A 144179-nucleotide genomic window follows, 5' to 3' on the forward strand; every position below is an offset into this window, starting at 1 on the left:
ACATATTCAATTTTCAATGCACAGTTTGTGGAATGCAACAAAGGCACAACCGGTAAATGGAAATTACTTCATAAGAACAAGTCAGACATAAATGTACACACTGAGTGTGGGCAAAATTCTGGGACTTATCATCAAAACAGACTTATAAATTACTGTAAAATGAAAAATATCTTTCACACCAGATTTTGGCATTTTTAACATTTCACATCAATTCAAAACAATAGATAAAAACTGACTAAAAAATATAAATTTAATACCCATGTTTAACAAATGAAATTATAAATCTCGATCCTTTCATATTTATTTCAATATGAAAGCTAGTCCATTTTTTTTTCTACCAACAGAATTTAAAATTCATATAATCAACAAGGGAGAAAAAATATATACTTGAGCAGGAGTGACATATTTTTAGATTTCCCTTAATTAATTGGTCCTGATCCCAGGGAATTTGAAAATCTAGAAAATCGATGAGGCACAAAATGTCGTCGTCGTCTGATACATACAATGGCGACAACAATGAAGAGCAGAAAGACGACAGCACCCAGGCCTATAATGATGTATATATACATCTTCCCCACCGGCCGCCTGTGTCTGTGAGAGGGGGTGGGCCCCGGGTGCTGGGTGGTACGAGTGGTCTCGGACGACTGACAAAGCTTAAAATTCAGCAGCTCCAACTCAGTGATGGAGCAGACGTGAGTCAACTTACACACGGAATCACATCCTGGCTTGACAGTCTGACTCACCGAATTAAAGGTCAGGTATTTCAGAAACATGGCCGAGTTATCCTGATTGAAAGATACGGCTAAATTGTTCATTGACTTTGGAGACAAGTCGGGGAGTTGATAGTCCCTCTGGGCATCATACTCTAGGGTCCAGTTTGTATTTCCTACTCCATGGATCAGTGACGCCAGGTCCAAGTAGTACTGCTTGTAGTTGAGGATTGTGCCGTCAGTTTTATTGTAAATGTAAAGTCGGAGGGAGGGATTGTTGGCCCCCACTCCAGCCAAACTGCTGTTCCAAGGGGTCACAGCAGGGGCCAGAAATAAGGTACCCACAGGGGAACCTAAAAAATAACAATTCAAAGATGTAGCACAATGTTTAGTACAATATGTACATAATGTATGCATGGTTTAAAAATACAGTTTAAATCTATGGCAGGTACCAGTACAAACATGTCCAAAATTTTAAAAATTCAAAAGTCAGTACTGATAATCATACAGTATCACCAAAAAACTATTATTATTTAAGGAATGTTTTTAAGTTTTGTGTGAGTTATTGGTGTGTGAATAGCGCTTCATAAAAATATGCCAACGTGCAAGTCTGTGTGATTCACACACCAATAATTCACATTAAACTTAAAAACATTCCTTATATTTACATTTTAAATGTTTGGAAGCACCAGAAATATACTCAATATTTGAATTTTTCACTGCCCTATATCGTTGTACTTTTACTAACGTCGCTGTAGCCTTATTGTGATGTCATGTTAACGCACGTTTTTCCGTGTATATTTCTACGCGTGAGTATACACGAAAATAGTATTCAAATCAATATCACAGTTGGCTTAGTAGAAAAACACAGCGAATGTAAATATTATTCATTGATTTAAGACAGTAGCCATTTGGTTCCTTAAAATATAACTATTTTAAAACAAACTCTCAATTTCACAATATGAACAAATCTTTCCTGATATAAACTGACATACCCTGTGTATCTTTCAGAATTCTGAAGCTGTCTGTGTGTTCATGTCCGTAAATCTGAGCTGTGATAATGTCGGAGAATTTCTGTAGGATCCTGACGTACCGAATGTTGAACTTGTCGTAGAACCACATCAAGGAGTTGTACTTCTCAAAAACTCCTGGAGGAACATGGGAGAGGATAATTACCTGAGGAAAGAAGATAAAGGAGAGACATGTAAACATGATGAATAACATTTTTTTAGGTCACCTGAGTAACTCAGGTGACCTATTGCTATCCGTTTTCGTCCGTCGTCGTGCGTCGTGTGTTAACATTTGAACATTTTCAGCTTCTTCTCTGAAACCGCTCAACCAATTTCAACCAAATTTTGTATACAGCATTTATGGGTGAAGGGGAACAAAAATTGTGAATTTTATGGTCCCCGCCCCCCTGGGGCCTGAGGGGTGGGGCCAAAACCACTAAAATTATTGCAATCTTTAAAAATCTTCTTCTTTACTCCTGGACATCAAGCAGGCAAACTGTTGGCATGAATGTAATGAGCATTGAGTCCTCTACCAAAATTTTGAAATTCATGGCCCCAGGGTCAGGGGTTCTAGTGCTAAGGCGGGGCCCTATTGATTATACAGTGAAAATGCATGATATCTTTGAAAATCTTCTTCTCTGCTCCTGGGTATTAAATAAACTAACCAAGCACATAGTTATGATGAGCAAGAGTGCCTCTTCCAAAATTGTGAATTTTATGACCCCAGGGTCAGGGGTTCTGGTGTTAGGGCAGGGCTCTATTGGTTATATAGTGAAAATGCATTTATTCTTTGAAAATCTTCTTCTCTACTTCTGGGTATCAAATAAACTATGTAAGTAAATAGTTATGATGAGCAAGAGTGCCTCTTCCAAAATTGTGAATTTTGTGGCCCCAGGGTCAGGGGTTCTGGTGTTAGGGTGGGGCCCTATTGGTTATATAGTGAAAATGCATTAATTCTTTGAAAATCTTCTTCTCTGCTCCAGGGTATTAAATAAACTATGTAAGTAAATAGTTATGATGAGCAAGAGTGCCTCTTCCAAAATTGTGAATTTTGTGGCCCCAGGGTCAGGGGTTCTGGTGTTAGGGTGGGGCCCTATTGGTTATATAGTGAAAATGCATTAATTCTTTGAAAATCTTCTTCTCTGCTCCAGGGTATCAAATAAACTATGTAAGTAAATAGTTATGATGAGCAAGAGTGCCTCTGCCAAAATTGTGAATTTTAGGGCCCCAGGGTCAGGGGTTCTGGTGTTAGAGCGGGGCTCTATTGATCATATAGTGAAAATGCATTAATTCTTTGAAAATCTTCTTCTCTGCTTCTGGATATTAATAAAAACTATGAAAGTAAATAGTTATGTTGATCAAGACTTCCTCTTCCAAAATTGTGAATTTTATGGCCCCAGGGTCAGGGGTTCTGGTGTTAGGGCGGGGCTCTATTGATTATATAGTGAAAATACATTAATTCTTTGAAAATCTTTCCTTTGCTCCTGGGTTTTATGCCAATGATCCAAGTATATATATCTATGATGAAGAAAGGTGCATCTAGCAAAATGATTATTTTTTATGCCCCCCCCCCCCTCCCTGGGTCGGGGGTGAGGGGGGGGGGGTACAGCAACTGAAAATAAATTAATGTTTTGAAATGTGCTCTTTGGTATTAATCAACCATTTTATGATAAAATTTGCAAAATTTTGAAATATGTGGCCCCAGGTTCAGTGGTTTCTTTGGGATGAGGTGCACAACTGGTTATAAAGTGGAAGTGCATTTTCTCTTAATGTTACACATCTACCTCTGGGTATTAAGTAAATAGAGTAAGCATGCTAAGTCTATAATTATGATAAGCAATGGTGCCTCTTTCAAAATTGTGAATTGTGAATTTCATGGCCTCTGGTTTAAAAACGAACCAAATTGAATTGTTTGAAAGTTGTTGCACAATACTCAGGTGACCTATAAGGCCCATGGGCCTCTTGTTTAATTTTATCTCTGAATGTACACCATTTTTTGATAAAATATATTTGTACATACTGGAGTTATCTGCCTTTGGTTCCATATCAAGCAATAGACTGTTTACTATAGTTAGTTTAGTACCTTAACCTATCTATGATGTCATTGGTTGTTCTCTATGATGTCATTGGTTGTTCTCTATGATGTCATTGGTTGTTCTCTATGATGTCATTGGTTGCTCTGACTTAACATTTACTTACCTGTGAAGCTGTTGGTTTTTGTCTTTTTCCTTTTTCTTTAAACTTGAACAAATTTTGTATGGATGCAAATATTTAAAAAAAAATTTATTGAAACAATAACAGTGCAGAATTTTTTTCCGAGATAGAATGAATACTCTCATCACACACTGAATTGGTAATTTTATATTCATCTAAGGAAGTTGAAAAAATCCCATCATATTGAAGTAATTATTTCATAATCACATAAGGAAGTCGCCATCAAAAGCTATTCAACTACTTTCAAATAGTAAAAGATTAAGTACTTTATTTGGTTTGGCTGATGCTCAAAAATGTTTTCACTTTGTTTGCAGTCAGGAAACATTTTGTTATCTTGATATTATCGTATATTAATGTTAATCAACAACAGTGTAAAACATATACATCTGAATCACAGAGACATCAAGATAAAAATATAAGAAATGACATACAAAGTCAACTTAATATACAAGCATGACTGACTTCCTTGATGTTACAATAATTACTATACTGGTATATGTTTACCCTAACTCCCCAAACTCTGGAAAAAGCAGATATTTCTTATATAATATAAAAGTTAACAGTAAGATTTTTTTCTCTATCAGAATACAGATTAATTATAACAATAAAATAAACCAATAAAACTCCAGTTTCCCAGTTTTCTTGGTTCTTGCTCTAAAGACTGAGTTACCCAGGGGGATATCCACCATTCATATGGTTCAAAGTTCCAATTTCTACTGCTCATACAAGTGTATGTTATACTCACCTTAATGGATGCTTTTGATTTAGTTTGTTGTGTTATTTGTACTGACCTTTTCTTTGGCCGTCCTGGCTTTTGTCAGGGTGTTGTCCATCCACTGGAACTGGCCTGCGGGGTCATCTGAATTGGCGGTCAGTTTGTCCTGGGAGTACAGCAGATTGGTGTTCAGACCCATGACCCTCAGACCAGGGTGAATCAGGGTCGTGTAATAACCACCTGAAAGATAAGGGGTATCATCAGGTAATACACACAGAGCTGGGAACAGATTTTTTACCCTGAAAATGATGAAGTAATCTATATTGTTAAAGAGCTAATAAATAGCCTTTAATAAAAACTCAATGGTACTCAATGATTTTTCAAAAATGTACTCGAAAGCTTGTGCATTTCCCTGAAATCTTTTAGACCAATTCAAAATAGTTATGGTTTGTTTGTGAAACATCAGCTAGTGGAATCAAACCATTAAGAATTGTTAAAAGCAACTTCCTTCAATTACTAGTATTTACTTTGTATTTTTAACTGTCACCAGTGAAGCTATTGCACTGATCCGTCTGTTTAAATTTTTAGAGAGAGATTGTTTACCTGTCAAGAACTGCTTGGCAGTATCATTTGTCAGAAGCTGGTCAAAGTGAGCATTTTGTATGATCCCCTTGTAATAGTCAGACCCTGGGGCGGGGGGATATGCATCTTTGGGATACTCGTCATGGTTACCCAGCACTGGATATATCTTGGTGTCTGGGAACACAAAGCGGAGGTGGAGTGTGATATTGCCGATGTTTCTCTGAACTTTCTGTAGGTCAAGGTCACTGTCTGCCACATGTGGCACGCTATCTCTGTAGATAAATAATAAAACATCAGGCTTACAAAAACTTAATGGTGGGTGCTCTGAAGAAAATAGTCAATGCAGTCATTTACTGTATATAGGGTTATTTTTACTCTGATTTATTTCTCCTATCCTTCACTTCCATTCAATTAATTTTAAATTTTAAATTTACCCAATCGTGACAAGTTCAGATGTAAATAGGGGGTGAAAATAAAATGGATGTAAAAATGTCTCTGAATACAGTATAGGGAGGAGTACTATATCCAATTCCTTTACTTAATTAAATACCTCATAGATTTTTTTCTTTCTCTTTAAAATGAATGAAAGAGCATTAAACATGTTTGTTAATAGCAAGATAGACTGTGGGTGGTGCACCTGTCTTAAAATCAGAGGGCCTATATTTTTGATCCAGTCTGTCTCCCCCCTCCTTCCTATTACATAGCCATTGCTAAGAAGTCTATAAATGAAATCTAATTGATTACCCAGTCCACAATATGAAGTCTGGATTTGGATGGATTCTCTTCATGGCTGCCGTGGCCGACTGAATCAGTTTCCATGGTGAATCACAGTGGTAGTTTCCATAGATACTGTTACTATAGCTACCACCTGACATGTCATGACACATCCTCAGGGGGTCTCCCTTTGTGCTATAATTGGCATCATAGTGAAAATCTGTCACTTGCCAAAAGTAACCTAAAATAATATTTTATACATTATTTTAAGAATTTGTCTTCATGATATTTTTGCAAAATATTTATTTTTAAGCATACATGCAGCGTTACATTTTGAATCACAACTTACATTTTAAATTCACTTTGTTGATTTTTTGTAACGTTATTTATGCTAGAGACGGGTTTGTGAAAAAGACTCTATTTCGTCCTTAAATAAAATAAATAATACATACTTCAAAGGACTTATGTGTCTAGAAATTTTCAACACTGACAGGAGTTTGTAAAATATTGTGAATTTATAGCTTAAAAATTCGGAGCCAGTGTGTTGGATGATCATGTTTTGCGACTGATAAAATGTGTCCGTGGGAATTATTCGATTTCAACTAAAAATATACATTACCTGTATCTACACTGCTGGCACAAACTTCAATGACAATTCCAGCAAATAACACAATGCTCAAAAAGTTCATATTCCAATCCAAGTCAGCTTTCTACTTTCACATTCGCCCAGTTCAAGGTACATGAAGAGTTCGTCAAAGGGCACTAACTCTTTGCTGAGACATAAATAACATTATTTATGTATCTGCTCTTTGATGGCATATGTCAATAGGACTTGATTGATTATCGAGGAAAACAAATTTACAAAAACCAAGAATAACCGTTATTTTTGTCTCTCATATTGTCCATGACTTAAAAAATGGAAATTGTGATCCTGTACAAGTAGGGTGAATTCACCATGCATCGGACACATACCTTGCTTCGGACAACTTTAGACAATAAATTCTCTTTCAACTTACGAGTTCCGTGTATTTATTTGTTTCTGTCTAGAAGCTGAGGATTTAAAGTTTTTAATGATACCGATTGTTATTATCATGTTGTGATAAAAATACCCCGAGAATGGCCTTGAAGTTACGTCATATTTTACATCATCAAAGGGGAATAACCAGAAATTTATGATTTTTTCGATTTTTAGAGTTATCGTTCTTAAAATTCGCCTTCAGCGGAACGAGTCAGACTTTGGTAAATAAAGTCAAAGATTGGTAATTTTACATAAATTTTAAAGAAATTTCACTACAATGTTCGTATAATTCTTTATAGAACTGGTTTTCACTAGTATGTTCATTTCTCCGTACATCGGACACAAATTAACCATGCATCGGACACTTTCCGATGCAATGGTAAGCTCTACCATTTACATACAGAACCCATCTGATAGTTGTTTTTTGCGGAAAAGGAAAATAAAAACTCTATATTTTCAGTCAAAATACAAGTTATCGACATATGACGTCTGGAATTTGACTCAATTTATTTCTACAAACCAGAGTATGATAAACCATGAAAAAAGGGCGCGAATTACCGCATTATAAGCGTTTTATAGCATTTCTAAGGCAGACTGAGGTCTCTTGAATTGTTCTACATTTGTGCAACGATATCGTCAATTAAATTTAAGTCGAGGGTTATTTCCTAGATAAAAGATGAAAATATATCCATATCAAGCATTTTGAAGCACTTTGATAAAGGTATGACATTTTTCCGGTCAAAATACCGTCTGTCCGATGCATGGTAAACAATGTCCGATCCATGGTGAATTTTGAGTTATCACTAAAAACTCAATTTTTGAGGATATTTTCTCAATAAAGGGCATATAATTGTGTCCCAAAATGGTATTTTAATCACAAACTAAATGTTAAACTCCATTTTGATAATTTTCCGTCGGTAGCGATATCGCTAGAACTTGCTGAAGTACAAGGGTATCCGATGCATGGTGAATTCACCCTAAATTGTCTGTTATATGCTGATGATATTGTAATCTTCTCAGAAAGCAAAAGCGGTTTACAAACCAGTCTTGATATTCTCAGTAACTATTGCTCAAATTGGAAACTTCAAGTTAATGTAGATAAATCTAAAGTTATGATATTTAACTCAAATGGCAAGCCTCAAGGAAATGAATTTAGTTTTAATGGTAATGCAATACAAATTGTACCAAGATACTGTTACTTAGGTATTATGATGAAATGTAATAGGAAGTTTAATTTAGCAACAGCTGTGCTTATTGAAAAGGCCAGAAAAGCATGTTTTAAAATGAAAAGAATTATTGGATTTGATAACCCATGTAAACTTTTAGAAAAACTCTTTGATGCTATTGTACTTCCAGTTCTTCTCTATTGTAGTGAAATATGGGGAGTGGATCTCTCATCCAGAGATATTTCAAATGTTGAAAATTTTCACTTAAAATTCATTAAAGACATCCTTGGAGTGCACTGCAAAACATCCAATGCTGGTTGTTTAGCAGAACTTAAAAGACTACCACTTTGGTCCAAAATTTCCCTCTCAAATATCAAATATTGGAATCACCTGAAAACTTCTGATTCTTTGGCCTTTAAACTTTACCAATCCACAATTAACTGTAATTCTTGGACTAAGAAATTATTTTCTATTCTTGATAATCTTGGATTCTCTAACATTACAAAATATACAGGTTCCATCCAACACCTTTTACCAAACATTAAACAAAGAATCATTGATCAGTGCACTCAAGAGCAAACATCAAAAATCTTTGGTTCAGAAAAACTTGATCTCTTCAAGAAAGTATACTCAGGAAAAAGAAGTCCTTATGTCGATTTACTCAAAAAAAGATCTGAGAGATCCTCTCTTAGTAAAATTAGACTAAGCGCACATAAACTTGCAATAGAAAGTGGTAGATATATTTCCACATCAAGAAATGAAAGATATTGTAATGTTTGTAATACTGGTGTGATTGAGGATGAAATACATTTTCTTTTTCACTGTAATTCTTACTCTAAGCTAAGAAACGCATTCTTTATTACCGGCCGCCAGGAGGCGGTCGGTTATATGATATGAAAGTTTGAAGTCGCTGTGCGTTTCTGCGGAGTTAAAACAATTTAAATAAAAATATTTGACATTAATATAATAGTATATTAAAAAGAGCGTCTAAATGTTTAACAAGAACACACAATAAACATACGATTAATTTTTAAAATAAAGAATGAGGTAAATATTTCATCCAATCCTGATTGAGAAACTTAGACATGTTTGTAGTCTCGTTCAACCAGACCCTCGGCTGTCTCCGTGAATCTCCGACCACCCAGAGGGTCTGGTAAAGATACGCATTATCGTTTGTAACGCCAAAACGAGGCTTACCGAAATTCTGGTAAAGTTTTTGATTGGCTAAAAAGAACACACCTACACGATTTAAATAAATACATGATAAATCAGCAGAAAAATAACTTAAAGATGTAAAAATTATGTGTCCAAAAGTTAAAGATGTTAGATAGGATTTATTTACGGTAATGCCCACCGGTTATAGGTAAGTGTGTTTTATTACGTCTTGCAAATATTCTGTACGAGAGCAAAAGTGAAAGTAGTGTAGCCCTACCTGCGTAATACACATTCCTTCGATTGATATTGTAATTTCTCGTTTGGAGCCCCAAATTAAAGATTAGTTTATCAATATAAAGTCACAATCCAGAAGAAAATAACACACTTAACATTTGTTTTCAAAAAGTATCTTCAAAACGAAAACAAGACAGCGCCCTCTGACGGTTACAAACGCTTACGTGATTCTTTACCAGACTCTCTGCTTGTCGGAGATTTACGGAGACAGCCGAGCGTCTGGTTGAACGAGACTAACATGTTTGAGGTGCGGAGAAAATTAGGACGTGTGCTGGGCATAGTCTAAAGCAAAGACCGCGTAATGTATATTGCACAATTTTACTTTCTCTATTTAAACAGGATTTGTTGTACGTATTTATTTTAAAATGACGTGTACACATGTACATACTAGTATATAAAAATTCTCAAAAATATGGTCAAATGTTAATTCATCAAAAGACCTAGCACAGGCACGTAGCATCGTTTTTGAAAGTGGGGGGGCCAACCTGAGAAAATTTTTTTTTACTTACCTGAAAAAGTTGACAAGCAAAAAAAAAAAAAAAAAAAAAAAAAAAAAAAAAAAAAAAAAAAAAAAGAAAATTAAAAGTTGCCCAATCCCCAAAATCCGATTTCGTGGAGGGGGGGGGGTAGTGGCCAACTTATATCACTATACTATGGTTCTAAAGTGGGGGGGCCAACCATCCTATCAATGAACATTTACTATAGTAAAGCTTAAGGTTATGTTGGGGAAAAAAGGGGGGGCTGGCCCCCCCGGTTGCTACGTCCCTGTAGCAGGCTACAGAATATTACAAGATTTTGCCCTTAGCAGACGAGGATAATGCACGTTTTACAATGTGCCAAGAATTTTCCCGCTACAACTCAAAGAAACTGAAAGAGAAGAAATGTAGTGGCGGATCTAGAGGGAGTTTAGTTTTTTTTCCTCTAAGAGAGAGCAAGGAGCCCCCCATATTTGTTGCGTTTCTATTAAATTAAAACTACACTGCATGTCTAGTTGTAGATTACATTAAACTTTAGTTTTAAACTTTTAATAATGTAAATGCCTCTTAATTATACAGGCCCACGGTTTGTTGACGCAGAGGACCAGGGGTACTTTGCTTACATATACATGTAATACTGAAGATGCATTATATAATTAAGAAAATCATGCAATGTCATGCACAAGCGTTTAATGTCACGAGGATATATATTAACAGATAAAAATAAGATATTTTAAAACAGATCACCATTTCAGTCTTTAGTTGCTTCATAAAAGGAACAATTAAGTTTGCGGCCGATTTTTGACGCTTGCGTCAATATATGTTTCTTGGTAATATTTATAACATAAACAAAGAAAAATATTAATCTTAGCAATGAGAAATATATGCTACATGTAACGGTCTTTAATTATTTCATTATGTTTGTTTATATTTGATTCCGTTAGTATATAATTATAGATACCTGTATTCTTTGTTTACGTACCATTGCTCCTCGCGAGCAATGGTCAACAATTATGTAATGACCAAAAAACGCATTGCTCCTCGCGAGCAATGGCCTAAAGATATATATAGGGGGGATGTTCTCAGACTTGCTGACTTGCTCAGAATCTGTACTTATGTGAACATTGGATTATATTATTGTTTTAATACTGGGATTATATGTGTTTGATTATTGGATGTTATTATGATTTTATTATGATGTGTAAATAGTGTAAATAAACTTTTAAACGTACTTTGCGTAATTCATTCAGAGGATTGAAAATAAAGAGTTATCGCTCTTTGAACGCTACGGCGACGTTACATACAATTATATATAAACAGTAATATACAAAAAGTCTTGAAAGTTACTGTTAAATTTATCAGAGACTGTTTTGATCTTAGAAGTCAATTACTTGACAATTCTTGAAAAAATATGTAAACATTATTTAATGTTGTTCAGTGGGCCTTTGCCAATTATTGTAATTGTGTTTGTGCCAGTAAAGTATTTGTATTTGTATTTGTTTACCAATGTTTACCTTCTGTACCGATAAAACACTACATACTGAAAAGCAGAATGTGTACTGAAAACTCATTTCTGTTTTGCTTCTGTCTGTAGATTTCCTTTTCTCCTTTGTACTGATTTAAATTTAGCTACGATTTATTATGAATTGAATATTTTTATAAGCTTTATTATTTTCATTTCAATTACAAACAGTCAATTTTTTAACAATAGTTTTCATTTTAGTGATTAGACTAGCCTGCCTGTCTGATATCCGATTTTCCTGCGTACGGTAAAGACAGGCAATACCAGTCTATTTAGTGATGAAATGGCAGTCGAATTTAGATATACATGTATAGATCGTCAACACCTTCACGGTCTGCATACAGAGATAATATATTAGTTGATTCGATACACAAGAGTATTCTCTATGTATGAACATTTTCTAAAACGAGGTGAATTAATATTGACAAACAAGTTGCTGAAACAAGAATATTAGCAGTATAGTTTAAAGTCATCATTTCGTAAGTTTTATATGGTCGATACAATGACCTTGTCAGCAAATACAACTTTTCATTGAGTCAAATGCTGACTGACGTTTTTCATACTAATTGCTAGTCCATTATCATGCCAAGAAAACCTTAGCATTCTCTCCGTATAGCAAACTCAATAAAAGCCGAATTAACATTAATCTGTGATTCTTCCCCTGGGAGACGCGCGGAAACAATTAATGTCTGCAGTTTTGAGGGAGGGATCTTAAAATTTACGGGGTTAAAATTATAGGTAGAATATTAGTTATTTAGAGGCCTTTGCCCCCCCCCCCCCCCCCCCATTGTCTTTTTCGGGGGGGGGGGGAGAATGAAAATAATTATAGTAAAGTAATTCTTTAATAAAATAAGCTGCCTTTCAATTTTCTTTACGTAATTCAATTTCAAAATATTTTTTCTCAGTACAAATAAATTGACATCGGGTAGTTGTGGAAGTACCGCGTCGAAATATAGATAAAAGGGTACCAAATTCTCGGAAGTTGACATCATTTCCTGGTTGAACAAGATGGAGACGAGTACTGAATGGGTAGATGTTACCCGATTGGCTATGTGTATATTTTCATTTTAAAGTGAATATTTTCTTTTGATTGTTTTTTTCTTATTTTCTTCAGTCCAATATCTTTTTTTTTTAAAATAAACGTATTTTGAAAATAAAGATATTTGACAGTAACTTTTTAGGGTATTTGTACTACTTCCTGGGGTAGAAGTTTATTTTTTCTTTAACTAAGAAAGCTTAAAACCTAGGATCCACCCCCCAAAAGTCTGCTGCCGTAAATTGTCTTGCTGGCGTTTTGGGAATATGGGTGATTTGCATCAATTACACTTTTATTGACTCCATCGCTGTCGAAATCGGACGAGATTTCTTGGCATGTTATACACTGAACTGGCGACGGATTTTTCCGTTATTTCCCGATCATGACAAGGAGCACACGGCGGGTGTGACAGGTCTGCAGGGGATGCTCACTCCTCCATGGCACCAGATCCACCCTCTGATGTTTTGGAGGTCCGTATTTACTCTGCTTCTATTTTGTATTGTCTTATGGACTTTGATATTGAATTCTCTTCGTTCGGTTATCTCCATATCCTTCACAGTTAATTCTTAATTTGATATGAACCAGATAAACCCATTCCTAAACTTTTATAGGAGGAAATTTTAAATTTTCATTTATTTTAAATGGTTTTCTTTCAGCTAATAGTAAATCGATTAATATTGTTTCTATTCAAAATCACTTTTTTCTTTTGTGACCGCATTTAAAACTTAAGATGTGTTTATTTTGAAGGAACATCAAATATATTCATTTTTGACTGACTTTTGACCAATATTTAAACAAAAATCATCAGCTGTTTGAAACGCAAGCAAGATTTTATCAAGACTTCCCAGATTCTGGAAGAGAAGCTAGGTCCTCCAAAAGGAAGACGAAGGACGCCATGTGGTGAAAGCCAGAGACAGAAGGAAACTACAAGGCCGATAACCCTTCTCGGACCCAGAATTATCAATATATTATAGGAACTTGGAACATAAGAACCATGTACGAAGCAGGGAAAACGGCGCAAATTGCAGCAGAGATGAGAAAATACAATATAACACTGCTAGGCGTGTGGGACAAGATGGATTCAATCAGGACAGTGCTGACTTACTACAGGTGCACGAATTACTCCTCTATTCTAGACATTAAGAAGAAAATTCACCGCATTCTCAAGGAGTGGCACTCATGCTATCCAAAACAGCAAGGGAAGCAATAATAGGTTGGGAAGCACATGGCCCAAGGATCATAAAGGCGCACAAAACATAAACGGATTAACACAAATATTATACAATGCTATGCTCCAACTAATGATGCAGAGGAAGAGGCAAAAGATGAGTTCTACAACAGACTTCAAAGCGGTATTGACACCTGTAGAGAAAGATATGTTACCATCATGGTGGGAGACCTTTATGCAAAAATTGGAAATGATAACACCGGATACAATGAGATCATGGGACAACATGGACTGGGCCAAATGAATGAAAATGGTGAAAGATTAGCAAATTTATTTGCATTTAATAGACTGGTTATTGGTGGCACTTTATTCCAACACAAAAGAATCCACAAAGCCACCTGGGTATCACCAGACAAGATAACTGAAAATCAGATTAGACCATATATATATATATATATATATATATATATATATAGAAAGCACAAAGAAATTCACTTTTACATGGATACCCACTTCCGCCCCAGCCCGGGGTTGAACTCTCGACCTTCGGAATCTGTCTCCTAGCAGTGCAGGAACAGCGCGCTAGACCGCTCGGCTATCTAGGCAAGTCAAAAAACTTGCTTTCGATGCCGATGGAATTCTCGCGGCGCTGCCCTACACTACACGGTCATTGAGAATAGAAGTGAGATACAGTTATTCGGACATTAGTTTTAACAGAGGATTGTTACCAATACATGTTGTAATGAAATTAATTATTATTTATAAAGCACAATTTACAACAACTCTTAAACTAATATAACTGCCCTAAGTGAAGAAATATTAATATAGAAAGCACAAAGAAATTCACTTTTACATGGATACCCACTTCCGCCCCAGCCCGGGGTTGAACTCTCGACCTTCGGAATCTGTCTCCTAGCAGTGCAGGAACAGCGCGCTAGACCGCTTGGCTATCTAGGCAAGTCAAAAAACTTGCTTTCGATGCCGATGGAATTCTCGCGGCGCTGCCCTACACTACACGGTCATTGAGAATAGAAGTGAGATACAGTTATTTGGACATTAGTTTTAACAGAGGATTGTTACCAATACATGTTGTAATGAAATTAATTATTATTTATAAAGCACAATTTACAACAACTCTTAAACTAATATAACTGCCCTAAGTGAAGAAATATTAATATAGAAAGCACAAAGAAATTCACTTTTACATGGATACCCACTTCCGCCCCAGCCCGGGGTTGAACTCTCGACCTTCGGAATCTGTCTCCTAGCAGTGCAGGAACAGCGCGCTAGACCGCTCGGCTATCTAGGCAAGTCAAAAAACTTGCTTTCGATGCCGATGGAATTCTCGCGGCGCTGCCCTACACTACACGGTCATTGAGAATAGAAGTGAGATACAGTTATTTTGGACATTAGTTTTAACAGAGGATTGTGGGTATCCATGTAAAAGTGAATTTCTTTGTGCTTTCTATATTAATATTTCTTCACTTAGGGCAGTTATATTAGTTTAAGAGTTGTTGTAAATTGTGCTTTATAAATAATAATTAATTTCATTACAACATGTATTGGTAACAATCCTCTGTTAAAACTAATGTCCAAATAACTGTATCTCACTTCTATTCTCAATGACCGTGTAGTGTAGGGCAGCGCCGCGAGAATTCCATCGGCATCGAAAGCAAGTTTTTTGACTTGCCTAGATAGCCGAGCGGTCTAGCGCGCTGTTCCTGCACTGCTAGGAGACAGATTCCGAAGGTCGAGAGTTCAACCCCGGGCTGGGGCGGAAGTGGGTATCCATGTAAAAGTGAATTTCTTTGTGCTTTCTATATTAATATTTCTTCACTTAGGGCAGTTATATTAGTTTAAGAGTTGTTGTAAATTGTGCTTTATAAATAATAATTAATTTCATTACAACATGTATTGGTAACAATCCTCTGTTAAAACTAATGTCCAAATAACTGTATCTCACTTCTATTCTCAATGACCGTGTAGTGTAGGGCAGCGCCGCAGAATTCCATCGGCATCGAAAGCAAGTTTTTTGACTTGCCTAGATAGCCGAGCGGTCTAGCGCGCTGTTCCTGCACTGCTAGGAGACAGATTCCGAAGGTCGAGAGTTCAACCCCGGGCTGGGGCGGAAGTGGGTATCCATGTAAAAGTGAATTTCTTTGTGCTTTCTATATTAATATTTCTTCACTTAGGGCAGTTATATTAGTTTAAGAGTTGTTGTAAATTGTGCTTTATATATATATATATATATATATATATATATATATATATATATATAGTCAAGAAAATGAAAACAGAAGGAAATCCCCAGAGAATCAGTTATAACACCAGGCTTCTCCTATAGATACCCAATTCTTACAGGAGTACAAGATTGCGGTGAAAAACAAATACCAAGCCCTACAAGAGGTAGGTGAACTAACAACAGTTGAAGATCATTGGAAAAGGATAAAAGAAACCACCACAACAAGCTGCCATGAAATACTTGGAGTGAAAAAGTTTCATCATGAAGACTGGAAAACAAGCTGCAAAAGCAGGAAACATGAAAGATCTGTATGATATCATCAAGAACCTAGATGGGAAGCGAAGTAAACAAGAAACAGGCCACTGAAAGACAAAGCAGCTAGGGAAACAACTAAAAGGAGAAGAAGAACAAAGAAGGAGATGAAAAGAACATTTTGAAGAACTGTTGAATAGGCCAGTTCCACCTAACCCTCCTTACATTACACCAGCTGCAGACGAAGACTTAGACATAGACTGGGGACCTCCTACTAAAGAGGAAATCAAAGTAGGGCTAAAACAGATGAGGAATGGCAAGTCAGCAGTGCCTGAAAATATTCCAGCCGAGGCACTTAAAGCTGATTTTGACAACTCCGCCAATATACTCCACCCTTTTTTTTCTGAAAATATTGGAGACAGAAACAATTCCAGAAGAATGGAAAAAAGGATACCCAATCAAGCTTCCAAAAAAGGAGACCTCAGCAATTTTACCTACTATAGAGGATTAACACTGTTGGATGCTCCATGGATTTAACAGGATCATACTGAACAGAATGAAAGAAGAAGTGTATGATAAGTTACGTGACCAACAAGCTGGATTTTGTAAAAATAGATCTTGTACGCACCAAATAGCAACGTTGCGCATATCATCAAACAATGTACTGAATGGAACTCCTCCCTCTATGTAGGCTTCATAGATTACGAAAAAGCCTTTGACAGTGTTGACAGGGGGACAATATGGAAACTGCGAATTATAGAGTTCCTTGTAAACTGGTAAAAATCACCCGCAACTCTTATGACCACCTGACATGCAGGGTCATACATGGAGGACAACTGACGGAACCATTCGAAGTAAAAACAGGAGTTCGTCAGGGATGTCTTTTGTCACCCTTTCTGTTTCTTCTTGCAATAGACTGGATAATGAAATCATCCACAGACAATAGAAGAAATGGATTACAGTGGACACCATGGTCACAGCTAGACGACCTAGACTTTGTGGATGACCTGGCACTCCTATCACATACCCGGGCACAAATGCAGGAGAAAATTACAACAGTGGCAGAGACATCAGCACAGATTGAACTCAACATCAATATCGCAAAAACAAAGATCCTAAGAGCAAACACACCATCACATGCTCCATTAAGTATAGAAGGTCAGGAAATAGAGGAAGTAGAACATTTCACCTACCTTGGCAGTGTAGTGGACCAACAAGGAGGAACAGAAGCTAACATAAAGGCAAGAATAGGAGTAATAGGGGGAATAGGAGAACAGAATAGCATTCCTGCAACTTGGAAACATCTGGAAGACCAAGGGAATAACAACATGCACCAAAGTCCGGTTTTTTAACACCAATGTTAAGGCTGTGCTTCTATATGGTTCTGAGACATGAAGGATGACCGTTTCCACCATAAACAGGATCCAGATATTTGTCAACTCTTGTCTGAGACGCACCCTCCAGATTAGATGGCCCGACAAAATAAGTAATACCTCTAAGTGACAAAGAACAAACCAAGCCCCAATAGAAGCAGAAATAATGCATAGAAGGTGGTTGTGGATAGGGCATACTCTACGCAAGCCACATAAGAACATCATCTGGAACCCCCGAGGAAAACGTAAGAGAGGAAGACCAAAGAACACCTGGCGGAGAGATTTGGAGGAAGCCGTCAAAAGAATGGGGAAGAACTGGAAGGAGGTAGAAAGCATTGCTCAAGAAAGAGGGGCCTGGAGGAATCTGGTCAGCGACCTGTGCCCCCAAAAGGGTAGCAGGCGTAAGTAAGTAAATATCAGCTGTGTCCAGGTCGCCAAATTGAATCGACCCATCATTTTTCAATTGTTTCTAAATTAAAGATTAATAAACATTTATGTTAATTTGATAAATAAGGTTTTTATCAATACATATGAAAAATTTAAATACAAATGGAACATTTTGCAGCAGTGTTTTAATCGGACCATAAATAAATTCTCGTAATTATGCATAACTTCTGATGAATATTCACATTAATGCCACATTAAGAATAAAATTATCTGTTTTTTCAGTGATGTCAAATAAGACGTCAAAATAGATTCAAATGATAATCATGTCCTAAATTCTTGTTATCAGTAAAAACAAAAGCCTTTTTAGTATTATTTTATGTAAAACGTACGTTCATATGTTTCTCTCTGTTAGCATGTCAACAAAGGGAGGAAAAATTCTCCATTTCAAAAGGTGAGTTATTTCCCCTGAAGGAAACTCTTTTACTGTGTTTAATAAGCATGCGCTATAAATAAAGTCACATTTCGAGGACGTTCTTGATGTAACACATGTACATGGTGTAATGCCTCTGTCATATGGAAAAATGTTATTGTGTTTGTGAATAAAAAGAAATCTTAACTGATTCGTAATTTTTTTAAATTGCCCAATTATAGTCTCTTTCTGGATTTGTATTAATCTGTATAGTAGTTTAATAAGTTTGAGCCCCCCTTACAAAAATCCCCGAAACAAATTACTGATAAAATGCTGATACATTTTCCAATAGGCCTATTTTTTTTTTAAAAACAAAAGCTAATTTTCGGTAGTGGACGTTCTGCAGAGGGATCGTCATAATTTACAAAATGTGCAGAACAAATATAAGAATTTTTAGTTATTTTACAAATTAAACTAGCCTGCTGCAGCCATATTTTCTTCCCTGCATCTCTAGGAATTTTTTGGACACTGATGACATGTCCATCTACAGTTTTACCTCTGAAATTGCTGCATATACAGCAGTAGTTCGTCTTCCGCGACTGATATCAAGAAACTGCGTTTTTGCTTGATTGTATATCATAACATAGAACTTTTACTTACAAGAACACATTTGGTGACAATTAAGGCCTATTTCATTTGAATTAACCGTGTTTCCAGAATTTTTTATTTGTAAATAATTGATTTTCTGTATAGTATTAAAACTTTGAATGGGATTTTAAATGAATAATTTAATCTCATGTGCTAATGTAACGAAGAAAGCCTAATTAAAATAGCATCGACCTGAATTCGTGTTACACATGTCTGAGCTGCATTTAATCAAAGTTTTAGTGTAGGATCTAAGCATATGTACATGTATATTCCCGAGTAAAATACACATTTTGTTTTAGATCATGCAGTGAATTGCCAGCAGAGACACGAATTTGATACAATAATTTCATAGCGAATTTCTCGTTAATTAACGGAAAACATTATTTTCCTCAAGTGTTATTCATATTTTTAAAATCCTTTCAGTGTAAGTATTTATTTGTATAAGTTATTCTTTTTTTGCAAAGTGTGTAAAAACAATATCAGAGAGAGAGAGAGAGAGAGAGAGAGAGAGACCCCGTGGAACTGATATACATGCAGATCAGTCTATAAAAAAATATATGTACCGTAATTATATTGAATACACAATTAATGATTCTAATAATTTTTAATTTCCACAACTTTGGTTCATATTCAATTGTTCTACCCATTTACACATTCGTTCTCTGTACCTGTACGCACGAAACCCTTGTAACACACTCAACTGACATTCAGCGAAATTCATCTTCCCAGTTTCACCACAACGCTTATTAAAAACGTACGTGTATTTTGTAAATTATCCTTTTTCAGACATAAATAAGATGTATCCCCTATGCTAGCCGCACCCCCACTTTTTCCCCAACATTACTTTTTCTATTGAAAATGTTCATTGAAAGACAGGTTGCCAACCCCCCCCCCCCCCACTCACACACAAACACAGTTTATACTATGGTAAAGTTATTTAAGGGAAATGTAGTATATTGTATGTCAAGGAATTGGTACTGAAATAAATAGCTTTTTCGACTTTGGGCAAGGTTTTTCTTTGTTTGTCAACTTTTCCAGGTAAGAAAAAAATATGCCCTTGCCCCCCCCCCCCCAACTTTAAAAGACGATGCTATATGCCTTGCTAATTTGTATAGCTTTCTAGAAAGGGGTGGGGTTAACAGACACTTTATAAAATCGCTTTTTACCTAAAAAATTGCAAACCGTTTCCTTCTTTCAAAATTTTTAAATGCAGCGTGTAAGTTGATTGATCACTATTCTGTTGGATTATCGTAATGCGTAGTCCGCGGGAGTTATGCTAGTGTAGAAGAGTTCCGATTTCGAGGGGAGATAACTCACTTTTCAAAATGGGGATTAAATGGTTGCATGTTTTATGAAAACACTTTGTAAATGCCATGCCATCTTTCGCTAACATTTTAGTTTATAAACAGACAGAAAATAGTTAAGTGATTTTTATATCAAGTTTCTAATAACAGTATGGCTATCCTTTGCTCTTGCCAATCAAAGGTAAATATTTATTTTATCAAATTCTATTCTTTTATACTTCCCCTTAGTTACACCCAACTAAATATATTGATTGATGCTTTGTCCATCTAGGAATCATCTTCAGGCAAACATGATACATGAATATAGCTTTAAACATATTTGTATTTAACCACTTCAGTAAAGGTGCTTCAGTTTAATAAATATTCGCAGAAATAAAACTAGAAACTCGTTTCTAGTAAAAAGTAGGTCTTCTACTATACTACTATGATGGACAGACATTTGCATTCACTACCCCTGATCAATGTTTCTTTCATGCCTCGATCTTAAATCTTCATGGAAGATAAGTGAATTAATGTAATGAGACTTCACAGAATCTTTGTTACACACCCGTAGTGTCATTGTGCACATCACATTTTACTTTTTGATCCGATACATATTTCGGCACAACATGGACACTGCCATAACAAAACATTGACACTGCTTTTCTTTCTTTAATATTGAAGGGTATCCATCTCTTATCCGCAACTCCTATACCACTCAATAAAATTGAAAGATACTTTCAAAGATTCTTTATTACGTATTGCCATTGTGCCCTCCTATTTTTCCAAATAAAATTTAATGGTACTTTCACAGAATCGTTGTTATAAATTGCCATTGTGCATGTCCTATTTTTACTTTTTGATCGGACACTATCTCTGGTTTCCCAGAAGAAAACATGGACTTTGCTATTACACTGTATTTATAATCAAATGGGAGGCATGGGGTATCGTTTAGTGAGCTCATTGCTCACAGCGCCTCTAGTTTAAATTTGTGTTCATGCAGGTGTTTTATTTTCAATGTAAGTTAGCAAGTGTGATTTCTGAACACGTATGTTATTTGTCCATCAACATTTTCCCTGATTAGGAATAACATATACATGTAGTTTGAAATGAAACCAGAGAACCCAACACGTGAACTTTTATTTCAGGAAGTTTAGAAATGAAACCAAAGAACCTAACACGTGAACTTTTATTTCACATTTTTGCAATCTTCCGTAATTGACTATTGTGTTTTTTATTACATTGAACTTGTTAATTTTTTAATAACATTTTTCTTATGTGACGGTGTTTTAAACATATCTTTTCATTTTGTTGGAACTTAATTGGATATATTTATAAGCATTTTTGACTGATTTTCACCACTCTTTAACCTAAATCATCAGCTGTTTCCAAGTCGACAATTTGATTTGTTATGAATCATATTCTAGAATTATATCTCAATTAAAGGTTAATGTACATTAAGGTTTATATCTATGCATGAAAAAATGTAAATACAAATGAAACATCTTGGAGACAATAAATGAAAAAGTGTTATGTTTATTTCACAGGCACCTGACGTTACTTTTTTTTTGTAAATAAAAAAAATATATACTCGTACCAAATAATAAACTAAGTAACTTCAGGTATCTGTGGTTCATTTATCTAAACATTCTAATATTTTTCAATTTACAAACAAATCAGATACTTCAAATACTAGTACCATGGATATGTCTTCCAACCACTCTTACTTAATCAACAATTTGGATATCTATGCAGCATATATACATAGTTGTTTTCTTTCTATATATATATATATATATATATATATATATATATATATATATATATATATATATATATATATATATAGAGGAATTAGATTATGTTATTTTCCAGGACTTTGCCACTATAATGACCTTTCGAACCTCCTATACCATTTAAATAAATTAAATTAAACGAGACTTTCGCAGAATCCTTGTTACATGGTACCATTGTGCACCTCTTATTTTCCTCCTTGATCCGACACATATTTTAGGTTTCCCATAGTAAAACATGGACACTGCAATTTTTTCTGTTATTAAAGGGTACACATCTCTTATCCGCAACTCCTCCTTTACCACTGACTACAATTTAATGATACTTTCACATATTCTTTATAACCTAATGCCATTGTGACCTTAGGACTATTTTACTTTTTGATCTGGCACTTATTTTTGGTTTCCAAGAGCAAATCACGGACTTTGTCATTGTAATCATATGGGAGATAGGGGGTATCATTTAGTGAGCTCAGTACCTCTAGTTTAAATTGTATTTGAGAGAAACTGGGATTTAATTCTACGAGTGGTAATATAACTTATACCCATAGCTCCCTCTCTGAGGAAAGTCTTCAAAATTAGATGTCAATTTGTTATATACCTAACAACCAGTATGAATTTGAATTGCAATATCTATACTGGATTCCAAAAACTTCATAAAAATCCTTACAAAGATATATAGCGAGTTCCATTAAATGATCTACCAAGCCTTTTTCTTTACTCCTCACTAAAATATTAATAGTAGTGAAGGAGAAAATCCTGGTGTACTGTGCAACAATATACTGTATTCGAGAAGTGGTGTAAATCAGATGTGGATACTAAAAATGTCAAGAAACTTTTTAGAAAATTTGAAATAATTTTTTTTTACCAAAATCAGTATCAATAAAACATAGCGACTTTTCAACTTCATATACCCAGTACAACCATTCCATACGATAAATTAAGTCCAGTCATTGACGACAGCTGTTATTCCAACGAACGTATAGAACTAATAAATTTACTTACCTTGTCATTGGTCTTATTCTGATTGCACACACAAGTACTCTAAAGTTGACATCAAAAAGATGCCAAGTTTCTGATTGACAATATAGATGTGGTTTTTGGACACCCGGTTTTCCAACAACCTATTGGTATTTCCAGGGACACTAATTATGCCCCGTTATTAGCAGACCTACTTTCGTATTCAAATGAAACAGAATGTGTTATATATACGAGAAAAGAAGAAAACACTTGCTGTGACCTTCAACTCGACTTTTAGATACATCGACGACGTATTGTCAGTTAGCAATGGTTATTTCCATTCTTATATCGATACGATATACCACGATGAGTTTGAAATAAAAGATACCACAGAGTCTGACACATCGATTTTAGAATTAGATGTTTTACGTGAAAAAGATGTTAATGGCAATCTAACAACCAAACTTTATGGCAAATGAAATGACACCTTAACTTTTCAATTGTCAGTTTACTTTACTTATGTAGCAATATTCCTTCATCACCTGCACACGGGGTTTAAATTCTCAGTTGATTCGATACGCAAGAACGTATGAACAATTTCTAAAACGAGGTGAGTTATGACAAACAAGTCGCTGAAACAAGAATATCAGCAGTCTCGTTTAAAATTATCATTTCGTAAGTTCTGTGGTCGATATATACACACTTAATTGTAGAATCATGACAAGGAGCACACGACGGGTGTGACCGGTCTTCAGGGGATGCTCACTCCTCCATGGCATCTTATCCTACCTCTGATGTTTTAGAGGTCTGTGTTTGCTCTGCTCCTATTGTGTATTGTTCATGTTTTAGCATTCTAATACCCAGAAAACCAGAAGTAATATATGAAATCACCTGCAACATGCAATATATACTTGATTGGTTACTATATAAGTGTCACTTTCATTCCACAAGTTTATTGAATAGAATTCTATTGACAGGATAAATACTCGGTATGAATTGAAATGTCTCTAGCTTCAGATATTCCACTATTTCAAATTTTGTTTTAAAAAAGCATGAGGCTTATTTAAATACTGCAAAAAAAAGTTTTTTCAAAGATTTTTAAAATAGTCACAAGAGCAATATAGCCCACAGGCATAATATAATAGTGTACAGATTAGAGAAAAAAAATGAATTCAATATATAATTAATTATAAATATTTATAACTTGGGGGAGGAGTAAAAGGCAAAAAAGCAGCATATATATCAAGCGATTGGCTTGCAAATCATCAGAACTTTGGAAGACTACTTTGCCGAGCAAAATGTTGGCTTCCTTGGGAACATTGACAGTTTTTTTCTTTGTAGCATATTGTCATGGCGCTGAGGTACGTATTTAAGCTTATCGAAATCATAATACAATGTATATATATTTTTGGATCAAATTGTAAGTAACTATGAAACAAATAAAAACAAGATCTACTTTTTAGGGGAAAATGAGGTACACGAGAAAAGCTGTTTTTGATATTTCTTTAATGTTTTATAACTTTGTTACTGAAGGTATATACATGCTACAATAAGAGTTCATTTGACATGTTTGATGCATGATTTGATATATGTATCTTTGTTTGTATCATTAAGATATGACTGAGGAAAATTCTAAAATACCAAGAAATTGTATTATATCTATACGTTGTTTAAATATATTGTGTTCCTCTTGGAATTATTTTAAAGAATATCTTGAAAAAGATATCAATTTCATGGCAAAACGTACATACCGGTATTTGACTGATACTACCATTAGAATATAGTAACTCATTTTGTCGTTTACAGTCCTCATTTCGTAAGTTCTATGGTCGATAAAAGGACCTTGTCAGCAAATACAATTTATCGTTAATTCCATGTTTTTCAGTTAACTAATTGCTATTTCGATCACTTGAACATTATTTATAACTGAAAGAACAGTGAAGAGAAGATATGTACAGTATAATAAACAGGAAATATTACATTGCATGAAGAGAGGGAAAACAGAGTATATCATCTCTCCATTATAATACCGGTATCTAACAATTTACATAGTTTGCTGAGTTGATTAGTATTGATTACATTAAAAAGCATTTCCAATTTCAAAATATTTGGGTTCAAATAAAAATATTTTGACAAATACATAACTCTTGAGTTCTTTATAGATACATCAGTGCATATAAATAAGTAATGAAATTCATCCCCAATTTCATGCAATTCTCAGTTCTAAATAAACAATATTTCTTCGATTATATGGGAGGCAAAGTCAACAAATAATCTTAAAAAATTAATGATTTTTTAAAAATTCTATAGTTCAAACCTTTAGGGGAAGTTTGCACATCACTAAACAATGTTTGTTTAAACTGATCTAAAAAGGTGGTATATACCTTATTTTTGAGCCAGCTAGGATATATTAAATATAAAATTTTCTGAGCAAAATCACACCATGGATTCTTAAATAATTTCAATGCACATAACAGTTTTGCTGACAATTTAGAGCTCTGAGCATTAATTAACGGCGGATGTGACCATTCGGCAGGGGATACTCACTCCTCCATGGCACCTGATCCCACCTCTGATGTTTTGGAGGTCCTTGTTTGTTCTGTATTGTTTTATGGACTTTTGATCTTGAATATAGTTCCTTATCTCCAATTATTTCCTTTTAAAGTTTTGTAGTTATTTTTACACATGGGAAACAATAATTCTAGATTTCATCCTGTCCATTTTTTTTTTTACATCGGAAATTAAAATGTAAAGATAAAAAATTACTCACATTCATGCTTTATACATGTAGTATACACTGTACTTAATTACCATAACAAAAATACGAAAGTTTACTATATCTAATAATTATAGTAAATAAAAATATTTACTTTAGTAAATCAAATTTTTTAATTGTAGATTTTAGATTCACATATTTGATTTTTTTTTGATTGATACATGTAAACTTTTATTTACTCTGCTCGTATTTTTTTATTGTTTTATGGACTTTCATTTTGAATACTGTTCGTAATTTCCATATCCCTCAAAAACATTTTTCGTTAAAATATTAGTAAAAAGTCCTAAATTCTGTCAAAAATCAATGATGAGGAACGAAATGTAAACTTGATCTGCAACTCAGCAAGATACTCACATACCAAAAAAGGCAAAAATCAGCTCAATATCTACAAGCGTTCACATAGGAAAAATCAGCTCAAAACTACAAGCGTGGGACAAAGTTGGAAAACCAAGAGACAGATTGACGGACAGACTCAGAGAAACCCTATGACGAAATAATAACTTCGTGTACAGTACATACATGTACTTACAATGTAACAATGAAAGATACAATTTCAGATATACGGAAATAAAAAGATACCTGAATCAACCCTTAAGTCATTATTTGAAAGAGACATAGGTAAGTTTAGTTTAAAATATATTTCACTCAAATCAACGAAATGGGTGTATATTTTGCCAGAATTGACTAGTACTTGCTTTACGCATGAACTAATATTCTTATTCTTTTCTTTCTGTCTGATTGTGTAATATTTGTAATTCCAGACAGGATGGAAGCCATTGACATATCTAGTTTAAAAGAGCTTAACAAGGACAAGAAAAGGTGAGAAGTTTATTTTTTACTGGAGAGTAACTAATTAACTAAAAGTTAGCTTCAGCTCAACACTTTCTTATACTTACTTAATCCTTTTCGTGCTGTTTAGCAGAGTCGTCTATGTTGACCTCAATCTAATTAAAATTAGATGTTAGATCTGCTCGAATATGCGAGCGGATCTAACATCTAATTTTAATTAAATTGTGTTGGCCTGTCTTGTGTCCATCTTTGGACCTGTCCCCATGACCAGATGTTCTCTTTCATTTCTTTCTCTACCGATCTTCTCCATGTCTCTTTTGGTCTTCCTCTCTTTCTCTTACAAATTGGTGTCCATCTCAATGCAACCCTTGGGATTGAGGTTGGGTGCATTCTACATATATTATGTCATATCCACAATCATTTTCTTTATAACTAGGGATAGAGTAATGGTGCCAGTCTTTTTGTACATCTCTTCATTTGATGTGGTATTAGACAAGAAGATGTGCGTAGTACTCTGCAAAGACAACATGTCTGGAATGCATCTAGCTTGTTTGAAATGGTTTTTGTAACTTTCCATGCTTCAGCACCATACATGAGGACCATAAGCACGTTACTCTTGAAAATCCTTATTTTGCTATTTATGCTGATCTTTCCTCCAGATTTTTCGTAGTTCAACATACGATCAGGTGGCTTTAGAAATCCGAGCTAGCACATCTACCTCAGAATTCCCATATTTGGTGATCTTGCTTCCTAGATAGACAACTTCTGTGACCTCTTCTATTTTTTTTTCATTATTTAGGGTGATGTGCTCGTTTGATTTAGTATTGACCTTCATGATCTTGTTGTTGTAATTTTCAGGCCAATCCTCTCTCTTCAATGCCAATCTGTTGTGGACATGTTAGGCATAATACTCTTGTCTTAATAAACTCTACTCATACCGGATTGCAACGTATCTTTTTGGAATGGTTTACAATAGATCTAGTTTTGGAAACAAAAGAAAATACATGTGCATGCATATCATATCATATCATATCATCAATTACAATGTCTTTTTGAAAATTAATCAATAAATTATTGATTTTTCGGCTTTTAATACATTATTGAAATATCTATATTTATCAAACGGTTTAAGGAGCAAATAACAATGGAGAAGAGACTACATGTTCATAAAACTGTTTATTTACTAGAGGGTTATCACCAACAGAACTCAGTTTGTCAGCTTTCGGGGAGGATTACCAGTTACAAGTGGCTAAACCGGAACCCGTGTTGCACCCGGAAGTCAGGATTGTAACCAGGAATGATGATGGCGACCAAGAGTGGAAGGGAGTAATACCGGATTGCTTCTTGGTCGGTCACGTGACTTCACACAACGGCACTGCTTCTCTGTCACATTGTGAAGGCTTGGTAACGTAAAAAGGGCTAATAGAACAGATAACCATACTGTCATTTCTATGTACATGTATGTAGAAGAAAAATACGTTATATGATTTATAGAGAGTGCTACTATCAATATGTATCAATTGTTATTTCGAGTTTAAGAATTTTAATGCATAAGTTCAAATTTCTAAAACTTAAAACTGATTTTGTTCATTGAAATTTAAGGTAGGACCAAATACAAAGGTCAATTTTTTCCTCAAATTCATTTTTTCTGAAACTTTGATATTTTGTTCTTGGATACAAAATCTCTTTTTATACATGATATGAAAGAAATTCAACCGCACTTTTTTTGCCCACATAGACTGAAATATGGCCTATCAGACCCCTGTAAGAAGATTGTCGACTTGAGAATGAGCCTTATTTGAGAATTTTCAATTGATCTATTGCAAATTTGTGTAATACTTTCAATAAAGATAACCTTTTTGTTACTTTAAATCAGTAACTCACATTGATACTGGAAAATTTGGGTAAAATATTGAGTAAAATAGAACATACATTGTATCAGAAACTGAAAATTCAAATGTAAATATCCAACAGTTTATGTTTTCTTAAGCGAAAATGTATGATTCAATTTTTACAAAAAATCAACAGAATGATTCAAATAGGTCCTAGAATAAAATGTGTAAAAATAAAGAAAATTGAACCGGTGGTTTAAGATATTTTGGCGATTAAAAAAAAATCAATGGCAAAAAAAACAAAAGATTCAGTAGATGACGTCACAGTATTTGACCTTTGACCTCGTGATATGACCTTGACCTTTGTAGTACATGCAAAATAGAGACTCCTTATATATGTATCCAAATATCACCCCTCTACTATTTATGGAACAAAAGTTGCACTGCATTTTATAACAGACTGTTACATGCTGGTTCATTGTACTTAGATATCGTAAACACATTGCAAAATGTAAGCCCCCAAATGATCAATATATAGGATTCTCTGATTTTTTCACAAAATATGACGCAAACATGCCAAAACTTATTATGTTTCTTACAGGGGTTATTCAATGTTGTCAATATAGTAATATTATTCTGTTTTCCTTCAGTAATTTTTAAGGAATGGGTTAAAATAGAATCCACGGGTGTTTTGTCCTACCTTAATACTTTAGTGTACGTAAAAATTTAAAAATATTTATTTTTATCTCATACATGTACATGTATTTACATTTTTTTTAAATGACGACCTGGTACATTTTTTTCTTTCAACGACCTTTTTTTTAAATAAAAAGTTTGCACTTTCCCCACTGTAGTTCATCAGAACGTTGACTTTTTCTAATTTGCGAGGAATCTTTAGAAACCAATTCCTGTTTGAAATGAAAATACAGTATAATTTTGTAAACAAACGAATTTTTATAAAACATTATAATTATATAGAAAGGATCAATTACCACGCAATCTGGAGATTTCCAGTTGAGAGAGCTGCCAAAAGTTCACAACAAAGGACTTAATTTCTCGGACGAAGATACTGTTCTTTTAATTGGTAAAACAAGACCACAGAACAACATGGACGGGGCAAGTTTAAAGGATGATGGTAAGATATGGCTTTTATAACTCGTTCTTATCAGTCTTTGTTAATAACGCATCTTTTTAAATAGGTCATCACTAGCCAATGCCAATTTGCATACATCAACTTTAATTTTCATATGAAAAATAATAATTATAAAGGCAATTACAAAAAAGACCTTTTTTCTCAGACTTCAGTCTTTCCTGCACTGGCTGATCATGACCAAGGAGAAAAACTAAAGAACAAATATAGAAGACAGACCGCCACGAAGGATGTAGTTATCGAATTGGCTGTGTACACAGACAAGGACTACACGGAACTACTTCACAAGAAAGAAACCGCCAAAAGAATCGAACTCATGATCTTGAAGTACAATGGGGTATAATTAAATGCATTAATGCTGTAATGAAGAAAACATTGAACATTTCTTTTTCATCATTTTGTTAACGTATGATTATTTTTAAAAATGTGACTGTTTAATACAGGTGCAGTTTGAATATTCTCGTCCTGAACTTGGGTACAACGTAAAACTACAGATTAAATATATGAGTTTTTGGGAGACCAACCCGGTATTTGTATAACTATTATTGTATTCATCGGTTTTAAGTCTACTGGTTACAATTTTTGATTTTTTAAAATATAATTTAATTTTGGATGTAAGGCCCAATATGATTTCTAATAAGTAATTCAAATCGTACAACTCGAGTTGCCTACCAAATAGTTTGCAGTAATCCGCTTGACACCTAAAATGAAAAAAAAATCTCTTATAAGTGAATATCATTTTTGAAGGAATATTGACTTTTGTTTCTCAGTGATTGTAACATAAATTATAGGAATTGAATTTAGTAGCTACGTACGTTTAGCTATACTTTAATGTGTAAATTGTGTTGGAACTGTATAGTGTATAATCTATACAATTTAACTTTTTCTCTTTCAAAAGCTTAAAATGTCCTGGCCATTCTACGAATGCACTAATGCATGTACAATTTGTATTTACAGCCTTCCTACAACAACTCGTTCAGGGTTAATATTGCACTGCATACATTTTGTGAAATAGTCTACGACAACCCAATTAAATACGACATATTCTATCTTCATAGTGGGTACGTACTTTTTTTAATGGCTATTTGTTATAAATTGTACAGCTTTAAAAATAAACGTACTGCAACTTTCAGAAGAACGAGCATCTGCTCCTGCAAAGTGAGTCATAGGGCTGGATTTGCCTCATTCCCAATGCCATGTACCTAAAAGAATGTGTTTTTCATATAAAAATTCCCAAATGACAATCGAAATAAATAAATATTGTTTAAAATATCCATGTAAGTTAATGTACGAGGGCTGTTCAATAAATAATGTCCTGAACTGTATGACAAACAATACATATATAATATGATATCAAACTTGACTTTCTCTCATTATTGAATCTTTACTGAATTATAACAGTTTATGTGACCACTTTTCATCTCATAGTTTCATCATGAGAAGCTGGGAAACAAGGGCTTTTCGAGGCACTGCATTATAAATAAATGGTAAAGAATCAGTAAACTAGAGTGAAAATAAAGGCTACATTAAAGCTGCTGTAAAACTTGTTAAAAATCCCAAAGAAATATTCTCTGAAATATGTTTCTTTTATAGCAATCGATGCCTGTTTTTTAGACAAATGAGCAGGTGGATTTCAACGATAAAAAATATATAATGGACATCAAAAATGGGAACCGTCCTTGCTAACAACAAATTATAACAACTAATGTTTTGTTTGTAAAAAATTCAATAAATAATATTTGATGATGTATGATTGACTTTAAAATAACAGCAAATTTGGTATACATAATATCGGGAGTACTTTACACTGTTTTTAAGAAACGTTTGACAGTAAAAAAGCTTGCTACTCAAAGTTCACCCTATATTTTAAAAAATGAGTGAAAAAAACAGCGTGTAAGAAAGTCTTAACAATCATTTTAAAATATCAGTAATTGTAGTTAGCCGCGTTCGTTTTATATTCAAACAGATAGTGGAACATGAATCTATTGCTTAAAATCATCAAAACAAAATTTACCATAAGATGTACTTGATAACAACGGCGAAGGTCTGACAAAAGCATAGGTATGCAAGAGCACAAAGACAGATTTACATGCAATTTTCTTAAATATTAGTGGTATTGTTGTTCAAATTCGTATTCGGGGAGACAGTTTAATATCGACCCTTAGTATACTGGAAAATGGCAGATCCAGTGATTTCCTGGACTTGTTTTTCCTTCAAAAAGGTGTTTTTTTTCAAGTTTGGAAATAGAAACAAGTCAAAAGGTCAAAGATCTGACAAATATTCTTAATGTGAAAAAAACATTAACTTTTTGTTTATCCAGAAAACCCTTTTACTTTTCAGGGCATGCGGGTTTGGACGCTGTCATGAAGAAATTCAATGAAGTGAATTCCTGATTCTGGGTCCTTCCTAATAAACCTTTCGATCTTTTTGCAAAAAAATTGCTTTCCAGACTCCTCCACATTCCAAAAAACAAGTTCTAAAAAACAATCAGAAATTGGATAAAAAAATGTTACAGACATGTGCTTGAATTATAAAAGAGATTAATAAGTAAAATCATGATGACTAAATCATTGAAAACGTTTGCTTCTTTCTGAGCACCGAGGACATAATTAATTGAACAGCCCTCGTATATGTCAGGAATGGTGTTGAAACAAAATCTAAAATGCATGCTCAAAAACTCGGATTAACTAAATGTAAAAGAAGTCATTAAATACCTTTTAAATGAAAAACCAAATTTATTTGAATCATTAAAAACAATATTAAATATATGTTTCCTCATATCAATCAAATGTTCTATTTGTCCAAATTAGAAAGGCCCAGGCCATTGATAAACCTCTTAAAGGAGATGTCTCTATCTCAGTGATTGAGATATTAGCCCAGTACTCGAGACAGGCTGTAGAGATATCTGTTTAAGCAGAGGGTTCTCTGATCTTTTCAGGCGGAGGCCGACGGACGTCGGGGGACGTGCGTGGAAGAGCGGAGCCTGCCAGCGCACTAAATGTGGTGCTGACAGAGGGGAAGTAGTGGCGCATGCATCTACCACCCACGAACTGGGACACATGTAAGACTTTTAAACCAGACACGTATCCAGAATTTTTTTTATCTTTCCAGAGGTTATCTTATTTTACAAGCAGATAGTAACAAGGGGTATGGCCTAAGGCGATTTAAAAACAATTTAAGCTATTGAAAATATACACCGGAAGGAAGCTTAACGCTGATTGCTCGTCTTCCCTCCACCACCCCCACCCACCTCAACTTTTTGCACTTTTTTATGTAACATAATTAAATATGGATATTACATTGGTAAAGCATTAAAGAAAACTTTGGTTGTGAAAAGACAGTCAAAACATCCTCTCTTCCCACAAGAATTTTGAGCAATCTTAGCTTTAACAACGCTTTTAGGAATGGCATGACTTTTTACAGTGTTTTTTTTTCCCACAAAATTAAAATTGCTATATAAAAAGCAAATGGCTAAATAATCCTTTTTTATTTTATCTTACAAGCGTCTTCACAAAATTTAACGCACGTTTACGAGTTTCATATCTAAGGGTGGCAGAAATTCTAAGCATTGTGAATTAAGTTTGATTGCACAGATTAAAATTGCTATATAAATCCCAAATAACTTAGCAAATTTATTTTTTCAAAGTTATTCTTTTAATTCAAAATGAGTTTAAACGGTTTGAAAATGCAGAATTTACTGTGATTTTATCGTGATGAGAACTTTAGTTTTAGTATTTTTAATACACGTGTATGTGTTTTTAACCTTACCGTTATCCTTATATATTCGATATAAAAAGACAAAAATAAAATGACAAATAACCCCCCCCCCGGTACCATCTTTTTAAATCGAGAAGCATACATTAAAGCAATATTCTCTAAAAGGTTTTCGCGATCGAACTTATCGAGCAGAAAATGCATTTTTTTTTTACTTTCATGAACCTTACTTTGTCTAAGGTTGGGAATGAGCCATGACAAGGATGCAGGGTGTACCGGAAGTGACACAGGTGTGATGGGAGGACAAGGGACACGCTGGAGTTCTTGCAGTATCAGAGACTTTGATAAATTTCTACAGTATGTGTAAATTTTGAGATTATAATTATTTAAATTTTATACCTTTCAATTATAAGAAATTCTCAATGATAATTTCAAACCTTTCAATGATCTTATCATTACGACAAACAAGCATTTTAGACGTTAATGGTAACCTGACGACAAAACTTAATGAAAAACTTGATAACTTCAACTTTTCTATCGTCAACTTACCTTATTTATAAAGCAATATGTCATTTTCACCTGTACCTGAAGTTCATGTCCCCTAAATATATACGAAAAGACATGATCTACCTCCGAACAATTTCAGAAATCAGAAAGCTATTGACCAAAAAGTTGATGAAACAAGGAAATAAACAGACTCGTTTAAGGGCTATACATGTAATTTCTATGATCAGTACAATGACCTTGTCAGCAAAAATAATTCATCGTCAGTTAAAATTTCTCTGATGTCTTTCATACAAATTGTTAAATAAAATTGTTTATACTAGTAAATTGTCTGTGGGTTTTTCCATTTACGCAATCATGACTAGGAGGACGCGGCATGAGTTTCCGGTCGACGGGGGATGCTTACTCCTCCAAGGCACCTGGTCCAACCTCAGATATTTTTAGTGATTCTTATTTGCTATGCTCGAACCTAAGCAATAAAAATTAATTTTCTTCTCAACCCTTCAACACAGTTATACATTTTTTTAATAAAAATTGTCATGTAAATCATATTTGTGGATGACTTCTAAAAGTAAAGGAACTTAAAATAGCTCTTGGAAAGATTATAATATGTCATAAAATTGTATTTTCAATGTAAAATGGGTAAAATAGGTATTTATTCTATGTTTTTGTGTAACCTTTCAAAAATTCTATTGGAGAATAGTGTTATGCTGTGAAAAATTTATACTTTTTTTGGGTTCTTTAGTATATGTACACGTAATGTATGAAATACATGTATATAGAGATAACGAACAGTATCACAGAAAAAAATTTAAATCTTCGTCAGATACTTTCATTTTGTTCAGATTTTTTTTTTACATTTTGTATACTTTCATATTCGTGCTTCGTGTAAGAAAAAAAATATTTATTTAGATTTTTGTTTTTTCTCTTTTTATTTTGTTGCATATGTTTGTCTATCTTCTTTCAACAAGAAAGTCAAATAATCTTTAAAGAATAAATAAGATTTTTTTTCAGAGTTATATTCAGATAGATAACCTAAAAAATATTTTCATGATAAAGTGGAAGAATTTTGAAAGATTTTGTCACAATGTCAAAATAATATACAATGTTTGCATAGAATTGCTTAGAACACAATACAAGGCAGCAAAGAAAACTTAGATTTCCTGATATTTTAGGTGCTGTTATGTTAAAACATGTATGTATAATTATTGACGGAACATTTTGCTTACTATGAAAAAAATGAACTACATTAAAAAACTCTTCAAGATAATTTCGTTATGTAGAAGGGTTATTAAGAAATATATGAGATCCTTCAATGAAAAAAGTTAATATAGGGTTCGGCTTACGCCTCGCCTAGAATACAGTCTTTCGATCAAGGACCCCATATATTTCAGTATTACCCCTGTAAGTGTTTAAGTAACTCATGAAATCTTGGTTTTACTTACATGTATTTAATATTTAGTTATGATGTACCTTCGCTCCATATAACTAATTTGCTACAAACAGGTCTGCAATTATTGTACCGTTAGACAATAAGTCTGACTATTTTTACGCTTATTTCAGAAAAGAAGGTGCTCAGTGTCTGTTTCGAGAAGATGTTTCAAATAGCGCTAACTACGGTCCCCTTGAACCAGTCCTCATGGGTAAATCACTATTAAGTTTTATGTCTGTAAAATATATGCATCAAAATTTAACTCTTCACCATTTTTTGATTAATAATGGCTTCTTTGACTTGTCGTTGAATGAAACATGTGGAGATAACAAACAGTATTTAAGATCAAAAGTCCATAAAACAATACAAAATAGGTACAGAGCAATCAAACCTCCAAAGCATCAGAGGTGGGATCAGGTGCCATGGAGTAGTGAGCATCCCCTGCCGACCCCTGAAATAATGTTCTACCACTGGGAAAATTGTTTGTCCCTCTTGATTCCACTCATATATAGAGGCCACCCGTGAGTGGCTGCTTTAGATCTTTACTCGACAATTCATGATTCGAATATTCGTTTTGTAAACGTACAAGCATTTAAAAGAGAAAAACCTGGCAAGTTTTATTAGAAATTGAATCAAGTTTGTACAAAAAGTTAAAAGACAGTCCTCTTAGATTATCATAAAGGTGTGAAGAGTGTATCTATTAAAGTAATTTATTCATTTGATCATTAATTAGTGGTATAATAATGTGTAGTGCTTACAGTCAGCTTGTATTGTTATAAGGACACAGCTTTACAGTAAACACATGGATCCTTTGTTAATGTAAAAATCATTAAAAAATAAAAATTATTATCAGGAAATTAATTAGCAAAAATTAATTGCTTTTAATCTTTCTCCTTTAGATAATTGTTCTGCTTGGTATAAATTTGTAGGAGTTATCAGTGTAGACTTTAGTGATACGACCAATTTATCTGGAACATGCTTAAGAATCTAAAAATATATAATTGCACATTTACCAAACTCTGTATGAGTTTTTGTTCCAAAATATTGGCATAAATACCTATACTGCGTGACAGGAGAGTGAAGATTTATATTTTAATATAAAATGATTTATTTTCTTTATCGAATATTCGAATACTCCTATCGAATATTCGAACATCAATTATTAACAATTTTGACATCCCTAATATTTATTAAATCCCTGGAATATCGTTTAATTTAGGCTTTTAACACATTAAATATGATTTTAAAAAAATCCCCTACAACTAGATCCACATTGGATAAACGACGTTAATTCTTAAGACAGAGGACTCACTTTGTTATGGTCAACATGTTCTTTTTGGGGAAGGATATCCTTATCGAACCATTCCATTTCCGAGATTTGGACATTTCTGACAAATGGACTGTTCTAGTTATAACAATCAACTTGCATGGTAAGAAATATAAGACTCGGAAAAATATTTTAGCGTCTTTGAACAGAATGCTTCAAAGGGCCATTGAACAGTACGAGGGCTGTTCAATAAATAATGTCCAGAACTGTTTGACATACAATACAGATATTAAATGACATTAAGCTTGACTTTCTCTCATTATTTAATCTTTAATGAATTTATAACAGTTTATATGACCACTTTTCATCACATAGTTTCATTGTGAGAAGCTGGAAAACAAGGGCTATTCGAGACACTGCATTATAGATGAATGGTAAAGAATAAGTAAACTAGAGTGAAATAAAAGCTTCATTAATGCTTCTGTAAAACTTGTTAAAAATCCCAAAGAAAAATTCACTGAAATATGTGACATTTACAACAGCCAATGCTTGTTTTATAGACAAAAGAGCAGTTGGATTTCAGTGATAAAAATTATTTAATGGACATCAAAAATGGGTACCGTCCTTGCCAACAAAAAAATATAACAACTTATGTACTGTTTGCCAAATTTCAACAAATAATATTTGATGATGTATGACTTGACTTTAAGACACATAGCAAATTTAATAGAAATCATTTCGGGAGTAGTTTACACTGTTTTTAAGAAACATTTTTAAAAAAGCTTAGTACTCAAAGGTCACCCTATATTTTGAAAAATAAGTGAAAACGACAGCGTGTACGAATGTCTTAACAATTATTTTAAAATATCAGTAATTGTAGTTATCCACGTTTGTTTGATATTCAAACAGATAATGGAACTTGAATATATTGCTTAAAACCCTCAAAACAAAATTTATCATAATATGTATTGATAAAAACAGCGAAGGTCTGACTAGCCTGGTTCCCTGTCCCTGTTTTGCTTTGTTTACTTCGCATCACTAGGCAAGGATGAGACAGGGAACCAGGCTAAGGTCTGACAAGCGCAAAGAATTGCAAGAGCACAAAGACAAAATATGCAATTTTCTTAAATATTAGTTGTATTGTTGTTCAAATTCGTATTTGGGGAGACAGTTTAATTTCTGGAGGAGGCTAGAAAGCAATTTTTTTGCAAAAAAATCGAAAGGTTTATTAGAGTAAGCTTAAGGACACAGAATCAGGAATCCACTACATTCAATTTCTTCATGACAGCGTCCAAATCCGCACGCCCTGAAGAGTAAAGGGGTTTTGGGGATAAACAGAAAGTTAATGTTTTTTTACATTAACAATATTCGCCAGATCTTTAACCTTTTGACTTGTTTCTATTTCCAAACTTGAAAAAACACCTGTCAGAAGGAAGAAACAAGTCCAGGAAATCATTGGATCTGCCATTTTCTAGTAGGCAAAGGATCATACCCTAAAATGAGTTCTAAAAACAATCAGATATAGGACAGAGAATATTGCGGACATGAGTTTTAATTAAAAGAGATTAATGAGTTAAATCACGAGGACTAAATCATTGAAAAGCGTCTTTTGCTTCTTTCCGAGCATCCAGGATATCATTTATTGAACAGCCCTCGTATAAGGGTTCTTTTCATGCCAGAATCTACTGCGACTCGGGACCTGACTCCTAACTCTGCCAGCCTTATCTCTACCCAGAGCGCCACGCGAGTGACGATATATATTTTAAACATTCATAATGGTGTTATGATATACCGGCAATTTCAAATATGCTGAGCCTTTTTTTTTGGTAAATATTATAGGTCAGAAGTACAGTGCAGATGAAATATGCGAGCTAAATTATGGTCCTAATTTTCACTACCGGAATTTCTCGTACCTCCCGGTAAGAGCACGTTTTTCTTTCCTTTTCTGAATCTAGAATAATTGATTTATAATGCATTGTGAGATATATATGTTTCAATTTTCGTAGCCATGCGACGTTATATACAGCTGTGTGGACTATAACGAAGGCGAATTGTTTGGGCGAATGTTTACTAAATACATTAGCGGTCCTCAGGGAATTTACTGCGATACAGGGAAGGTAGGTCCAATAGAACTTTCCAGTTATACTGCGTAAATGCTTATAATGACCAAAAGTTCAAATATCTTAATTGATTTTTTTCCCCAGATTTGCTTATATCGAACTTGTCAGACGTTTGCAGAGGCTAAAGTAAAACCAGGCGTTGTTAGGCCCGGGGGATGGGGACCGTGGACAGATTGGAGGCCCTGCTCCAGGACTTGTGGAACTGGACTAACATACAGAAGGAGACTTTGCAACAGTCCTAGGTTTTAAATATTGAATTTAATATGCCAAGTTTTCTAATGACTATAAACTCAGATATTTTGTGAGATATTGACAATCTGAGGGAAAATAACAGTGTGTATATTATATAATTTTATGATACTTTTACTTCATCGATAAAGCCCTTTGAACCACCCAGGCTGTGAAGGCGGTGATGACAATGGATATGAAGCCAGGACTTGTAATCCCGAGGTAGGCAAATCAATCGAACACGTGGCAAACCAATCGAATACAGTACGCGGCAAACCATTCGATTACGTGGCAAAGCAATAGAACACGTGGCAAACTAATCGAACACGGGCAAACCAATCGAACACGCGACAAACTATTCGAACACCCGGTAAACCAATCGAACACGCGGCAAACCAATCAAACACGCGGGAAAAAAACGAGCACGCGGCAAATCAATCGAACACTCGGCATACCAATCGAACACCCGGTAAACCAATCAAACACGCGGCAAACCTATCCAACACTCTCTCAATCATTAATATTTTTAACCTTTCTCTTTATTGGATCTTATATCTAAAGTAAAGAAGGTGCAAATAGCAAATAATGTATTTGAACTGATAAATAAATATAGTTTATAAATAATTGTAGCCCTGTCCCAACGACAGTTCCGACATAAACACGCTAATAAATCAGCGGGCATCTGAAACCTGCAGTAGAATGTTAAAGAATAAAGTATTGGACTCTACAAAGTACACATCGGTTGGGAGGAAAATGGACTGGCATGGTGAGAGAGAGAGTCTTTAATTTTACTTTGTTCACAGATATAAAATGAGTGAGAAAATGAAGCCTTATAAAGTATCTTTTAAAAATCTTTTCGCTGAATTAAATCAAATACATAAATTGCTTCACGAAAAAAAAACTTCATGACTATTTTACTCACCTCTTTAGGACATTTGAAATGCGAGGTGAAGTGTGAATCGGTGCCGGGGTACCGTACCTACAGTTATGATAGGTTTGGCTTAATCCCCCAGGGAACTCCTTGTGAGGGACTCATTGAAGAAAAGGACAAACCATGGTCAGAATACAGCTTTAGATGTCTGGACGGATATTGCAGGGTATACAATAATATACGATTATACCGAACAACAATGAAGACTAACTTGACACACGTATCATGTAACTTGTATCATGAAGCATACTCAAACTTAAGTCAAATTGTAAAATACTTGTTTGTAACTCGTTTATTAAGTTTTAATGAATGTTAATTTGAAGATAATACAAATTCTGTGACACAATACTTAGTATTTAAAAAAAATTATCTAAAACATTTCTATCTTTGACTTCTTGTCTTCAATATTTTAGAACGAAATAAAGATTTTGGTATAAGCTTTGTTTCATAATTCCAGGACCCGGTGTAAAATGTGACAAAATTATTTAAGTTGCCCCTGGCAATAAGCTATATCCCTGTTGTGAAGCATCATAACAATTTTCAAGAATGACATTTATATGTAATGAGTACCTTGTTTTAGTTTTTCGGTTGTAACGGAGAGCTGAACGCTAAATATGACGTGTGTGGCGTGTGTAAGGGAGACGGGACTACGTGTGACGTGGTGAAAGGATCCTATACGGAGACAACAGCACGATGCACGTAACATCCTATAACTCATAGACTTAACCCTGCATACAGTTGCAAGATTTAGGAAGGATAAAAGAAATAAAAAGAATTTAACATGTAGAAATGAAAAAAGAGTGAAGATGAATTCTCATAAAAACCACAAACAAAACAAATCTGTGAATAGGGCATAGACATGGAAACTCGAGGAGGGATTAGGTGCCTAAAAGGCGCAAGCATCTCAGGCCCTTATAACTGGTCACTTCCTCCATGAACCCAATGTATTGGCCAAATAAACGAAACATTTTGTGGTCAAATTTAGTATATTTTACTAGAACAAAGGTTTCGTGTTTGGTATGAAACAAGTCAGTCATAAAACCATCCAGTGATAAAATATATTTTATACCAACAAGGTAATAATAACGAGCATATAAATGAGAAAATGCTGACGTTAAGGTCAGACGACACGTTCCTCAAAAATATATAATTTTTCCTAAGAATTTGTCATTGAAGTATAGGTACTTAAACAAGTATCCTCACAAAAAATTAGGGTACCTTACCAGGCATTTGGCTAAGATAGCATAGGGTACTATTTCTTATATAGCCCTTATGGGTAATCTTCTAAATGGCCTTTAACACAATTTTTGGTGTACTAATATTTAAAAACGATTTGAAAACAATGTAGAAATCAGAAGAGAATGACAAATATGAATAATTTTTGATATAATACCAAGAGATACAATATATTTGAGGAACGTGTCGTCTGACCTTAACCGTGATCACATCCATCGCATATGAAAGCCATGTTTACAGTGTATACAGTGTAATTGATGTTACTGTTTTCAGACACAAGGAAGACAATCACTGAGATACCCGTGGGAGCGATTAACATACATTTCTGGTTTGACTGGCAAGTCATGAGAGAAAACTATGTAGGTAATGTATTTATATTCTAAGTAACATGGTAAACTGACATAAGTAAGAAAAAAGGCAAAATCTCAAAAATCTCAAAAATACATCGGGACATTCCCAAAACAGATAAGTGCACAATGACAACTTTTTACAGCTTATCAAGGTATTAATTTACTTGTATTTGACTTAGTCTGACATTATCATCTAAGTTTATTCGTTATTAAAAAAAATAGGTTTTTTTATAAAGGTAATCCTAACTTATAGGTTAAGTTACAAGATACACAATTAATAATCATTATTCAGATAACTTTAGTTACTGCATGTTTCCAACAACCTATTGCATTGTATACCCAGACTCTGAGGCCGTGTATTATTATTTGTTCCAAAATAAATTGATTTTTCATAATAAATTGAATTGAATAAAACATGAAACATCTACATTTGTCTCAGAAATCTACAACAAAGATGGACGTGTAATTCTGTCCAGCATTCAACAAATAATATGGGATACGACAAAGAACCCAACGAATTTCGCCGGTACGTATTGGATGTTTGTTTTCAATCGTCAAGACCTGTATGCTAGAGGACCCCTGACTGAACCAGTGATCATTAAGGTAATGTCTCAATAGTTTTCACCAGTCAAAAGGGATGAATAAATGCTTTTTTTGGGGGAAAAAAATATTTCCTTTCCGTATTTATGCGAGACGGTGTATTCGTAAAAATTGTTTGTGTAGAGAAATATATTTACTCGTACAGATATTTAAAGGTGATTTACAGTGCGCATAAATAAAATGCATCTTTTTTTTTAGCACTACAGATATGGTGATAAGAAAAATACTGGCATTAACTACACTTATTCTGTCCCCAAATCCGGTAAGTGGAAAAGTTCTACTGTGCACCAGAAGTCATGGCAAATTTTGTCTCAATTTAAGTCGATATACTTCAGTCCACAGGCATTTGGGGTATGGACCCCCTTTCCATTTTTCTTTTCTTTTTAAATCTGGGGTCGAGTCACCTTTTTCCTATCTTTGTATTCTAATATGCTTTACATATTATCATTAATGTAACTCTTTTGTCTCTACAAGCTTTTTTTAAATACAGTAAAACTCGTTTAGTACGAACACGGATATTGCGAATTCACGGATATAGCGAAGTCATTTTCAATCCCCAGCTATATAAATTTGACGAATTTTTCATACGGTTATAACGAATTTCGGATATAGCAAAGTAATTTCAAAGGTCCCAGCGACTTCGTTATAACCGAGTTTTGCTGTATATCGTTTTCGACTGATGCATAAAAAGAGAGCATCAATCTGTTCTACGGGTATTCTATTGAAGCACGCAGGTTTTACCGTGTGTTAAACACAATTCGAAGCTCTCTCTCTCTCAAACAGTGCAGTCATACATTCCCCGCCGACCCTCACAAATATTATGTTGGTTTTTATTATCGGTAATTATACTTTTTTGTTTTGTAGATTTAAAAGTTGCGGAGAAGTAAAGTTGTATTTGTATTATTGTTTGCAATTAAACTGCATGCACTTACGAGAGCGCTTCTGTACCTATATACGTGTTGTTATTTTAAAAATTATTTATGTTCGTTTGAGTGGAAACGAATAAGAACATACGCTTTATTTTTCCTTACCTGGATGAAATAATTCTTCATCGATAGAAACATAGAAATCATGAATTAAAGTTTTAAAAAATTGCTTGATATTTTCTGTAAATGGTTGAGAGCTTTTGCTCTAGAGCTGCAAAGTAAGGAGTCGATCCTTACGTTGCGAGTTCGAATCCCACTGTGGGACGTGGAGACCGGTCCTTGGGATGAGACCTTATAAACTGAGATCTCGTGTTGCAGCAGAGGCTGACATGAAAAAGATCCCTCACTGCTCAATTACCGTGAGTGCCGAGCAAAGGACAAAATTTGTAGCTATCCGCCGGAAAGTCAGGCGACGTCTCCATATTTGTGATAAATTCTCGAGAGGGACGTTAAACAAAAAACAACCCAATCATTGAATTAATAAATTTGGTTTTAATTTGTTTCATATTTCTCTTCAGGTAAACGTAATGTATGTACCTATTTTTGTATTCATATGAAGCAGAAATTTGGCCAAAATCTTGTACTGTGAAAAGAGGAAAACACTTGCTGTGGTCTTCAACTCGACATTTAGATATATCGACCACAGGCACTTGCTTCTGGAATAAAAACCCATAGTATAATAATAACACAAAGGATCTAACTCCAAATTACACGGAGTACCCCCCTCCCTTAGAATCGCGCTCATTTACACATAGGATAGGCGTGCACAAGATATAGAAACTAAACGTGCGTTTTCGGATTTTAAAGAATGACTCTTCATAACATTGCGATCTGGCCCCTTTTTAAACACGGATTTCTTCCTTTTCAAATCAGAACATTGACATATTTTAGCTAAAATGTACAAGTATGGTATGAATACAAACACTTCAAAATCTTTTTTGATAGAGAGACTCTCAATATATACATAATATCAATGAAATAAAATTGCATACATCAGTGCCAAATCTCAACTTCGCCATTGCGGCTATGTAGGTCATTGTATTATTTGAATAAGGAGGCGGAGCGTCAATCAAGCGTGCGAATAGTGTGAATTCATATATTATCGAGTGTTCGACGTGTACTTAATATAGTTTTTAAGTGATATCTTATTAAATAACTAAACAATCTTAAAAATCCCTCACCTTTTCTTCGGGCTTGGGACCGACCATAATATTATGTAATAATATTGGCAGGTTTAGGTTTTGTTTTTACTGCTTAGCTTTAAAACGAGTATATCAATGAAACAATTATTTTTGAAATTCGTTGAAATAGTGTAGAATGTAAACACAATGATATGGTGTCTGTAAACATAATGTCTTACAAAAGATGGTATTTTTAGGACTAGGATTTTACAGTAACCTAGCTTATTTCTCAAGGGATAATTATTTTAATTCTAAAGCGATAATAATTTTATGTAAGTTTTTTTACACGTCGAATTGATCATCAATAGCATATAATTTTGCAAAAAAAAAAAAACTGAGTGTTCCAACAAATATATGTATGCGGTTGAATATTAATAGAAAGCCAGGATAATGTTGATCTTTAATTATGCGTTCATTGGACAAGTGAGAGGGGCATACACGTGCTTTTTCGTGCAATATAACATTATGTTTAAGAAATACCTGTCCGCAGGCTTTCTTAGAAACAGTTTTCATTGACTTTTACGGGATCTGCAAATAGCACAATATTTGTTTGACTTTGTGCCGATGTAAAATGTTTTCGCGTCAACATTGCCCCCATAAGTCTGAAGCTTCCCCCTATTCATATCGAGGGTACATTTTGTGCAGATGTGGTCATCCCCCGTGACCTTTCCTCCCGTAATACGCGCTAATTCAGTCCTCCGTACTTCGTTTATCTTTCCCTTGAGGGTTCTTCGATTAGATTTAACAAACAACACAGTTTATACTTTTAGGCATGGTAAATACTAGTAAGTGTTTTCCAATTATAACAGTGTATAAAATGACGGTTTTTACAGAAAAAAGGACTATAACTTTTAATATCTTCCAGCAGTTTGAGAGTTTACTTGAAACAGACGCACGTGTATAATATACACTTAACAAAACTTCTAAGTGTTCACTTTAATAAATGTATTTATTTGAAAACTACTTTATAGAATGGTATGATATTTTTAAATTATTACAACAAATGAGTCTTCTCAACAATTGTAGAAAGAAAATAAAATATCACCGGTGAAAACCAATGTTCTGTGACGACGCTTAAAAACAATAAATCTATACTTTTCGTCACGTTCTTTGTGTAATTAGCATCTTTTTGTGATCATTATCAAATTTTAAAAACTGGTTTAACTAAAAAACACAAAACATTGGCAAAATGACCATTGAGATAGAAGGGAGAGCCGTTGGAATGATAATATCTGGACCATCCTTGCACCACGTTTTACTATCTTTCATGCAAGAGTATAATTGTCCTTGATATTACTTTTAAAAATAAACAATCAATATCAGAACCCATTTAAACACATTTTTCTATAGGCTGTGCGTCATTTTTCATTGCCAATTTATCCAATTTGGAAGTTTTGGACGAAATTGAACCAAACAGGAAGTGACCTTGATGTTCGTCTAAGGCCAAAATTTCGCACACACTAGGTTAAAAGAGTGTTAAATTGTCCTAAAACAATCTTAGAAACATGAACTCAAACAATTTCAATCGTATAATCGTATGAAAATGATAAGAAATCGGTGCTCGTGACAGTCGAATATCAGTTCAAGCAGTCTGAATCATCCTTAAAGCGGTGCACGTACGTGCTAAACACCCTAGGATATTGACAAAAATGCATCTGTGTGATAATGCACTGCCAAATTTCCGGATCTGAATCTCATTGAACACATTTGGGATTTTTATAAGGAATGTAAGAGCCCCCCCCCTTTCACACAATTTCAACGGTTTGGAAAGATCTATGCAGTAAGTGTTGCAGCAGATGGGTCAATTTCCTATTCAGGGGTACATGGTATCCAACAGTAAAGATTGCCGTGTAGTAATTAGAGCGAGTGGTGGTCTTACTCCATAGAGAATATTTAGTGTGAATTTTTATTTTGAGGGTACATCATTTCGTTGACACTTTGCTTAAAGTTCTGACGAATTACTTACATGAAATTTACGCAGCATTGAACTGAAATATGAATCATTAACCATGAATTAAAGAAATTATTTATTGAATGCATTTGTTCTTTAAAACTTAAAAAAAATGTTAGGTGAACACTTAGAAGTTTGGTTCAGTGTATAAACACAGTAAAAAGCAGAATCAACGATACCTAAAGAGAATTTTTAATTATGTTTAATAAATATATGCAGTGATTAACTAACAGATGTAGGCTATAGCCCCCGAAAGAAAAAAAAACAAACGGAAAATGGCAAAAATAACGTTCAATAACAACCTTGCATATACATGTAGATAAATCAAGTATGCACTCCCCCAAAATACAAGTATTTTCAAATAGAAGGGTTGTCCAAGTATTTTTAGCCGATGGAATAAGATTTGACAATGGATAGATCGCAGACACTCTAGACACGATGCTCAAAGCGTGAAAGTGAATAGATTTAAATCACAATGCCTTGTTAAAGGTCAAAGACGGGTTGAATTCTTTACTATAGAGACAAGTACCCGTGATTTTGAGGTTTTTGGGAAAATTGAGCGCACGATTGTTTCAATTTCTTTCATGGATGTAAATGATTAATGTAGTATTACTTTTTACGTTGTCCATAAAAACGGCAAATTGAAACATCAATGCGCTCATATAAAAAATGGGCTTACAAAATGGGGTGTGGCCCTATGAGAAATTGATGTAAACAATGTACCCCTGCTATATTAATCAGAAAAATACCGAATTACAGTTTCTGAAAGCAAATTTTTAAATTGAAATTAATAAACTACAATGTTTAATGGAAAGATTGGGGCAAAATTATGCCAAATGTGGACGTTTAAACGATTCATTCTTTACATTGCAAATTGTAAACGCTTAAAAAACACTCACTCACTCAATCCTCTCTGCGCCATCATATTCTTGAGGCGGCTACAAGGTATTTCCATCTGGCTCGGTCTGCAGCTGCTCGTGGTGCTGTCTACATGGTTAGACCTCTGCTCTTCAGGTCTTCCAGGACAGTTCTTCTCCAAGTCTCCTTTGGCTGGCCCCTGTTTCTTTTTCTCAGGGGTGCCCATTAAAGAGTAATCCAGGGCAGTGGGTTAGGAGGCATGAGCGCAGGACATGACCAAGCCATTGACAGCGTCTTATTTGGATTGTCTGGGATATTGTAGGCAGCCCAGTTTTTTCCAATACTTCTTGATTTGAGATGGTGTTAGAACAAACGATCTTGAGAATACGTTTGAGGGATTTGGTTTGGAAGACTTCTAGTGTTCTTTCAATCGCCAGAAAGGTTTTTCAGCACTCTGGTCCATACAAGAAGACACTAAGGACATTGCTGTTGAAGATCCTGATCTTGGTGTTGATATTGAGTGATGTGGATCTCCATATGGGTTTCAACATTGCAAAAGCCTGATTTGCCTTGCTAACCCTGGTGTCGGCTTCCTTGCCGCATTCCCCCGTTGTAATAACCTTGCTTTTCAGGTATGTAAACTCCTCAACATCCTCTAGTGGCTTGCCGTTGGTCAGTACTGGATTACTTTTGGTGGTGTTTACTCGTAAAACCTGTGTCTTTCTGGTGTTGATCTTAACTCCGAATTTGTTAGATGTTGCACTGAGGAGCTCTGTCTTCTGCTAAATATTCTGATGTCTGTTTGATAGGAGGCCGGTGTCATAAGTATAATCCAGGTCCTCTAGGATTGAGGTCGATGTCCATTGCAATCCCTGTCTTTTGACTTGCGTGGTGTTCTTTATAACCCAGTCAATTGCAACACAAAGTGAGAATAGTACAGGTGACAGAAAACATCCTTGTAAAGCACTGAGAAGGGCTCAGTTAGCTGGCTATCACTCGGCACTCATTGTTCTTGTAGAAGGACTTGATGATGTGAACCAGTTTCTGTGGGATGCCGTTGTGACGTAGGATCTTCCAAAGAGACTAGCGGTGTAGGCTGTCAAAAGCCTTTTCAAAATCAACAAATACAGCATAGTGTGTTATTCCACTCACATGACTGTTCCAGTATCTGTCATAGTACAAACATATGGTCAAAACATGACTTCTTTTTTTCTGAAACCGGCCTGCTTCTGCCGAAATATGTCATCTACAGCAGCTGTGATGTGTTGTAGTATAATTGTTTGATTAATTAATGTTTTTCGCCGAATCTGCAATCTCCCAGCCATATATCGGCGATATAAAGTAACATTATGTGGCCAGTTTTTAAAGTTTTGGGTTTCTCAGATGGCCCCAATGAGCCTCCTCTTCTTCGAAAATCAAAGAAACGATCTTTTGCGTGCTAAGGGGTTTTAATTCTTGACACGGGGCACCATTTGACGTCCCATCCGACGGACCACTGTTGTAGTATGATGTGCACTGAAGACCTTGCTGGTGAGAGAGATAAGTGTAATCCCACGCCAGTTGTTGCAGTCTCCAAGGTCACCTTTCTTGGGCAGCTTGATTATGACTCCTTTCTTTCAGTCATACTGTGATCATATACTATTTGTCCCATATATCTTGGAGGATATGCTGCAGTATGTAAGGTGTTTTTGTTTCTTCTGTTTTCAACAATTCCGGGCATACACCATCATTTCTTGAGGCTTTAATTTTCCATTTATTAGTTCATAGATTGCTTGTTTCACCTCGTTCAGCGTAATGCAGCCTATTTCTATCTCAAGGTCTGTCTCTGCCTCATCAATGTCAGGGAGTATCGATGGATCTGGTCGATTCAAACTCTTCTCAAAATGTTCTCCCCATTTCTCTAGTTTGCGGAGCAATTTCCTGCTTTTACAGAGAGATCTTGGTTGGGGTTGTGATCGCCTCTTATAGTTTCTTTGTAATCTTATAGACGGTTTTCATGTCTTTTCTCTCAGCAGCTCCCTGTGCTTTCTCGGCGAGTTGCTCCGTATAGTGGCGCTAGTCTCTCCTTGCTTACGTCACCACTTCCTTATCTCTCTTTCTATACAAGGCAGCTGCCTTTTTTTTCAATGTGGATGACTTTGCATCTATGATGTTCTTTAGATGTTTCCCCTCGATAGTGATAGTTGCCTCGTCCTGATGTGTGCTGTAACTGTTCCTGAGTGTGATGTTTAACTCCTTTCTGACACCTGGGTCCTTGAACTTGCTGACATCAAATCGCTTGCTGTTGCTATTACCGATTTTGGCCTTTCTTGGCTTAAAACAGATCTTGGCTATAACAAGATTGTGGTCACTACCGATGCCGGCATGGCACACAGCTCGCACGTCCTGCAGGGGGTGTCTCTATTTACTGTTAACCATAATGTGATCAATCTGACTTTTGGTGCTTCCATCTGGTGATGCCCAGGTCAGCTTGAGGATGGTTTTGTGAGCGAAAAGACTACCACCTATGACAAATCATTTTACTCACATGCGCTGATGAGCCTTTTGCCATTGTCAGTGAGGTCGCCCACTGCATGTTGACCCAACACTCTTCTCCTGTTGTGGTTAATTTGACCCCATTTGAAGTGTGACATCATGCCTTGGAATGTCATCAAGTACTGCTTGTAGAGAGCTGTATAGAAGTTGTCTTTAGCTTCTTCTTCTGTATTGTCAGTTGTCAAGTCTGACTTAAAGTAGACGTGCATTGATAGGCTTCCATTGAAGGACCGTATTGGCAACCTTGTGGTTGATGAGGAGAGCTACTCTTTCCTTATGTTTAATATCGCCTCGTCAAGACCATGTAATGACTTCCCCTGAGTTCAGTCTCTCTTTCCCTATTTCTGTCCATCTGACATCACTCATGGCCATCAGAGATAGGTTATAATATTTCATCTAATTTACTGATTTGGCAAATCTTCCGGTTTGGTATAATGTCCAAACATTCCAACACCCAACTCTGATGTGTTATTTCGGTGTCAAGAGATCTTGAACCGTCATAATTCCAGTTGTATGACCTACTTCAATCCGATAACCAATTGAAATATAGTTCCTTGTAGTCGTTTCCGTAGCATATGTGGTTTTACGAAGTGAGGTTCGATAACGCTGCGATGGCGCGATAGCCCCGATGATGCGATGGTACGATGTAGCGATAATGCGATCCTCGATAGCGATGACGTTGGTCGATCGATGATCGATGGCGCGACAGTGAGATACTATATCGTGCCATCTTATTGCTTTATCGCGCTATCGACATCGTGTCATCGCTCTATCGACTACATAGATAGGATGGCATTCTCAGCAGGGACCGGCGATGACTTTAATTTTGTATTTGTATTTTTAAAAAGAAGTGAACATTCATTACAGATTTAAATGACAAATGTATTTTTTGGCACTTTACATATATTATAATAGAACATCGGCATTATCACATGACTATATCAACATGGTTAATTTTTATGCCCAGTAAGTGAAATTCTGTTCATACTTTCACAACCTGACGCCATTTCTCTTTTTAGCTTCACAATATAGTGCGATAGAGCACTAATTGACACGATAGAGCATCGCTTCATCGTTATCGCGTTATCGACATCGACAAAGATCAATGGTGTACATGCATCAGCATCAAGACATGCATAATACGCTTTATCGCTCCATAGTCGTCATCGATTTTTTTGCATCGCGATTTCTCGTTATCGCTTCATCGCTCCATCGTCATCGCAAATGACCATTTGGATTTCCAAAACATATATTTCAACAGAACATCGACATTTTCACATGACAAAGATCAATGGTGTACATGTTTTTCAGCATCAAGACATGCATAATACTAGAGTAGTTCGATTTTTTGCACGCGATTTCTCGCAAATGACCATTTGGATTTCCAAAACTTTTAGGACTTGTGTATCATCACTTTAATCTTACGCGTTTTCCGTTTTAATGACGTCATTTTCGGTCCCGACTTATCGTCATTCTAATGATTTTTTACGTCTGTTTGTCCGAGGATTTCTCCTTATGACCATACTTTCAGATATGACAGACCTATCTCTGTAGATATCCAGAATGTATTCAAGGCCGTAACTAGGCTTAAATTTTTAGTGAGGCAAGGGTGCTGGGCATTCCTAGTCCCAGACGGGGCAAGGGTAGCACCTGATGGCCAGTGATGGGGGTTCCAGGGGGAGGGGGGCCTGAAACCTCGATATTCGAAAATAAAAGATTTAATCTTAGAAAATTTTTACGTTTTGAATTGTGGCCGCATAACACAGTGGTTAGAGCTACATGTATGCTCTAGAGTCGCAAACAAAGGAGTTGATCCGAACATTGCGGGTTCGAATCCCACTGTGGGATGTAGAGACCAGTCCTTCGGATGAGAACGTAAAACCGAGGTCCTACGTCACAGAAGTGATGGCACAAAAAATATCTCTCACTGTTCAATCATCTTCAGTGACCCTGAAAGCCCAGTACATGTACAAGTTCAAAACTTGCAGCCCTCAACCGGCAAGTACTGGTGTCTCAATATGAATGAGAAAGTCTTAGAAGCAGGGACAGAGATATAAATATTTTTATCACTCTGGAAGGGATGTTAAACAATTACCTGGCCCTCCAGCGGCGCCGTAAACAATCAAACAATTTACAAAACATACGTTTTGAATTATATTTTACATGCGTTCAAATGAAAATGAGGCACCTGATGATTTACAGAAATTGAAACAAAAGTTGAAAATATTAATTTAGCACGAAGACACACATAATTCATAAGTTCAATGTTAAACCTTTTCAGGTTTCAGAAAACTCTTAAAATTTAGTGAGGCATTTACCTCACTTGCCTCAATGGCCTTGGTATTTCACTTTTATCGGAAATTCTGCACGTCTGCGCTCTGAAAATTTTTTAAATTAATGTAATTACAGGGGCCAAAATAATTTTTTCTAAATATTTCAACAACCGTGAAAAAATTTCAATACATTACTGAAGCAAGGTTGTTAAAATCCCGAGTGGCACCTAATGTACAACTAATGTACAACTGTTCATATGGGACACAACACTCACCTGAGTTACCAAAGCCCTCTAGAAAAATTTTATTTGTTTTTTTTCTTTCTCACATTTAAAAACAAGATATATGTATATTTTGTAAAACATTGATTCCCAAGTATGACAGATTATGCTCAGAGGGGTGACATTTCTCAAATGCAACTCAAACTTCACATTAAAAGTCAAGGGAATGAAAATATTGGAACCCCCCCCCCCAAAAAAAAATGTCATGGGTTTTTTAAAGGATCAAACTCCAAGGCCAAGGGTCAAAATGAAATATAAAAAGTGAAATATAAAAACCCTAAAAGTAAACAAATTAAACAATTTATGGTCATGGTTGAAGTTTTTCAAAAGTAGACCAATTTCGAAGTTCAAGTCCAAGGAAAAAAACCTTACGGTACACAAAGAAAGGTTTTTTTTTACAAGAAATACTAAGTGTGAACAAGTGCAATATTCCAAATATTAAAAGATATAGCCAAGATTAAGTTTTTTTTAAATTATAGTTCAAGGGGTCAAAATTGATGTTCCAAGGGGAAGGGCTTTTCACAACAAATACTCCTGTGAAAATAAAGCCTTACATAGAGAATTTAAAAGTTATTACCAAAATTCAAAAGGTAGACATCAAGGTCAAAATTATGGTAACCAAGGGATGTAATTGTCACAAGAAATACAAGTGTGGAATATATAAAAAAAAAAACCTAGCACTAACTTGTCAAAAGTTATAATCAAGATTAAAATCTTATAGAAGTAAGTTATACACCAAGGTCAAGTTCAAAAGTATATGTGCCCAATGACAAGTCTCTTTTCAGTTTTGGACAGGGCAAAAATATTTACCCCTAAATCTTTTGATTTAAAACTATATAAATATGTAAAATTTGTTACAAATCAGTCAGAAATGTAAAAAAAAAAAAAAAAAAAAAAAAAAGGTAATAAAGTATCATTTTTAATTGTGATCAAATCTACCATAAGTCATTAGGGCTTTATGGGATTTGATTACATGACCAACTCATATCTTCACAGAAGTTTTAAACTGAAACCTTATTTCTTTATTACATGTCAAGCCATATCTGCAATCCCATTTTGAATTTGGTATCAATCTCTAACTAAACCTAAGTAAAACAAATTATCAACCTATACATGATTTTATTTTATTTCAAAGCAATTCCACACATGATTTTGTAACCAATGAATGAGATTCAACCCTGACCTTGTGCGTCTTCACACGAGAAGTCAGCCAGGAGTATATAATTTACATGTACACACACTACCCGCGTCGTGATACATGTAATGTACAGAATACAATATAGATTCTGATCAAACAATGGAAAACCAAGATAAATAACTACATACTGCCAAAATCATGACTTTTCTGAAAGACTATGTCTTCAGAGAGTAAAAAAAAGTCTCCTCATCTACAGAATTCCAATATTGAATTTTCATTTGATAATTGCCTCGAATTTGTCCTCAGAAAAGTCCAATCTGTGTGCGATAAAATGGAGTATGGTTTATTATGTCACTGATATGGCTTCACAATGTGTGCTGAGTAAATGAAGATCTATAGTAAACACTCTGAGTCACTCATCATCGCAGATAGAGAAGCATTAGACTGGGGTTCTCTAGGTACGACTTCCACAGATTGGAGAATCGAGCCATCGTAGCGCCCTCTATGATGCGGTGATCAGCTGACCAGCTGGCACACATGATCTGTTTCTTGATAACGTTACCATTGTCATCAAAACGAGGTAATGTCTGGAAAGAGATTTAAATATCATGATATTAGAAAACAAGTATAATCAGGTTTTTATGTACAATCAAATTAAGCAGTCGTCTGTGGGAACCATTTCCTCAGAGGTGACCTTTGAATAGATATTCATCTTTTCTGAGAAAATTCTATTCCAATTTATTAACATAAAATTTATTTAACGTTCTACAATACTCTTATAATAAGTGTGAAGAACTCCCTTTCATGCCAGTAGACAGTTACAGGATAAAACTTACTTGTAGCTTTCCTAGTGCACCTATTGCCACTTCTGGTGGTAATATCACAGGTCTGGCATAAGTTCCTCCTATCTGTGAAAAATATTAAAGGACTAAAAGCTAAGATTTTCAATTGTCTTCTACAAAGCTAATATCAAAATTAAAAAAAATAGTTTCCAATAATACAGAACATTGGTGAAACAGAAAATATCCACAATATAAAATTGGATACAATAGGTTAATTAAATTTTAAAATTAACAATAAGTGTTCAGATCTGACCTCTGAACTTTGACCTTTTGCTTCACTCACCACTCCAATATTAGACAGTGAGAAAGTCCCCCCAGTTAACTCAGCATTGGTCAGTTTTCCAGCCATTCCCAGGGCCTGGAGACGATTCAGTTCTACTGCGATGTCATAAATACTCAGAGACTGGACATTCTTCACGCTGGGGACAACCAAACCCTCCGGGGTATCCATGGCAATGCCAATATTATGTGCTGCCTGCAAGATTCAATTACATTGATTGAAATTTGTTGATAACTATGTTGATATGGATTTATTTTTTTCTGTAGATGTTGCTATACATAGTAATTTTTACCTTGAATGTAATGTTTTCACAGTTTTCATCCACACTAGAGTTTAGTATTGGATATTCTGATAAAGCTAATGACACAGCCTGCAAACAAATAGATAATGTTCATAAATATATTAAGTTACATTCATTTAAAGCTTTATATTCATTATCACACAGAAATCAATCAAAGTCTGTGAGATTTTGAGTCTGCTATAGTTTACCATTCAAGTTTTGAATACTGTTTAAATTCTTAAAAACAAAGGTTCCCTCTCATACCTTGATGATAACAGGCATGTATGAGAATCGGACCTCCGATTTCTCCATCACACCCTTAACTTCGCTGCGGAGCTCGACTAGTTTAGTCATATCCACCTCGTCATTGTACCCGAACGTTGGAATGTGCGCGGCCTGCGTCATCGTCTTCACCATCGCTTTACGGATTCCTTTAATGACTTCTGTGTAATCCTTCCCTACAGCGATCGTCTCCCTTTTGACTGGTGTGGGTAGAGGGGACGGTTTCTGGGGTGGCGTTTTCTGGACTGGGGGTGGCACTTGAGGAGGTGCTACTATATTTAAACATTGAAATTGTTAAGGTACATCTATGTACAATTTTTGTTGTACTTTTCCCCCTCAATTATTTTTCTCTTCAAGTATTTAAAAAATTTGCTTGATTTTTTTTTTTTAATTAGAACAAGCAATGAAACCATTAAATTATATTTTTGTTCGTCTGGAATTTTGAGTTCTGTTTATGTTTTTATTTTTACATTAAACATGCACTGAAAAGTAATAATGTATAAAAAGAAACCAAGTTCACCAATGTAATGGTACAAAAAAAAACAAATGAAGCTGAGAAACTATGTACCTGTTTTCGGAGCCTTTGCTGTCTGTTTATTTTGTATGAAGGCTAAGATGTCTTCCTTCAAAACTCGGCCATCTTTACCAGTTCCTGTTACATCCCTCAAGTCAATCTGTCAGACAACAAACAAAAGTAGTTTCTATACAGTCAAGTGCCTTCTTTGAAACTGTAATTGTTTAGTGTAAATACAGATAGTGACACTGAGAACAGTTTAATAAACAGATTGATCTAACATAAAAAAAACTTTCAAACATAAAATAACTTTTAATAATTTATTTTCCATCACTGCCTCTATCTTCGTCTGTTAAATATATACTTGTATATACCTACAATGTAGAATTGTCTGTGCTTGCATCAGTTATCTACCTTGTTTTCCATAGCAAGTCTCCTGACAGCAGGTGTGGCCAGAGTACTTTTACCTTTGACCTTGTGACCCACAAACTCTTCATCTGAGGAGGTGTTACCACTATCGATAGATTCCGAACTTGAACTGGCTGCAAAATAAGACTTTTTATCAATGATTTATCATATTCTCATTTCACCTCTAAAAGATGTAAATATTTAATACATGGATATTCTGAGCCTGTGATGTATGTATGGGGACTACTAACAAGAAGCTCCATCGTCCAGTTCAATGTCCACTAGAGGTTGTCCAACGAGGGCGACATCGTCCACGTCATAATATATCCGCCTGATATAACCGTCGTATCGACTGGTGATTGTCACGGACGCCTTGTCACTCTGGACTTCACAAATACTGTCAAACTGATTCACATGGTCGCCCACCGTCACAAACCTATTTATAGTAACAGAATATAAATGATAGTATCAATCATTAATAACTTGATTAGTTTCATATTAAATTAAATCCTGTTAATCAACTCAACGTTAGTCCAAAAGTATTCCAATAGAAAATTTCATGCATTAACACTTGTATATGAGACAATTTGTTAATTTTTTTCAGGATTATTGAAATACATGTATAAAATTAAGATAAAACACAGAGGATTCAGTGTCTTTAAGTAAATGTAACAAAGGATATGTGCTGCATATATGATAGTATCTTTGCAAGGCAAGGGTTTTTGGTATGCTTTGCTCTCTTCTTCTCTCTGTGAAGAGCAAAGAAGACCAAAAACCCCTGGCTTGGGAAGATGTCACAATAAGTTAAGGATACTTTCTGGTTTTTATACTGACCATTCCTTGATGTGGACCTCTCTAATTCCCTCCCCAATGTCAGACAGTTTAAATTGTTCAATGTCTCCATAAGTCACTGAAATGTAACAATGCTGAGTAAAATTTTCAATTTTATATCACAGAAATTGAAATTATTGAGGTAAAAACCGAAAAAAAAGGTTAAATGTGTGCTCTACACATAGGACCACCTGCTCCCTTGCATTTATACCTTCATGGGAGTCAATTTACAGTACAATGCATGAAGTGTGTATTTAAACTGATTATGAATGAAGAAAATGAAGGAGCGATGCTGCAAGGACAGAAAATGAGAGAGAATGAATTAACAACATGAACAATGCAAGGGAGGGACAGTGGTAAAGTGAAGATGTGAGAATATAAACATGTAAAAGAAAATGCGTTCAAAGAAGGACTGAGAATATCACAATGTAAAATGCAAGAAGTGGTGAAGCAAAAGTACAAGAAGAGAACCAGAGAAACAAAGCAGGGAGCATGAATGCAAGGGTGATGTGAAGAAATGATTAAGGGCAAGGGGGAAGATTTTTTCCCCTTTATGCATTTACCGTAAGTTTTTGTTCTTTTCTTCATTTTTGCCCATGAAGTTGAAAACAATGGAGCGAGTAGCCCTATCGGTATGCCATTTAAAAGGATTTATCAGATGACTTGACACATGATGCAGTCATTACATACATTAATTAATATACATTAAAACCATGACAAACAAAATGCAAGAATATTTTTAATTTTTGTGTCTTACTGACTTACTTACCTGAACTGGAGTGAAATAATCTGTGGTTCAAAGCAATTCTGTGAAAGTTTGGCTGAGCCCATCTACTTTTGACAGGAGTTCTAAGTTGTCTCCCTTGGATCTGTCAGAAAAATCTTGTAATGCACAAAACTTTTAACTGATTTGTAACAAATATTTTAAAGTGAAATGTAATGCAGGATGAATTCATGTCATTTTCAAGATAGGTTCCTTTAGCAACTACAATACATTAATACTAGTGACATATCAACTAAAAACTGATGCTGTAACGTTACAGGTCTACAAGTCCATTCTAAACATAGCAATTTATCGCTGATTCAGCTTTTGTATGTTATAGCATATATCATTGTAAGGCGATCCACATTTGCAAAGAGACTATTGATGCATGTTTAATGTACTTACGACACATCGGCTCTGTTGAAAACATTTTCTGTACAATCTCCTTGAAACCAGTGAGGATGCCATTGAGTATGTATGTAGGGTATGGTAAAGTTTAGAGGAGTTTCGAACGTCGCTGAAGTCAATAAAACGCTTTAAATAGGGACTTTTATCAAGCTTCTTGTAAACATTGAATTGTTATAAACAAAATGGAAAAGTATGAAAAAATTAGAGTTGTCGGCAGAGGAGCTTATGGGTAAATATTGTCATCACACATAGCTTTGTGATTTGTATATAATTGTAATGAAGTTCAAGGAGGAGTACAAACATTTTGAAACTTCATTTTTCATTAGAATTTTACAGATACTATATTTTACAAATATGATTTAAGGAAATTCGGAATAATGAGATAAATTGTCTCTCATTATGATAGATACCGAATTCGACAGCTTCATTTTTTTTTAAATCAGTGAGAAACTTCTTGTCACTGGGTTCACAGATGTGTGAAAGTCAGTCAATATATAGGGTCTCAATAGCTGAGTGGTTAGAGTGCTGGCAGGGTACACCAGAGGCCCTGGGTTCAAGTCCCGATTGAGACTTCCACCACCTGTGACATTTGGCATCCAACGTATAAAATACACTGTTCCCTTTGAATATGCTTCACGCATTTCCTTAACTCCTAAAATGGGAGGATGAATTTCTACAAAGAGAGGGAATATATACTTGCCAACCTCCAGCATGTAAAAATCTGGTCATGACCAGTGCGTAAAAAAGTCAGTAACGACATTATATACCATGATTAGATTTTATACATAATTATATATATACAAAGTATTTGTGTATTGAGAATTCTTTTTTTGAAAAAGGCATTGATTTATAATTACCAAAAATTCATACATAATTTCATTAAATTAACATGTTAAAAAAGAGAATTGAAGGTTTCATATTTCAGTATTGACCTGAAGTAAGTGTGCATTTTCTTTTAAAAGCCTTTTCAGTTTCCAAAGCCCCTGTGTCTCATTAATTAACTACTGCAATATGTATATATTAAATGTGAAGTTAGGCCAACACTGTCTTCGATCACTTTATTTTATCATAATGAAAGTTTTTTTTTTCAAGATTCCTTGATATGTACATAAATACCTGTGACATTCTATTAGCCATTTTAAACTTAAAATCAAAACAACACCCTGCACTGATAATTAAATGAATAATTCAAACGATAATATATATTTTTTAAAATCGATCATTTAATGACAAAGAAATAATTCTTTTGTAAGTTTTTTATAGCTTACCTGAGATGAAAGCTCAAATGAGCTTTTCACCACCTGTGACATTCTATTAATTTAAACTAACATACCCATGTTAAATGAATAATTCAAACGATAATATATATTTTTTAAAATCGATCATTAGACAAAGAAATAATTCCATGTGTCTGTGATCACTCATTTTCTGTCACATTTTCAACTTCTTAAGAATCACTGAGGAAAATTTGGTACAGAGCATCCTTGGGTGAAGGGAAATTTTATTTGTAAAAATGAATAAATAAAAGCAATGAGCAAGCATATATCTTATGGATCTGAGAAAGGTAAAGTCTACCCCACACAATGCAAAAATGTGCACAGTAAATGTAACAACAAAATTTATTTTATATCTTTATATCACTTTATCTTACAACTAATAAAACTAAAACTAGTGAAATAACTGTGTTCCAGGACAGTTCATCTGTGTCAGAGACTGGCCGATAAGAAAATGGTCATTATCAAACAGATTCCAGTGGAACAGATGACAAAGGAGGAACGACAGGCGGCCTTGAACGAGGTCAAGGTCTTATCCATGTTGTCCCACCCTAACATTATCCAGTACTACGAGAACTTTCTGGAAGACAAAGCTCTGATGATTGTCATGGAATACGCACAAGGTTTTACTCAACACTTAGTGGTTTCTTGTGCTACTTTTAGAAATTTTTGGAGAGAACTTGATATTTTTAATCAGTAGTGTTCTTTTGAAATTATTTTCTTTATCACAGGAGGAACTGTAATGGATTATCTGCAATCTAGAAATGGCATTTTATTGGAAGAAGAGGTAAAATATTAATCTAACTTTACACTTCAATCTTAATTCTGGTTTCCAAGTATTTTTTTTTAACTCTGTTATAATAGTTTAAATTAAATTCATTTTGTTATTTTTTTTAAAGGAGATCCTGAAGTTTTTTGCCCAAATGCTTCTTTCCATTCAGCATGTTCATTCAAAACAAATTTTACATCGAGACTTAAAGACTCAGAATATTCTATTGGACAAAAAGAGAGAGGTGGTTAAGATTGGGGATTTCGGAATTTCAAAAGTTCTCAGCAGCAAAAGTAAAGCTTATACTGTAAGTATTCACTTGGCTTGATTTATACTGTAAGTATTAATTTGCTCAGTTCCAGATAAAGCAGTGATGTTGATGGTATAATATTAAGAGAAATATAATGACTAAATACTGAAGGAAAACGTTAAAAAGGTATTAAAGGCATTTTCAATTCTATACTAAAAGGTAAAAGTACTATCACCAAACTACCAAGGTTTTGACATTTCAGGGATGTTTTTCAAGTATAGAAGTAATCAGTACAATTTTATTCTGAAGAGATTTTTTGTTGAAAGAATAATTTCTCTTAACTCTTTATAGGCTGACTTTAAAAGTGTTCTGAATTTTGATTGATATTGCCATTTTGTTCCTTGCAGGTTGTTGGAACACCTTGTTACATCTCTCCAGAGCTTTGTGAGGGAAAACCGTATCCTTACAGTATAAACATTATACAAATCAACATTGAACATGTATACATATGATATATCTAGTATTGAAAGATTTGTTATTTTACAACAAGTACACACCTTGACTACTGAAGTTATAATCAGAAGAGTGATATTTGGGCCCTGGGGTGTGTACTGTATGAACTGGCAAGTCTAAAAAGAGCCTTTGAGGCTGCAGTAAGTTAATGATATTCGAAAGTTATAAATCACTGTAATGTGGACATCACAGCTTTAAAGATCAAATCCAGCAGCTGTAAAAAGAGACATTTTGAAATACCGTATAGCGGGTTTTTTTGGCGGGTGTAAAATTTGGCGTTATCTTTAAACAAGGTACACACCAATAATTTTCGTAATTTATTTTGGGACACAGGTGTGTATCTCTTTACCGATGAACACTAAAAAGACTAAGTTAACTACAGTAAGTTATATTAGCGATTAAAATTATCACATGGACATCAACACGCCAAAATAATCAAATTTAGTAGCTGTAAAATAACCCGCTATACGAAATATAGAGGGAATTTCTTCCCCTTAAATTAAATACATGAGAATTTTCAGCTACATTGTATTTAAGTTATGATGAAAATCAGGAAGAATTAGAGAAGAAATGACTCTGTTCAAACTTTAAAATAGATTTTTTTTATTATTGAATCAATTTTGTTGCATCAAATATACTTAAATATGTACATGTATGTATATTGCAGAACTTGCCAGCTCTTATCCTGAAAATCATGCGGGGAACATTTTCTCCGATCTCTGCGAATTACAGTGAGGAGTTAAGGGCCTTGATTCTGGGTATGCTTCACCTTGACCCAAATAAGAGACCAAACATTAATCAGATCATGGCACAGCCCATTGTAATAAACGCTCTGATGACCTTACACACAGACTTAGGGAGAATTCCATGCACCAAGTAAGTAACTCTGACTGGGTTGATAGAGGTTATATTTAATTCTCCCTCCCCTACCAATCCATTAGGATAATCAAAACATCTATGAGGTTAAAAATATTACATATTAACCAAGTTTTAATAGTGAGGACAGATTGATATGATATAGACATTTGTAAACAATAAGTCATTTATAATATAAAGCTATGAAATGATACTATAACTAGCAACCTAGAAGTCTGTTCTGTGGAAATACTTGTTGGTGAAATTCTTTTATCTGTTACTGGTACATCCTGCGTCTATCCTCAGTTTCTGTTGTAGAGTCAGTCGCCCCATCCCCCCCTCCACGGCTGCAGCCAGAAGTCGAATACCAACTCGGGGCAGCATGACACCAAGAGGTCAGAACATGTCGTTTTAATGAAGTGCAGTGAAATTGGTCTTTTATTCTCAGATTCTTTTAAATAATTTACAATAAAGATTAGATTATGCAAAGGTCATAAAGGGGTCAGCTGTGAAGACAGTATTAAGGTCAAGATCTAGTAAATGAAAGGTGCCTACAGATTTATCAAACTTGAGAAATAAATTCCTTTATTGATGCTTTACAAAAAATAATCGGGGCATAATTTGTAGGTAAACAAGATGAAAAGCTGTATTTTAAACTGTCATTTTCAATGATAAATTACGAAAACCAGTCAGAAATATGGTTTTTTTTTTAATAATCAACAAAGGAAATGTAAATTGCCTACAGTTTTTCAGAAAACGGTAATTAGTATGCTCATGGCCTCTTTTTTAAATCAATATCAAATTTAATATAGGTATCTGGTTTACTTTTCATATGATTTCAAATTCAATGTCATGAAAATACCCTATTTTCTACATAATTCTGCTAAAGCCGTAAAGTGAAAAAGAAATATATTGAGTATGACGTCATAATGGATCTAGCACCAAAAGATTAGTCTAAAGTTATTTAGTAGATCTTGACCTTAATCTTCATGATTTTGAGCTAATCTCAAAGACAAGGATATATTCATTATGTTTTTACACCATGCATGTTATATTTGTTTTAGCATGGAAAAGGTTCTAATGTTTATTAAAGCAGGATGTTATTTTTTTCATTACAGATGCTCTGCCTGCCAAACCCCCGGCCCTTAGTTCAGTGTTTTTCTGGGGGATAGGTGTCTCTTCCCCAATAAAGCTCCCCCTTCCCAGCAGTGATACCCAGGTGACCCAGGTCTCAACTGGGCGGACTCAGAAAGCGGCCGTCACCAAAAACGGTCGACTCTTTGTGTGGGAGGTAATCAAACAAATGTTATGTACATGTACAATGAGACAAGCACTGGGAGATGAATTTTGTACTGGAATAAACAGGGTGATGGATTGCACCTTGTAAAATAACATGGAAAATAGTAAATGGGAAAGAAATTTTACGTCGGAATTTACAGTTTGAGGGATTGCACAGGTGTTGATTAGACAGTTTTCACTTACATGTATATTAAATTATGACAATGGAGGTATCCAGCATTATGTACCTGAGTATTGAGTTACAGCAAAAAGAAACACTTCCGGTGATCATTCTGTTGTGTAAGAGAGATAAGTTTTTATTTCCAGTCCTCCACCGTCGGTACTGACACCCTGATCCCGGGGGCCACAGAGAGCCACACCCCCACGTATGTCCCGAGGTATCTGGAGGGTCAGTCAGGGGTCAACATTCAACACGTCGCATGTGGTGGTCTCTTCACAGCTTGTCTCACAGGTAAAAAGGGAAATATAATGCATATAATAAATCATTACTTGTTTCTAGACAATTCTAATAAAATAGAGAATAGCTGTTGCAATTTCCCAAATTTCTGATATAGACCGGTATGTAGGCAATAACAGTTATAATCTTTTGTCTAAATATAAGGAACCACATTCTAGATTAATAAAATATGAGAGATACATGTAAGTTTGCTTTGATTCCTAGATCGAGGGATTTTGATGACATTTGGCAGTGGGGTGTATGGATGTCTGGGGCATGGCAACTATAATGATGTGGCTCAGGTAAGATGCTACACATATTCCTCTTGACTATCTTTTTATATCTTTTCAATTTTAATAGGTAAGCTTATAATACTTGTTATATTATCTTCAGGCTAAAATAGTGGAGGATCTACTGGGTTATGAGGTGGTCCAGGTGTCCTGTGGTGCCTCCCATGTTCTAGCCGTGACCAATGAACATGAAGTTTTCTCCTGGGGAAGGGGAGACAATGGTAATCTGTCATGAAAAATTTTAAAAAGCTTACCTACATACAAGATTTACCCATGTACAAGATCTATCTCTGTACAAGATCTACTTTAGCATGGTTTGATGTGAAACATGATTGAAAATAACTATCAGATATCATATTATTGTCCCAGTCCTGGAACAGAATACTGTGATGAATGTATTATAATTGTATCTTAGGTCGTCTTGGACTGGGGGACCAGGAATCTTACTCCTCTCCTCGCCCCGTTTCTATCCCCGAGCCCCTCCGACCCTCTTCTGTACACTGTGGAGTGGACTGCTCTATGATTCTCACCCTGGACAACAAACTTCTCTGTTGTGGAAGCAATAGGTTTGACTCACGGTCTATCATGTTTATGACTGAAGCAAAACAGTATCTATTGTTATACAATAACAGTCAATTTTTTAACCTTATAATTTCTTTTTCTCTAAAACAGCTGTGAACTAGAGTGTGTATCATTCAGAAATTGACAAACTTTTACAAGTTAATGTTTATTGGTGGTTAATCTTTGAAGATTGAAAAGATCAGATCGTACAGGTGTAAAAAGTTAATTGTATCAATTTCAGGTACAACAAATTGGTATTAGATATCATTGCTACAGATGGTACCTGTATGAAGCTGGTAGATGAAATACACACCTTTGTTCAGGCAGCTTCTCATCCAATCGGAAATCTCCTCATCAAAGGTGTTGCCATGGGAACTTCCCACACAGCTGCAGTTACAGGTTGCTATTTTTGACTACTTTATATTGATTAAGGTACTGCCAATATCTCCTTTCTACTCGTAATCCTACAAGACTTTAAGATCTTGCATTGATTGTAGATGGGTTTTTCCCTTAGTTGTTCATTACATGTACTTATCATCCTTGAATCCATTGTATACTGACACGCAAAAGAAACGCAACACCCTACGTTAGGGTGAAATAATTATGTAAAGTAAAAAATTTAAATCTTAGAATTATGGATATCTTCAAATTGGTAAATATCGGTAATTTAACGGTTGAACAATTTTCATACCATAACCGGAAGTCAAGTTTTAGTCTGCATAACAGAAATCGAAAATTGCATGTTTCACAAAACAGCTGGCAATATTATGGAGTTTTAAGGCTTTGTACTGTTCATCTTAAGTAATGCAGCAATATTTCAAAAAATACAATCTCCTTTCGTTTCGCGTAACGATGCTAAAGCTTCCTGAAAATGACTTAAGTGCGCATTTCCATTGCTCTAGCTGGAAAATCACAAAGTGAAGGCGATGGAGAGTTGATGATGCAAAAATACACTACATTACGTCTCAACGGGGTCTTACGTTTTATATTCATAAATGATAGTCTTTGGACCGGAAGTCCAAGGGTTACTACAATGCGCTAAGTTAGAGAAAATTTGACCTAATCATCTGAAAAACAGGCATTTGAAAATGGTAAAGAATAATTCCTTCGCTCAGATCTCGATATTGTTTAACCTATTGTATCCTAGAAATTAAGCTGCTAATGTTGTTTAGGACAGTCTTGCACGTTGTAATTGAGTGGATGGGAGGGGGGTGTTTTAAAAGTCATATGTTACTAAGTAAAGTTAAAAGATAAACATTTAACATTTCTATCAAAGATCTGATGTTCTGAAAAGTGAGTTTAGCCTTACTGTGTTCTTTTTTAAAAATCCTTAGATAAAAAATTCAAACATTTGTAGATTACTCCTTGTTGCGTTTCTTTTGCGTGTCAGTATATAATATCAAGATGTAGAGAAATCTATCTTTGAGGTAGCTGCAGATCTGTAGCTCTCCGAAAAAATATATATTGATAGACAGGAGAGCTACAGTGCCATCCATTGAAAAAACTGTATATTTATTGCGCACAAAAAAGTGGGCTCGATTCTTGATTAATTTTTCCAAATTCTTACCTCAATTGCAAAAAATGGAAGATTTCAAAAAATTACTCTCTCCTCTATCAAGTTCTCTCGTAGTTGACATCTGAACAAAGCATATTGGACCGAATTATCTTTGAAACCAAAATGGCAGTATAATTAAGCGAAATGTCCGATGATTGCAATGTCAGGGCCAGGAGGACTATTAACAACAATTATGAGGAATGATTTGTTGTGGAAAGAGTCAAAGAATATGTTAGGAACACACGGTTAGTAATATTTTGAGATTACAGCTTTAAAAACATGGAGAAATAAATCGAGAACCGAGTGCATTTTTTTGTGGGCAATAAATATACAGTTTTTTCAATGGGTGGCTCTGTAGCTCTCCGGTCTATCAATAATTTTTTTCGGAGAGCTACAGATCTGCAGCTATCTTTGAGGTATATAATCTTTTGTAGCAGAGGGTAACTGCTATACACTTGGTAACAATCAGTTTGATATAAATAATCTTTTGTAGCGGAGGGTAGCTGCTATACATTTGGTAACAACCAGTTTGGACAGCTGGGTAACCAGGTCAGCAACAGCAGACAGCCACAGGAAGTCAAGATCGCACAGAATCAGAAGGTCGCCATGGTAGCCTGCGGTGACACATTCACTGTAGTGGTGGCAGAGGGTAAGGACTGGCAAAAATGTATAATTAATGTGGGCAATGACTGGACTTCAGTTAAACTGAGAGCTGCTCTGTCAAAACTTGTACTGGAATGTTGTGTAAAAAACTAATTACAAGTTTATTGAATGATTATCTTAAGATGCTGCGTATTTCCTTTCACAATCAAATACAAGAGTTGCATGGTTAAATAAATCTGAGTTTGTCAGATTGAGCCTTTTCATGTTTGTTTTTAATTTCGATTTCCTATAGAGGGAGAGGTGTACTCCTTTGGGAACCAGTCCCGGGGTCGACTGGGGCGTCCCGAGGAAGACCCCACAGAACCCAGGAAAGTCCCCTTTATAGGGGAGGAGCCATTTAATGTCGTCTCTCTGTCCTGTAGTCATGGCAACACACTTCTAGCCACTAGACGTATGTATGATTAATATATTTATGATTTTAATAACATCGTCCCAAGTATGCACATTAAACCAAAAGCATCATTATTTGCGTGATCAGTTTGAAAAGCATGGTCAGTCTTTTCATAGGTCTAATCACATGGTAAGAATATTTAATGTTAGAGGAATTAAAAATTTTGTCTGACATCACATTCTCCTTGAAAATTTAAGTCATTGAGTAGATAATTGAAATCCTATGAAGTTGATGAATCTGTTCATATAATCATATTATTTGTTTTACAGCCACACAACAAATGAATGGGGAAAACATATAAAGCCAACACGGAGAAGATGACTGCACTGATCAGGTTCAGAATTAGGATGTTTGAGTGGATTGCCTTGGTGTTTGGTTCTATGGCCGAAGTAACTTAATTGTGAAAACACAGACAAAACCAATGAAAGTATATTTATGTGTACCAGAATATCCACATTGCAGTTTTCACATTGGAGCTGTATCTTCACTGTGCGATACCATGTATTCTATGGTGATATTTAAACACAGACAAAGGTGTACTTGTATCAGAATTTCCATGCTGCTGTTCTAAATTCTGGAGCTGATACTATACAAACCAGAAATCATGTATTCCTTAATGTACACCTGTGCTACATAGGCCTTTATGTTAGAAATTAGGCATTCATTCATCATGAGTTGATGAAAATCATTTTAGAAAGCTTTTATCATGATCCGTCCCTTTCAAAACATGCATTTGTGCCAAATGAAAACCATTTCTTTTTAAATACACATATGTATGTGTATTGTGTACTACGCCAATTTTTGTATGTTTTTTGTTATGTTTTTTTATTTTGCATTTGATGATGTGCCAATATACATTTAGTGTGCAATAAATACATGTAATAATCAGATTTTTGTCTGTGTTTTTTTTTTTTTTTTTTTTAGTTTTATATTTATGTAAATCATATCAGTTTGTTCTCAATTTGTTGACTTAATACCTATTTTGAATTTTTTAATTTTCAGAGTGAATTCAGAGATCAAAAGAGTAAGATACAGAATTTTTACCCATATTCTCAAAAATAAAAGTTAAAAAAAAAAATCAGATATTATGGTATTATCCCAAAATTGATTACAATTGGTTCAATTGAGAAGAAGCTGTATATGCTTGAATGTTTTTGCCACAATGCCTAGTGCAATGACAATGGAAAAATACAATAGTAGGTCACTGAGTTACTCAGGTTACAGAAAAATAGTCCAGGAACTTCAAACTATTCCTACAGAGAAGGAACTCTTTGTTACTAATACATGTATCTCTATATACAGTTTTATATTGCCCTCTTGACTAATACACTTGTTGATCACGATCAATAATTACCAAGAAAAATAAATGACTACATCACTCACTGAAACTGAATCTTTATTATGTTACACATAATGCATGATTACGACAGTTTCCAGGCACTACATTTTACTATGCACTATTCATAACAGTAGTTCACTGAATTTATGAACAAAGTACAAAAAATATACAGTATATGCAAAGAGAAAATTAAACTACCTTTAAAATGGTCAATAATGAATTGTGTTAAACACAGATTAAATGTTGCTTTCTACTTCATGTACTATGACTTCTGTAAGAGACTTAACAATTTTGTGAATTTTTTTTCTGTCCATGTACAGACTTGACCATGCAGTGAATGGCACGAGATGATGATACAAGTGACAGTATTTAAATCTGACAACTAGTCACTGATATAATTCTGTCAGTTTAGGCAACACAATTCTCACGTATCAGTCAGGTATGTATGAAACTTTCCTGTACATCTTACTCTGCTTTCATATACCCGGGTACATGAACTTTTTGCTTCAGTCAAACGTGAAAACATCCATATTTTCATGATTTAGACACAAATAACTCAACTTTGCTCTTATAAATACACTGGCTACAGGTGTCTTGTAAATCAGATAAATATGGGGGCAGGGTCAATTTTGTCCCAAAGCTCATTATGATGTGGAATGAGAGCTAAAGATGTGACGAGCTCAGGTAGACATGGGCGGAGCTAGTGGTGTCATGGCTTCCTCCAGGTTGATGTGGGAGATGAACCTCAGTCTCAGAGTCAGGGCTGGCCTGAAGTTCCGGATTATCTTCTCGATGTCATTCTTCACGCTATCTCCCACAAACATGTACTTGATGTGGTATCTATATATTGGTCAAGGTTATAAGGTTATTTTCTACTGACAAAAGAACTTCAAAAGATTTAATTCAAATTATATGTCATAAATTATTGCTTAAATATTTTATCTAAAATCTAAAGAGACAACCACTATCAGTGAGTATTAGAAAGGATACAGGAAATCTGTAATTGGGTCAAGGTATCGCAGGTGATCACATGATTTATCTACATTGACCAGAATTTCATACAGCTCCACAACCAACTAAGAAATAAAAGAAAAATATTTAATTCAAACACATGTAAATAAAAATATCTAACGTTCAAACATCTGTATGACTTGTTGAGACACTGACCTCCATGAGACTCTTGGTTTTCTCAGAGTGAAGTCGCTGTAGGAATGGACCCACCAGGTGACACACATACAGAAACTGTTCCTCCGTCTTCACTATAGGCTTCAGGTGGTCCCTCAAAAATCTACAACAGTCAGGGGGACACACGTGTAAGTGCAATTTTGAAAGTGTATTGCATAAAAAAAAATTTAATTGTAGTATAAGTAATGCAATACGTATCATACCATAAAAAGGGCTTATAATTTCCGCTCTACCAAAAGTGGGAATTGCACACACAATCAGATAACTGTCCATACTCAGCCAATGAGCTGAGATAACTGTCCTTACTCAAAATTTGATTTGAGATAACTGTTCATACTCACACATAGAATTGAGATAACTGCCATACTTAACCACTAAACTGAGATAAATGTCAATACTCATACATTGAGTTGAGATAACTGTCTATACTTACACATTGAGCTGAGATAATTGTCCGATTCCTGCATGGTGCCACACAGCATGAGACAGGGCCAGTAGGTAGGTCATGTGTTGCTCAGCAAACACGGTCTGACTGGTGGTAAAGTTAAACACCTGGAACGGCTGACACCCGCCCTGTACTGTCAGAGGCAGGCTACAGATTGTCTCCCCTATCTTGTTGTTCAGAGCGCTCCAGTATGCCTCCTGAAATAGCAGAATATAAAGGTGACACCTGAGGGGAATATGTTGTTAACAGACCTTATTTCAAATAAAGTGCCCCGCCACAGCATGATACGCCCGTCAAATATTGTTCAATAATCATAAATTGGTTAGGATGCAAGAAAATCAGGTAGCCATGATTAACAGATTGACACAGATTTCAATTATCTATTTTCCATTTCTTATTATACATCTCTAAGAGATTTACAGTGTAGTCATGGCTTCCTCCAGGTTGATGTGGGAGATGAATCTCCATTGATTATAACAAATAATACTAGTGAGACATGACTGCAATTTGTAGCAAATATATAAAAATTGAAATTTAATTTTTTTTTTTCATTAACACATGTATAATTAGTTTTAATCATATTGTAAAATACTAATTTAGTTTTAATCATACATTAAGACATCAATTTGTTTTAATTAATTACACCAATTGAAAGATCTTTATCTGGACTAGCCATCAAGAACTCTTAATTAGCACAAGCAACTATGAGGCCATTTCTTTTTGCCCAACTCCCAAGAGATGAATTAAGATAACATCTGCATCAGATCTAGAGGTGCTCTTAGCTCCTGACAATAAACTCATTAATTTCTCTCTAATTTGACATGCAAATTTCTGCTATCAAAATTCTTCTTGACCAGTGCTTGATAATTAAGCCCATGGGACAAACTGAATTCCTCTCAAAGCATAAACATTTGTTACAGATTGCTGTAAAGTATATAATGAAAAAACAAGTTTTTACTTAATTGAAAAAGGTCTCTGACATCTTGTTCATGTGAGGTGAAAAATGGGTAAGAAAGAGAGGTATAATGTTTTTTTAATAAGCATACAACTATATTTTTACATTTTTTAGGATTATGAAATTTAGAATTTAAAAGACTTAGTTTTTTTAAAAAATTCACTATAATTAAAGGTCACAGTGACCTTGAAATAGGCCGCGACACACCTTCTACTTTAGATGTATACTTTTGCCAAGTTTGAAAGCTCTAGGTCTAATAGTTTTCTAGTTATGAGCCGGACAGGATTTTTCCATATTTGGCTACAGCATCTTTATTAAAGGTCAGAGCGACCTATTTTTTGTGCGCGACACACCGTCTACCCAAGAAGTATGAGTTGACAAAGTTTGATAATCCTAGGCCTAATAGTATTCAAGTTATGAGCCGGACAGGAATGGACAGACGGACAGACGGACGGACACGAAGCCTATAACATAATACGTCCCGTCCTAAGACGGGCGTATAAAAAGGCTCATGCCTCTGACAGCTTGTTCATACCAGTTGAAAATGGAAGAAAGAGAGGTCTAGTCACTAATGATGTAAACATAAATTATGTCACAATTCTTTCAATCCTTGTTCATAGATGTGATATCATGACAGTATTAGTCAAAATCATTTATGAAGTGACTTGACTTTACATTTTAAACATTCATCCAGAGTATGGCTACAATCTGATTGAAGATAACAAACATCATGACCTTGACCTTGCGCTAGATATCAGACTTACAGGTAGAGCTGTCAGAACCAGTCCTACAGCGTTCATCCACGACATGACCTTGTCCCGCTGTACCTGGGGGGAACTCTTCATCACCACGTCTAGGAGGGAATTCCCCACCACGTTACCGGGTACAGGAAGTGCCATCAACTCCACACAGGTTACGTACAGAGCGTGGGCAGCCGGTCCCGGAAACTCGTTAAATCTCCAGTCACAGTTAGGGAACGGGCTCTTACCATCAATAGCTGGGAGGGGTTAAGGACTGTAACATGTTTACTGATATCTTTACCTAAGATTTGATAGATTATTATACATTTTGTAGCTCATTCATTTCAACAAAAAAGAGAGAAATGACAGAACATGTTAACTCTACTGAATACAATTAAAATATTTGCACAATGAGCACAAAAACAATATCCACTGCAGTTTTATTGACAATTTTTTGAAACATTTTGGGTGAGGGTTTTGAAATACCCTCTAAACATGAGCAAAATATATAAATAAATAAAAAATTATGACTGGGTCTGCAAAATTCTCTATTAGAATTATGCTCTTAGTTTTCTATACATATCCCAATCATGTTTTAAAGGGGTGGGGTATAATCTAAATAAGAATTCCTTCATGTTTCAGATGAGTGAGAACATTGAATAAGGATACTGTCTACGAGTCTGCTGATGATCCGGACGTAATAATCCAGATCTGGATTCCAATCCAGACTCTCCTCGTGAGCGAATCTCTGGTAATCCTCCGTCAGGAACCAGGAACTCAGCCGGATCTCCTGGTGGGCATCTGATGGGCAACAAATAACATTTTTATGTTATAAAATTGATAAATGCTTCAATTATACAAGAAATGACATTAACTGCAGGTGCAGGAAAACAATTTTTTAGGCAATACAGTTTATGTCTATGTGTTTCCGTTTTCCTCCCATGTCTTGAACTGTTGTAAAATGCTACAGAAATGTGAAATACATAAATACTTACTCCAGATGGTGGTGACCAGCCTCCGTTTGTATGCTGCTCGTTGGACCAGTATCTTGTGATAGTAATGTAGTGTGTTGTACAGATAGGTGATGGGATGATCTAGTTAAAGAGAGGAACCAACTTCAATTTACAAATTACAATAATCTGTGTCTCTTACCTTCATTCAAATGACATAATACATTATTAGTACATGTCTAATTAAACTTGAATCCAAACAAAGGTAAAATAAGTTTGTTACTTTTAGTCAATCAAACAAGTGTTTGTTCAGCATTTCAATGGCTTAAGATGTATTTTCTGTGCAAGTCTACCAAGTACACTTCCATTCTGCTTTGAAAGTAGTCTTCCTGTACATACCGTGAAACTTGTAGAGGACCCCCAGACTCTCCAGGATTTTCTCAAACAGGTTGAGGTTACTGGTGGTGAGGGAGGGCTGCTCTAAAATTCTGTGTAACAGGATGTCCAGCACCTGTTTAATCATATTAAAATTCTTATATGTAATTCCACGTCTAGGATATATCTACCTGGTAAATGTATCCATCAGTTAGGTTCCAATACAATAAGTGGGATCATGTTCATATAAACACACAAATGCATGTAAATGCTACAGAATGTCCAACTTTGTAAAAGGTACCACAGTATAAACATTAGTTTTAAATTCCGTTTTTTTTTTTCTTTAAATTTTTTTTAAAAATTTAAAAATTAATATATTGAAAATATTAACACTAATATTAAAACTAAAATCATATCTAAAAGCAAACAAACTTACAGGTAAAAATCTAAGACAGACATTCCCAAAATATACTGGCAGATACTGGTGTTGGATAGGACTGTTGAGATCTTGGATTCCCTCAAAGTAGAACTTCTCAGGATATTTCTGTTGAAATAAAACAATATGGCTAAGTAAAAAAAGTTCCTCATATCCTGTAACGTAAAGACTGTATTTATAATCTGTGTCTGATTTACAACCGATATACTAGAAAACAATGACAGTTTTTGGGAGGATAAATATGCACAGTGCATGCATGGAAGTTCATATCAGATGTGAAAACAATTTTCAGAAATATTAGGGGCATTGCATGTTTTAACTATTTGAAGTAAATCCCATTGATTTCAAAAACTACAAACAAGTAAACAGTCTAAGAACTAACCCTGTGGAAGGCCATGTGTTTCTCATGCCAGTTGCTCTGGAGCCAGTGTTCAGGGGAATTCTATCAAATGAAGAAAATATCTTTAAAGCAAGATTGATCAAATCATTGCATGTCACTATTTACTTAATCAACATTCTCAACAAATAGTTTTGCAACAATGCCTTGAATAGATCCTTTATTCTAGTTTAAATTACCTCTTTAACAACAATGCCCTGAATAGATCCCTATTCTCTAGTTCATCTGATACAAACCTCTTTAACAAATTCCTGAACTCTGGATTTGAAGTCCTGTGGTTTTAGCAGCAGCATGTGGATCAGAAGATAACAAAGACGAGCATCTTCATCTACATTCCTCAGGGCCTGTTTATACATAGAAAGCAGCAGATCAGGACTCAATTCAGCTAAACACTAACAGAAGAGAAACTTCTCTTACACAAGTAAATCAACCCTTACCAGACAGAGAATCAGCCTGTCTATGGTGACAATGTTGTATCTCCACACCATCTCATTTAGAGAGTCAATCGCCTGTCAATTAAAATATATCACAATGTAAGGATAACCATCATTTATTTGTATAGTTTCACATGTAGAGTTTTTCTTATGCCTATATGGTTTATTAGAAATACAACAATGAATACTTTGGCATTATTACTTATCAATCAATACAAATAATGATGTGTCTCATTTTTCAAATTTTTTTTTACAAAATGTCATTTTCATAACATAAAATTGTTATTGAGATCACATATACAAAGATTATACTAGCTAAATTTTAGCTTATCTGATTTTTATGTTTCACCTTGTGAAAGTGTTGTCCTCCTGCAGAATTGACATTAAGTTCTGACACAATGTAATCTGCAAAAGTTCTCAGATGTGCTGAGACAGCCCGAGGTCCAAGACGATCCAAAACCCTACAGAAAATCAAATTCAATCTTCATCAAAGGTATAAATTACTTTAGTTCAAGACTAGTATATCCCTACATGCACACTGTAAAAAGGACTCGTCTGAGCTTGAATAAATCCTATGGATCAGTAATATGTGTTGTTGTTATTAACTTACTTATATGCTATGGATGGAACTCGATTCTCTTCTAGCAAAGTTTTCCAGATAATGCTGTAAATAGATTAATAGTATAAGCTTCAAGGTTCAGGTGGAAGAAATATAATTTTTGTAAAATTTCCATTAACACAGTAAACATAAAGCAAATATGTAGTGCATAAGCTGTTAAGCATGTCTTAATTCCATTTATACTGACCATAGGAAAACAGTGGACGATCCTTGCATGGAGAAATGAGCGATGATGTCATTCTCATTAGCCATGGCTGTCAAGTAAATTCAAAACAGTATTAATACATGTAGATTTAGAGACAAGTTGTATTTGGTAAAATACTGTCAGCAAATAAATAGAATTGCATCTAGTTAAGGGGAGCTAATTAACCTAATGTGAGCTTACTTTTCCATTTTTTGTACTCTGCGTCGACGTTTCTTTTGAGTGTGTTTTTATCGTCGCGGTGCTGCGGCTGAGATTGGAAGAACTCAGCCAGACTGGAGGGGAAGTTGGCCAGGGTGTTCGGGGACCAGTTGTGGGGCGTGTTAGTCATGATCTGATTCAGAATCTCCCTCAACCAGGTGGCTGAAAAACTGTCCACACCTACAACAGGTAATACACAGTGTACATGTACAATAAGTATTTACCTATCTTTACATGTACTAACATTGTCAATTCAAAAATTCAACACTTAAACAGAGAGACATTAAATTTCTTAATAAAATATAGCAGAAGATCAAAAATTGTATAAGCCCAGTAATACTTGAAAATAATGCTTTGAATGTGAAGTAAAGTTTTATCTGTACAGATACACCACAGATCATTTGTAAGGTAATTAATGATGTCCTACCTGTGACATGCATGGCCCGAGCCACTGTGAGAACTAGAGCTCTATTGAGCTCCTCTGACTCATTAGACAGAAACCCCGGTCGTCCCGGCTCGTTAAATATCCTGGACAGCTGGGGCTGAACCTCAAAACTCCCCAGTCCTGTTATCAACCTCAGGGCAGTACTCTCCATACTGAAAATGAGACATCAATGTCAGCACATTGTAAGATTAAAACATTAACATTGATAAAAAGGTTTTTCAATTAATGTTAATTAGGTGAGAGTTTTCACTTCTCTGTCATTTTTTTCAGTTGGTTCTTGGTTGACTTACCACAGCTGTAGCTGGTTCTGGTTGGTTTGAGCTGACTGGCTGAGGTGGTGTAGGTGGCTCAGGAGCTGTATGCGGTAGTGTGGTTGAGTGTGGTGGAGGCGGTAGCTGAACATCTCGAGGAGGGTATGAAGAATGCCCCAGGCATTGTGGGTGAACACAGTAGGCAGTAACTGGCCTATCAATAAACAAGGATTAAAGTTAGGTTTTGTGTGGTGTAGAGTGTCATGTATATTTTACTAATAACACAACGCTTCTACAACCATATTTCTGACGGACATATCTAATTCTTTCCCCTTGCGACCCATGTTGTTTTTACATAAATTTATCGACAAACAATATAGCAGATGACAAAAATATAGTGACACAATATTTTTGTCATCTGCTATATTGTTTGTTTTGTTTAACAACTGAATGAACATCAATTTTAGCTATATTACAACACAAAGATAAAAATTTATGAAGGTGTTTCTGTCTTCTTCTTTGCAGTTGATATTTAAGAAATTATTGTAGGTTTCATTTAAGGCTACATACATGTATATATTACATGAAATATAGTAATCCAAGCGTAAAACAACGCACGCGCAATGCTACCCCTTTTGAGGTCTGAATCTCCCTATTTTTCATCACAATAGGTTAACATGTATGATTGTGTATACGTCATCAATTTTAGTATTACAACACAAAGATAAAAATAGAATGGGAAAATCTTTTGTCTAAAAATAGCGCTCAGCCTTTCTTTACCGAATATGCGAGAAAAAGTGACGCGGTTTGTGCGGAAGTGGCTAATAATTATGTCCCTTGACTGTATGTTTACATTTCATGCTTTATAACTTTTTTCCAAACCATTTCCTGCTTGAGCTACTCACCTCCTGTTTACAATTTAGTTAAATGAATGTCTGTGCTACTTACTAATGAATCCTTTGATTCCTAGAGATTCTATTTCCATATACACTAGTAGTCGACTATAAGTTTCTATCAGTGCTGGGGACTGAGCAATTGTTGCCTTAGACTTGGCCTGTTTTATCACTCGGTGGACTATACTGTGTATTAAGCTGAAAAATTGCAATTACATATTTTGAAAATGAATTTCAAAACTTTAAAATTGATCAGCATGTACAGTATTTTTTTTAACACATCCTAAAAATGACTAGAAGTCATCCTTATAAAACAATAACTGGGATTTTTTTTAACAGTTTGTTATAAGGACCAGTATAAGTAAATAATGTATAATCCATCCATTGCTTAGCAGAGGAACAAAGGTGGAAATTATTTTCTACCACTCCATATTTTCTGATACTTGCCTACTTTGTAGTAATACTGACCTCATTTTGGCGTGAACTGTGAGCGAGTCCAACAGACTCATGGCCAGAGGCTGAGTAGGAGCTGAAGCTACAATGTTGCCAGGCAACAAAGTCGTGTGTTTATTGTCACCATAGATGCTCTCCACCAGTTTCCCCATTGGTAAATTGAAGAAATCATTGTTTGTACTATCTGTAATATAAAGTATCTGTGACATTTTTTGGAAATGTGCATTACATAGAAACCATCCCTTTATTTATGAAGTCAATTTAGAGCTACTCACATGCATTACAAAGGAGAGCAATTTTGTAGTCATTCAGTGAGAGATTCTTGTTGTTCAAACTCTGCTTCAAAAATCTGAAATAAACATTATATAATGTCATTTTTAAAATAAATTTACTCAGCTTATATCTAATTCTTATTCAGAAAATATGTATGGCTCGTTTCTAATTTTAAAAAAAAAAATAAATATTTAACAAATTTACTTACTCGCAGTGTTCTTGTAGGGCATAGGGGATGGGTCGTGGCAGTTTGATGGTGTCTGTCTGGGCTTTCTTGTTAAGGTGTATCCAGATACAGGTGGCGGCCACTCCGTGGGTGGACTGGGCCTTCATTACGTCAGGCATCATTATCGTCCCCTTGTCTGGGTACAGTAGATCATACAGTTTCATCACCGGAAGGAACTCCTTCAGCTGTCAAAGGAGGTCAAGTTACAAGTTAATATCGTTTATTTAGTACCATGGAACTTTAAAGTTTATTTCCACTAGATTCTGCTTTTAAACAGCATGGTCCTAATGATGATCATGACTATTAATAAATACATGTATCTGTGGCACAAAGTACATGAACTTTTCTGGCTGGCTTATGCATTGTGATGTAAAAATTTACCATCTTTTTTTTTAACAAATAGACATTATCTTTTTTGATACTACAGATATAAACAGGAACACACATTTTCACATGTCATTCCTTGTCATCACCTGACATGCAGACAGATTTGTATACTATGTATGTTATCTTACCGGATTCTTCTGTATGCTGCCTGATATAAACTGCAGTAGGACCCACATTAAGTGATCTCGACCTTTGTTGAGATTGCGACCTTTCAGCTTCAGTAAACAAACAAATATTGTGAATTTATGCATTATATAACTATTTAAGATCAAACATTAAAAATAAAAGAATCAAGATTCTTGCTTTATATTATTGCACTACAAAGACTTTGTCCTGTGTGAGATGCTATTACCTTCTCATAAAGGGACATAACCATGTGTGGAAAACTGGCAAACTGGAACAACACAAAATAAATAACCTGGCTGGATAAATGTTGCCATAACAACTGACTAAGGCATTCATCATTGGCAGCATTATCATTCTCTGACCTTTCCATTGCCATGACAACCAGGTCAACCAGCTGTTCCTCCAGAACCTCACATCGCTGCTTCACCTGTTAAAAAATTTAACTAATAGTCCTACACACATGTACAAGTAGATGTCTTCTCTTTAAAAAAATGATCTTATAGCAAATATTTACTAATGGGTTTTCCCTTTTCTTTTATGTGGGATGGGACACAGTCATTTTTATCAAACAAACACAGGGATATAACTTTCTTAAAGCTCAGATATTACACATATACTTAAGAAATGAATTCAATTTTTACCATATTTCATCGTTAGCGCTTCATGATAAATATGCCGGCGTGAAGCGTTGTAGTTCATATACCTCATGACATTATTTTGCTGATGACCTGCCATAAATTTACGCCGTTCAACTGTCATTTTTAAAACAAAACAGTGTGCACTATATTTTTTGACTTTCTGATGTCAAGAGTGGTATTATGACGTAACAATGGAGATACTCATGCTTATTTGTGATACATACCTAATGTAGTTCATGAGAAAATATTGCATTTTATTTTGTAAAGAATCATAGGGAAAATTTATTGGAAATGTAAATATTGATCAAAGGAAAGTTGATTAAAGCTACTAAAATGTTCGTTATACATCTCTCAAGGTGTATACCTGCTTATTGAGTCCCAGCATGTTACAGACCATGTCCCTGGAGTACGGCTGTTCTAGTACATAGCGTAACAACCCTGTCTGAGGCTCGTACAGTTCCTGTGTAAACAATATACCCATCTAACAAAGTACCCAATACTCCTATTACAAAATAGCTATACATGTATAACAAAATACTCTTTGTAACATTATACAGCTCTGTACTGTTTTGCTTAAATTTGCCCTGTTTTAAATACCCCCAGTGAAAGGGGCAGAATTCAAATGAGGGCAGAAGTTTCCCTGTAAAAACTAATCAACAGACTGAAATTTCATACTCATTTTTATCTTCTCCTTAACCATGTTACTGTATTTCAGATTATTTTCTGACCTTGTCATAAGGAAGGGGTCCATTGAGGGGAAATTTGAGACAGTTTGAGCTGAGACGCCAAACATTGCTGGTGGAGATGGCGTTAGAATGTCCAACTACAGGTAAGAGATGGGAGCGACCTGTCAACATTACAATAAAGAGATCATTGCATTTGAATAACTGTTAGAAAAAGAGGATACAGCAAAACTCGGTTATAAGGCCAAAATAAAATTATAGTTTGTTTGGAATTGCCGCCCGCCTCATTAAAATATCCCTCGCTCAAAAAATTTTATTAGCAAAATATTAACAATATTTTTTTTTATCGTTTTATCGTCTTACATTGTTTAGTACAAATTAGTTCGTTTGTCAAAATAGTTTTTTAAAGTCGGGTTTGAGCTCACATTAACTTAACAACTCGGGTCAATAAAACGCTTTCTTCGTAGTATTTATGATACATGTATAGCGATTATAGGCGGCGATTTGACAAAATAAAAGCCGCCAAAATGTCAGACCATGTTGGAAACATTCAAGCGTTTTGTTGAAGAGTAGAACATTTATGCATCTCTATAAAAATAAAAGGTGAATAAAAAATTAAATGGAATGATACATCGATATCTTGGAAGAGCTTTTGTAATAGATTGCACATTGAACTTGATAAGTTAAGTCCGTCATGTTGAAAAAAAAATGATCGTTCAGTTCCCACTTAAAAAATTACATGGATCAGAAACGTTTTATCCCAAATACTAAATGAAAAGAGATGACAAGTCTTTGAAACGTAATGTGAAAACTGATGCATGGTGAAAACTCGAGAACGTACCAAGCACCCCCTCCCGGTTTTCCACAAAACACTATATATAGCTATATACCTATTTTTAGCTATATAGGTATTTAAACCTATCATAAATAGCTATATCGACATATTTCGGTTGGATGTACAACTTAAAAATAGATTTACTCTTGAATAAAAAATAGTCGCAGCTTAATACTAATCAGGTGTTCATAGTTTGGAACTTTACTCACATACGTCATAATTATGTTATATAAAAGAGCCGCGTTTGTTTGCAATTATCAAAAGAAAAGAGAAAGGAAGAATAAAGAAGATGACTTACTTGCCTTTGTAGAGGTAAAATGACTTATTTTCTTGTTTTCATAAAGAAATTACAATGTGAACTTCCTATAAAACTTCCATTTTTTCGTGCAGCGGAAATGATCACTGCGCGGTAGTTGCAGAGTAAAGGCGATAAAGTTTCAGAAGCCGGTTTTCATCATCGAAGTATGGAAGCCTAATAACGCTATATGTAATTAAATGTAAAGTTAGTAAAACCTGCATATGTGGAATTAAGAAATGAAATTAAGTATATATGAAATTGTTATTCATGAAAACAGGCGTAATTAAAGATATATTGACATATTAGACCTCTTGTTTAAATTTTGAAAGGATAAAGGACATGGGAAAATGCCCACCCCTCCCTTTACTACATTTTTAAAAATATGAATACTAAATGCAAACCGTTATATTTTTCGGTTTTAAATTTAATAATAATAGGATTGCAGTGTTCTAATTAAATAATAAAATTAATCCGCCTTACTGCTTCTGAATATAGTAAAAGACCCATGGGCCTTTTTGCTCACCGTTTGCAGAATATGAAAGCCTATTTTTTTTTACAGGTATGCCTGTATGCAGCTGTAAATCGCACAGCGATAATAGCGCTGCTGTATACAAGATTTCCAGTAAAAAATATAAAAAATGTGTGATACAGGCACTTATAGAAAATAAAGTGTTATCAGATAAATCAACATATCTTTGTACAACATGTACAAGTGAGTGCTTGAAAACTATAACTGACGAGCCAGTAGTTAAGGCAGTAGAAGAAGTTGTAAAACTTATTGAAGAGAAAAAATTATCCGCCAGGGACAAAAAAAGACTTTTGCGTGCTTTATTACAAGATGAGAAGATGTCCATTGAAGATGATTCTAAACATCTATCTTCCAAATACAAAGATACACAATATTTATCTTCATTAGACACAAAAAAATGGTTATTAGACAGAAACCATATGGTTATACAGTTTCTCTCTGTCATATCGGGAAGAAAAATCCAAGACTTGACTGAAAAACAGACAGCAGCCTTCATTTTTGCTGTAGAGCAAATATATTCACTTGTTACCTCAAACCTAATTTTACCTCTTACATTTAGTAAGAATTTACTATCTTAACAAAGTAGATCCATCTGCAGTATGAATTCTGTAGCAAGTCCTGGTGGTAGTTACCAGTCCATAGTGTCATGGATAGCCCAGCAGGGAGGGGATCCAATAACCATTAGCGGTGTTGAGGACGTTCTCACATTTTTTGATAACAATCAGATTCTGACAAGGAGATGGCGAGTTAATTATGACAATAAAACTATTTTATCTGCAATTACGACCGTCGTTCATTTATTTCCACACAATCTTTCCTACTTGCAACAAAACCCCCATCTCTCACCAAGACAATGGCTGTATCCAAAGAACCTATCTTCACAAATTAGCAATTTTTCCAAGTATCTAGATAAGTTCGGAAATATATTCCAGGAATTACGATTGCAATTTGTGGAGTCAAGATTGGAGAAGGTGTACAAGAGCCATACTGATGGACTGACAGGACCAACAGACACCATCGAGGAAGGCGTCAGAGGCAGGAAGCGAAAGAGGGAGGAAGAATTACCAAATACTACTTCAAGAGTACAAGAAGACCCTTATAGCTTCGTAGAGCACAATCACCCAGGTAAGCAAAAAAATAATAATCGTTGAAATACTACTTTATGGCACAGATATTTTTACAAACATCTTATAAAGATTACCAAGATAACTTTATAAAATATACTCTCTATGCTTCCATAGAAATTGAACTGGAAGATGCGGATTCGCCCTCCTCCGGCTCAATTATTTAGTTTCAATGTGTCATATCCGGTGCAGACATTCTTCAAAAGAGCATCGAAGCAGTCGGTGAGTTTTTAGCATGTTCATTCATTGTTTTTAATACATATGTCTTAAAATTGTACCCTACTCGATGATTATTTCATTCACATCAATATTTTAACGACCTATATTATCTAAACGCGACTCTTATGTGTGATATTATTTGCTATGTAGGTGCTGATTGATGTCTAAAAAAAGAAAATATCTTACCATCTTGCGATTCTACAGCCGCCAAAAAAAACGCTCGAGATATCCGATGATATGTCGATATAGCTATTTATAATAGGTTTAAATACCTATATAGCTAAAAATAGATATATAGCTATATATAGTGATTTGCCTGGACCTGATTCCTAAGAAATTTTGTGTGGTTCAAACTGTTTGCAAGAATTGTCTTAACAAAGGGGTAAATTTCAAAGAGAAATACTACGAAATAGACTGATAAAAGTATTGTTTAATAACGATTCTTAAAATAAACCAGAAGTTTGGTTCTGAAATTTAACTATTAATAAATGAACAGATCTTAACATCTAAATGAGATGAATATTTGAGTACCGTTCTGTGTATATCTTTTTTTTCAAAATCGGACCAAATATTATTAATAAAATAAAAGAAAGAGGATAATAAATGGAAATTACCCCTGTTCATTGAGATTTTATTTTTTTTTTCATCATTTAGCTTCAGTTTGTAAAAAAAAATAATAATAAAATCCCTCCCTCCCTCCTGGGTCTGAAAACCCCCAGGCGGCAATTCCAAACAAACATTTTTTTAACGATGGCCTAACGAAGTCGCTGGAACCTATGAAATTACTTCGCTATATCCGTAATTCATTATAACCCTATAAGAAATTAATTAAATTTATATAGCTGGGGATCCAAGATGACTTCGCTATATCCGTGAATTGGCAATATCCGTGTTCATACTAAACGAGTTTTACTGTATTAGCTTTCTTTGAAAAGGGGAAAAATTTAGCCTACATCCTTTTCCAAAATCAAAAATATTGAGATTTCAGAGTTCAAAGATCAAACAATCAAAAGTGGTTTATATTTAATATCAACAAATATTTATCACAGAGCTGTTTTTACATTTTATCATTTAACAGCTCATTTGTAATCATTTACTCTAAGCTCTAGCAAACATATGCAAACAATAATTACATATCAGCAAAAAATAATTATTTACCAGCAAATAACAATTACTTACCAGTAAATAATAATTACACTTACCAGAAACTGTGACCATTTGAGCTGCCGGACGAAAGCTATGTACAAAATCAGCGAGGATAGACCCCATCTTCTACAAACAACATTTATTTCATATGTACATGAATGTTTCACAACACCAAATCAAACTTTTATATACAGCAGTATATGGCAAAACAGAATCCACCTTTTTAATTCTTAATAAGTATACATCAACTTTACAAAATATACTGAATATATAAAAAGTACATCCTCCCTTAGTATTACGTGTTTAAGCTATCACTTTTCTGAATTCTTACCCAATGTGGCCATTTTTTGTCCTCAGGACAAACTTTGTTGATTTCATTGACAGCCAGATACGCCGGTAACAGACAGACATTCCGATCAAGGATGTGAGCCACTAACTAAAGTAAAAAAAAAAAATCATGTTTAATTTCTAGATGTATATAACCTGCATTTAAATTTTTCATGTTGTACTCAATTTTCTACTGCTTAAATTAACTCCATAGAAAAAGAAATGAAATGTCTTACATTAATAAAAGATGTTTCCATATCTGGTAAGCAAGGCCAAAACATTTTATATTTACATGTACATTGTCATGATATTGTATTGGCACAGATACCTACATTTACTGCTGTATCAACGTCTGGCATGACCGACACATTTTCATCCTGCTTCACTCCCTGGCATTTCTCTAAGATTCCACGCAGCAAATCTCTACATCCCTATATAGTAAAAGCAATCACTAGATATCAGAAAATCTCTACATTCCTAAAGTAAAAGTGATCACTAGATATCAGTAAATCTCTACATCCCTATAGTAAAAGCAATCACTAGATATCAGAAAATCTCTACATTCCTAAAGTCAATCTCTTTATCCCTATAAAAGTGATCACTAGATATCAGTAAATCTCTATATCCCTATAGTAAAACCAATCATTAGATACCAGAAAATCTCTACATTCCTTCAATAAAACAATCACTAGATATCAGTAAATCTCTACATCCCTATAGCAAAAGCAATCACTAAATATCACTAGATCTCTACATTCCTATAGCAAAAGCAATCACTAAATATCACTAAATCTCTACATTCCTATAGTAAAAGCAATCACTAGATATCAGTAAATCTCTGTATCCCTATAGTACATGTAACAGTTAACACTAAGTGTCAGTAAATCTCTACACTTCTAACAGTAAACACTAGATATCTACATAAAAATTTTTGACTGGAAAAGAAATCTTTTAATCTGAAATTTGACTTGTCTGTTCTCACTTTGTAGTCTACTCCACCAATAATTTTCCTCATCAGCTGGAATGTTTTGGTCCACATAAGACTGGCCTTGTACTGCAGGAGTTCATGTTCTAACAGAGCATCACATATCGGCCTAAAATAAACATACTCAGCACTGCATCAATATAATTCTATCAATGGGAAACATTTTAACTGATAACTTATATTAAAGTATTTCTAAAAAAATCATTGCTTGAATGGAATTTAATTTAAAAATGCAAATTGCAATTTCTTGGAATCAATCTTTGGTTCAAGTGTTGACCTAATTCTTCAGTGAGGATGACCTACTTAGCAGGGACAATGTTGTTCTCCACCAAGGCTTCTAACAGATCGAGCAGCAGGTCTACTCTGGTGGCATTCTGAATACCATAAATCTGTGTGATGTAACATTTCAGAGCTGTGTCTAGGCTCTCCTGTATGATAAGAACTTAAACTGTATTGCTTGTATTATTCTTCAAATATATTTTTGAATTCCTACAAAATAAAACTCAAATGTTCTTTTTGATACTTCACATTTGTACACAAAGTTATTAAAGATCTTTTTCGCATTGAGATTTTTCACCTGAGGGAGACTGGCTAGGGCTGTTTTGAGGCTGTTGAAGCAGTGGTCTTTCTTCCATTGTGCCGTTTCCTCAGTGTGTAAAATCACGGAGCAAAAGGCTTCTTCTACAGCTTCACCACGCTAAAAACAGGATTCATCATCAATGTAATTTTTTACAAAGTTCAGATCAAAACTAGTGAACATTTAACTATTAGGATATTTTAGTTACATTTTTGATAGACTGGATCAAATTACCATAATGGAATATTACAGCATATCAATGGGAGACAAATTTATAACAGTAATATTTGCATATTCACTGCTCTCTCCCATTATGAACCTGCAGGCTTAATTATGCGAGACAGTGTGCTATGCGAAAATTTAATTCTGCGTATAATATTATTCCTTGAATGCTTTTTAAAAATGCTACTCAAACTCGTGTAGCAATAACCACAATTCGCGAAAATTTTGTCTCGCTAATCAAGCTCTCCTACAATCATGTTCTGTAGTATTAGGATATTTTAGTTACATTTTTGTATATATATAATGGAATGTTTTGCAAAAGGAATAAATATACATGTAATATATTAAGTTGAAGTTGAATGTATAACAAATTTTCAATTGACAAGCTGTTTAAGCTATTTACATGCATTTCCTACAACCCTCCAGTTTGCTATTGAGATTTAGATTTTCTGGGAACGCATCATCTATGTTCAAGCAAAAAAAATTATTTACCAAAAAATTTTATTTTGCAGATAAACAATATGTTTATAGCTAAATATTTTTGTTGTCAGCCGATTAAACTTTTTAAAAACCTTGGAGAGAACTGCCATATTTTTATTTTTTCCTCTCTCGTTACATTTGGTGCTGTGCCATACCCTGGAACTGACAAGTGAGAGGACTGCCAGGGATAACTCTTCAGACTAGGAGGGAGGAATGGGCAGCCGGGTTTTAGTGGCCAGACATTGGTAAAGCAAAAAAGCAACATTTCTGCAACGCTCACACCGTAAAACATATTACACGGTAGTAGTTAGTATAGATCCGTGAGTATATGGTATAAACTTTTCCCAAACTGCATCATAGGAAAATTAATATAATTCATTTATTGAAAAATCATAATTGGCATATAGTCATGAATACAACAATTAACATACATATAAAATATCAAAGAAAGCAGGTTTTTGCCTTTTTTCAAAAATCAAATAGTGTTAAATTATTGATTTTTGTCAATAATAGGGTTTCATGTAACATTGTGCATTAAATATATCGTAATATTGTAATCTACATTGATCATAACTGACAATGAAAATTTTCAATAAAAAATTTACAAAAAGACATACACATTTTTCTCTAGGAATAGGTGGCCGACTCCCCATTTCAATATGTAGTGTATCCAGATAAATGTGTTTAAAAGGCATATACTTTTGTTATTTAAATTCATTTGTCAATTTATACTATAAAAAGTTAATTTCCAAGAATTTGATTTAGAAATGTTCTTTAATTGTTCACTGATTTTGTTTTATATGCTAATTTATGTTTTGATTTTTGATATGTAATGAAGATAAAGATAGTTTCTGTTGTTGAGTATAAAGTTTTGTTTGCCAAGATATTCTAGACCCCAGTGTTTTATCTTAATTAAATGCAGACACCACTAATTGGTCATTATGATCATTTTCTCTCTCTAAGTTTTTCAGTCTGAAATAAAATCTATACATATTTTCATAACACAAATAAAATAGTGGGAACTGTCCCAACTCATATAGAACAGCAATATTAGATGATTTTCTATGAACACCCAAAATGTCTTTAAAAATCTGGAGTTGTATTTTTTTTCAAATGGGAAATGATCTGAGGATAATAAATCACATTTGTAGTCTGCTATCCAAATTTCGTAACCATAAGTTAAGATTGGAGTAATCATAGATCTATAAAGTTTAAGCATTGTCTTGACAGAAAAATTTGTATCATGGAAAATTGCTTTTAATAGCATAATAAGAGCAATTGCTGAGAATTTCATTTTTCGCCATGTTAAACACTAGTCCCAAATATTTATACTGTTTTGTTATTTCTATACGGCTATGATTATAGCGAGCGCAGCGAGCATCGCGAAGCGAGCTCAATAGACTAACGTGTATGAACAGAGGAAATTCGGATTAAAATCTGTACATACATCAGCCAAATTTCTCTGTGAAACATTCCCAGAATTCCTGCACTACCCAATGTCCTTTGCGCAAATAAATAAATAATAACGTACGTAAAGCATAAAAAGACTATCAGTTAGTAGAAATCTTTCAAAGAAACAAAAAATAACTCTACAATGTTTTTCAACCAATATTGCACTAGGTCTATAGTTTCAAACAGACGCTCAGCTGTCTCCGTTAGCTCCGACGAGCTCCGTGACGTCAAGTGACGTCACAGCTAATCGAAATGTCTCGTGCGGCTTGATGTTTGAAGTGGCTGATCAATTTTTAGAGTGTTTTTGATGGTACAACTGTGCTCACCCCAACGGTCACACCGTAAAACATATTTGAATGTTTTTTTTTTTCAAGCAATAAAAAGATGTATGAAATAGAATGCCAATCATGCAAAGTCAACTTATTAAACAAATGTTAATATACCCCCCCCCCCCCCCCATCATCTCTTGATTAACACATATTTCTTTATAGCGAGCGCAGCGAGCGTCGCGAAGCGACGCTCGTAACTGCGAGCTCTAACGACAACGCCTGGGCGAAGAGAAAATTCGGTTACTGCACATTCATTCTTCAGAATTTTTTGCTGCAGTAATTTTGACCCACAATGCATCACTTAGCAAAGTTGCGTTCTCGCGAGAATGACGGCAAATGTTCAACAAAAAGTTTACTCTTCTTGATTAAATGGATAAACATTGAAGATAAATTGTAAACGTATATTTTTTCATTAACTTTCAGCACTGTTCAGTTTTTTCTTGGTATTTGTAACTTACATACGACGTCATGTGACGTCAGAGTTTAGACGCACCAAATGTCACGTGCGGTTTGACGAGCCCGATCTTAATTAAAACAATAGAAGAGTTTGCGCTCGCTCTAACGGTCGCACCGTCAACATATTATTATATCTATTAAAAACAGTACTAAAACAGTAAATTTCTATGCTTTTGTTTGAGACAATTATTATCAATCTTGCCAGATACTTTGATTAAGTAACAAACCTTTTAGACCTGGATCATCGTCTTTCGATCTAATTTTTTTTATTCTTACAGTTTTCCCGCTAAGAGTTGATAAAATTAAACGCTGTCTAAAGTAATTACAACCTTCAAAAGTAACCGTATTTCCACTCATATTAAATATTTTTGTTGACAGCACGTGCTAGTCAATGTTAAATACTGTCTTCCATACAATTTGACAAAGCGCCTTAAATAAAGTGCACAGATGACCAAGTACGAAATATAGTCGTAAAATAACTTCTAATACAGAAGAGTTCTACTTTCACATTTGGTCAGCACTTTTTTCTGTTACCGACGTAACATGACAGATTTGAAGTTATGTATTGCATAACCCACGGTAACAGTCCTCTGAAATTTTTTTCACTAAATTAGTGATACATTTTAAAGATGTTGAAGTTCCTGAAAGCCAGAGAAAATGGTATAGATGACCCTGTTATCTTGAGACGTACAGAATCAACAAAGCGAGCCTACTCATTAGAACTGAGCAAGCACAGGGACGTAGAGTGTGTGTTTTATGGTGGAATTAATTCACTTGATATAGATCCAGTTGAAGCAAGATAGTAAGTTTTTATGTGTACTCCGAATACACAGGTTAACACAGTACTAAGTTTGAACTTTTTAACAACATTTTATCACAATAATGTAAAAGTGACAACAGATTAAATTGTTATTATCCATTTTTAATTAGTTTGCTGTCAGGGACAGTTGCTGGAACCGTTCACATACATGATCTAACAAACCACTCTGGTCAGGTGAAGTACACCACCAAAGCCATTTGTAACATCAGTCGCTCTAGTCCTTATAAACACAAACATAGTGTTGAAACTGTCCAGTGGTACCCTTTGGATAGTGGAATGTTTCTTTCCAGTGGAACAGACAAGACTCTAAAAATATGGGACACCAATAGTATGAAGGTAAATTATCATTTAATTTGGATAGGGGGGAGAGAGAGAATCTAAGAGAGAGATAATATTTAAACCAGAAGCACACATGCATTCAGATCACTCACATATTTGATACTTCAATAGGGCTGTTCAGTACCTATAATTGATTCTTTCCTTCTTTTATCCTCAGCCAGCAGATGAGTATGAGTTCAGTGGTATCGTGTACAGTCATCATATGTCTCCTGTAGCTACATCACATTGCTTAGTGGCTGTAGGGTGTCACAGTTCTACTCTGAAGTTAGTGGACCTGAAGTCTGGTTCTGCAACACACATGCTCAAAGGGCATAAAAAGTCAATCCTGGCAGTCAAGTGGTCAACCAAAAATGAATTCTTACTGGCATCAGGCAGGTTAGTGTAAAAAGATCCAGTAATTTGATGACATCACTAGATTGTATTTGATTCCATATTAAACTTTGATGAAGTTGAAATTTTTCCTTGATGATACATTGTATTTGATTCAATCTTAAATTTTTGTTTTGTTTGTATTTTCAGTGAAGACAACAGAGTACATTTGTGGGATATTAGAAGTTCAAAGGGTTCCTTAATGAGTCTAGACCAATTCAATGGACAGGAAGTTCCAACTTTACTTAGTGGTAAGTTTCAGATACTTGGCCGGTTGCCGGTTCTTAGGGAAAACACTGATTATTAGAAAGAGTGCTGAGATAGATAAAATGACATATTGTTAAAAATAAATTGCATTATATTTGTAATAGGTTCTGTAATGATCATTTTAAAATCTCTAAAATTAAATCTTGTTAAATAATACCAATTTTTAAGGACAAATCACTGAATTTTCGTCTCGCAAAAATTTCCACTTATACAGTGTATTCAATACTATTCATTCTTCCAAGACTATATAGTTACTGTAGATCACTAAATTTTTGCGACACCTTATTTTCGCGAGATTGTCATTGACTCTTAGTAAGCGAGACATAATTTTCACGAATAGTTGTTATTCCTCTATATAATCGTAAGGAATACTTTTAAACGCGAGAATCAAATTTTTGCGAACACATTGTCTCACGTAATTACTCAAAAATATATTTCTCGCGAATAATAAGTGATTTACAGTAATAACTTTGGAAGAAAGAGTTTTAAGAAGACATGATTTTTAAATCCTGGTCCAATATGCCACCTCTTGTTACACATGTTGTCCAAATGCCCTCTTATTTAGCACTACAAACAGGATCCAATTCTGAACCAAAGATAAAAAATAACCAACAAAATCAATCTTTTTTGCAAGATTTGAAATGTTTTGTGAATAAATTGATATGGAGTTTCCCCTAATTTGTTCTTTTTTTCTTTGAAGCTTGCACAGCACACAGTGGCCATGTAAATGGCATGTCCTTTACCATGGATGGACTCTACTTGGTGACCTCTGGTACAGACAACAGAATGAGACTTTGGAACATTGACACAGGAAGAAACACTTTAGTAAATTATGGAAAAATTCAGAACGAGACAAGAAAATCCTTACAATTGGCAGTTTCTTGCTGGTGTAAATCAGATTTAATTTACATTCCGGATGAATACTGTAACATACAGGTTTACGAAATGTTTACGGGAAGGAAAATCGACACCCTCCGTGGACATCTTCAACAGGCCAACTGCTGTGTGTTTCATCCGGATTATCAGGAGTTGTATAGTGGAGGAAACGATCGTAACGTCTTAGTATGGGAACCGGAATCTGACGGAGCTTACGACAGCCATCTAAAGGAACAAAGTTCAAAGAAACAAACAAACAACAGAAATTTTGTGAGTAGAATAGCAGCTACTGCCGATGCATGGAGTAGTGATGAAGAAACTTGAAAGTAGAAAGAATAAAATTGTGAGGATGTTTTTAATAAGGCAGTCCCATGCCTTTACACATTAAGAAATCTAAGTCTTTCTGTGGACAACATGGAATTTAAGAGAAATTAGATTCACCAGGAAACACTGAGCTTAGACATTTCAGAAGATGAGATTCCATTGGACTAGAAAGTCCTACCGAGCAGAACAAATTGTGCCTTTTTAAAAATGGAATACACTGTACAACATCACAAAGAAAAAACTGTGCTGTTGTGTTGTGCCATACACATTGTCTTCAGTGCAATAAATACTACTCAATACAACAGATTTTTTTTCTTTTCATTTGATTTTTTGATCCATTTGGTGATTCAGCATTTGATTAGCTGGCCAAGATAAGGAAGACATTTGTGAAAAACTTAACACTAATTGTATTCAAAAGTTGTAGAGAAGGTCAATGTTTTTCAATATAGGTCAGACTCCAAGGTGAAAGGGTCAAAATTGTTGGTACCAAAGGAAATGTTTGTTTGTTCCAAAGGAAAACTCTTCACAATTAAGGAATATATGTGAAGTATGAAAGCCAAGAGGTCTAATATATTGTTACCCAAAGAAAGGTCTTGTCATAAGGAGTACACGGTAAAAGTCGTTTAGTACGAACACAGATATTGTGAGTTCTTGGATATGATGCAGTTATTTTGGATCCCCAGCTATATAATTTAATTCAGGTTGTAACGCTGTATTTGATTGGATAAAAAAATTACTTTATATTGAATAAAATGGGTTGCCTACATCACAATGACTTGTGTCAAAAATGTATCAATCCGCCTGACGTTACATTCAAATTTTGTACAAATTGAAGTCATTTTGTTAGAACAATCATCTTTTTTCCTACATCAAATGAATGAAAATCAAATTATAAGCAATGAATTTAATAGCTACCCATTTTATACTGTATAAAAAGTTTTGGGACTATGCACCAATTTTCAAAGTGAAACGCTTTGCGGTTTATAAAGCGTCGCCCAACTGAAAAGTTTACTGACGGGGTCATTAGGTGAGAAAACTTGGTACAAATAAAATACTTTACTCGAGGCTTTCATATGGTAAAATTACATGTTGAATTTCAGCCACATTTAATCACCATATAATTTATTTTGTCAGAATAGACAATATTTTTCCTGATCCGAGGGCATGAAGTCGAGGACATATATATGCATAACATTAAATGTGAGCAGTTTTCATGAGGTAAATAAATAATCACTAAATCTTCAAGTTGTGAAAAAACAATATTGGGTGCGTTCAGAGTACTACCGTTTGGCTGACAAAAGTTACCACTGGTAGAATTTCTTACCATTGGTATGCCAATGGTACCAATGTTTGCCGAAAAAATTTTCCATAGGTAGATTTTTCTGCAGACGAACTAGAGCTCTGTTAGCGATGGTAACTTTTTTAATGACGTCAAACAAAATGGCGGGTACTGATCAAGTCGGTCCTACTAAACAGAGAACCCGAGAGATCTCTGGGTTGACCTGACTGTATTTGGTAAATTCAAATAAAATTTATGAATAATTGAGTTCATTTTTACTCTATAAATCGTTTTCTATCTATAAAATTAATAACAAGATTATTCTATGAAAGTTTTCCCTGGGGAAAAAAGTTGAAAAAGTAACAAATTATTGTAATGTTTTTACAACACCTATATACATAAACTCTGTGTATATAGGTGTGAAACGTCTTTTTTAAATGTGGTTTTTCTTGACTGAAAGTTCCAGAATCTTTATTTTAATAAATTTCAAGTCTATTTAATGTAAAATAAAGATTTCATTGATTTAATTATTTTACATTTGACAATTCGGAATACAAGTTGGAAAAAATTCTGTAGTGGAGAAGTACTTTACTGTACTAAAAAGTATTTCTGAAAACATTTTTCTTGCTGCAAAATGATTCATGAAGCAAGAATAATAATCTTGGTTCGACATTTTCTTTTAAGAAATCTGTCAATGTTAACAATGGTATACACCAATGTCACAAATGGTACACCAATGGTGCCATTGTTAACATTGGCGAGTTTCCTACCAACTCTACCCCAAAATCGTTCAGAGTACATAGGGGTCCAATGGTACCAACGGTACAAATTGCTACCATTGGCAAAGAGGTGGTGGTACCATTGGAAATACTCTGAACGCACCCTATAGCTTTCTTTCAAGAATATATATTATATTTTTAAAAGAAACATTGGAAGAATTTCAATTTACAGAAGATTGCCGAACAACCTATACACTTGAGCTGTCTGCTCAGGTGAGCTATAAAAAAAAATAAAACCTTGCGGCCTGTTTGATTTGTAGGTTTTTCATTGTTTTGGGCCATTTAACGGTCTGAATATATTATCCAGTGATGCAGGGGTGCTGGGTTGTATTCTTGATTAAGTCGGAAAAAATCATTTTCTTTTTAATCATTTGATGCCTTTGATCCCATTGGACTTGCAGATGAACGTTTGCTAAATTCTCGATTTTTTTTTTAATAAGAGAATTGTTATAATCTTTGTTCAATTTTGTATTGGGGTACCTTTGTTTCTACCATAATTAAATTTTATCAAACAAAAATCTTTTCAGATTTTGATTACTGAATAATGATGATAAAATAAAAGGGAACTGCATTGAATACGGATACACACCCACACACTGACACAGAGTATCGAACGCACGACGAGGCGACGCATGCGCTAAAATTTTTTGACTTCCTGTTAAAAAAAGGAACTTTTTCTTTTTCGAGTTTTCCGGTTTTTCTTTCGCACCCACTAAGTAAGTACATAGGTATTGAGAACTAATATTTTCGTCTCTGTTGTAGCAATTAAATTTATTTCAACATACAAAGATGGGTTTTTGTAATAATTTTTTTAAAAAGAAAAACGTTAAAATTAAAATCATTTCCGGATTTTCTTACTGAGGTCACGAATGGAATTTTAGGAATGAATAAATAAACAATCCTTCTCTGTTAGTCATATCCCCTCAGTCTGAGCATCAGTCAGGGTCTTGAACGATACATTAATGTAAGTAATTTGAGGGAATTTAATGTTTCAGACTCATCATTTAACATGAAACATACAATCTTTATGTAAACTACCAACATTTTGATTGAGTTGTACTTTGATTTACCTTGAGTCGCAGTTACAAGTTTCTCTTCATCATTTCATTCTGGTTTAAATGTATGAACTGTGTATCAACTACATCAAAAAGTTTAAAGCAATAATGTCATAGCTTGGCTAGTTCAGTTGTTGACTTCTGATTAACAGGTCCAGTCCAAAGACTATTTCTACCTACGTAGCTATTAATAGCTACCTAGGTATTTAAATCTACCCAAAGTAGCTATTTTTACCTACTTTTTGCTTTACTTACATCTTGTGGCCAAACAGCCAAATGGCGCAACATGGGGAGTATCACATTTCTTGATAAAGTCACACTAATGATAAATACGACAAAGTTTTGGCCAAAAAATGATAACTTCCTAAATGAACAATTTCGTATTGTAATTAATGTAAACAATTTTCAAAAGCCCATATATACAATGGTAGAATAAGGAATGTTTTGTTTTGGAAATAGTACAAGAAGAGTGTAAGTTACACGGTTAGTAATATTTTAAGATGGCGGTTTGAAAAACATGGAAAAATGAAGAACTAAGAAAGAGTGCACTTTTTTGTGCACAATTAATATACACTTTTTTTCAATGGATGGCACTGGAACTCTTCAGTCTGTCAGTTTATTTTTTTGTGGTGAGCTACAGTTCTGCAGCTAGAGTAACTCATGAAACTTTTTTAAAGCAGATTTCAACATGTCAAGTAGAAAGACCAAATCCAAAACCACAAAGAAGCGAGCCCAGAGGGCCACTTCCAATGTGTTTGCTATGTTTGATCAGGCTCAGATCCAGGAGTTCAAAGAAGCATTCAACATGATCGACCAAAACAGAGATGGATTTATTGACAAAGAAGATTTAGCAGATATGCTTGCATCTCTAGGTATGATTCACTTGTCACAAGAAGTATATAAACTCAAGCAAAAAAATAGATTAAACATTTTCGCCTTTTATTCTAATTAAAGCTTTCAATTTACATGGATTCAGGATACATGTATATTATAAAATTGCTCCAGTGCTTTTGTAAAAATGTGAATTGAGATAATGTGAGCAAAAGGTGAAAAGAAGTAAGTTCTATGTAGAGATAAATAATAATGCACTATTGCACTTGAATGTGAGCAAAAAGAGAAAAGTAATAAGTCCCATGAAGTTGTAGATATTATTAAATAAGGGGGGAAAAAGAAAACTCTAATAAAAAATTATAAATTTTAGGAAAGAATCCCACAGACCAGTACTTAGAAGAAATGATGAGCTGTGCCCCAGGCCCTATCAATTTTACAATGTTCCTTACAATGTTTGGGGAGAAATTAAATGGCACGGACCCAGAGGATGTTATTAAGAACGCTTTTGCCTGTTTTGATGAAGATGCATCAGGTGAGCTTTGACGCATATTGTATGTGTTGGATCAAAAAGTAAAATAGGTCACTATGAAATAAAGATTCTACAAAAGTCTCCAATCATTAAATTTCATTCAGTGGTATAAGAGGAGTTGACGTATGCATGTAAGAGATGGGTACTTCAGAGCTAACAAATGGACGAAAATCCCAATTACTATATACACTCATACTTTTCAAGCCAGAGGTACAGTGTATAATAAATGGCTTTTAGAATTCTTCACATGATGTTGCATGAAACTCTACTCTTGATACTCCTCTCTTTAAGTTTAACATTTTACATTTCCAGAACATTGATTGAAAAGGAAAGGAGTGAGTTAACTTTAAATGCCCCTGCAGCACTTATTTTTATCCTTTCAGTGAAGTGACAAGTTGTATGTGAAAAGTTGTATTGAAATTTTTGCTAAGATCATAATTATAGTCAAACCTTGGGTAAATAGTATAAGTTTGAATCACTTCCCGATAAAACAGGAAGGTTTGTGACATATGAAAAATTTTCAACATTGTTAATGCATGTAGGTAAACATAATATGAATATAAACATGATAAAAGGTATGAATAGTGCCAAATATATAGGCAGGGTTTATGATGATTATCTCATTTGTTTTTTCTATGTATATAAACTATAAACCAGTTTTATAGTTTCTCTGTCAATTAACATGATTAACCATGACAAGAATCAACTGGTTCCTCAATACCTATTTCAATGCCTTAATGAGAGTATAATGTTATACATGTACCTATTTCAATATAAAGTCTTTGTAAGATGTATGTATATATTGTTATATTTATTTCAGTAGAACCTTTATAAGAGTATAATGTATTGTGTGTATATTGTTATACCAGTGATTCCTTTTGTTTTGAAGGTTACATTAACGAAGACAGACTTCGTGAGTTATTAATGACCATGGGAGATCGCTTCACTGAGGATGAGGTGTGTATCACATCTGTTTTATAATCTATTGAATGGTACCCAAGTTATACTGTTCAACCTGGGTTGGGGCAGTTTATGCTTTATAAACCCCAAATTGATTTTTAAAAAAGTGTAAAAGGTTCCAACCCAGGTTATAGCAATATTTCCTTCAAAAGGAAGAAAAAAAGCTACAATAATAAAAACCAAGCTGTATACAGTTAGATTTAATTACCGGTATAAAGGGCAACAATGCACCACTGTGTGTCTGCCATCAATACACTGTACATTGCAAGCAGTTGACTTAGAAATAAATGTTTAATCAAACAGAATCACTACCTCTGCATTTATACTTTAGTCAGATCCATATACACTTTCGACTTTATCTTACAGGTTGACGAAATGTTCCGGGAAGCACCTTTGAAGAACGGAATGTTTGATTATGTAGAATTTACGAGAATTCTCAAACACGGAAAGAAAGAGGAACAATAGAATCAGGAACAAACTGCGCAACATTCCATTCTCCACATATCTAGTGCAGGACCAATCGCGACGCAGTAGGGATAGCTAGTTAACTCTCATTGACTTGGGACCAAACCTTTATACACTTTTATGTTATATTTATATATTAAAAACCTATTTAAAAAACAGATGATCTTTTTCTTTGTGTCGCAGTCATTAGCCAAAAGAAATACTGTATACAGGGAAATTTTCTCCCCTGTTTTAATTTCGCCCCTTTCTCCCCACCCTCATTTGGGCGAATTTAAAACGATGCGAATTCAAAGAATGCAGTATAATTTCTTTAACAAAACTATAATGGGGGAATTTATAACGGGACAAAATTGTTTGCAAGTGTGAAAGGGCGAAAATAACACGGGGTGAAAATAACCCTGTATACAGTAATTTATCTGACATTCTTTACAATAATCATGAAGGGACTTCTTACATATACATGTACATGGTCTATTGTCTCATAAGATTTGGGTTTGTTTCTACTTTTATTTCAATGCACTCGATCGTAATTTGAAAATAATCTATTACATGTATTTGTAAATTAAGATTAACCTTATTTTCAAAAAGTTAAAATTAAGAGAATATGAACCCACCAAAAATTGTGTATGATCACAAGTACTCTTTTTGTGGTTAATTTACTAAGGTTGTGATATTGACGTCACAATAGCCGTATCAGCCCTGCAGGGCTGATATGGATTTGCGGGGCTGATATAGGTTATCAGCCCTGCAAATCCATATCAGCCCTGGAGAGCTGATACGGCTATTGTGACGTCAGCCATATCGCATATGCAAAAAACCTGTATTTATTACTAAGTGTGTAATAAAACAAAGTCCCTGAACAAAAATAAATTATTGACTTTCTGTTTTTATTGACTAGCAGTTTATAATGAATCCTAACAGGATATTAAATTTGATCCCCTGTCATGTCCCACTATTAAGGGTGTTGCTAAAACGCGGAACGGAAAACGGAAAGGAAAGCGGAACGGAACGGAAAGCGGAAAATAATATTTGAGATTAAATCATTTAAAATATATTAATTTCTCAGAAACGATATATTTTATACATATTTAATCCTTCCATGATCAATACAAGTTTACTTAGTCATTTTAAGTCTCTTACGGAAAGCTCTGACAAAGTAATGACATAGCTCCAATTTCTTTCAGAATTATTTTCTTACACTTTCTGACTACTATTTATTTAACAGTGTTGGAGGTTTCAATGATCATTTCAATAGTATAAAGGTTATGTCTGGAAAACAATTGGGGGGGATATTTATTATCTTTATAAATCATGGTAATTGGTTAAAAAAAAAATAAAATGTAAAAAAAATCTTCTAAATAAGATTACTATTAGAGCACCCCTTTCCCACAAGCCGGATAACACTTCGATTGTAAAACTGGTTTTTAAAATTTTATACAAGTTACAGTCGCTTCCTATCAATTAAAATCTTGGATAGATGGAGTTGTAAATCTTTACTGTAGTAAAATTAATATATCGTCCATACGTTAATTAAGTTACTAGTATTAAAGCGTTTTTCTTTTTTGGGGGGTGGGGGTGAATGACCCAGTAAAACGTGTTTCCTTATGTTGCAGCTATTCATAATTGAATTTCTCAATATGCATATCGTATGCCACTCATGGATTTAAAGGGGAGAAAGACTCCCCGTCCTTTTTATGGCCAATATATGTGTGTGACTGAGGGAACCTACTCCGACCCCAAACTGCCCCCTCCCCATTTCAAGATTCCTGGATTCGCCAATGTATGCGGCATAATCTGTATACCACTATGTCAAAACTAGTTCTTTTTTGTCTTTACCGATACACGTATGTATTCACACTACTAGTCTTTTTTCCTTCCGTCTTTTTCAATACAAGATTTTTTTATTTATAAATAAGCATTCTCTAAAAAATAATTTGAACGAAACGTTTGACAAATGGATACTACTGTAGATTACTAAATTTTTGTGAGATTGTCATTGATTCTTTGTAAGCGAGACATAATTTTCACGAATAGTTGTTATTCCTCTATACAATCGTAAGGAATACTTTTATACGCGAGAGTTTAATTTTCGCGAACACATTGTCTCGCGTAATTACGCGAAAATAAAAAGTGATTTACAGTAGTTAGTACATCTAAATCACAGAAAGCCTTTTAATGACCATCGCATGTACATGTTATGAGAGGAGCATAATTCACAAATATATCATATTTTACGTTAATTTTTCATTAAATATGACTTTTATATCATGAATATTGCTTTTTATTTCTGATTCATATTGACATTTGTTTTCCGTTTTCCGTTTCGTTCCGTTTTCCGTTCCGCGTTTTAGCAACACCCCACTATTAAAGCCTTTATTGTAAAACTCTCTTCTTCTGTTGATAAGTACTGGGTATAAAGTCACACATCTTGTAAGGGTGATATAAGTAAACTTGAATTAAAGTTAGTTCTGATTTACCAAATACTTTTAGTAGTAGATCACTGAATTTTCGTGACGCCTTATTTTCTCGAGAAAGTACATCATTAACTCTTTATTAGCGAGAAAACATTTTCACGAATTGTGATCATTTATTCTGTATAATTTGAAGGAGTACTAATATATGCGAGAATGAAATTTTTGCTATCATACTGTCTTGCGTAATAACGCGATAACAAAGTTCTCACGAATAAAATGTGATTTACAGCAGTCCATTTTAATAGATTGAAGTTACACTGTGAAAGAAGTTCTTTGATGTTTTTCTGTACTTTTATTTACTTTAATTTTTAAGCAAATTAATAAAAAAAATAATAAAATGGTCATAAGAACGATATAAACATGAAATAACGTGTGTTTATGAGTAGAATTAGAATGTGTGTGTAATTTGCATCGGGATCGGTGCTTGAATGTAAACACGTGTTGTTACTTTCACTTTCAATTTTGCCTTCTTGCAAGCCGTCAAGCAATCTAAAATGAATGAAAATAATGACTCAAAGAAGCCAAAGTTGGATCTAGGATCTGGCGATGATGAAGATTGCCATGATAGTGATGTCGATTTTAAGTTTAGCAACGAACTTGCACTGGAAAAAATGTAAAAGAAATCATAAATCTAATATTTTAAACTCTAGATTAACAGCTGTAAAAAATGATGAATGAACAATGGATTAAAAGGAAATGAAATATCTCTTTACATCTTAGCATGAGAAAGTTGATACATAAGAAGGACTGTTTGACATATATTTCATTATTTATAATTGTTTTTTCTAGACGACAATTACAGGCGAAGTTTTGCAAGGAGAGAAATTGGGACCAGTTTCACAAACCTAGAAATGTTCTGCTTGCTTTAGTTGGGGAAGTAGGGGAGTTGGCAGAAATATTGTAAGTGATTATGAAAAAGGTACTTTATCTATTTGTTTCCACATTTTGGCAGATTAATAGGAATGATATGATTTACCATATATATTTGCATGACTAAACTCTGCAGGCACAGATCCAGGATTTTTTTCCGGGGAAGGGTTCTTCCTCAGTCAAAAAAAATTAAATCCATCATGTGTATGATTTTTCATTTCAACAGGAGTCTGCATTTTCTAAAAAAGGGGGGGGGCAATGTCACTTTTAGTAGCTTTTAATAGTATACACATGTGATAATTTGTCAAATTCTTGCCTGCCCTTTCTAGATCTGTGCAAAGTTTGATATTTTAAAAATTAGCATCCTCTAAACCAGTGATTAAGTCAAAATGAGTTGAAATCCCTGTTTTATGCTGCTGAAATCAGAGATTCTTGTGCATGAAATTTTTGCTCTCTTTTTGCCTGAAAAATTGGCTATATAACCTTAAAATGGTTTATGTTAGGGCTTCATATCAATCATATTCAATGGTTTGGGTCATGGATATTGGCCTGGGTAGCTCAGTGTTCGGAGCAGCTGACTAGTAATTCAGGAGGCATAGCTTCCAATTCTTGTCTGGTCCATCACATTTTCCCCCCAGGCACGGAAGACCAGAGCATTCAGACAGATTACAGGTAGCCAGATATCTCGGATGGAAGAGCATCTGATACATGTATGTGATTCAGGGGACCCAGGTTCAAATCCTTGTCTGGTCTCTCACAGTTTTCTTTAGTTACACATATCTCACATGCATTTCTTGTGACGTTTCATTTTGGTACCAACAAGTCCTAGTTTGAGTGTGTTTGACTGTCTTTTGAATAATTTGAACCTTGGCTATGAGCTGCAATACAGGGATATCAGTGTTTCACAAACATGTCGTAACATGCTTTCATTTCTGGACTGTTTTTTGGGCTCTTGTACCTCTTCAAAATGTTCAAAACATTTAGGGATGTGATTTTGGCTATAAATTTATATTTCAGTCAGTGGAAAGGTGAAGTTAGTGTTGGAATTCCAGGTGAGTACAATTTATTAGATACTTACCTATTATATACAGGGAAATTTTCACCCCTTTTTATTTTTATCACCCCTTTTATCCTTGTCACAAGTGGGCTAATTTAAAACAGTGAAGTTTAAGAAAGTATAATTTCTAATACAGAACTGTGAATAAGCGAACTTAAAACTGAGCAAAACGGTACGCAAGTGTAAAAGGGTGAAATTAATTAACACAGGGTGAAGATAACACAGTATACAGTATCTAGTCCTTGTTATGCCTATGGGGACATCGGGCAAGGACTAGACTTCTTCACTTCTCTCTGTATTCCTTAATTTTTTGGATAACATATAAATAATACTTTAGATCTTAAAACTTAGAAGAAACAAATCAAGATTAAATTAACAATATAAACCATTGTATGAAATATGAAATCATATTAAACTCCATTAACAGAACTCAGTGTTAAAGAGAAGGAACATGTGGGACAGGAATTGAGCGACATTTTGATCTATCTCGTCCGATTAGCAGACAGATGTCAGATAGATCTACCGTCAGCCGTGCTACAGAAAATACACCAAAACGGACTCAAATATCCCGTACAGAAGGTCTACGGCAAAAATAACAAATACACTGATTATGTTACAGAGAGCAAGGAAGATGAAGAAAGAACTTGATAATCATGACCAACAGAAAAAGAACATCTCAAGTATTCAGATGTAGTCCAAAATTGTAAACTAGTTCTACCAGTGAAATGGGAAACATAGAAACAGACAATCATTGAAAGCCGTAGTGGACACTGCATCATTTTTAATTAATAGTTGATGTTCAAATATTTTTGTTGATTGTTAGTTGTCATGAAATTTATGAATCATTTATGTAGCTATCACATGTAAATAATTTTTTATAATTAATTATCAAAACACAGAGTAAGTAAAATTTTAACCCCTCATTCTTATCGTGTATCCTTTTTTATGTCAGTGCATTCTCAGCATTATGCACCAAATCTTCATAGGGAGTGTTTCATGAGCTCTGATTTGAATTAATATTCAGTATACAACACGGTTTGAAGTAATGGTTTGTGAGAAGACTTTTTGCAGATGTCATAATTTTTTTACTAATTCGTAATTATTTCCTCTTTGAGGTAGGTGTGACCCTTCATTTGAACAAACTTGAACCCCTTTTAACCAGAATGACTATGTGGCAAGTTTGGTTGAAATTGGCCCATTGGCTTTTAAAAGAACTTGAAAATGTTAAAATTTTTTTAGCCTTCAGCACAGGTGAGCATATAACCTGAACTCGGGGGAGTTTTGTGTTACTGATTAGTTAGCTCACCTTAGCTGAAAGCTCAAGTGAGCTTTTTTGATCACATTTTTTCCGGCGTCCGTCTGTTAACTGCCTGTGAACTATTCACAATTTAGATCTCTTCTCCAGAGCCACTGGGCCAGTTTCAAGCGAACTTGACACAAAGCATCCTTGGATAAAGGGGATTCAAGTTTATTCAGATGAAGGGCCACACCCTCTTTCAAGGGGAGATAATTAAGAAATAGTTAAATTTTGGTGGCATGTTTTAAAAGTCCTCTTTTCAAGAACGACTTGGTCTTGAAAAATGAAACTATATATACCGGTAATGGACACTGGAAGCATCCTCAGGTTGTGTAGATTCAAGTATGTTCAAACCATGACCCCTGGGGAGCTGGCAGGGTAACAATGGACAATCAAAGTTTTACATAGGAATATACAGGAAAAATCTCTAAAAATCTTCTATTCAATAACAACTAAGCCACGATTAATCATACATGTATTTATTTGGAAGCATCCTCAGGTAGTGTTGATTCAAGTTAATTCAAATCATAACCCCCCCCCCCCCCCTTTTGTCCTGAAAAATTGGCTATAACCTTTAAATGGTTTATGTTAATGCTTCATATCAATCTTATTTAATGGTTTGGGTATTGGCATGTGTATCTCAGTGTTTGGAGCAGCTGACTAGTAATTCAGGAGGCCTAGCTTGTCTTGTCCATTGCATTTTTCTCCCTCACTCATTACACTTGATGCCATGCCCTGGAAGTGACAGGTGAAAGACCAATGCCCAAAAAAAGCCTTGGTTGGTGTCTTTAGGGGCAAAGACTTTTTTTTTCTTCAAGACCAAGTCGTTCTTGAAAAGAAGGAGGGAAGTTATATGGCATTCAGACAGGTTTGATCACAAGTTGCAAGATAGCTCATTTGGAATAGGACCTGACCTGTGATTCAGATGGAAGAGAATTTGATATGTGATTCAGGGGACCCAGATTCAAATCCTTGTCTGGTCAGTCACAGTTTACTCTCTTCAGATACATATTTCACATGTATTTCTTGTTTTGTCTCATTTGGTACCAACATGTCCTTCTAGTTTGACCGTCTTTTGAAAAACTTTAACCTTGGCTATGAGCTGCCATACAGGGATATCAGTGTTTCACATACAGTCTTGCAAGGGCCCAGGTGAAAATGTGAATCCCAGCTCTATAGGAATAACACTGTCTATCTGTCTGTCTGTCCTTCAACAATTTTGTTGTGATAACTTGAATAGTTTTCAAAGTATTCTTATAATTTTGTATTGTACTTCACTGTTCAAGGAAGACATCTATAGATTTTGAGATCATATCACTTTGCCTATCTGTCTTTGACTAATTGTATATCCATTTCCTGTGAATTTTATTGTGATAATGTGATATCACACACATGCAGTTTTCAATGTGGCGTTTTAGTGGTGTACTTTACTGTTAGAGGAAGACATATGGGTCATATCACTTTGTCTGTGTGTCTGAATACATGTACATATATATAAATGAACCATTGTGACAGAATAACTTTGTGTTCATTATAAAAATTTCAAATTTTATGCTGTAAGATTTGACCGTAAGAGAAAGACATATCTGTTAAATTTTGTGGTCAACTTGCATCTTTCTAAAGACATGTTCATGGTACATGTAATAGTTCTCTACTTCAACGATTTTCATTGACCGTCAAGTATTGCTCATAACAAAAAATAACAATGACAAAATGTCACCATTTGGAGACATTATTACAGATCCATATAAGATGTAATCTGCTTTCATTTTTACACTGCTTTTTGGCTTTTGTGCCTATTCAAAATATTCAATACTTTTAAGGGAAGTAATATATTGGTGATAAATTTATATTTCAGTCAGTGGAAAGGTGAAGTTACTGTTGGAATTCCAGGTGAGTCCAATTTATTGGATACCTGCATACCTACTGTATACAGGGAAAGTTTTGCCCATGTTTATTTTTTTGCCCCTTTCACCCTAAAACAAAGAATGCAGTAATAATTTCTAAAACAGAACTGAATAGCCAAATTTAAAAGGGGGCAAAATTGTTAGCAAGTGTAAAAGGATGAAAATAACCCTGTATACAGTATCAGATCTAGTTCTAGTTATGCCCAGGGGCACATAGGGCAAGGACTAGCTGCAGATCTGTAGCGTTGTGGTTTTATATACTTGTCTTTGACCATAACGCTACAGATCCCGTAGTGCAAAAAGGTGCAATTTACGGCCCAATATTTTTTGCACAATTTTGGGGAGAATTTCTCCACTTTCTAGCTTTGGTCAATCAACTACCTTTCACTCTCTAATTATTCTAAGCACATTATTTAACTAATCTGTATATTTTATCCATCTCCCAACCCTTTGTAGTCGTCTTTACAAGTGATAAATTCGCTTGATTAAAATTATTTGTTAGATTGCTGAAAATTTACTTCAAGTGAGTATATTGCATGTAGAGACAACTATAAATGGTTGGAAGGTAGATAGAATATACATTTTGGCTCAAAATATGTCTAGAATTGGGGAGTGAAAGGTAGATGGTTGACCAATGCTAGTAAGTGGAGAAATTCTCCCCAAAAGTGTGCAAAAAATATTGTGTCGTAAATTGCACCTTTTTTGCATTACGGGATCGATAGCGTTACGGTCGAAGACAAATATATAAAACCATAACGCTACTGATCTGCAGCCAGGGCTCGAGCTGTGATTCGCCATTGTCGCCAATTGCGAATTTTTTCCAAAAGTGGCGAAAAGAAATTCATAAGTGGCGAAAAGAATTTTTTTAGTTTTTCATGTACAAAATTTGTGTAGTCCTGGTTAGCTCCTCTGTTTATTCAATGTATACAGATAAGTCCCAATGTTTATTTAATGCAGCAGAGGTGTGAAAACTGAAACCTACATGTAGGAAATCATGTCTCGCTTGAACGAACACAGCTCACTAGATAACTAGCCTGGAGCAATAAAGGGTTACAAAATTGCTTGAAATAATATAATTTGGATTAAACAAAGGGGGATAAAGTGTTATTAGGAGATGAAGTTAGTAAATAAAAGATTTTTATCAACAAAATTTGGATCTATGTAGATCGTTTTTTTAAACCGAAAGTAGGGAAACATGACGAAAATTGTAAAGAATGGCTTCAAATTTTGCCTATTAATGAAAATTGAAAATGTGTACATTATACCATAAACTGACAAAGAGTGAAAAAGAAATTGGTTTGGAAACAGAATTATCTTGGTAAATTACAGTGAATTATTTACATTTACATGAGCTTGCACATTAAACCCTGGAGTTACCAAGTTATAAAATAAAGTCAACTTTTAAACCTAATTTTCATTACTTTTAATTACTTTCTTTCTTATTTTTTAAATTCATGAAATGATGAAAATTTCCATTTTCAAAAAATGTCATATATTTTTACTAGGTCTGTATCCCCCCCTTTCCAGGCAAAAAATATAAGCAAGGACATTTTCTGTCAAGAGTTGGCTGATATCAATTCAATATTAAATTAATAATATAATTCCAACATTAGTTTTTTTTCCTTTTCTTAAATGGATACTACCATAAGCTTTGAACATTACAATTTTAAGATAATCATAAATGTCTCTGATAAACATAATTAAAAAAAATGAATAACATAAAGTGCAGTGCATTGTCGAGAAATAAGATGTAAGTATATGCCTTTTTTTGTCGCGAAAAGTGGCGAAAAATATTTTCAGTCCAGTGGGAGCCCTGTCTGCAGCTAGGCAAGGACTAGGCTTCTCCACTTCTTTTTGTCGTGCATTCCTCAATTATTTGGATAACATAGAAAAACTTAAGATCCTAAAACTTGGAAGAAACAAATCAAGATTTAATTCACAACATAAACTGTTGTATGATAAGTGAAATCATTTCACTCCATTAACAGAACTCAGTACTAAAGAGAAAGAGCATGTTGGAGAGGAATTGAGCGACATTTTGATCAACCTTGTCAGATTAGCAGACAGATGTCAGATAGATCTACCGTCAGCCGTGCTACAGAAATTACATCAAAACGGACTCAAATATCCCATACAGAAGGCCTACGGCAAATGTAAAAAATACACCGATTATGTTACAGAGGGGAAGGGGGATGATGAAAGAACTTAATAATCATGACCAACAGGAAAAGAATATCTCAAGTAATTGGATGTAGTTCAAAATTGTAAACTAGTTCTACAAGTAAATGGGCCGCAAAGAAATGGACAATCAGTGAAAGCCGTAGTGGACACTACATCATTTTCATTTTATACTTTTTTATGAATCATTTACAATACGCTACGTAAAATAATCATTATTATAAAAAATGTATCAGCAAAATACAGAGTAAGTAAAATTTTAACTACTCACTCTTCTAATGTCACATCTCATCTTTGTCAGTGCATTCTCAGCATTATATGCACCAAATCTTCTTAGAAGTGTTTCATGAGCTCAAATTTGAGTTAATATTCAGTATACAACTATACATCACAGCTTTAAGAAATGGTTTGTGAGAAAATTTAAAGATATCAGTAATTTTTCACTAAATTAATTTGTAATTATCTCCCCTTTGAAGTCATTTGAACACAATTTAATCCCCCTTAAGCAAGGATACTTTGACGTAAGTTTGGTGGAAATTGGCCCAGTGGTTCTTAAAAGAATGTGTCAAAAATGTGAACAGTTTACAAAGACAGACAGACAGACAGACAGAGGGATACTGGAAAAAAAAGTTATCAGATTAGCTCATTTGAGCCTTCAGCTCAGTTGTGCTAAAACTTCTTAACTCAAGGTGAGGATCAATATTTCATGTGACTGGTTGTAAATTGCTTGCATTATCATTGAATTCTTAAATTTTCATTTTAAAAATATATCTATATTTACAGTCTATAAATTTATTAATTCCACAATGTTCAGTTCAAACATCTGAGTCGTGGAAGTTCTTACAGACTAAAATACATGTATGGGTAAAATTAAAGCAAGATTGGACACAGGAGTGAAAAATATGCACGAGACATGCTCTGGTCAAGAATTTTACACAAAGGTGCTTACATATTGACCTGACCTTTGATGTTGAAAATGGGATGAACTAAAGAAATTTAAAAATATTGTATCAACTTTTTGTTGGCACAATTGTATTGTCCAAAATTACTTGAAAAGTGCCTTTAAAATAATGCTGCTGGGCTGTTTGACCTTATTTGAAATAACAATCCACACAAAATCATATATTTAAAACTATGACAACAATTTATTTAATGTAGATATAAATATATATAAATTTCATAGTACTTGTTAAAATGTAAATAATTACCCCTTTAAAATTTTCTTACAAATACAGTTTATACTAATGAAAGACTAGTGGGTTTAGGGTAAGACAGAGGAATTTCCAGCTAAGTTGAGACTCCCTATACAATCTGGGTCATTAATGCAGTTAACTTTTCCTATACAGTCCGAGTCGTTAATATGTTTGTTTTGCTGATCACAGTTTTGAGCACACTTATTGCTTGGCCATGGGAATGTGTTTGAGTCTGTAGGGTGACTAGGGTCATGAGGTGGGTCGGGGCAGGTCCGAGGGACACTCAGAAATCGCACAATGCTGCTGTGAGAGTTTGAGTACACTGAGTCTGCTAGATGAGATTTTGAGTACAATGGGTCCGTGACAACGGAGAGCCCACTGGCCAGTAAACTCGTCTCGTAACTGGTTGTGAGATTAGAGATTTTAGGTCGAGACATCAACTCCTCCATAGATATGCTTTTATTTGACATATTGTGACGTTGGGCAAGTGCTGATAACTTGCCAGATAATTTCTCAAGAGAGGACGTTTGCACAAGCATGGCTGTGGGTAAACTCCTCCTCCTTAGAAATTGAGATATGGGAACACTTTCTCTACGAATAGTCACACAGGTTATCTCCCTTTTGACATAAGCAGGAGGCATGCTGTGCCTTCGCTGCTCAGGATCCCAGCCATTTTCTAAGATTTCATGGACGGGAGACAGACTCCTACAACTCCCGCGCCGACTGTCCAGGGAGTTACTGTCTTCGTCCGTGATGTGGATGTAGTTGAGAGGAAGTCTCCCTTCCTCCACAGTGTCTGTTTTTTCTTCGTTTAACACCTCCTCGTCCGACTCCGCAGGTTTACTGACCTCCTCCTCTTCTTTGATCACTTCCCGCCAATTTTTCAGATTCTGAGCGACATTGTCTAGCATCACATCACTAAGTTTAGAGGGAAGAAACTGTCTCCAGGCATAAAACAAAGGGTTCACTACGTACTCCATAAATCCTGGAACAAAGAGAGAAAAAGGTCAAAATCCTTCAACAAGGAGACATTTTTTTTTCTTAGATAATTATTGAACCGTTTTTTATTTAAATACGAAATAGAAGCATACCATTTTTTTGCCATAGATTTATTTACACTTTCTCTTACGAAAACCCTTTATTATTTATATTTTACATGATAATTCAATATTAGGCAAGATCAAGTTGTTTACATCATCTAATTTGTACAATAAAACTTGTTTAGTAAGAACAAAGATACTGCGAATTCATGGATATTGCTAAGTTATCTTGGATTCCAAGCTTTATAGATTTGGTGCATTCCTTACACAGATACAGCAAATTCTGGATATACATGTAGCAAATAAATTTCATAGGTCCCAGTGACTTTGTTATAACTGAGTTTTACTGTTACAGTATTGTCAATCTAATAATAATAAAAGATTAGATCGGTGAATAATCATCTTACCAGCTTGTATCCTGGCTGTTGTCATGGTTACTCGGTTACACATAGGAGTTACAGGAAGTTCTAGTTCTCTTTCATAGTCACCTGTTAGATCAGAACAAACACACTTAAAATCCACGTCAGATACAAACAACATTGCTTAAACTACTATGTGAGATCAGAAAAGAACAAACACATTAAATAAAGTTTCATATATAGAATTTCTGTTCTTCTGAACAAAATTTATGGAATACAGATTGTTTGTTTCTGTGTTTATCATGGTAAGTTGATTACATCTCCTTCAATAATTTTTTACTCATATTAAGACGCCATCACTTGCTGGTAGAGAGCTGTAAATTTTAGACCAAGTCATTGACCAGTGAGGGATCTTTATTGTACTTTTGTACCTCTGCTCAGTTTAAAATCAGGCTCTATATTATAGATAATCACCCTGTCTAAAGAATTCATCACACACACGACCACTCCACTGTTTACTTAGGCTCCACTCTCGGCATGGATTACTTATATCAGCACACTTTAATGCTATCTGGAACAAATCAATGTTACTTATATCAGCACACTTTAATGCTATCTGGAACAGACAAAGGATTACTTATATCAGCACACTTTAAGGCTATCTGGAACAAATCAATGTTACTTATATCAGCACACTTTAATGCTATCTGGAACAAATCAATGTTACTTATATCTGCACACTTTAATGCTATCTGGAACAGACAAATGGATTATTTATATCAGCACAATTTAATCCTATCTGGAACAGACAAAGGATTACTTATAACAGCACACTTTAATGATATCTGGAACAAATCAATGTTACTTATAACAGCACACTTTAATGCTATCTGGAACAGACAAAGGATTACTTATATCAGCACACTTTAATGCTATCTGGAACAGACAAAGGATTACTTATATCAGCACACTTTAATGCTATCTGGAACAAATCAATATTACTTATAACAGCACACTTTAATGCTATCTGGAACAGACAAAGGATTACTTATATCAGCAGACTTTAATGCTATCTGGAACAGACAAAGGATTACTTATAACAGCACACTTTAATGCTATCTGGAACAGACAAAGGATTACTTATATCAGCACACTTCAATGCTATCTGGAACAGACAAAGGATTACTTATATCAGCAGACTTTAATGCTATCTGGAATAGACAAAGGATTACTTATATCAGCACACTTTAATGCTATCTGGAACAGACAAAGGATTACTTATATCAGCACACTTTAATGCTATCTGGAACAGACAAAGGATTACTTATATCAGCACACTTTAATGCTATCTGGAACAGACAAAGGATTACTTATAACAGCACACTTTAATGCTATCTGGAATAGATCATATCAGCACACTTTAATGCTATCTGGAACAGACAAAGGATTACTTATATCAGCACACTTCAATGCTATCTGGAACAGACAAAGGATTACTTATATCAGCAGACTTTAATGCTATCTGGAATAGACAAAGGATTACTTATATCAGCAGACTTTAATGCTATCTGGAACAGACAAAGGATTACTTATATCAGCACACTTTAATGCTATCTGGAAGAGACAAAGGATTACTTATATCAGCACACTTTAATGCTATCTGGAAGAGACAAAGGATTACTTATATCAGCACACTTTAATGCTATCTGGAACAGACAAAGGATTACTTATATCAGCAGACTTTAATGCTATCTGGAACAGACAAAGGATTACTTATATCAGCAGACTTTAATGCTATCTGGAACAGACAAAGGATTACTTATATCAGCAGACTTTAATGCTATCTGGAAGAGACAAAGGATTACTTATATCAGCACACTTTAATGCTATCTGGAATAGATTATATCAGCACATTTTAATGCTATCTGGAATAGACAAAGGATTACTTATATCAGCACACTTTAATGCTATCTGGAACAGACAAAGGATTACTTATAACAACACACTCTAATGCTATCTGGAACAGACAAAGAATTACTTATAACAGCACACTTTAATGCTACTGTAGATCACTATATTTTTTTCGTGACACTTTATTTTCCAGAAAAAGCGATTTGGTATTTATTAGCAAGACAAAATTTTTGCAATCTATGCTTTTTGTTGTATATAATCCTTATCAATACAAGCATACGTGAGGATAAAATTTTTAGGAGCAAACAGACAAGCATAATTACCCTGTATGTGAAAATAAAGTTCTAGTGAATAAAAAGTAATTTACAGTATCTGAAACAGATTATATCAGCACATATTAATGCTATTTGGAACAGATTGTATCAGCATGAAACACTGAATGTCATCTATTTATCTTTGTAATATGATACTTACTTGTAATAAAAAGATTCGATCCGGCAAATCATTTTTATAATCTAAGTTATCTTCATCCAGGTATTTCTGAAATTCAGAAGAATTTTTGTGTACAATGTACAAGTCTATCTGAAAATGGATTTCTACCACTTTCTGATTTGAAAAGTTCTTTGAATTATTTTTCATGTTAAATATATTCAAAATGTCATTTATGATAAATCAGTATACAAGAGGCCCACGGGCATTATAGGTCACCTGAGTATCATGTAACAACTTTCCAGCAATTGAATTTGGTTCGTGTTTTAAACCAGAGGCCATGAAATTCTGAAAATTTGGAAAGAGGCACCATTGCTTATCATAATTATAAACTAAGCATGCTTACTCTATTTACTCTATTTACTTAATACCCAGAGGTAGATCAGAATAACAAAGAGAAAATGCACTTCCACTTTATAACCAGTTGTGCACCCAAAAAGGAACCACTAACCCTGGGGCCATATATTTCAAAATCTTGGAAATTTTATCATAAATCCTAACACCAGAACCCCTGACCCTGGGGCCATAAAATTCACAATTTTTGAAAGAGGCACTCTTGCTTATCATAACTATGTACTTAGTTAGTTTATTTAATACCCAGGAGCAAAGAAGAAGATTTTCAAAGATTTAATGCATTTTCACTATATAATCAATAGAGCCCCACCCCAACACCAGAACCCCTGACCCTGGGGCCATGAAATTCACAATTTTGGAAGATGCACTCTTGCTCATCATAACTTTGTACTTAATTAGTTTATTTAATACCCAGGAGCAGAGAAGAAGATTTTCAAAGATTTAATGCGTTTTCACTATATAATCAATAAAGCCCCACCCTAGCACTAGAAACCCTGACCCCGGGGTCATGAATTTCACAATTTTGGTAGAGGACTCAATGTTCATTACATTCACACCAACATTTGCCTGCTTAATGTCCAGGAGTAAAGAAGATTTTTAAAGATTTCATTAATTTTAGTGGTTTTGGCCCCACCCCTCAGGCCCCAGGGGGGCAGGGATCATAAAATTCACAATTTTTGCTCCCCATCACCCATAGATGCTGTATACCAAATTTGGTTGAAATTGGTTCAGTGGTTTCAGAGAAGAAGTTGAAAATGTTCAAATGTTAACACACGACGGACGAAACCGGATAGCAATAGGTCACCTGAGTGACTCAGGTGACCTAAAAATGTAGACGCACTCAAGAAAGAGCATACTAACTCTCCATGTTGTCAAATAATATTTACACTGAAGTCACTAAGAAATTCATATATTCTCTAGCAATAACTTACCTTAAACCGGCTAAGAAATTCCTGTTGTCGAGTAATATCTGTGGCTAATATCAAAGATCGAAGTTGCCAAATTATCTGGTTCCTAAAACATGTAAATATTTAAATGGTTTCTTCATCTGGCCAATTTGCTTGCTTGTTTGAATTTTAAAACAGATGCTAACAAATAAATAATGCTAGGCACTGTAGAAATACTTTTTCTGAGTAGGATTAAATAAGGCAACAAATGCAGTCACATTTACCATGGGAATTTCTCCCAGTTCATTTTTAAGTGCATCTAAGTCACACAATCACAATCAAGAAAATCCTCATAATTTTCTACCCACAGATTGAACAGAAATTGTATTTCTCCATGGAATTTTATGATCCCAAGGAATATAAAAAGTTTCTTTACAGTATTAAAAGTAAAGCTTCTTGTTACTTGTGTTACAAAGTACTCTTATAGATAAACAGTACCATGAGTCCTGGTCAAGATGGCTGAACACACCGGACTCGTAAAACACCCCCACAGCACAGCGCCAATGATGGTTCTCCAGGACGGAGGTATTCTATAATTATCAACATCAATTTACACTTGTGAACGTTACATAATTTAACATTAAACACGCACAACAGCAGCTCTGTATGATTTATTTCAATGGTAATATTAAGCAGAACTGATGTTCTGAATTATTTTAGCATATCTTCAAATAATTAAATTCTCTTGTTATTTTACCAATATTCCTTTCAAGATTTCATAAATTACAAAAGTTCCAATTAGATGTTACCTGATACAGATCTGCTAGGTGATTGGCTGTAGCAATCAGAAATGCTTGGTTGACCCCTGGGTGGTCAAGGTCATGAGTCATGGCTGCCAGCAGAGAGGTCATTATTTCAAAACTGGGAATCCAGCCTCTCAACTATAAAACAAATGGAAAATTTTGTTTACCGGAAAGAGAAATAAAAGGAACCTATTCATACAGTTAAAGCTTCATATCACTTCATAAGATATACCATTTTTTGTTAAAGAATAATATAGTAATTGATCATTTGCATATTTTTTTCATAAGGATTATAGCTTTGTTTATCATTACAAACTTTGAACTGAATCTCTGACACTTAAGAAAATAAATGCATATAATAAAAACTTTTGCAGTTAACAACTTGATTACATCAGCAATAATATGTAGGAATAAGTTGCTGACTACACATAAAGTAGAGAATACTCTGATACTGTCCCTGTATGAATGGTAACCCAGTGACACGTCACAGGTCTGATATAATTCTGATATAACACAATATAACCCTGTAGATGATCCTTCCTGGGTTACGGGGGTCATACGACCTCAAGTGCTGTAAGGCACATGTACTTTGCTATCTGGCCATGAACTTATTATCTTGTGAAATAACTGCTGTCTTTAACACTGGGACAATGTAAAACTGATCTCCTTAAGGTATTAACTGTTAAATAGCCCTCCTTAGTACCCTCACTATTCAACCCTCAACATGGCTTTATTTTCCTTTATTCGTTTTGGTGTTTGAGCATGATAAGGAAATAACTAGTAATGAAATCATTGCTTTTAGCAATAATGTAAATATGTTCTCATTTACGGACACCTTATTTTTTTCTGTTATAATAGGAAGTAGCATGTAATGAAAAATCATGCTTCAAGCAGGTAACCAGAAGTCTCTGTCGAGTCTGTAGCTCTACTGGTTTGAACTTATAACAAAAGATGAGAAAAGAAGCCATTGCCATCAGACCAAAACTGTAGAAGCGTTTTAAAGGAATTTCACAGAAAATTCTATTTTTAGTAACCATGGCAACACCGTTCATCAAAATCAAAATCTGATGCACTGTTCTATGTATCTTAGTGTAGTCTACTTGTGTGCCAAGTAATATTGAAATCAGACCAAAACTGTAGAAAGAGCAAAAGAGCAGCATTTTAAAGGAATTACGCAGAAAATTCTATTTTTAGTAACCATGGCAACACCGTTCATCAAAATCAAAATCTGATGTTATATTGGAATCAAACGAAAACTGTAGAAAGAGCAGTGTTTTAAAGGAATTTGACAGAAAATTCTATTTTTAGTATCCATGGCAACACCGTTCATCAAAATCCGATGCAGCGTTCAATGTATCTTAGTGTAGTCTACTTGTGTGTCAGGTAATATTGAAATCAGACCAAAACTGTAGAAGGAGTAGCGTTTTAAAGGAATTACACAGAAAATTCTATTTTTAGTAACCATGGCAACACCGTTCATCAAAATCAAAATCCAATGCACTGTTCAATGTACATGTATCTTAAGGTAGTCTACTTGTGTGCCAAGTTATATTGAAATCAGACCAAAACTGTAGAAGGAGTAGCGTTTTAAAGGAATTACACAGAAAATTCTATTTTTAGCAACCATGGCAACACCGTTCATCAAAATCAAAATCCAATGCACTGTTCAATGTATCTTAAGGTAGTCTACTTGTGTGCCAAGTTATATTGAAATCAGACCAAAACTGTAGAAGGAGTAGCGTTTTAAAGGAATTTGACAGAAAATTCTACTTTTAGTAACCATGGCAATACCGTTCATCAAAATCAAAATCCGATGCACTATATTATGTATCTTAGTGTAGTCTACTTGTGTGCCAAGTTATATTGGAATCAGACCAAAACTGTAGAAGGAGTAGCGTTTTAAAGGAATTTGACAGAAAATTCTATTTTTAATAACCATGGCAACACCGTTCATCAAAATCAAAATCCGATGCACTGTTCAATGTATCTTAAGGTAGTCTACTTGTGTGCGAAGTTATATTGAAATCAGATCAAAACTGTAGGAGGAATTGCGTTTTAAAGGAATTTCACAGAAAATTCTATTTTTAGTAACCATGGCAACACCTTTCATCAAAATAAAATCCAATGCACTATTTTATGTATCTTAGTGTAGTCTACTTGTGAGCCAAGTTATATTAAAATCAGACCAAGACAGACAGACAGACGGACGGACAGCTAGACGGACGGACGACAGACAGCTTACTATCGCATAAGCTCTTCTGGTCTCTGACCAGTAGAGCTAAAAACAAATATTCTCAATTTAGGACACCTACAAAAACAGATATTGTTTACACTACTGACAACAGACTTGTATCAGAAAAATTCTTGTAGCAATAAGACATTTTTGTATTTAGGGTGTGTATGAAATTCATACCATTTTTTAAAGAAAAATTACTTACAACAATATAATGCAAATAATCATTACTGTGCACAGAAATTAAAAAGTCCAGCCCATTGTTAAATCAAACACTTAATCTCCTGACAAAGGTAAGGACACCACTTTCTTGGTCTCTACTCTGAGTGGCGTCCTGCTGTAAACTGACCTGCACTTCCTGTAAATAGCAGTGCATCGCCTGGGTAACGTCCGCCGCGTGCACCGCATTGTGGTAGGGATTGCTTCCATGGTAACCATTCTCAATCAGAGCTGGAGAGAAAACAAGAGATTTCTGAGGATGAATGAGAAATAGGCAGAATCCCCGAGAACACAGTTCATAATACAAATAGTCTCTAGTTTAGTCCTATAAACAGTACTGTATACAGGGAAATTTTCGCCCTTGTTTTATTTTTGCCCCTTTCACCCTTGTCACAAGTGGGCAGATATAAAAAGGGTCGAATTCAAAGAACACAGGATAAATTTTTAAACAGAACTGTGACTGGGCAAACTTAAACCTCAGCAAAATTGTTAGCAAGTGTAAAAGGGCGAAAATAACATGGGGGCGAAAATAACCCTGTATATATGAAAATGTACCAGTTGTTACTTACTGAATGTTTGCATGAGTTTGATGAAGTCCAATTTGAATGTGGAGATAAGGTTATACTTCTTAAATAAATGGATGGCGACATGAGTTAGAGACCTCCCTGTAATCAGAAAAATACACCGTATTTAAGGTTCATCTACCCTCTCAAAAGAGAGATAACTCTCTCATTTTGTATAATTGACTATTATTTGTTTTTAAAACTGGTTATGTAATAATCTAAAAATATATTTTAGTTAAATTTTGCTTAAGTATGTTGAAATTGTATGCATTTTATTATGAATTAAGATTTCTTTTGAAAAAATAAGCATGAAGGCAAAGACTTTTATATGAATGATCAGAAGGATGTTGAACCTTAATTATCACAGGAAGTTAATACATGTACTGCTGATTGAACACAATCTTAAAGCTTAACTTACCCCCTGTTAATACATCTAAATTGAAAATATCAAAATTCCATACATTAAGTTGGCTCATCAATTCCTAAAAAAGACAAAACACTAAATCACATCATCAAAGCAACTTACACATAAATTGTATAAAACATTAAACAAATAAAATGCATGCCTATGTAAAGGGTGAAAAAATAAAAAACATTTTTTAATTCATTTTAAATCAACCTTTTCCATATATAATTTTTTATAAACTTGCTGTGATTATCACACTGAAGATAACTAACCTGAGCCTGCTGGGAATACTGTTGTGATTATCACTCTGGTAACTTACCTGAGCCTGCTGGGAATACTGTTGTGATTATCACTATGGTAACTTACCTGAGCCTGCTGGGAATACTGTTGTGATTATCACTATGGTAACTTACCTGAGCCTGCTGGGAATACTGTTGTGATTATCACTATGGTAACTTACCTGAGCCTGCTGGGAATACTGTTGTGATTATCACTATGGTAACTTACCTGAGCCTGCTGGGAATACTGTTGTGATTATCACTATGGTAACTTACCTGAGCCTGCTGGGAATACTGTTGTGATTATCACTATGGTAACTTACCTGAGCCTGCTGGGAATACTGTTGTGATTATCACTATGGTAACTTACCTGAGCCTGCTGGGAATACTTTTGTGATTATCACTCTGGTAACTTACCTGAGCCTGCTGGGAATACTGTTGTGATTATCACCATGATAACTTACCTGAGCCTGCTGGGAATACTGTTGTGATTATCACTATGGTAACTTACCTGAGCCTGCTGGGAATACTGTTGGTCCAATAGAGACTGAAGTTGACGAGACACATTTTCCGTTACGCTACGTTTCCGTCGGTGTTTGTTAAAACTTTGAAAACGGGATGATAATCGTGAATTTTTGTCAGTAGACAGCAATCCTGGAAATAAAAAAAAGATAAATAGATATTTGTCCTTTATATTTAAAAACTGTGATGTATAATAAATGCTCATGACGTTATGGGAAGCAGGCCATGTCTAAAACATACAATTTTCATATTTTGGCCAGACTTAAACACCTCACATTTCTTTGAATCACTTTCAAGATTGAAACATTCCTTAAATCATAAACATATACATCGTGCATTACAACTAATCCTCATAACAGAGCTAACACATATTGTAAGGTCAAAAATAGAGATTCATTAAAGTAATTAAAAATCTAATTAAAACAAATAAACAAAAAATTCCCCCACTTCAACTAAAACTAAGTGATAGTAATGTTATACACAATAGAGTTGTGTGTATTATCAAACAAGTTTTAAGGTCATCCCAGAGAGTGTTACTGTGTTCAGTATGATTTACATTAGTATGACTGACATAGCTGTTTATATATATAAAGGAGAAACTGAGATAGATTCTACGTAAATAAAGTCAATCCTCGATATCTCAAACTCCATGGGACTGAGAAGAAACCTTGAGATATCCAAGGTTTCAGATATTGAGGGTAAAATACTTAAAAAGGGCTTGGGACTTCCAAATCACTTCAACATATCCATGATATTTGAGATTTCAGATACTGAAAACTTGTTTTACATTAAACTTGTTTTACATCATCTGAGATGCATGCTTAATTAATTAGGTAAATAATGACCTACTTTCTAAGAGTTTGAGGTCAATTGAAAGATCTTTATCTGAACTATAGCCATCAAGAACTCTTAATTAACACAAGTGAGATCTAAATATGTTCTTGCTTTACAATAAACTCATTAATTTCTCTCTAATTTGAAATGCAAATGACCAGTGCTTGATAATTATGCCCATGGGACAAACTGAATTCCTCTCAAAACATTAACATTTGTTACAGATTGAAGAGATTTGCCTTCTCCCTTTCTGATGTCACCCTCAAACGGACATCACCTAAAATTAAATCAGTATTTCTGAAATTGATTGTAAGGCATGGCAAAAACAAAGAAATAGAAAAACACTGAATATTCTCATGAATATTCATAATTCCAGAAAATGAATATCCATGACACTTCCAAGAAATATCACTGACACTAATAAAAATATCTGGTACTATCAATCACTGAAATATGGGTTATCATGATTATATGTCAGATATATAAAAATTCTGCATGCATTAAAAATCTCTGACAAAACACTAGAGGGACATTATCACTAGATAACTAGGAATCAATGGACTTACCCAGCATTCTGACATAAATAGCATTGTTATCGTCCTGCCCAAAGGATATTCCGCCTCGTCTCTGAAACCATAAAAAAATAAAATATTATCTAATCATAACGTAGTAAGAGAACAAGCACGATCAAATCCGCAAATGTACCAGTACAAGAGTTAGAGACAAACAAATGAATATATGAAACAGTGTCCAATGTACCACTTCGTCATTTTATAAACACATTATAAGCATGATGCATGTGAACAATTTACACGTGAAAAATTTATCTTTTCCGGAGATGACATTAGCACCCAATCTACAACAACAGCCTATAAGGAATAATCATATAAATGGTTGTAACGATTTACCATTTTCATCTATCATTTACATTGTAAATTATTCTATTCAACATATTATTAATAACAAATATTAGATCTTTAGTGAAAAAAAAAATTATTTATTACATAATAATACAGGTATACCTGCTGTTCAAATGGGTTCACTCAGTTTTTAATTTTGAGATGACCTTGACCTTGTGTATTTACTAAGTCATCAGGACTTGATACATTGGGAAGTTCAGAGAGCCACTTGTTTATTGAGATCTAAGGTAAACATTTACCTACTTGGTGAAATATTCAAGGGCAACAGTTACAAGGTGACGATGTAACCTTGGCAGAGATTGGCTGATTATTGACATGGTTGGCTAGAAATGATCAGGATCCATTAAAACCAGACTTGATGGTTACACCTTAATTTGCTTTGCACTGGGTAATTGGTAGGTCTAGCAGTAGTTTTGATATTGGAGTTTGGTTGTTTACCAGGGTTATATTAATGTTCTGACAAATTGTTACCTACCAACCACTTAGGCTTCGCATCTGCCTATTCTTAGTTTTACATCGTTAATTCTTGCGCCTCGGACAACTTTCCATTTACTAACACACTATACTTTTAGACTATTGTACTTAAGTTGACAATACCATTCCTTCATTAATATATAGAATCAAGAGCATGGCACACTCAAATTAAGAAAATTTTCACTCTTTCAGTTCTCAAATGTCACCTCAAAAGTTCTTTTAGAACAGAAAGTGCATTCCATTTGTAAGGAACCTTGTGTCCGCTAACTTATTGTAAACTTGAGGACACTGAAACCTGATCCATAGGAAGTGTAAAATCAGTGGTATCAATCAATTCACATTACCACTTCAACTCCCACACAGTGTGCATTTAATACAGGAAATCAGGGACTGATCCTTAATGTTACACAGAAAAAACGCTTCACACCACTACTACATTGTAAATCACCAAGGGCAGAGCTACTCACATCTTTATGATATTAATTTGATGATCTGCTTACTTCTGTCAAATCACTTCTCAATCTGTTCCACAAGTCATTTGAAAGAATATGTTTTAAAGGCAGCTTGCTAACAAAAATCCATTTGAAGTGAGTCAAACTGGAAGTAATTTCATGGCTTTGAATTTTTTTTTTGAGGAAAAAATAAATTAAATCACACTTGTTTTACGTGGTACAGGGCATTCATCCCCCGAATCACAAGCCCAATGCAGTGGTTTCTTCTCTGGTAACAGTTGGACGTTTACCCAAAATGTTACAATATCTAGGTCCACAAAGACGTCATATCGCTGGCTCAGGGGGCACCTGCTATGTATCGTATGATATAATGGCCTTTCTGAAGTCTGCCGCTATTTATCTCAAACCATTGACAGGGATCTACTGCTAGGCCCAAAGTTAAAAAGCCCATCAAGGCAGGTCCCTTACCTGGATTTAAATGTCCTCATATACTTCTTTAAAAATTGATAAACAGGTGAAACAAAATTGACAACTTAATGCTATACTAACTAAATGGAGTCATTTTTGAGAAAAAAAATTTTAAAACTGGTTAATGGAGAGCTTAATGTAACTGTAGCCTGTAGTATTTCTGTAGTTTATTCTACAGTTTATTCTACAGTACAGGGCTTCTGTCTGCATCAGAGTTTTTGACAGTTCCTTCATCAGTGAGATCAATCATATATCACTTTATGACTAATGACACTTAATGCAGGGGAACTCAGGCATTATAATATATATTCAATCAGCTGATATTTAAAAAGACTTCATTACAAATGGAAACACATATGTTTGATTACGTTAACTCCATAAATCATCTTTCAATGAGGCCTACATACATATGCTGGGAACTGAACTCTCTCCTTCAGACACAGAATTAACCAAACTCCCTTATCAGAATCTGCATTAATTTGTCCTGCCTCACTGGGAAATATTTGCATTACATCAATCAAATCTTCACATCATCTTAAGATTCACACTAAGCTAAATCAATACAAGATAATAGTTTTTGAGCAATAAAATTGCATGCTTTCTCAGATACAGATAATAAAATCTGACCTTTACACACTTCCTAAGTAAATGTTCTTCTGTCAGCCTGAGGTCAGATTTTAATATAGTTCAGTATATACAGTGTACAGACATCTCTGATATCTGCCAGAGATTTCACATACTGCCTCAAATTCCAATAAAGCTGAAACTCTCACTGAGTATCTGAACCTTGAGTTATATCCCTCCTGATGAGATCAGTTTCTTGAGGACTGACCCGACTCCTACTACATGTATATGGATTGTCCTAATCCTGACCCAAACCAAACTGAATGTCTTGACCGAGTTCCCTGGCTGCTTCTCTTTTAGTCATGAATCAAATTTATCTCTGCACATACACACTAAGAAGCCACGGTGAACACAACAACATTCATCCCTCACTGCAGGATCTCTAACTAAAACAACAGGCCCGAAGGATCTCAAGCAAACGTTGACCTCAGCCCAACTCACCACAGCTCACCACACATCATTACAACCTCCTTCACTCATATTCTGCCCTGTGTGCTGGGTTATTGATGACCCGTGATTGATTTATGCCTGTCCTCTCTATGGAGTTCATTAACTCAATATGGAATTTATTTTGAAAACTTAATCCTATCAAAAAGCTTTTACCTCTAATTCTGTATCTAAAAATTGCTAGCTATAATACCATTGAAAATCCACCAAGACTTCCAGTGCAGGCATTGAATTAGACTGATTTTGATCGGCCCTGACTTACCTCTGTGTCCTCTGAATGTGAGTGAACCAGCTTAATCCTCCCCTGTATAACGGTCCACCGCTGTCTCCCACACACACATGTAGTAAAAGGCAGCATGGTCCCCCCTCAGCGGGCCTCCTAACCCTCCCCTCCCCCCAACAACATAGTTCCCTTCTCTGACAAGGTTAGATAAGGTTCCACAATATTATCACCACTGGGTCAACACTAAGTGACTGGGGGAGCCTTATCTCCTGAGGGCACCCGCTGGACTCATTGTGGTCAGTTTGTGTGTCCTTGGCAGATCAGTGGAGGATTTCATTAAGGTTCTCCCTCTGTGCGACACATTGTACACTGGCAGAGTCAAGATTAGAACACTCTCTTTCTCTAGCCAGTCTGATAATGGAGAAAACACAACACACACACTCTCGTAGTCTGACCTGACTGGGAGTGGGGATTTATCAAAATATTCACTACTGCTTCTGTTACACAGGCACGTTTATTTCTTACACACTCTCTTCTACTGGTCCTTGATATCAGGAGAGGAAAAAAAAATCTAGATTACAACTCAATCCCCAGCTGTATAAGTTTTAGAATTCACGGGCAGGTGCTCCCAGTGGTGGAGGCCTTAGCCGTAGACTCCTGTAATGGCTATACAGTAATGACCATCAGGTGTTTCAACATAAATGGAAGTGATTAACACTGTACTATCTCTGATGTTTACTTCTGTAGTTCCATGTCACGGGAGGACCAACACTTGTATGACCCCCTAGAAACAACACCTTGTCAGATATAAACCCATCACAACAATTATCAAACATAACAAAAAAATTCTTCTTACCAATTAATGTACTGGCATTTGATTTTGGAGATTATTTTCCTGAATTTTTATTATATCTTATTCCTTTTTTAAATAAACATGAATGAAATAATAGTAATTAATTATTATACTTCATATATAAATTGAGACAAATATAATGCCATGATTCAATTCATAAGTACAAAGAGACTTATACTTCTGCCTATTTCCTCCGTTTTCATCATTCATACTTCCTGTATAATGCTGTTCTCATGCGTTAACATGCCTTTAAATACACATCATAGACTCTGACACACTGACCTAAAAAATAATGCTCTTTCCTGTGTCTGGTGTGAAATGTTTGTTTTTCAGATAAATATAACGGTTCAGCTAACTGCTTACTGACCATTATTACTAATTTTTGAACCATAGGAAACAGGCCGACCTGTCACCATATCTACCAAAACATGGTCCTACTAATGCACCTTATTACTTGACATTAATCCCAAAGTGTGGTCTAAACAGGTCAAGGTTTGACTCCACTACAAACCCTTCACATGAAAGGAAATCATGTAAGGGATGCCACAGAAAACGGACATAAAATTTACCTGACTACTGATGATGTTACTGTCTCGCTGACATCACACTATCATCAAAATCTCTGTCTACGGCATCTGTACTCACTTCTCATCTCTAGAAACAAACCTACCACACAGTCTTACACCAGCTAGACACTATCATCAAAATCTTAGTCTACTGCGATAGTACTCACTTCATATCTCCAGAAACTAAACCTACCACACAGTCTTACACCAGCTAGACACTATCATCAAAATCTCAGTATACTGCAATTGTACTCACTTCTCATCTCTAGAAACCAAACCTACCACACAGTCTTACACCAGCTAGACACTATCATCAAAATCTCAGTATACTGCAATTGTACTCACTTCTCATCTCTAGAAACCAAACCTACCACACAGTCTTACACCAGCTAGACACTATCATCAAAATCTCAGTATACAATTGACACACTTCAACATGATCAGTGATAAACCTACCACACAGTCTTTATATAGCTAGACACTATCATCAAAATCTCAGTTTATACTGTCAATTGTATCACTTCACATAACTTTATACAACAAAAACCTACCACACAGTCTTACACCAGCTAGACACTATCATCAAAATTTTGTTATACATGCAATTGTACTCACTTTTCATTTCTAAAAAAAACCTACCACACAGTAAATTAATTGCTAGACCATAATCAAAATCTAAATTGCAATTGTACTCACTTCTCATTTTTTTAACCAAACCTACCACACAGTCTTACACCAGCTAGACACTATCATCAAAATCTTATTTTTTTCAATTTTCAGATTTTTTATTGACCTCTAGAAACCAATTTTACCACACATACCCGAATAAAAGTCATACACACGTTCAATTATCTGACACACTTCACATCATCAACATGATCAGTGATAAACCAACATGGCTTTATATAAATCAGTACTTTCATTATTATGATAAGTTTTTATCGTGTCATTTATGTTCACAATAACTTTATACAACAAAAGAGCTGATGTACTTATTTGTATTAGATCATCCCCCTATAACAGTACTGCTTTTGTTTTACATGTTCCTTTTATTATGAATTTTTGTTTTTAAAAAAAAATTCTTCAGCACATTAAATTAATTGTTATTAATCTTTTTTTTCTTACATTTATGAAATTTATTTCTAAAATATCATTCTTCTTCAAACTGGAAACAGAGAAACTCTTCAACACATTCTTTTCACCTTATCATAGAAAAAATAGTTTACCACTGCAGAAAACAGTTTGCTGCAAAAGAAAATGGCTTACTTACTAATAAAAAAGTCATTTATTACATAAGACACTAGTTACTACTGAAGAACATGGCTTACCACTGAAGAAAACTGTTTACCACTGAAGAAAATAGTTTTACCACCGAGAAGAGAAATCCACTACGACATGACTAACATACTGACAGTACTTGATTCTAGCACCCAAAATGTCAACTTTTTTACACCATTGTTTGACACAGGTGTAAAAATTTAATTAGAGGTAAAAACTTAAAGCCAGCTTAAATGCTGATTAGACTCACCCATTGTACATATACACCATTGCATTTCGATCATTTTAAAAGTAAATGACCAAGAGCTCAGTAAAAAATACTTCTTTGAAAGGTTTAGTTTATAAAACCGTACTTCATCTCAATGTGATTAATTTTTTTGTAAAGAATGATATTCTATTGTTAAGATTACCCTATAGTAATCAGCAAGATTTCAGAAACACCTTGACATAGATCTGGCATTTTCGGTGACTATACCTATCTATTACTGTAGAAGCAATGCCAGAAGTTAGTTATAAACTTTCTGTTGACATGTATACAACTATACAGTCTTATCTACATGATCTACCGTACGACCCAAAAACCAAGAGACATACTTCTAACAAGTTCAATGAAAATTGTACCTGATTTACAACTTTCAGTCCACACAACAATTTTTCTAGATCTACAAGTATGTCAAATAAGACCTACTTTTTTGACAGGAAACACTGAGTGATGGTACTAACCATCCTTTTATTATCTATTGGTCAAATGGAGGTCAGATTCACCTGATCGTTTGGTCAATTTGACTGGACATTAACAGAGGTCAACAAGAGCCATGACACCTGCAGGATCATAAGACTGTCATAACGATATAACCCGCCCTGCATACAATTGTACAAATGTTTCTATTGCAGTAATATTACTTCTTTTACTTGCTTTAATAGTACATAATGCTAACTTGATGTACACTGTTTGAATGATAAGCGTATAATTCCAGTTCCATGAAATGGCTGTCTGGGACAGTCTCTTACAGGGAACAACTTGGATTCATCTTTAATGATCTAAAGCTAAGAAACACTGCAGAGAAACTTTTTTTTTAGGTTTTCAGGACAATAGGCTACGACATTTCAATAAATCAACAAATGATCTACCAGGCATAAAAAAAAATCGCTGATAGAGATCAGGTAATCATAGTGATGTCATAAGTATGTCAATAAACGAAGATCTGTCACAGGGTGATGCCGCCTGACTTTGATGTTTCTCGGTACACCGACTATCTCTGTATTGTCTATTGTTTAAATGTTTACCATTTCTAATGGCTTCCTGGTGAAAATTATTGCATTATTAATAACCGACATTACTTTGACACAAATGTTTATCTACTGTGTCTTTTGTCCAATTTTAAATTCTGATTAGTTTATAGCAACTCCGCAGTACTTTTTTTTTCAATCATTAGTAAGCAAGTTATATAGGAAGACACCTATTAACTGATAAAAGTTAATTTGATTGAATTCACTTTGCAACATATATTTTCAAATTGATTTACATAAAAGTATAGAGACAGATACAGTTTATTTGCATTGAGAATGGGAACATTTCTGGATCTATTACCCTTATTATCTTAATGACACCCATTAAAGCAATTCTAACAAAAACTGCATTTATAAATCATGTTGGACCTTCCTATTTAAATGTTAGAGATTTAAATTCTTGTCATATCTCAAAAATGATTTGCAAATTTTAAATCATAACAAAGCTCTTAAATGGTGATTTTTACAATGCATCTGCTAAGTGCTGTAATATTATATTCCTATCTTACATAATTATGTAATTTTGCAAATTTTAAAGCTTTCAACTTCTACTTCTCAGAAAAACTGAAAAGAGGTTCAGTCCTTGGTGAATATAACTGTAACAATAAGGAAAGAACGTCAACTTTGTCTATCAAAGACAGAAAAACAATCCTCTATTATTATCATTCTCTCAGAAAAGCTCCTCAGAAAGAATGACCTGCATAACCATAACCCACCACCACCAATCCTTTTTAAATACAGGGCAGGAATGTGCTCATTTAAAAATCCTCCTCTGCACAAAATCATAAGAGATTCAGAAGAATGTAAATGTTCCCCTTCATTTAATGACTTATGAGAATTTCCATAAATGGACTTCTACCTAAATAGATTTACGATAAAATGGATTTAAGGTAACTTTCAGCTTCTTCACAGTTTTAGTCCACACCAACTCATGGTATGAATGCATGTTACTTGTAATTAATATCTATTTCCTTTTCAGTTTTAGTTCACATCAGTGAAAAAAAGAAGTTACCCAGCTAACACACATAATAAATTCATACTCACAGTGAAGTAAGTTTTATTCCTTACAGTTTTAAAACATGGTATGAACTCTAGTCTCTTCTGATACAAAGAATCATGCTTATAATAAATCTAAAGTGTTCCTCTCTTGTGCTTTGCTTTAAGTGTGTTTATTTATAACACTATATCATATTGATGATAAACAATTGACCTTCAGTGCTCCTTCTACCAAAAAAAGCCATGGCAAAAAGGGTCTTTTATGAAGAAATTGCTTCTTATCTAATACTCAAAGAAAAAATGCAATATCAAGGATTTTTCTTTACAAGTTTAAGCTGACTTAAAATATTGCATAAAAATTCAAATTTATATCTATTTTAAAAATTTCTCAATTTGCTTTTAGAAGTCCAATCTGCTGATTTCAAAGACATTTACTCATCTGTTTCATGGTTACTTTTGACTTAAACACGAGTACCGTTATGCAGCAAGAATTACTAAGGAGGGAGTACATTTATTTATACAAATTTTTTCTCAGAAAGTGAATGGGATTGGGAAGCAGACAAAGCCTATTTTAGCCCTCTCCCTAAGGGGAGTACGTTCTCGGGGTCGAGATAATCATTGAATGAACACACATAGGTATGCAACTTTATCAACTTCTCAAAATTGCAAAAAGAAAAAAAGAAAAATTAACTCTGTTGTATATCATACATTAGAATTGACCATCAATACATAATCAATCTGTCAAATAGAGAAATAAAAATTCCTGGCAAACAGCATGAGACAAATTGTAGATAACTTTTACAGCAAAAAATCTTTAATGTAATTTTAACCCTCTTGCTTATTGGCAGGTAGTAAGGAAATTCCTTGTCCATTGAGCACTTAATTAATGATAGGATTGAAGTAAAACATTTTAGCAATCAAGATTTAGTATGCTAATGTCAGATGTCTTCGGTATAAAATATTTAACGAAGAATGAGATAAGGTGTACCTGCAGAAGTTTGCTGTTGAATTTGTGGAATAAACACTTAATTTATGTAAATACTTCCTTCATTCAAATAAAATTATAAAAAGTACAATGAACTTTAATATTTAATTAAACATATTACAAAACATGTTTTTTTTTTGTTTTTTTTTTTACGACATAATAAAAAAAACCTGCAGACTAGTAAAGTAGACAAGAACTAGTCCGTCTGGAATAATGACTAGAAAAGTTTATGTTGAACCCTACATTTTTTTTTAAAGTTTTGATCGACAAACATTCATCTGGTCCTGTATAAAAGGATCATACTGTCCGTCGGAATAACCAGTGTGAAAGGTTTTTTTTCACGAACATTTACGTTTTTTTTAAATATAGAAACCATAATTACAGGTTGCATGGATCTATACAATGTGGCTTGATTATTTTGTGAATTTCAACTACTTACAAGACGGGTGGGATTAGCTACACTCCACTGCAAATGACACCTGTGAATGTGTATCATACACACTTCTTTCGTGAAGTTACAGTACCCCGATTTGTATGTTAATTAGTTCAACTGTTTATTTAAGCTTTACACATATTAAAAATTAATTTTTATGGCATTTTACATAAAACCATTTGTGGTTTGTTTTTAATTCATTGCAATAAAGGCTTGTACTTTGTTCAGATAGAAACTAACCTTCTGCAAATTAAGACTAAGTCATTATATAATTTTTTTTGAGACATAAACTATTCAACTTGGACTCTATCTTCTTAAGAAAATTATAATCCTGGGACTCAAAGTAACAATATCCTAATGAGCACTCTGATAAACAGGTTATTGACATAGATATCACACTGAGATCAGAAATGAACAAGTCTTGATGACAGTGTCTCTTCCATTTCCGCTCATTCAAGTCAATCTTACCTCAAATCGCGGCCTTGTTAGACTGGAGTAACTTTCACTTGAACTAAAAGAAATGCCCCCTCTTCTTCCTAATGCTTTCTGCGGAACCTGTAGATCTAAAGAACGTGGTTTAATGCAGTTTAATTCTCGACTACATACTTCCATAGCAATATTTTTTGCAATCAATGGGGGGCAGGACATGTCGTTCATCAACTGTTTCGAATGAAACATGAACTTGTTTGTAGTTCGTTTCGCAGAATTTAATTTATCAGATATACAAAAAAATAATAACGTGACATTTATTATCCAAAATAAACGTCTTTTAATGGTCGGTATGAAAACATTATTTTAATATTTTTTTAATCCGGAAATTACTTTCATGATGTTTTGTATTTTATTTTTACATTTAAAGTCACATGACACAAACAACTTTCACATGATCAAATAATGTAAAATGATTTCTGTAAAGGTAATTCTTTATTTTTTATGTTTTGTTAATGATTAAAGGATTGTTGCCATGCGAAATGTTTTAAAAGAAATATTTTTAAAACGTCCAGGGCAGACAGCACTGCAGATTTATTTTAGTTTCTAAAAGTTACTGGGATTTAGAGAAAAATTTATAATTATTTCAAAAAATGATACAATCTCACTGAATGTATTTATTGTTATATTGACATTAATTTTAAGTTTCTATGAAGGAGGGATTTTTGTTGTATGATGTCTGTATTTTTTATCACATTGTGTTTACCTGTTTGGTGACTGTATTCTTTTAAGAGAAAGGCCAAGCTTTGGGGCAAAAGCCTGTCCACTTCTCTAAAGAGCTAGAATACTTTGGCAGCATCCTAATTATAATAAATTGTTTCTTTTTTTGTTATATTTTGTAGAACTTTGTTATTTTATTCATCAACTTAATCCTGGTGAATTCTCGAGGTAAGTGAAATTTAATTATGCTTTGAAATGAAATTCAGTATCCTAATTAGCATTAACCATAGTAGGTTAATCGTGACCCTTGCTACATTCATTATGAAGCATTTGTCAATAGACTTTTTCACGGAAACTGCATTACTGCTCTTTTGCAGGGAAAAATGATATAGTTTGGTAAATATGACGTAAAAGTAATTGTTTAATATACATCATTTAATTATCTGTCAACAAAAAATTCGCCAAAAGTTATTATTTTGCCCTTCTATTCAATTTTCAAATCAACATCTTCAAATTATGATACAGTTTATGTTTACATTTTTTCCAGATTTTAGAAATGAATGCATTTTGGATTTTTTCAATTTATAGCAGCAAAACGACATGGTGGTTGCTAACAGTACTTTAGCATCTTAGGAATTAATTTGAATTAAAACTGTTTAGGGAGCTTAATGTCCTGTTTTACAGAGATAAAATACAAGTCAAGAAATACTACAGACCTTGTGAATCATTTGAAACAAAAACATTTCCACGAACATTTCTCATTTAGATTTTGAGTCCCTGTCACATTTAAAACCAAAGGCTTCAGCAGGAAAACAAGAGGAGGCGGCCAGACAATTATTCCAGCGAGTTCTGGGATCTCGAGCTAATGAGTTTAAGGTCAAAATCCAGACAGATCTAGGGCCAAAAGAGAAGGATACATTTGTCGTAAGTCACCAGCATGTGTTTATGAGAATCTTAGTAGTTAACTTGGAGGGTTACATGTTTCAGATGAGTTCCAGAATGTGACCTGTTTATACTTTGATGTCAGAATTACTCACAAAAGTTTTTGTTTTATTGTTCTGTGTAGATCAATACACAGGAGAAGTATGTTGAGATTGTGGGAACGACAGGCGTGGCGTCTGCGATGGGGCTGTACTACTACCTCACTAACTACTGTAACTGTCAGATAACCTGGGGAGGGAGACAGCTGGCTATCCCCTCACCCCTCCCTAAAGTCAACGGAGGCAGTGTGAACATCACAACTAATGATAAGTATGTTTATTACTAAACAAGAGGACTCTAAAATAAAATTATGCTTTATTTCTGATTTTAGGGGAAAACAAACAGAAAATACAAAGTAAAAAAGGAAGTAGATAAGGGACATTTAATATTATTTTAAGATACACATACAATGATTCACATTCACATGAAAGATTTAGTAAGTGTAGTTACAATTGATCTCCTTGATATTGTCTTGATAAGTGCGGACAGATTAAACTTTGTAGAGGAAATCTGTTCCTAACTCACTGTACTTCTTTCCTTGACCAATTTTTCTTAACCTTTTGACTTTGTCCTTAGAGTTTGACTACTTTTGAAAAAAATCTTAAATTTTCGTTGTTACTTTTGATGCTAGGGCTTTCGTATATATTTCGTCATGTGTATCTTATAAGACCTTTGATTTGTTTCCAATGTTTTTGTACTCATGACCTTGTACATGTAGTTTGACTTACATTTGAAAAATGCTAACTTTGACCTTGAGCTTGCATACATGGGGCATAAGTGTTTCACAACTACACTGTTTTTTAGCTCACCTCAACGAAGTTGGGGGAGCTTATGTAATACCCTCGGCGTCTGTGTTGGCGTCGGCTTCCCGGGTTAAGGTTAAGGTTTTTGGAGCAGTTTTCTTTTTAAGTACTTCTATGTCCTATATTGATTAGACATGCATGGAATATGCTTCTAATGTGTTTCATTTTACCAGTCAAAGTTTCAGATGCTGCAATTTCAGCAAAGGAATGACCAGGTTAATGTTTTTGGAGCTGGGGCCCGTTTTACAAAAGAACTTACAACTTAAGACCAAATTTAGTTCTTCGTATAAATTTTTAAATAACAATATACTGAAAATGATTTTAATCTTTCTAAAAGGAATTTAGTAATCTGTTTTCACAATAGCAATTTTAGACAGAATCATTATAATTTTTGCAAAATGTTACAGTCATCCGAAGTTTTTTGGTTTTAGTCGTAAGTTCTTTCGTAAAACAGGCCCCAGGTTAACATTTTTGATGCAGTTTTTGCTGTAGGTCTCATTTCCAAGAAACTATAAGCCCTATGTTGACCAAACTTGCATGGATGATACATCTAAGGATGTACACTACCAGACTTGCTTCAGATGCTGAATCTGACCTACATTTTCCGGTTTAGTGAACAGGTTAATGTTTTGGGTGCAGGTCTCATTTCTAAGTAATTATAAGCCCTATGTTGACCAAATTTGCATGGATGATACATCTAAGGATGTACACTACCAGACTTGCTTCAGATGCTGAATCTGACCTACATTTTCCGGTTGAGTGAACAGGTTAATGTTTTTGGTGCAGGTCTCATTTCCAAGTAACTATAAGACCTATGTTGACCAAACTTGCATGGATGATACATCTAAGGATGCACATTACCAGGCATGCTTCGGATGCTGAATCTGAGCTACATTTTCTGGTTGAGTGAACAGGTTAATGTTTTTGGTGCAGGGTTCATTTCCAAGATACAATGAACCCTATAATGACCAAACTTGCATGGATGGTACATCTTAGGATGCATACTACCAGACTTGCTTCAGATGCTGAATCTGACCTTCATTTTCTGTATGAGTAAACAGGTTAAAGTTTTTGATGCAGGATTCATTTTCAAGTAACTATGAGCTCTTTAATGACCAAACTTGCATGGATTATACATCTAAGGTTGCATTCTACCAGGCTGGCATCAGATGCTGAATCTGACCTACATTTTTTTCTAAGTAACTATTAGCCCTATGTTGTGCAAACTCACCTGGATGATACATCTTAGGATGCATACTAATGGACTTGCTCCGGATGCTGAATTTGACATACATTTTCCAGATAATGGACCAGGTAAAAGTTATGGGTATAGGTCTATTACCAAGAAACTATAACGCTTTAATAAACCAAACTTGCCCATGATGATGCATCAAGGGATGAAAACTCTTAAACTTGCTTCAGATGCTGGATTTTGATCACATTTTCGTGATGAAGAACTAGTTTGAAGTTTTTATATTGGTCTATTCCAAAGTATCAGATCAAAATTGCATAAATTTTGCATTTTGGAGGTACACTTTTTGTTGGGTAATTGTGTGACTTTGCCCTACTTAAAGTCAACATTCTTTGAGGTGAGCTCTGTAATCTCTGATTACCTATGTTTTTTCTTTGTCAGGTTCCGGTTTTTCCAGAATGTGTGTACAGTTAGTTATTCCTCAGTCTGGTTTCAGTGGAAGGAATGGGAATCCTACATTGACTGGATGGCCATGAGAGGAATCAATATGGCTCTGGCATTCACTGGACAGGAAGCCATATTCCAGAGGGTGAGTTTCTGGAAAGCTTTGTAGATTAAATTTTCATATATATATATTTTACTTATGTTAATTGTACTTAATTCATCTTGTAGGTGACTTGAATATTTACCATGCCTATTTGTGGAATAGAATAATCTTGAATTTACATTTGAAATTAAACTGACAAGTCTATCCTGAAAATAATTACAAAATTTTTTGTACATAGATGTAGGTTTACACAGTGATGAAGTTCTTATTGTTTTTGACACAAAGGTTTACATGGGGCTTGGTTTTACCATGGAGGATATGCAGAATCATTTTGGTGGACCGGCCTTCTTAGCTTGGTAAGACTTGTCATAGTATTTGCCCGTATCTTTGAAAAGATTATTTTTTCTTAAAAGAATATATGCTATGGTATAGTTTAAGGTAATATGAGACAATAATAAGTTACATGTGTGAAGAAAGTCTACATATATTATCAGTTGAACAGAGTACATGATAAACACAGCTTTATTGTATCCTCATTACATTTGTATCAATCTTGGTCACATCTTCAGGTCGCGGATGGGTAACATGCACGGTTGGGGCGGTCCTATCACACAGAACTGGATCGACGATCAGCTGATCCTACAACACAAGATTCTGGACCGGATGAGATCCCTGGGAATGATCCCCGTACTCCCGGGATTTGCTGGCCATGTCCCTGAGGCTACAATTCTGTAAGTCAATCTGTAGAGGAAAGAAATGAATGCTGATTGTTTTAATGAAACATATGAAGATAACGAACAGTATTCAAGATCAAAAGTCCATAAAACAATACAAAACAGGGGCAGAGCAAACACAGACCTCCAAAACATCGAAGGTGGGATCAGGTGCCATGGAGGAGTGAGCATCCCCTGCTGACCAGTCACACCCGCCATGTGCTCCTTGGCATGATCGGGAAATAAAAGAAAATCTGTTGTCAATTCAGTGTGTAAATAATGGACTAACAATTAGTATGATAAACATCAGTCAGCATTTGACTCAATGATGAATTGCATTTGCTGACAAGGTCATTGTATCGACCATTGAACTTACTAAATGATGACCTTAAGTGAGACTGTTGATATTCATGTGTCATCAACTTGTTTGTCAATAATTTACCTCGTTTTAGAAATTGTTCATACATAGAGCATGCTCTTGTGAATGGAAGTTAACTTTGAAACCCATTCTTATCAGAAAGTGATGGAAGCTTGTGAGGGTCACTTTAAAAAGTGTAATTAGTAATTACTAAGAATAAGTCAATGTAAATTTTCTTTGTATATAACTATACAGAAATTTTGACCAGCAAAGTTCTTATTCTGCAGAATTTCATAAAAATGCTTGATTTTGTCAAATGTAGAATGTACAAAAAATTAAGAGTTTACATTAATACACATTGTTTATGTTGAGCGAGATAATATCTTGCTGCCAGATACATATAGATTTGTACAGTAAGGAGATGTATTTCCAGGAGGTACCCCAAGGCTAATGTGTCCAGACTGACTGACTGGGCTGGTTTTAACCAATCCTATTGCTGGTAAGTCCAGAGTTCCCCTAATACCTTCACTTCCTTGGCTTTTTTTCCAGGCACTACCCTACAGCCAACGTGTCTCGCCTCCGAGACTGGGGACACTTCAACAAGACATACTGCTGGTAAGGCCACATATCCCACAATTCTCCTCAATTCCTCTTGCTTTTATTCCAGACATTTCCCCACGGCCAATGTATCTCGAATGCGAGACTGGATGTATTTTAACAAGTCGTACTGCTGGTAAAGTAATGTGTACACATAGAATGGTGGCCTATGGGTGTAATATATACACAGATGTCTTGTTATATAGGGTTGTGCAAAAGAATCAAGTTGACTGTTATTTAGGTGTATAGCTTTGGAGACATTGTAATGCAGAAATTGTAATTGTTTGTCTGTTTATCTTTTTTTCTAGGTGTCTGTTAAACTTACTTAGTTTGTATTCCCTTAAGGTCTGATTTAATCTTAAATCCTTTTATCAAAAAATGTTATGCTGTGTATGTTCATATCCCATACTTTTTATATTTTATATTGGACTGAAAATCCTTCTGCAGGGTCTCTTCCTGACTGAATTTATCACACAGCGGGAATGTTTATGTCACTAACATTTGATATTGCTTGCTTTTAACATGTCCCAGTGCTTTATGAAATTGATGATTTTATACCATGGTGATTAGCTACTCTAGAGTAGCTGCATGTAGTTAATGTGCTTACAGCCTTATAATTTGTAAAATCAGTTTTGATTGCTGTAAATCCCAGTACACCGTTGACGGAACATAGATAATAAATAGATTACTAATATTATATAGATTTAGACTGATTTGTTTGTCTAGTTCGGTATTTCTTCAGTACATTTGATGAAGAGATGCACAGCCACAAATTTCATATAAAGATTTTTTCATTATAACTGTAAATCTTGTTAGATAGAGAACATCTAGTGAAGAGACGCTCTGAATTTTATTTAATATTTATTTGGTTTATAGTAACTACCTATTGGACTTCAATGATCCCCTGTTTATGAAGATTGCAGTTCGTCTTATAAAAGAGGTATTTCAAATTTTTTACTTCTGTCAAATTAACCAAGATAAAACTAAACCTATTATATATGTGTAAATTAAAGATCTTTTTTGAAAAAAAAACTGCAGTAGAAATGATTGATTGTGTGTTTTATATCGACAGATGGAGTATGAGTTTGGTGTAGATCACGTGTACAGTGTAGATACTTTTAATGAGATGGAACCACGGTCTAAGTGAGTACAATTTATTCTGTATATTAAACACAGAGTCAAATTATCATCCATTAAATGGATACTGGTTAAAGATGGATTACAATACATGTATCCCTAGATATACTAGTAGTTTCAGTTAACTTTTTCATGATTTATTGTCCATAAACTGTCACAACTTCCATACAGAACTGCATTGTACAATATTAACTAATATCTATATCACATGTACAGTGTAATTGTTTCTTTTTCTTGTCAGTTCCACAGAATATTTAGCTCTGTCAGGTCGTACGATATACAAGACTCTGAAAGAAGGAGATCCTAAAGCCATCTGGTGAGTAGCAAAACATTTAAATCATGATTCAAATACATTTATTACAGTTAATGTATAAAAGTTACCATGACTCTAACTACTTATATAGGTTGATGCAGGGATGGCTATTTATAGATGAAGGATTTTGGAAACCACCACAGATGAAAGCTCTTTTGACATCTGTTCCACAGGTAACCTTCAGAAAGTCTGGGTTCACTATCTAAGGAATTTTAATCTACCTGAGTGATGTGTAAATTATACTTCTCAAACAGCGTTTATGAATCATCCAGCTCTCTCTCTCTCTCTGAATCTTCCAAAAAAAGATAAGGGCTGGGGTGCATGGGGGAGGGGTTGGAATTAAGATATCAATAAGTAAGTTACTACAGATGTTTCTTTATGTTATGTTTTTGTGTTTTTCCAGGGGGAGATGATCATCCTAGATCTGTACTCTGAGATCATCCCTATCTTCACCCGGACGGAGTCGTACTACGGTCAGCCATTTATCTGGTGTATGTTACATGACTTCGGAGGGACAATGGAGCTCTATGGAGCCCTGAAACTGATTAATGAGGTAAAATACAGGAGTGCTGAAACAAACTATTGATGGTTTTGCAAATAAAAATGAATATTTTGATTTAATGTCAATTGTTTCAGGGCCCCTTCAATGGCAGGGCCTACCCTAACAGCTCTATGATTGGTTTGGGAATGACCCCTGAGGGAATCTTCCAGAATGAGGTCATTTATGAATTCTTCACAGAAAATGTGTGGAGGAAAGAACCCCGAGATATATCGTCATGGTAGGTATTTATTTACTGACGCATTAATCTTGAATATTAGTAGTTTTTAAAAACCAGATCTATTTTCTTAGAAAATAAAATGTTTTCTCATTTTAAATAATTAAGCAGTAGCCATATTTCTACTAATTCTCTTTTCCTTTAGTCAGAATATACTGTTACAGGATCACATTAGAATTCTTTTTTTTTTTGCAGGATTAGCAAGTATGTCCTGAATAGATACGGGAAGACAAACAAGTTTATAGATCTGGCCTGGCAATATCTGAAGGTAAGAAAGCAAGTTACTAAATAATTCTAAGTATTTGGGATCAGCTTAGAACATAAAAATGCTTGTCACACTGTTCATGTTCTTATAACTTCAACTGGTATTTTGGATCAGCCTTTTACTGTAAACATACCTGTATATAACTGCTTATTTGTGTTAATGTTATATCAAGTGAAACTGTCGAAAAATCTTATAATCTTGAATTTTGTAATGATGCCTTTAGAACATAAAAATGCTTGTCACATGATGATTCTAATGCACTGCTTGTAAACATACCTGTATATAACTGCTTATTTGTGTTCATGTTATATCAAGTGAAACTGTATCTTAATCTTGAATGTGATGATGATGAAAAATAATGCATGCAATATACTGCATGCATACTAATGTTGAAAACTGTAAGACAAAAAATGGTCCATCTTTCTGGGTATCAACATCATTTTAACATTGTTCGTGATGTCCTCACTATGCAAAAAAAATTCTTTTGTCTTGCACATGTCTTTTACTTACTCTATAATTATTCACTGCTCACAGTGTAGCAATTTTAAATAAAATATATGTTGAAATAAGATGCTTCTCTGCTTGAAAAAATTTAGAAAGATTAAAAATTTTGTGAAAGAGATTCCAGAATTGTAAAGAAATTTTAGAAAGATTAATACCAGTAGCTTAAAGATACAATGTAATTAAGAAAATTAAACAGCTTTGTTTTAAAGTAAATAAATTAATATTTTCAGATAAATTTATAATTTTTAGTGATGTGATCATGTTTGACTTGATTTGAACTTTGACCTCTCTCTATTAGAACAGTGTGTACAACAATTCAGACAATCTTAAGGACCATGATTCCCAAACTATCCCCGTTACCCGCCCCCGTCTCTCTCCCATGCTGAAACCTGACGTAAGTACCTAGTCAGGGTCTCTAATGTGTTTGTTCTGTGTTTGTATAGCTTGGGGTTTACAACAACACTGATTCTCTACATGACAACAACATAGACATTATAGTCACAACATTACCCAGAATGACTCCATTGATTCAGCAGGATGTAAGTACATGTGTACCCATAGGAGTAGAATCCTCATCCCACTTCACATTTTCCTTTATCACTTTTTCCACATATTGTACATGCATATGATAAACATTATAAATATATTTGATAAGGGTGTAGACAGGTTTACACTTCATATTTATTAAAATTTTAGTAGAATCTCATGACTTTAATGATTGAGAGCATTACAGATCAAATGTTATAAAATTGTGTATTGAAACTTTGCTCACTTAATATTATCAAAACTGCGAATTTCAGGTGTGTTTGTTTTTCATGCATCCTTGCACTTTCACAAAACTAAAGAGCTGTATGCATTTTATGCAAATTTTTGCTCCCATAAGTCATATATTGAAAAGAAATAACATGTGCTGAATTGATTATATTGTATGAATAAATAATATATGTGTGATTAAGATAGAGTTGTTTCCCTTTAGGTGTGGTTTAACCCTGAGGATTTGTATGTTGCCTGGGATATAATGACCTTGAACTTAGACGACTTCAGCAACAGCTCTCTGTTCATGTAAGTAAAGATAACTAATAAAGATATCAGGAGTTCAATTTGCATGTAAAATGATAAGTCTGTTTTTTTATACATGAACATCTTTGTTTGTTGTTAGTGTGAAAAGAAGGTTTTTATGCAGCTTTTCATGTTTACAGTTGATTTACTAATGCCACATGTTTTTGTAGGTATGACATAGTGGATGTGACCCGTAACAGTTTACAGATCTTGTCCATTAAATACTACACTGATTTAGTTTATGCCTTTGGTCGGGGAGATATTAATGCTGTAGAGTAAGTCATATGTTTTTAAAACAGTTCACCATAAATTTCAAGCATGCACAAAATTTTTACAAGTTATTTTTCTCAAAACTTCATATATTCTGTAATTATTTCTCATTTTCACTGGGAAAGAAATACACTCATTTCTTGTTTATTTTCAGATCTCTTGGGAATAAATTACTAGGGTTGCTGAGTGACATGGACACAGTGCTGGGGTCGGATTCTCACTTTCTGTTGGGACGCTGGTTGAAGGCAGCAACAGACAATGCTATGGACATGCAGGATAGCTGGTTCCTACAGTTTAATGCTAGGAACCAGATTACACTGTGGGGCCCTAGAGGGGAGGTTTGTCTCTCAAAAAAATATCAAACTCATGCTCAGATTAATCTGCTTGGGTTCAATTGAAAAGAAATAAAGAATATAACTTCTGTATGATAAATGCAAATGGAAGATAGCAAACAGTCTTGTTACAGATTACATGTACATGCTTTGAAGCTTTGACGTGTGGCAATTCTCTTACGTACTTTTTAAGGTGAAAATTAACAATTTAAACAATGGACCTATTTTATGTTTTGTAGATTCGAGATTATGCTTGTAAACAGTGGTCTGGACTTATAAAGGAGTAAGTATATATGATTCCTTTGTGTCTGCTGAGCTCAAAGTTAAACATTGAAAACCATGACTTTTCCACAGATCTAATGATGTTTATTATTTTGGATTTTTTTCTTTTAGCTATTACTTACCTCGGTGGGAGATATTTGTGAATTACACAATGGATATAATGATACATGTAAGTCAGAGGTGAAGGTTAACTTACCTTTATAAATCACAGGTATAGTGTTACCTGGTCGGCAGCTGTGTTATGCAATGTTAAAAAAATTGCTTACCTCAACAATTATTGCAAGTTGTGGAATTATAGATTTTAAAATTATTTCTTGCACATACAAAAGGTTTTTTCCTTGTAATGTATCAAAGAACAATAAATGAAATATATAGTGTAGGTAGACTTTTTTATGTTATATTATATTCTTTTTCAGAATAAAACTTACAATGCCACTGAGCTGGATATAATGATATACGATAAAGTAGAGTTTCCATTTAGCTACAGACTCGACCAGTATCCCACAGAACCCCAGGGTAAGGACCAGATGTTTACTAGTGCGCAATTCCTCAGGATAGGTTAGGGATCAGTTATTAACTCTGCTACAATTCCTCAGGATAGGTTAGGGATCAGTTATTAACTCTATTACAATTCCTCAGGATAGGTTAGGGATCAGTTATTAACTCTGCTACAATTCCTCAGAGTAGAGTAGGGATCAGTTATTAACTCTGCTACAATTCCTCAGAGTAGAGTAGGGATCAGTTATTAACTCTGCTACAATTCCTCAGAATAGAGTAGAGATCAGTTATTAACTCTGCTACAATTCATCAGAGTAGAGTAGGGATAAGTTATTAACTCTGCTACAATTCCTCAGAGTAGAGTAGGGATCAGTTATTAACTCTGCTACAATTCCTCAGGATAGGTTTGGGATCAGTTATTAACTCTGCCACAATTCCTCAGAGTAGAGTAGGGATCAGTTATTAACTCTGCTACAATTCCTCAGGATAGGTTAGGGATCAGTTATTAACTATGCTACAATTCCTCAGAGTAGAGTAGGGATCAGTTATTAACTTGCTACAATTCCTCTGTTACAATTTCTCAGAGTATAGGAGGGATTAGTTATTAACACTGTTACAATTCCTCAAAATAGGTTAGGTGTCAGTTATTAAATGTGCTACAATTCCCCAGAGTAGGGAATGGAAGAGTTATTAACTCTATTACAATATCCCAGAGTAGGGAAGGGAACAGTTATTAACTCTATTACAATTCCTCAGAGAAGAGTAGGGATCAGTTATTAACTCTATTACAATTCCTCAGAGTAGAGTAGGGATCAGTTATTAACTCTAATACAATTCCTCAGAGTAGAGTAGGGATCAGTTATTAACTCTGCTACAATTCCCCAGAGTAGAGTAGGGATAAGTTATTAACTCTGCTACAATTTCTGAGGATAGTGAAAGGATCAGTTATTAATTCTGCTTTAATTCCTCAGATTAGAATAGGGATCAGTTATTAACTCTGTAACAATTCCTCAGAGTAGGGTAGGGATCACTTAGTAAATTCTGCTTATCAAATACCTGATAAATTCTTTTTAAATATATAATATTAGCTTCTAATTGTTTTGTTCTTCTTCTTTATGATATGAAAATCTTTACTGGTCAAGTTGTACTGTGATTTTTCTTCTAAAATATTCAAGTTGTCAAGAAATGTCACTTTTTAGGGTAAAACTTTCTGTTTATTATCTAAATGGGTAACATATCAAGGAAGATGAGTAGTAAAGGTCTCATTCAGATGACTGTGACTCGCAATGTGTATTGCAACCCTTAAGAACATAAATCATTCTCCCTTTACTGTAGAGCTAACTTCCTCCAGAAAGTACAATTATCATACTGTGGATGGAGCTTTTGTTGATTGAGTGAATTATTTTTTAATGCTTTCTTTGATTTATTAATTTATTTCTGTATTAATCAGGTGACAGTGTAGCCATTGTCAAGTCTCTACACCAGAAATACAGACCAGAAACTCAGTCCGATTTCTTCCAAACTCTACAGAAAGCCACAGAAGAGAGACACAAAAAAGATAAACGAAACTGGATCCAAAGAAAATATGGCTCACGAATGAAACAGTCTAAAAAGAAAGTATCTCCATATAATCCACAGCTTCATCATATAGTTAATAAGGATCTGGTGATTAATTAGTGCTTAACGAGTCATGTCTCAGGGGGATTGTCAGAGTACAAGTAAACATGTATAGATGTATGGGAAAAAGGAATTGGTATAACTTGTCAATGTGGGTAAAATTGCATATCTGGGTAAAAATATTGGTTTGGGTTAAAAAGTATGTCGGTGAAATTTATATAAATGGGTAGTGACGTTCTAACTGGGCATCATTTTAAACAATGGTTTCAGATTGAAAACATAATCCAAACAGAATTTTTATTACCGGTAGCACTGTAGCAGTATTTTCCTGAGGTCTTTTAAAAACTCTTAAAAACTTTAGAAACGTCCAAACTTGATTAAAAATAATTACTTTAATAAGAACCAGGCATCTGCAGCAGGAGTTGATTGATGGTTGTCAGTCCTAAAATGAAGAATGTGTTTTTACAAATGTCAAGAATATGTGTTTTTCAGTGCTTATAGCAATCATGTATCAGTACTTAAGACACAAGCTTGTCTGTGATAGTTAGTGTGCAATCAATGTTAATAAAAACTTCAAGTTGGTTATAGGCTTGCACTAGCATGGTAATGTCAGCTCACAAAGATTTTGTTTTGTACTCCATTCTACTGGTCAATGAAATTTAAGTACTGTATGTGTAACTTAAGGTGCTATTGAAATCATGTTATATCTAAAGACTCTTTCATCTTGGGGGATCTATAAATCATTATTCATTTGTAAGAATATTGATTTCTCACTATATTTTAAATTAATTTTTTTTATTGAAGAAAACATTCCAGTTGTGATAAAAAAGCTGGCTAAATGCATTCCACTGCTTAAATTGTGAACAAAATGTTGTAGTTGCCAAAAAAAACTTGTATAAAAAGGATCAGTGCTTGTCGTAATTTGATATTTGGATCGATCTGTTTTAATCATGCCTTTTCGTTGACTTTCATGCTGATTGAAAGTAAATTATTTGCTGCTTTAATATTGATTCTTAGTTTTCCAATTGCAGGTTGTAAATTATGTCAGGTGGAAAATGTAATCTTGATGTTACTTATAATGACATACTTGAATGTCATGTCTGTATGATGTTTATCATGATTATATATTATATATACCGGGGTATATATATAAGAAATAAATTTTAAAATAAAAATTCTAAACCTTACATATCTATAGTCATACAAGTCTGAAATTATGCTAATGGCATTGGTGATACATTTAAATGGCGCATGTCACCACTTAAGTTAATGACTTCAGATGCTGGATTTTATCCTCATTTTCCAAAAGAGAGACCAGGTTCAAAATTTTGGAGTGGACCTAGGTCCATGTCATATATATTACCAAAAAACTATTTTTAGTCAATCGATCTAATTAAAATCAGACTTCTTAGATCCGTGCGGCACTCGATCACTCTATGCATAGTAAATACGGCGGAAATCTAAGATGTCTGATTTTAATTTGATTGGTTTTTTTAGTGAGCCTACCACACTTGCAAGGATGATGCATCAAGGTCATGCACTGTTCCACAGTTTCAGATGAGCCTAGTGCCTGGTCAATTTTTTTTAGGTGAATTCAATTAATTAAATATTAGCTATATATAGACTTGTAAAATTTCAGTAAACTTGTCCAAAATCGATGAGGGTCCTCGAGGACAGAACACTCTCAAAGTTGCTTCAGATGCTGGATTTGGCCT

General features: G+C 34.5%; 11 protein-coding genes across 19 annotated transcripts in view; 7 read left to right on the plus strand and 4 right to left on the minus strand.

Annotated features, from left to right (window-relative positions):
- LOC134233481 (acid sphingomyelinase-like phosphodiesterase 3b) overlaps positions 1 to 6696 on the minus strand; it is a 7303-nt gene extending 607 nt beyond the window's left edge. The window contains exons 1-6 of the mRNA XM_062715447.1: positions 6565 to 6696; positions 5976 to 6186; positions 5253 to 5503; positions 4726 to 4889; positions 1706 to 1886; positions 1 to 1063 (exon numbers count right to left, since the gene is read on the minus strand). The exon at positions 1 to 1063 is cut by the window's left edge and continues 607 nt beyond it. Coding sequence (XP_062571431.1) covers positions 420 to 1063; positions 1706 to 1886; positions 4726 to 4889; positions 5253 to 5503; positions 5976 to 6186; positions 6565 to 6634 — 1521 coding nt within the window. The 5' untranslated portion in view covers positions 6635 to 6696 and the 3' untranslated portion in view covers positions 1 to 419. The remainder of the gene's footprint in view (positions 1064 to 1705; positions 1887 to 4725; positions 4890 to 5252; positions 5504 to 5975; positions 6187 to 6564) is intronic.
- Positions 6697 to 26425: 19729 nt separating this feature from the next.
- LOC134233503 (A disintegrin and metalloproteinase with thrombospondin motifs 18-like) lies at positions 26426 to 40573 on the plus strand. Its single transcript, XM_062715480.1, has 14 exons — positions 26426 to 26521; positions 26665 to 26722; positions 27880 to 28096; positions 30632 to 30735; positions 32613 to 32735; positions 33629 to 33745; positions 35456 to 35535; positions 38431 to 38510; positions 38598 to 38708; positions 38796 to 38953; positions 39092 to 39161; positions 39570 to 39705; positions 39870 to 40036; positions 40451 to 40573. Exons 2-14 carry the CDS (start codon positions 26670 to 26672, stop codon positions 40571 to 40573), a joined length of 1539 nt encoding a protein of 512 aa, XP_062571464.1. The 5' UTR covers positions 26426 to 26521; positions 26665 to 26669.
- Positions 40574 to 41142: 569 nt separating this feature from the next.
- Positions 41143 to 42958, plus strand: LOC134233504 (uncharacterized). The gene is made up of 5 exons (XM_062715481.1): positions 41143 to 41146; positions 41380 to 41469; positions 41896 to 42059; positions 42255 to 42318; positions 42921 to 42958. Exons 1-5 carry the CDS (start codon positions 41143 to 41145, stop codon positions 42941 to 42943), a joined length of 345 nt encoding a protein of 114 aa, XP_062571465.1. The 3' UTR covers positions 42944 to 42958.
- A 10202-nt stretch (positions 42959 to 53160) lies between these two features.
- Positions 53161 to 57919, minus strand: LOC134233483 (lipoamide acyltransferase component of branched-chain alpha-keto acid dehydrogenase complex, mitochondrial-like). Of its 2 annotated transcripts, none has more exons than XM_062715452.1 (11): positions 57805 to 57919; positions 57406 to 57505; positions 56640 to 56715; positions 56057 to 56241; positions 55812 to 55939; positions 55452 to 55557; positions 54866 to 55152; positions 54614 to 54691; positions 54325 to 54516; positions 54036 to 54107; positions 53161 to 53786 (listed from the first exon to the last, which is right to left on the minus strand). In XM_062715452.1, the coding sequence occupies exons 1-11, from the start codon at positions 57865 to 57867 to the stop codon at positions 53619 to 53621; spliced, it is 1455 nt and encodes a 484-aa protein (XP_062571436.1). In that variant the 5' UTR covers positions 57868 to 57919; the 3' UTR covers positions 53161 to 53618. The 2 variants fall into 2 exon arrangements, with proteins under 2 accessions (XP_062571436.1, XP_062571435.1); XM_062715451.1 differs by having other exon boundaries at positions 54866 to 55155.
- Positions 57918 to 66965, plus strand: LOC134233482 (serine/threonine-protein kinase Nek8-like). Of its 2 annotated transcripts, XM_062715448.1 has the most exons (17): positions 57918 to 58036; positions 59499 to 59704; positions 59813 to 59868; positions 59981 to 60157; positions 60508 to 60557; positions 60672 to 60753; positions 61281 to 61489; positions 61787 to 61863; positions 62587 to 62759; positions 63074 to 63218; positions 63429 to 63505; positions 63597 to 63714; positions 63909 to 64059; positions 64296 to 64453; positions 66103 to 66258; positions 66505 to 66663; positions 66933 to 66965. In XM_062715448.1, exons 1-17 carry the CDS (start codon positions 57990 to 57992, stop codon positions 66962 to 66964), a joined length of 2073 nt encoding a protein of 690 aa, XP_062571432.1. In that variant the 5' UTR covers positions 57918 to 57989; the 3' UTR covers position 66965. The 2 variants fall into 2 exon arrangements, with proteins under 2 accessions (XP_062571432.1, XP_062571433.1); XM_062715449.1 differs by lacking the exons at positions 66505 to 66663; positions 66933 to 66965 and having other exon boundaries at positions 66044 to 66170.
- Positions 66966 to 68042: 1077 nt separating this feature from the next.
- Positions 68043 to 86323, minus strand: LOC134233505 (mediator of RNA polymerase II transcription subunit 23-like). Its single transcript, XM_062715482.1, has 33 exons — positions 86195 to 86323; positions 85357 to 85476; positions 85083 to 85207; positions 84777 to 84888; positions 84127 to 84225; positions 83799 to 83903; positions 83524 to 83593; positions 79362 to 79480; positions 78998 to 79093; positions 78222 to 78422; positions 77998 to 78084; positions 77465 to 77667; positions 77259 to 77332; positions 76999 to 77167; positions 76586 to 76728; positions 75677 to 75851; positions 75369 to 75538; positions 74924 to 75121; positions 74726 to 74792; positions 74530 to 74583; positions 74269 to 74380; positions 73923 to 73994; positions 73722 to 73829; positions 73471 to 73530; positions 73089 to 73196; positions 72677 to 72788; positions 72323 to 72421; positions 71997 to 72128; positions 71352 to 71584; positions 69621 to 69829; positions 69170 to 69290; positions 68993 to 69078; positions 68043 to 68842 (listed from the first exon to the last, which is right to left on the minus strand). The coding sequence occupies exons 1-33, from the start codon at positions 86321 to 86323 to the stop codon at positions 68683 to 68685; spliced, it is 4128 nt and encodes a 1375-aa protein (XP_062571466.1). The 3' UTR covers positions 68043 to 68682.
- A 2544-nt stretch (positions 86324 to 88867) lies between these two features.
- LOC134233484 (DNA excision repair protein ERCC-8-like) lies at positions 88868 to 91596 on the plus strand. The gene is made up of 5 exons (XM_062715453.1): positions 88868 to 89097; positions 89226 to 89451; positions 89612 to 89829; positions 89974 to 90074; positions 90791 to 91596. Exons 1-5 carry the CDS (start codon positions 88925 to 88927, stop codon positions 91288 to 91290), a joined length of 1218 nt encoding a protein of 405 aa, XP_062571437.1. The 5' UTR covers positions 88868 to 88924; the 3' UTR covers positions 91291 to 91596.
- Positions 91597 to 93944: 2348 nt separating this feature from the next.
- LOC134233485 (myosin regulatory light polypeptide 9-like) lies at positions 93945 to 97346 on the plus strand. Of its 4 annotated transcripts, none has more exons than XM_062715455.1 (5): positions 93945 to 94064; positions 95084 to 95275; positions 95605 to 95766; positions 96653 to 96720; positions 97090 to 97346. In XM_062715455.1, exons 2-5 carry the CDS (start codon positions 95092 to 95094, stop codon positions 97186 to 97188), a joined length of 513 nt encoding a protein of 170 aa, XP_062571439.1. In that variant the 5' UTR covers positions 93945 to 94064; positions 95084 to 95091; the 3' UTR covers positions 97189 to 97346. The 4 variants fall into 4 exon arrangements, with proteins under 4 accessions (XP_062571439.1, XP_062571438.1, XP_062571440.1 ...); XM_062715454.1 differs by having other exon boundaries at positions 93952 to 94064; positions 95081 to 95275; XM_062715456.1 differs by lacking the exon at positions 93945 to 94064 and adding an exon at positions 94216 to 94312.
- Positions 97347 to 100038: 2692 nt separating this feature from the next.
- On the plus strand, positions 100039 to 107187 carry LOC134233486 (dCTP pyrophosphatase 1-like). 2 transcript variants are annotated; one of them, XM_062715459.1, is made up of 4 exons: positions 100039 to 100275; positions 100452 to 100562; positions 101550 to 101584; positions 106782 to 107187. In XM_062715459.1, exons 1-4 carry the CDS (start codon positions 100157 to 100159, stop codon positions 107000 to 107002), a joined length of 486 nt encoding a protein of 161 aa, XP_062571443.1. In that variant the 5' UTR covers positions 100039 to 100156; the 3' UTR covers positions 107003 to 107187. The 2 variants fall into 2 exon arrangements, with proteins under 2 accessions (XP_062571443.1, XP_062571442.1); XM_062715458.1 differs by lacking the exon at positions 106782 to 107187 and adding an exon at positions 102017 to 102646 and having other exon boundaries at positions 100055 to 100275.
- A 909-nt stretch (positions 107188 to 108096) lies between these two features.
- On the minus strand, positions 108097 to 119090 carry LOC134233488 (high affinity cAMP-specific 3',5'-cyclic phosphodiesterase 7A-like). Its single transcript, XM_062715460.1, has 12 exons — positions 119078 to 119090; positions 118218 to 118360; positions 117441 to 117504; positions 117029 to 117124; positions 116590 to 116690; positions 114014 to 114145; positions 113703 to 113794; positions 113250 to 113331; positions 111949 to 112014; positions 110038 to 110134; positions 109612 to 109692; positions 108097 to 109149 (listed from the first exon to the last, which is right to left on the minus strand). Exons 3-12 carry the CDS (start codon positions 117496 to 117498, stop codon positions 108233 to 108235), a joined length of 1722 nt encoding a protein of 573 aa, XP_062571444.1. The 5' UTR covers positions 117499 to 117504; positions 118218 to 118360; positions 119078 to 119090; the 3' UTR covers positions 108097 to 108232.
- A 10833-nt stretch (positions 119091 to 129923) lies between these two features.
- LOC134233489 (alpha-N-acetylglucosaminidase-like) lies at positions 129924 to 143651 on the plus strand. 3 transcript variants are annotated; one of them, XM_062715461.1, is made up of 23 exons: positions 129924 to 129987; positions 130403 to 130448; positions 130987 to 131144; positions 131287 to 131471; positions 133638 to 133785; positions 134029 to 134099; positions 134313 to 134474; positions 135248 to 135313; positions 136288 to 136351; positions 136484 to 136554; positions 136790 to 136864; positions 136953 to 137034; positions 137265 to 137414; positions 137498 to 137640; positions 137833 to 137905; positions 138850 to 138945; positions 139383 to 139468; positions 139636 to 139740; positions 139890 to 140073; positions 140307 to 140350; positions 140461 to 140518; positions 140766 to 140865; positions 142298 to 143651. In XM_062715461.1, the coding sequence occupies exons 1-23, from the start codon at positions 129973 to 129975 to the stop codon at positions 142522 to 142524; spliced, it is 2409 nt and encodes an 802-aa protein (XP_062571445.1). In that variant the 5' UTR covers positions 129924 to 129972; the 3' UTR covers positions 142525 to 143651. The 3 variants fall into 3 exon arrangements, with proteins under 3 accessions (XP_062571445.1, XP_062571446.1, XP_062571448.1); XM_062715462.1 differs by lacking the exons at positions 135248 to 135313; positions 138850 to 138945 and adding exons at positions 135364 to 135429; positions 138705 to 138800; XM_062715464.1 differs by lacking the exon at positions 135248 to 135313 and adding an exon at positions 135482 to 135547.
- Positions 143652 to 144179: the final 528 nt, after the last annotated feature.

The sequence above is a fragment of the Saccostrea cucullata genome, unplaced genomic scaffold, assembly GCF_032062105.1.
Source record: "Saccostrea cucullata isolate Sc308-1 unplaced genomic scaffold, CSIRO_AGI_Scuc_v1 ctg258, whole genome shotgun sequence".
NCBI classification, from domain to species: domain Eukaryota; kingdom Metazoa; phylum Mollusca; class Bivalvia; order Ostreida; family Ostreidae; genus Saccostrea; species Saccostrea cuccullata.

Excerpts from the sequence above, each read along its gene's own strand:
- LOC134233503 (XM_062715480.1), top strand. The coding sequence starts at position 26,670 with ATGGAAGCCATTGACATATCTAGTTTAAAAGAGCTTAACAAGGACAAG. Across the intron at positions 28,097-30,631 it reads TGTCACATTGTGAAGGCTTG|CCTTCCTACAACAACTCGTT; the intron begins GTAACGTAAAAA and ends TTGTATTTACAG. Across the intron at positions 39,706-39,869 it reads GAGGAAAATGGACTGGCATG|GACATTTGAAATGCGAGGTG; the intron begins GTGAGAGAGAGA and ends TCACCTCTTTAG.
- LOC134233504 (XM_062715481.1), top strand. Across the intron at positions 41,470-41,895 it reads CATGAGAGAAAACTATGTAG|AAATCTACAACAAAGATGGA; the intron begins GTAATGTATTTA and ends CATTTGTCTCAG. Across the intron at positions 42,319-42,920 it reads TTATTCTGTCCCCAAATCCG|ATTTAAAAGTTGCGGAGAAG; the intron begins GTAAGTGGAAAA and ends TTTGTTTTGTAG.
- LOC134233483 (XM_062715451.1), bottom strand. The coding sequence starts at position 57,867 with ATGGCATCCTCACTGGTTTCAAGGAGATTGTACAGAAAATGTTTTCAA. Across the intron at positions 56,242-56,639 it reads GAGGTCCACATCAAGGAATG|GTTTGTGACGGTGGGCGACC; the intron begins GTCAGTATAAAA and ends TACTATAAATAG. Across the intron at positions 55,940-56,056 it reads ACTGGACGATGGAGCTTCTT|CCAGTTCAAGTTCGGAATCT; the intron begins GTTAGTAGTCCC and ends CTTATTTTGCAG.
- LOC134233482 (XM_062715448.1), top strand. The coding sequence starts at position 57,990 with ATGGAAAAGTATGAAAAAATTAGAGTTGTCGGCAGAGGAGCTTATGG. Across the intron at positions 60,158-60,507 it reads GCAAAAGTAAAGCTTATACT|GTTGTTGGAACACCTTGTTA; the intron begins GTAAGTATTCAC and ends TGTTCCTTGCAG. Across the intron at positions 61,490-61,786 it reads GGGAGAATTCCATGCACCAA|AGTCAGTCGCCCCATCCCCC; the intron begins GTAAGTAACTCT and ends TTTCTGTTGTAG.
- LOC134233505 (XM_062715482.1), bottom strand. The coding sequence starts at position 86,323 with ATGTTGCTTTTTTGCTTTACCAATGTCTGGCCACTAAAACCCGGCTGC. Across the intron at positions 73,197-73,470 it reads AACACATGGCCTTCCACAGG|AAATATCCTGAGAAGTTCTA; the intron begins GTTAGTTCTTAG and ends TTATTTCAACAG. Across the intron at positions 68,843-68,992 it reads GACCCAATTACAGATTTCCT|ATACCACATCAAGTACATGT; the intron begins GTATCCTTTCTA and ends ACCAATATATAG.
- LOC134233484 (XM_062715453.1), top strand. The coding sequence starts at position 88,925 with ATGTTGAAGTTCCTGAAAGCCAGAGAAAATGGTATAGATGACCCTGTT. Across the intron at positions 89,452-89,611 it reads GGGACACCAATAGTATGAAG|CCAGCAGATGAGTATGAGTT; the intron begins GTAAATTATCAT and ends TTTTATCCTCAG. Across the intron at positions 90,075-90,790 it reads AGTTCCAACTTTACTTAGTG|CTTGCACAGCACACAGTGGC; the intron begins GTAAGTTTCAGA and ends TTTTCTTTGAAG.
- LOC134233485 (XM_062715455.1), top strand. The coding sequence starts at position 95,092 with ATGTCAAGTAGAAAGACCAAATCCAAAACCACAAAGAAGCGAGCCCAG. Across the intron at positions 95,276-95,604 it reads AGATATGCTTGCATCTCTAG|GAAAGAATCCCACAGACCAG; the intron begins GTATGATTCACT and ends TATAAATTTTAG. Across the intron at positions 96,721-97,089 it reads ATCGCTTCACTGAGGATGAG|GTTGACGAAATGTTCCGGGA; the intron begins GTGTGTATCACA and ends TTTATCTTACAG.
- LOC134233486 (XM_062715459.1), top strand. The coding sequence starts at position 100,157 with ATGAATGAAAATAATGACTCAAAGAAGCCAAAGTTGGATCTAGGATCT. Across the intron at positions 100,276-100,451 it reads GAACTTGCACTGGAAAAAAT|ACGACAATTACAGGCGAAGT; the intron begins GTAAAAGAAATC and ends TGTTTTTTCTAG. Across the intron at positions 101,585-106,781 it reads AGTTAGTGTTGGAATTCCAG|AACTCAGTACTAAAGAGAAA; the intron begins GTGAGTACAATT and ends CTCCATTAACAG.
- LOC134233488 (XM_062715460.1), bottom strand. The coding sequence starts at position 117,498 with ATGAGCCAACTTAATGTATGGAATTTTGATATTTTCAATTTAGATGTA. Across the intron at positions 114,146-116,589 it reads GCTATTTACAGGAAGTGCAG|TTGAGAGGCTGGATTCCCAG; the intron begins GTCAGTTTACAG and ends TTTGTTTTATAG. Across the intron at positions 113,332-113,702 it reads CATCTTGACCAGGACTCATG|GAACCAGATAATTTGGCAAC; the intron begins GTACTGTTTATC and ends TACATGTTTTAG.
- LOC134233489 (XM_062715461.1), top strand. Across the intron at positions 136,865-136,952 it reads GGAGATCCTAAAGCCATCTG|GTTGATGCAGGGATGGCTAT; the intron begins GTGAGTAGCAAA and ends CTACTTATATAG. Across the intron at positions 137,641-137,832 it reads CCCCGAGATATATCGTCATG|GATTAGCAAGTATGTCCTGA; the intron begins GTAGGTATTTAT and ends TTTTTTTTGCAG.